General features: G+C 43.3%; 1 protein-coding gene across 1 annotated transcript; it reads left to right on the top strand.

Annotated features, from left to right (window-relative positions):
• Positions 1-6,897: 6,897 nt before the first annotated feature.
• Positions 6,898-71,938, top strand: SYNPO2L (synaptopodin 2 like). The gene is made up of 4 exons (XM_063128844.1): positions 6,898-7,188; positions 41,625-41,776; positions 50,539-51,203; positions 69,269-71,938. Exons 1-4 carry the CDS (start codon positions 7,081-7,083, stop codon positions 71,569-71,571), a joined length of 3,228 nt encoding a protein of 1,075 aa, XP_062984914.1. The 5' UTR covers positions 6,898-7,080; the 3' UTR covers positions 71,572-71,938.
• The last annotated feature ends 54,680 nt before the right edge of the window (positions 71,939-126,618 follow it).

Raw genomic sequence — 126,618 nt, 5'->3', positions numbered from 1 at the left:
CGGCGGCTGCTGCCACAGTAGCAAATAGTCCTATTTTTCGCGAAGGTGGCCAGACTTTTTCTGGGATGTATCAGATCGAGCCGCAGGTGGGAAGTCACGTGATGTCATGCTGCTGTAGAATCCCCCCAAAACCAAAAAAATATATTTAAAAAATCCCTGCAGGTAGCAAGTTGAGGAAGAATCAAAGCCCCTCCCTGATACCTTAATTTTCTACCTACGGGGGATTATGAAGCTGGATGGGGGTATTGGATCATGTGAACCCGCTTCTGAAGTGATACACCCCAGAGCCAGGTTCACTACTTCAAAGAACCGGAAAGAGGCACTTTATTTTTTAAGGAAATTAAACTCAAACTACATAGCATTTTGCAGAGTAAGGTAAAGAAGAGGGATCTCTAAGTCCAGGCCAGTGGAACCTAAAGTTTAACTGGAGAAGAAAGCAGAGGGAAGGCAGGGATACAATATGGATGTTATATTCATATCCGTTCATTCACACATGCAAATCACCACTTGATGATTTGCATTTGTAGTATCTGCAACTTGCTTTGAAAAACAAGAAAGACGCTAAGTTTCTGATTCATCACTGTTGGCCCATTTACCACAAGCTGAACTCTGCTCAAGGGTCCACGGAACATCTCTTCGTGTTACTGTGTTCAAAAACTAAGGTACTTTGCTAACGTTTTAAGTTATCTCCACTGGGTGGTCCAGCAGATCCAATCTGACCAATTGGATAGCATGTGAACTTGGGTCTGAGAGACTTTTTCGAATCAGAATTTAGCCATGAGTTTATTTATTTATTTATTTACCATACTTATACCCCGCTCCTCAGCCAAAAAAGGCTCTCGGAGCGGCTTACACTTAGGAAAAAAGAGTTTACTATATAAGGCTGTAATCCTGGGAGTAAATTTCATTGAATGTAATAGGGCTATTCGTGAAATCAACTAAGTAGGCAAGTATAGGGTTTTATCTTACGGCTTCTCTGCAATTTCCATTGTTGTGCAAGACCTCTAAGCACTGTGCAATCGAAGAACCTGTGGGCAAAATCTTAAATCTTCCAGCAGGCCTACCCAGATGAATGTGAAACCAAGAATTTTTAAGATGTGTTGATTTGTTGTACTAATGTTGTTTCCCGCCTCAATCCAAAGGGAGAGGTGGGTAAGAAATAAATATATTATTATTAAATTTGGCATGGAATGAGAAATACAATAATGTATGGGCCATACTGGATCAGACCACGGTAGGTCTTCTACACCAACCTGCTTCCAACAGTTGTCAGCCTGATGCATCGAGGAAGTCCATAAAGCAGAGCATGAAAACAGCAGCCCTTACCCATTGTTAATCTTCAGTATCTGAAGTGCCTGTGAACATGTAGGTATGGAGGATCCATTTAATTCCTTGGCTATCAGCCTCATTGTGTTCCCTACCCCCAGTTTTTCTCCCTTTTACATACTTTTTTTGTTTCTTTGTTGTTATTTCTACTCATTTTTCACATTCTTCCTGTCAAGGTGAATGCCTCATAAGCGTATTTTATTTGTGTTTATATCCCACTGTATCCTGTGGGCTCAGACAATTTACAGCCATTTTTCCAAACAAATATTTGTGTCCCCAAGGAGCTCTCACTATATGTGATTAATTAGTGTGTGCAAGGAGCCAAATGAAATATAAATGATATTTCATAGACGTAACATGTATTTTTACAATACCATACCATACATATGCTTTGTGCTTTTAGAAAAAGGCAAAAACTTCTTTGTTCCAGCAGGCCTTTAGCGAATAATCTGGGCTTCCATCTATGTTAAGGACTTGTAAAATTGTTGTGTATTTTAAATGTTTAATGTTTCAATATTGTAATATATTTTAAAAATTTTTTAAAAAAAGATTGTATTAAAATGTATATGTTTTAAATTTTGTAAGGCCACCTTGAAGCCCAGTATTGGGCAAAAGGTGGGATAGAATAATAATAATAAATACTACTACATAGCCAATCACAACAGCCATCAAAATGGCAGTAATTTCTGTATGCAGCCACCAGTTTATTTGCAAGTCGTGGAGAATAAAACCATTCATATTCTCCAGGTGCTTCTAGGTAAAGGGCTCTTAGGACAAACAATCAAGTTTTTCTGTGGTAAGGAAAGGGACAGAAGAAGTGGTGAGAAAGAACTAGAGGATTATGTGTGGTCTTGATCCCTGACATGAATTCTATGAATGATTGCACCATAAAAGTCTTATCGGGAAACACCCATAGTGATTTGGATAACATTTCTCTCCCCACCCATACTTTCTATTCATTTAATCATTTGTATGAATGAATTCTTGGCTATTTTTTCCCATGCTGCCTAACAAAGAATCATGCAGAATATGGAAGTTTGCATAGTGTCACCAAGATAAATGTTTACAATCAAAAATGTTTTCAGTCATTAATTTGCTGACTTGCCCTTAAAGAACTGCTGCTTCCAGTTTACACACAAATTAAAGAAATCACATTTTTACAATAAATAAGGACTACTATAAATGTTTCTATTTATTATTTGAAGTATTTTTATCCCACGCCTCAGCCAGAAGGTTTCCAGGGCTGCTTACATATAATCAATTTAAAAAGACACTAATAATATCACTATTGTGTCTTAATTTTCCAAAACTCAAAAAGATTAAGTTATAAATGCTGGTTTCTGTTATTTTGGGATACAATCTTAATTCATGAAGGTGATGCCTCGCCATTTCTAGATTGGATTTCAATAAGTGCAAAATACAGCAGCTAGATTACCGACTAGGGACGAATATATGGAACATATCTTGCCATCAGTCTTAAATAAATGACTGATGTAACCTTAAATTTGAGCTGTCTTAATCTTCAAACTCATGGCTTGGGACCTGGGTATTGGAAGGGTAGACTTCTCCTATATGAACTTGCTTAGTATTAAGAGCTTGGTAGATCCTTCTCTGAACATAAGAGCCATGCTGGATCAGACCAAGGGTCCATCTAGTCCAACATTCTGTTCAAATAGTGGCCAACCAGCTGCCCACGGGGTACTAGATTGTAAGCCTATGCGGCAGGGTCTTGCTATTTACTGTGTTATCTGTACAGCACCATGTACATTGATGGTGCTATATAAATAAATAATAATAATAATAATAATAAATACCGTTGATGGCTAAATTCACCAAGCTTGGACATTGGTTTAATTGCTTTTACTGCTTTCAGCTTGATTAATGGTTTAATTTGTTTTTAGCTGTGTATATTTGTTGTTTTATATTATATAGTTTTATCTGTACGCCGCCCTGAGATCCTAGTGATATAGGGTGGGATATAAATGTTTTCATACATACATACATACATGCATACATAAGACCCACAAGCAGGACGTGAGTGCAATAACACCCTCCCACCCATGTTCCCCAGCAACTGGTGTACATAGGCCTACTGCCTCTGATAGAGGAGGTAGCATATACTGTAGTCATCAGGTCTAATAGTCATCAATAGCCTTTGGAAATAAAGAGGGTGTTAGGGCCTTTTCCATTGTGGCACATCTGGAATGTTCTCCCAGGAGGCTTGTCTGCTGCCAAGTCTGATTTCCCCCCAGTACCAAGTAAAAACCTTTTATTTGCCCAATCCTACTACATCTGTTGTTTTTAATCTCTTCTGTTATTTTGATAAGTGTAGCTGTCCTGCTCTTTTATCGTTATGTGTATTATTATTTTTTACTGTGTTGTGTTTTTATACTTTTTCATAAAGCACTCTTGGGAGTCTCTTTTGGGACTGAAGAAGAAATATTAAATATTTGAAACCAGAGGTATTGAAAGTCTTTCAGCCCAAGGGACAAATTCTGTTTTGGAGAAGCTCTTGCGGGCTGCATCCCAGTGGGGGCGGGGAGCTGAAGGCAAAAGTAATGGGGCCAAAAATACCAGCATATTTTAGCTCAAAGCTCTTCCTGCCAGTAACTGGCCCCGTTCAGAAGACACTTTAAATCATGGCTTTAACCATGGCGGTTAAGCCAGAAAGCTGGGCTGTGTTCAGAAGACATCTTAAACCATAGTGAATAAAGCACAAAGCCTTATTCACCATGGTTAAAGCCGTGGTTTAAGGTGCTTCTGAACGGGCCCACTAACTTTTGTAATGGAAAAAAACTAGGAGGGACAGACTTGGCCTGAGGTTCTGAAACCATGTGATAAATAAATAAATAGTAATTTGATGAAGTGCTGCTGCAGAATGGGGTGGGATAGGCTGGTTGAGGAGAAGATCCCAAAACCCCTCCTCTCCCACAGCAGCACCAACCAATTCTACCCTTACAACAGGCTGAGAGATAGTGCTCAAGGACACTCAGGGTCTTGAAATGGTTTAGGGATTGGAACCTAGGTCTCACTAGTCCACAATCTGATCCACTGCATCACATTCAGTGGCTGAGGTAGGTCATTTTAGACTCTGGGCATAATAGTCTTATGGCTTGGGGGTGGGGATTTAGATGGCCATGTGTATTACTTAGTTTGTGAAGCACACAACTAACATTTCTCTTCACCACTGCTATTCCATGTTTTAAAATTACTTCTGCATTCCTGATATATTAGAATAGCAACAACAAATGAGAGCCAGTGTGTAGTGGCTGTGGTTTTGGACTGGGAGTCGGGAAATCCGAGTTCTAGTCCCCACTCAGCCATGGAAACCCACTAGGTGAGTTTGGGCCAGTCACAGACTGTCAGCCCAACCTACCTCACAAGATTGTTGTGAGGGTAAAAATGGAGAGGAGCAGGATATAAATTAAATAAATAAACTATTGGCCATACCTGAGTTAAAACCAACAAAAAACTCTTGAGCCTGAGCAGTTTTGCATTCTGAACTCACTTCAATCATAGCACTATCATGACTACAGGAATAAAATGGAGTTTGCTTCTGCTGCCCTGGTACCTTCATCACATGTCACTCCATGGGTGATCATTTGGGGTCCCCGACGTACAGCCTTAGCTGAACTAGTGATTCCATTGGTGCTCACTATATGTTCAGTATTTGCTGGGCCCAGGGACTTTTTGCATTTACTGCCTCTGGACATTTTGAAACCTGTATCCACAATCATGAGTGATAGTAGCTTAAGCAAGACCTGAGATAGTCCAAAATTCCAATTCTGTGTCTTCAGAAAGAGCCAGGTATACCACACATCCTCTGGATTTTCAGATTGCACAAGCCTCCCTATATTCCTCATTCCACTCTGTTCAAATGAATCATTTCACTGTCTTATACATGCTGCTGAGAATAATCCAAGAGCCTTTGGCTCTGTGTCTCATTCCTACCACACAGCTATATTTGGAGCCTATGAGAAAAGGGCAGTTCAGAGCGGTTGTGTAAGTTTCGTGCCAATGGAGGAAGCCATGATATTTTCTAGGATCACCAAGTATAGGAGAAGGCATATTTAATGCTATTCATTTTAGAACTATTAGCATAATACATTATTCAGTAGGGTTGTGGGATGAAGCTCACAACAACTGTGGACCTCAACCTTTTTTTGCAGAGTGATTGCAAGCAATACAGTGCTAATCCCAGTTGAGGGATTCCATGGTTTGAGGAATGCATTTTTATATCTTTGCAGCTGTTATTGTGATGAGGATCTCCAGGAGGCTGTACAGCAGAAGAAGACCAATTCAATTGTAAATTAAGAATCTAAAGAAGCATTACAAACATTACTAAACCAAAGGAAAGAATAGTATATTTACTCCCATCCTCTATTCACACAACATGGACAGCCATCTGTCAGATATACTTTAAGGTGGATTCCTGCATGGAGCAGGGGGTTGGACTCGATCGCCCTTCCGACTCTACTAGTCTATGATTCTAAGATCCTCTGGGCAGATGGATTGGAGGCTCTGTGCATTGCCTTGTGATTTGTGTGGGTGCTGATTCCAGAGAGTGTTCTGGAACACACCCCTGTTGTTTTGACTTTATTGGCTCCCTCTGTATGTGGGTGATGGCAGCAGAATTCTTAAATGGTAGGTACTGGTGGAGTTTCTAGGGACACTGGAGGCTCGTTTCTCATTTTTACACCATCTCTGTATTTTCAGGTTGTGTGTTTTCCCCCACCCTTCCAGGCTGAGCATGTGTTGAGTGCAGTGGCTGTTCCATCCAAGTAGCAGCTGCTTATCTCTATTCTGGCATAATAGGAGTATAGGACTGCTCTGCCCAATGGGGGGAAAATGGTCTTCCATCGTCTCCAAGTTCAACATTTTACTGTCATCGTTTTGTCCTATCGCTATGCAATAATTTGTCAAAAATCAACTTGGTGCTTTTATTCCCTCCCTCCAGGGAGGAATATTGTTTTGATTTTGATCCAGACTTAGCAAGTTATTGTTATACCGTTGTTGTTGTTGTCGTTACTACTTTTATTGGTCATGGGGGCAGTAAAGCAGGTAACCCTACAACTTCATTATGTTAGCAGTTTTTTTAAACCCTTGGAGCATAGTCCAATGGTGCATTACCAACTCATTCCAAGGCCCTGTGCAGGAGAACGCCCCATCTTTTGTGCCCATTGCTTTACATGATACAAATGAAAATTGCTTTGACTGAGGTGACATACAGATTTGAATGTTCCTGTGTGAATATTTAAGAACAGAAAGGAAAGCCGTCAGGAGCTTTTGGAATTCCAAGTTTTATTGCAATGCTTAAATTAAATCCTTCCCAGCTGGAAAAGTGTGAGACAAGGCTCTGGAAAGAAACAGGAGGTGAGCTATTTTCAGTCATGCTTTAGTGAGATATCCAAGGTCTATTGCCGGCCAGGAGATGGGGGGAGCGGAGAGGGTGAGATTGACAAGATGCATGTGCAAAATGACTCTGGCCTCTTACCAAAAGTGGAATCAAAATGACTGGTGATAGTCTGCTCAGCAGCTGGAGGTCCCGAAGAGTCTGGCGTGTTGGTCTTGCCGAACTGAACTCTTGCGCATGAGCACAAAGGAGGGGGAAAGTAAAGAGAGGACTTTAGGGCAGACTTGAGAAGGTAGATGCTACTTGCAGCAATGGAAGCAGAAACTACCATCCCTTAAGAGTTGGAAGCTTATTTTAAGAGAGGACATTTGTCACCAAAAGAAAGAAAATATACTGAAGTTATGGGAGCTGAAGAAGAAGAGGTGGTTGTCACTCTGTCTGGAGGGGCCCCTTGGGGTTTCCGACTACAGGGGGGATCTGAACAAAAACGACCCCTTCAAGTGTCAAAGGTAGGAAAAGTAGATGTCCTTACCCTCTCAGGGTGGACAGAGGTAAGTGTTGTAACGTGGTGAAAACGTGATGAATATATTTGCTGCATTCCAGTACATTTATTTGCAGGGCAGACAACTTGTGTTCAAACCACTTTCTCATGAATTAGAATGTCCGTCTGTTTTTATTGCTAAGGTTGAAATCTTATGCACGCTTACCTGTTTTAACATGGTGGGGCTTATTTCCAAGTAAACATACTTAGGACTGAGCTTCATGGCAATATGTAGATTCTGGACTTCATATAGTATTTTAGATTGGACCATGCAGCCATTGTCCATGCTAGCATGTTTTTTAATTTAATTTTTTAAGTTAAGTTTCTAGTCCTAGTGGTTGCAGTGGTACATTTTAAAATTTAATGCTCAAAGATTGTAAACGTGGTGAGAAGAAATTCAAATTCAGCATGGTTTCACATACAGTTGCAGCATTTTAAAATTGATTAATCAACTTTAAAATGCTTAAGGTGACAAAATATTTTCCCAATTAATCGAATACAGGCAGCATTGTATCTAAATACACACACAGAGACACACACACTTGTAAAATCTGCAGGTGGCAAGCACCATTTTAAAAGAAGCATTCCCTCTTTCCTGTCTCTTCTAAAGCAATATGTGCTATGAAACGTGGGTACCATCCAGAAACAAAGGTTGTTTGTTTCTTGCTTCAGAATGATTGTTTTACTCATATGCAAATTTATTCAATCGACTAGTCAAGTAAAACTCATCTTATTCATCAACTAAGATTTCTTTTATTATGTGGAAGCACAAGTTTTGAAATTCCATAATCCATATATGACCGTTTTTCATATCTGAGAAGTATTTAAAAAATAAAAATGCTCTAGAATGTCAGGTGCAATATATCTGTCAGTTCTTGTCTCCTACTAGGTTAAGGGAAATTTATACAAATTGATGATGGCCCTTCATCCCATGAAAATTGTTACAGAATTTGTTCGTCTGTGCACTGGGCTGAGAGTATTCAACTACTTAATAAATGCTGTTTTAATATGTTGCTTATGAAAGAATTGCTTGGGATGGTCTGGTTGTGTCCAAAAAGAGAAGAGGGTTCCTAAATAGAGGCTGCTGAAGAAAAGCCTTTCATGTGTGCAAATTATATCTGCTGTAAAACCTAATTAAGCTGTATACCTATGCTCTAATCCAATGAATATGTTAATCATGTCTTAGTCTCATTATTTTCAATGGAAGCTATCATAACTAATATTAGCTGGGCTGGAAACACACTGTTCACCTCAGGCATCGCCAGTCTGTTTGGGCTGGTGGGCACATTTGGAATTTTGAGAGTAATAGGTGGCATCACAAAATGTCTGCAATGAGTGGGTGGGGGTGAGGGTGAGGGTGGGGGTGGGGGTGGGGGTTTCCCATTCACAAAATGGCTGCCATACTCATTGCAGCCAGTCAAAAAACAGCCATTTCATAGAAAGGCGAACAGAAGTAACTTGCCCAAGAACCTGAATACATAGCAAAAATGGGCTCTGGGTGTCAAACTACACATCACGTTAATTATGTGTAGCAGACCCCAAATTGCTTTCATGAACCCCGATTTGGATTGGGACCAGTGTGCCTTGGGGGGCAGTATTAAACTCCCCCCACCTCCCGTTTGCTTCCCCAAATTCTTACTCCGAGCCTCCACGGAAGGATTAAAGTTCCAACTGAAGCCAATGGATTCCCCCCCCCTTTTTTTAAACTACCATGTGCAGGGGTGGGGTTGGGATTTTGGGGAGCAACCATTCAGCTTTAATCCTCTCCTCATGGTTCCTGCTGCTCCAGGCCAAATCAAGGCCGTGCACACTTACTCAGATAAGAAAGCAAGAAAGGGTGGTATATTGTAGTTTGACCATGTGCCCCAAAACAAAACCACTTATTTGAACCCACTGTTTTCTCCTCCAACAGAAGCCGTTTTCACAGAAAGGCAAACTGGTGAGGCTAGCAGATTTGGGGGCTGAGCCCCCAAACACAATCCCACTGCTTTGAAACCACAATTCTTTATCTTGTTAAGACTCACCCCGCACCACCAGCACGCGAGATCCCCTCACCCCTGTCACTCATTTATATCTCTTTTTAAGGATTATCCCCCACCCCAAACTCTCTCATAGACACAAACAAAAGTGTGCCAGTGTGGTGTAGTGGTTAAGAGTGTTGGGCAGGGAGTCGGGAGATCTGGGTTTATATTTATTTATTTATTTATTTATTTATTACATTTCTATACCGCCCAATAGCAGGAGCTCTCTGGGCAGTTCACTGGGCGGTTCTAGTCCCCACTCAGCCATGGAAGCTCTCTGTATGACTTTGGGCCAGTCAGACATTCAGCCCAACCTACCTCACAGGGTTGTTGTTGTTGTTGTTGTTGTTAAAATAAAATGGAGAGGAGGTGGGTTATGTATGCTGTCTTGAGGTCCTTGGAGGAGAAAAGGTGGGATAAAAAATGCAATAAATAAATAAAACCCCACCCACACTAAACACAACCTACCTCGCCACAGATACATAGAGCCCTTCTTTGCTCACTACTCCCATTGGGTTATCCTGCAAGCTGCCCCAACATTTTCTGTTGCTCTCTGCAGCCCTCCCCAACTAGTCTCTCTACTCCTTGCTTCCAACCCAGTGGGTTTCCCCACGTCTCCCCTGGTTTTCCTGCTGCCATCTATTAATTGTAGTGGAAAGGCAGGATATCAGTCAAGAAAGAAATCTCTATCCGTCTGTGGCGTTACACCCCACAAGTCAATTCCCAAAGGTATGTCTGCAGTTTGTAAGTCTGTGGTTTTTAGAATGTTGGCCTGAGTGGGCGGAGTTAGAATGTCTTGGGAGGGGGGAGGAGTGATATATAAGGGAAGGACTGAGGAGATTGTGAGTTCTGTTCTTGTGCTTGTTCTTTCCAGGGAGACTTGTTAGGGACTCTTAGAGTCTGTAGTGCTCTCTGTGTTTATGGTACTTAAGTTTTGGGAAATTTGAGAGTCAGTGTAGTGAGTGGTGTCTTTAGAGTGTGGTGTGCACGTAGTGGAAGTATATTAATACTGAGAATAAATAAAGTTCAAGAGTGATTGTGTGAGAGAAAGGAAAGCGCGAATGTGAGAGTGACAGGATTGTATGGAAGGTTTCAAAAAGGTTTTTAAATGTTATTTGAAACAAAGCTTATGAACTTTTAAAAATAAATTTTGATTGTTTATTTTAAAAACTACCACGAAAATCCCACGTGTCTGTTTGGCATTTATCATCTTAAGTTTACACATTCAGCACCCACTCTGACAATAATTCACCTCAACAGATATAACTCACAGCGCATTATTATATATATATTAAATCCTTCTCCATTTTAAACCCCTTTCTCCACATAGTTTGGAGGAAGGTGGGCTTTATCCCTTGCCTCAGGCATATCAAGCAGTGGTGCTTGGCTTGAGCAGGGAGTAGCCTCGGCCAGGTCTGTTGTTCAGAGCCTGTGTTGCCCCATAATAAGTGGTGGCAGACGAGAGGTCTCGATTTCAGAGCCTGTGTCATGGCATAATAAGTGGTGGCAGCGGTGGGATCCGAAGTAGACTCTTCATTTATAGTGACAGAAGTCAAAAAGGATTTTATTTGTGAACCGGACAGAGGGTGGTTACTGTAAAGCACCTCTGAGGTCCTTAGCTGTGAAAGTTACATATTACCTAAGTCAGAGGTTGCGCTAATACAATTCTCTGACAGGATATTTTTGTCTGTGGTGAGATACATATTATAAAATATCAAGTTTACCACTCCTGACCTCAATTGAAAACTCCCAGTACCATTTTATTTATTAAGGTTAAGTCTCTGTCTGATAGCCATGGAGGTTTTGGGGTTAAAGAAGGAGGCCCTATCAGACAGATGTAAAAGTTTAAATTTGCCAACTGAGGGAAAATCGGTTGAGATGAAATGGGCTCTTATAGAATATTACAGAGTTCATGCTGCAGTTGAAACTGAGGTAAATCCTCTGAGGCAAGTGCCTGTAGAGATGTCTCCTCAATACTTGGAGCTAGAAAAAGAGAAATTGAAAATTGAATTAGAAAAGATAAAGCAAAGAGATAGAGAATTAGAACAACAAGGGGAGTTGAAGAGAGCTGAGTTGGAACAGCAAGAGGCTGATAGAGAATTGAAGAGAGCTGAGATAGAACAGCAAGAAAGGCTGAGTGAAGCAGAAATAAGATTAAGAGAAAAAGATAGGGAGCTGGAGCTAGAACGGATTGCTTTGGAAAAGAGAAGGTTTGAGCGGGAAGATCAGAGGAGAATTGAGGAAGGGGTTAGACCTCCCAAATTATCTCCTAAAGACTTTACCCCTTATGTTGAGGGGCAAGATCCCCAAATTTTCTTCAATACCTTTGCAAAGGCAGCTATGATGTGGGAAGTAAAGCCACAAGATTATATGAAGTTTATCCCTAACTTGATCAAGGGAGACCTGGCTGAAATTTATAACAGTTTTCCTGTGGGGGAAGCTTTAGATTTCGCCTCATTTAAAACAGCAGTTTATAAAAGATTTCGCTATGGGCCTGAGTATTTCCAGAAGAAATTTAGAAGCCTTAATGCTGTGTCATCCAAATCTTTTGTGGAGTTGGGACACAAATTAGCAGATCATTTTGAAAAATGGATCACCTGCGCTGAGGTGAAAACCAAGCAAGATTTAGTTGATCTGATGATTAAAGATCAATTAATTTTTCAAATCCCTCAAGATATAAGATAGCTGGTGAGAGATAGAGACCCAAAAACATATCAAGATGCAGCTTCCCTGGCTGATCAATTTTCCTTAAACCGGGGCTATCATATGACCAGCAAGTCTACTAAAGAAAATAATATTAAACCAGGGTATAAACCTAATGGGGGTAAGAAGGAAGCTGAGGTAAATAAAAATCAGATGCCAACAGAAAAGGCGGGAAACACCACCAAACCTATGTTTGGAAATACAGACCTCACATGCCATCATTGTGGGTTGGTGGGGCATATTAGACCACACTGTCCCAGGCTGAGGGAAGAGAAAAGTACCACAGTAAAGAGAGTGGATATAAATAAAGATGCTGAACATACCCAAAGTTCCCAGTGTTCCACATTAGTGTGGGAAAATGTTTTAATAAATGGAAAGAAGCATAGAGCTGTTCTAGATACTGGAGCTTGTTTGTCTCTGATTAGAGCAGACCTTGTGAGGAGGGAGGAGATGATTCCTCACAGAAAAATTAACATCAAACCTGTGACAGGGCCCATAATTGAAATTCCAGTAGCCGAGATGGAGGTTACATGGAGGGGAGTCACAGGTTAATTCTTGGCAAGAAGAACCTCTAATCCTAGGTACTGATATCATGGGGTTAGAAGGTAGAAAAGTGTTTATTATTACACGCTCAGAAGCAGCAGTGGAAGGCTTGTCAGAGAATTGTAGCAAGTCTGGGAATGCTGAGGGTATGCCTCTGCAGTTGCCTAGCAACCCAGCTGAAGGAACTGTTGTGTCAAGAAACTTCGTTGCAAAAACTGATACCATGTTTGCTTTAAACACAGGAAATGATCCCAGCTTGGAAGTTTTAAGATCCAAAGCTGAGGCACAAGAGACCTCTTTTAATAACACTCAGACAGAACAGGTTTTCTGGGATCGGGGACTCCTATACCAAAAGTGGTTGCCCAAGAAGAAACAAGGAAGTTGGGGGGCTGAAAAGCAGCTTGTGGTACCAATACCAGATAAGGACCAGCTGCTGGAATTAGCTCACGACTCCTTTTTGGCAGGCCACTTGGAGATAGATAAAACCCAGAAAAGATTGATAATTATTATTTACCAAATATTTTTAGGGAAGGCACAGAGTTTTACAAGTCCTGTGAGAGTTACCAGAGAGTGGGGAAAAGTAGGGACAAAGTCAAGGCTCCCCTAAATCCCTTACCACTTACCAACCAACCCTTTTTAAAAATAAGACTGGACCTGGTAGGACCCTTCCCTAGACCTACACAGACAAGGAAAAAGTTTCAAGTGACCATAATAGATTTTGCCACAAAGTTCCCGAATGCTGAAGCCCTTCAAAAAGTTGGTGTCTTGTCAGTGGCAGAAGCCCTATTAAAAATCTTTTGTTGCTGGAGTTTCCTCCATAAAATTTTGAGAAATCAAGGCTCAGCTTTCCTCTGGGATATAATGAGATGTTTGTGGAGGTGTTGCGGTGTCAAATATATAACATCCACTGCTTTCCACCCCCAAACAAATAGGCTAGTTGAAAAATATAATGGCACCATTGAGCCAATGATTGGGACTTATGTGGCAGACTATTTCTTTAATTGGGACAACAAATTATCCTACTTTCTTTTTGATTATAATGAAATTCCCCAGAATTCCCCTGGATTCTACCCCTTTGGACTAATGCTGGGGAGGAATGTATGTAGTCCTCTAAGCATTGTGAAGGGAAGCTGGGAGGGAGAATTAGAAGGAGAGAAAGAATCCGGAGTGGGTTATGTTCTTAGCCTTCAGAATGACAGGAGAGAGGTTATAGAGCTGGCACCCACGAGTTTGGCTAGGGCCCAGACCAAGCAGAAAACTTGGTGTAGTGGAAAGGCTAGAGACCAGAACTTTGGATTGGAAGTTGAAGTCAGGGTCTTCTTTCCCAAAAAGAATAATCAGTTTGAAGCTGTTTGGGAGAGACCTTATATTATTCAAAATAAGACTGGAGCCCATTCCCCTATTAAATCGTCTGCTGATGGAGTGAATGGGGCAATGTTGGAGGCAGTCAGAGGAAAGTTTGTTCTGGCCTCGGATGCTTCAGAGGTCAGAGATGGAGCGGAGCTGTGGCGGACAGTGGACAGTGTGGAGCATCTCGTAGCCTGTTCCAGCGGAGGGTTGGCGGAGAGAAAGAGAGGCTGTTTTGCTGTCCAAGAGAGGTGTCTGGCCATCGTTTGGGCTATGGACAGAGTCAGGGCATGCGCAGAGGGACAGCGGTTCATCATGCGAGCCTATCTTCGAGCGCTGTTGTGGCTGCAACCCATGGAAGGCCACAACCAACTTTTGCAGCAGTGGTCGTGGCGGATCCGGAGCTTCAACGTGGAGATCCAGCATGTGGCAGGTCGGGAGAACATCATCGCAAATGGACTGTCTCGCCAAGAATCGTCCAATGCACCAGTAAAGTGAGACTTTGTTGTGGACATTGTGATGCTCCTGGACTTTTAAAATTGGAGCCAAAAAGAAATGGACTAATAAAAATGTAGTTCTTTTAATGTTGATGTTCCAAAAGGTTTGTATGTGTATATATATTGTGATTGCTATTAATTGTATATATAAATGTTTAACCATTTTATTTCCCCAAACCCTATGTACAGCCTGGGACAGTGTGGTCTAATATGCCCCACCAACCCACAATGATGGCATGTGAGGTCTGTATTTCCAAACATAGGTTTGGTGGTGTTTCCCGCCTTTTCTGTTGGCATCTGATTTCACATCTCCCCTGGTTTTCCTGCTGCCATCTATTAATTGTAGTGGAAAGGCAGGATATCAGTCAAGAAAGAAATCTCTATCCGTCCCGCCTCTCTTTCCTTTATCGGCTGTGCGAAGCACTTTACAGCAATGTAGTAGCCTCCAGTTGTCAGCCATCTTTACTTTTTAATAATGTCTCTAGCCCCACGTGGGGCCAGAGCCAGGGGAATAAAAATGGTAGGTGGCTGGAGCCGAGCACTTCATTTCGAAGCGCATTCCAGCCATCTGAACGGTGTGTGTTTTTAATCACAGTATCAGCAGTGTGCTTTGTGGGTGTAGCAGGAGGTATCTGTGGACACCCTGGTCTGTCTTATTGGCTCCCACCAAGCAGCAAAGATGTAACAGCCAGTGATTGATTGATTATATCCTTCTCTGAAGGTACCTAGAGAAATCAGTACAACATAACCATAAAGTATTACAAATGTCAAGTAGTGCAATTCCATACTCAGATCATGCTGGAATCAAAGCTACTTTGCTACTATGCTGTTGGAACAGTCGCTGTATCCAATGTATCCTCAGCCCTAGAAGTGAGGGGAGGGGGGGAACACATGTAGAAATTATTATTTATGTATGTGTGTGTTTTCATAGATAGTATTTTCTGCACATGTTTTCCTCCTCAGCTCCAGGGCTAAGCATGCACAGCATCGTAGCAATGTAGCTTTGATTCCAGCATAGAACTGCCCAAAAGTTTATATTATATAGCCCAGGAGTGGGCAATTTGTGGCTGTCCAGATGTTTTGGCCTACAACTCCCAGCATAGCTAATGGTAAGGAATTATGAGAATTGTAGGCACCAGTTGCCCTCTTCTGGTGTAGCCTAAGATTAAAAATACTAGCAAAATGGCCATATTAAACCGATAAACCTCTTGCTTGCATTTTGGAGGAGAGGTGCTCTAAAATACCACTACAGGACATGGGCATATCAACAGACTGTTGAAGAAATAAATGCTGTTTTAAAGCAAATTCCTATGATAATAGCTGTTTTTATGTTTGGGATAAATTTAAGAGCATGTCGTCTGGTAAAATCCCATGATGGCAATATTTTTTATTCCCATGATGGCAATAATAATACATTCAGGGAAATGTATTATTATACAGGGAATATAACAGTGTGAATTAGAACAAAATTGGTACCTTTGCTGATGCATTAACTGACTGTAAACTAATATCCTTGGCTGAGCTAGCAAACAAAATGGGGAACTGGGAATAGTTCGTGGTTCCAATGCTTTCAGTTAAAGAGTTTCTTGACTAAAATAATAATGGGAGGGAAATTAAATTAAAGGTTCATCCCTGTTTTTAAAAATTGTTAGTCGATGTCTCAGATTGATCTGATATTAATAACACTGGATGAGGATAAAGGAAATTATTTTAAGATTAGATGAGGAAAAATGATAGGACAAAAAGTCTCTGAAGATCAATGGAAGTATGATTTTTATAATGGATCTAAACTCTCCACATGTATTAATTTAAAGGACCATTTTATCAAAATCCTATAGTGTTGGTGTATGATAATGCAAAACTGTTAGTAGTATCTGTGGCAAATATGGGAGAAACATACTTTATTCATATATACTAGACATATTTAAAAAAGTAGTTCCTGAGGAAACATATAACACAAATAAATAGAATGACTGGGTATCCCAGACCCACAAATCCTATGAACAACTGGCTTAGGTATTTTAAGGGTTTCATAAGAAGTGAGCATCTGGAATTGGTTGATAACCTATTAATGGCAGAAAAAATAGTGATAGCTACCAAATGGAGGCTAGATAGTACTCCTTCCTTAAAGGAATGGATCAACAAAGTATGGCACATGCAGTCCTAACATAATTCATGCACTTATGGAAAGGTAGGCAAGAAGACATTGATAATTTTGGATGCCTTTTATTGATTACATGAAACAACATAAATCAGTTATTAATGATTATAGAGCATTTTCAAGGTTGATATAAAATTAGTTAGTGATTATAGACTCATTTAGATTAGCACAAGACAAAGGGTGTTTCCAGATGGAGGACTCCTAATGCTAACAATCAAAATTAAAGTTTTCCTCTTTAATGTTTTTTTCTTATATAAAGATGGAAGGAGGGATGGGAAAATATGGGAAAGTTTCAAGTGGAAGACAATACCATCTGGACCCCCTGTAACATTCTATGACTGGTGCAGGGAAAAGCACCCAAAGTGTAAAGAATAAAATACCTGTGACATTAAACACATAGTTTGGCATTCTGTTTTTTACTAGGGTGGCCATCTTTGGAAACCAAAAAGGAGGACAACATGGCCGCCCCCAAGGGGGTGTGGTCACCAGCATGTCCAGCCCCCAAGGGGGCGTGCCCACCCAAACATGGTCTTGGTCACAGGTCTGATTTCACAGCACACAATTAAGACAAATCTGTTCTACATAACATCTTAATGTTAAAATCACTGAAATAGAGAACAAGTGAGACATTCAATGTATCTGAAATTAACTTCACTCATTCCTACTTTTGTAGCTTTTGCTGTACTTTGAAGCTTTTGCTATACTCTGTGTGATAGTCTCTCCTTCCCTCAAATATCTTTTCTGACTGCAAATCCTTCACTGAATGACCATAGTCATGGTTTACATTTCTTGGTTTACATTTTTTTGTAAACTGCCCAGAGAGTTTCGGCTATGGGGCGGTATATAAATGTAACAAATAAATAAATAAAATAAATATAGTCTCACCTTTCCTAACATTTAACGCTCTTTCCCCATCACCTTTCTCATATCTATACTCACATATTCAGTATACTGCTACCACTGAACAAATGAAACAGTTGACAAGTACAGAAAAAGCTAGTACAACAAACCAGCAACCAAGCATTCAGAAAGAGTATAAAATACCATATTTCTTCGATTGTAAGACGCCATCGATTGTAAGACGCACACTAATTTCAGTACCACCAACAGAAAAAAAATCCTAAGACACACCCGCGATTCTAAGATGCATCCCATTTTTAGAGATGTTTATATGGGAAAAAAGTGTGTCTTAGAATCGAAGAAATAGGGTATTACCCTGCAAACATTAACCATGGAACAAAATGGACTAAAGGCTAGCACCTCTTAGCTTGTTTCAACTTCAACCAGACATAACAGTCAAAAACAACAAAGAAAAGCACACCTACTTCATTGACATAGCAATACCTAATGACAAAAATGTTGCAGAAAAGGAAGAGGACAAGACACAAAAATGTACACCACCGGCTATGGAAGTTAAAGAACTATGGCAACAGGAAAAAGTTACAATTATTCCATTAGTCATATTAGTCACTAGCATCACATCATTTATTTATTTTGAAAGAAAACCTCCAGAAATTAGGCCTATGAAAATACATGCACGCCAACATCCAGAAAGCAGTCATACTTAAAACATGTTCAATAGTTAGGAAATTTCTGAATCAGTAAAAGACAGCATGACTTGGCAAAGCCCATCATGTTCATCTAGAAAAACCGCCACAAGCAAGAAAAGAGAGATAGATAATGATGATGATGATGATGGCAACCCTGTTAATTTTAAAAAAGATTTTTAAGAAGGATGAACAATTATCAGCCATTGTTACAAAATATATGTCATGCCAATTTTATCAAACAAATTGGAGAGGAAGGTGTATGGGTCAAAATGCAGAATTTAATAGGAATATCACCTCCAAATCACCCCCCCAACTCACACACAGAAAACTACAGCTCTCCCTTCCCCCCACACACTGCAAGCATGCACATGCATCCATTCATAGTCAAACAACCAGGCATCCCATTCAGACTTAACTTTGAGGAAAGCCCACTGAACAGAGAGAGTCTTACTTCTGAGTAAACACGTATAGAACAATGCCCATAAACATGCAGATCATGGAAGGGGGGAGGGAGGTTTTTGGACAGCATGAATGGAGGAGGAATTGTCCAACTTACAACAACCATAAACTGTAGGGGGAGGGACAAAGGAGATCAATGGGCGAGGCCACGGTGAAAACAACAAGGTGTGAGTGGACCTCAGCGGGGTAACGGCAATGCGCTACAAGAGAGGTGTAAGTTTGCAAGTTTTCATATGGTACATAAGCACTATTTAAACGAAGTAGGATAATTCGAGGGAGAACCACAATAAAAGGGTACATGGGATGAAGGCGAGAGAGAGAGAAAAATAAGGAAATTGTCAGCAGGGCTGATATGATTTTTGAAATCGATTTTTCTAATGCTATGCTATTTTATTTTTTTGATGTGTAATTATATTTTAACTCATTGATGGAAGCCACCATAGAAGTGCATTTGCCCTAAAAGTTGGCTTATGAGTATTTTAAATAAATAAATAAAGCCAGCAATGCTACACTTTTCTTCCACATCAATGTGCTACCATGTTGTGAATCTCCTTTTTCCTCTTTAAAAAGTTCTGGCTTGTGCACTCCTATCCTCTGTTGGAGAGCATGGCACCTCTATTTTCAAAAAAGATACAAGGAGGCCACCCACCTCCACAATACAGCTATTTCCCCTTGCAGTAAGACAACTGCTTCATGCATTGCATGGAAAGACTATATCAAGGCTAGTACCAATCCAACACATTTTTTAAAAACATGTGTGTGGGATTTTGGTATGGTCAAATGGAAAAGCCATTGCAGATGTGGCTCTATGAAAGAAGGCTAAGGGAGCAACACCATTGCCTCTAGACGTTGTCTGAGGTGCCAGAGGGTACTAGAGATTCCCCACTCCAAGATCAGGGACAGTGCTAGGAACCTTGAAGGAGGAGTTGCAGTGGAGGCTGGTGGTTCCGAAGTCAGTGGGGGTGGTGAACCCGCTCCAGGCTTCAGTCGGAACCAATCAGAACTCTAAAGGAGCTACCCAAGGTGCCTTTCTTCTCACTGCCGACAGGAAAGAACTGCACCAGCTGCCTCCGATGTCGAAAAAGCAACCTCTGAGAGGGAGGGAAAGGGGGCCTTCCGGCGGCCCAGGTTCAAGCTTTCCTGAGCCTCTGCCAGCCTCCTTCTCTGAAACATCCTCTGTAGACGAGCTGAGAAGCCTGCCTAGGTAAATACGCAGGTTGGGAGGGCAGGGAGGCCTCTGCCAGGCCTCCCACTCTGCGTTGGATGATCGGAAGCCTCCCAGTTCGGGGATGTCTGATCGTCACGTGCTCAGTCCAGAGGGCTGCACCCTAGATGGCTCATTTTATATCAGAAAAGCACTTAAAGTGCTTTAAGTTCGAGGAAGCATTGCATTGTTTCCTTAAACTAATGGAAACTCCAGTTAGAAGTGGAGCATGGGAACCTGCTGCGAGTCAACTAATTTTAAACTTTGCTCATTGTGGCAGCAGCTGCTGGTTCTGCTGAATTAGCCCTTTGGAGGAGGGAGGGCTGTGATACTTGACATATCATTTCCATTCCAGTGGAACAGCTGTTGTTTCATTCCCCCCCCCCAATCAATCCACTGCATGAATATGTATTTATCCTTCTCTGTTTAATTCTGTTGCAGTTCTTTTTCTATACAGAGCATGATGTTTCTACATGACCCGAGGTTTGGGGCAATATACAGTATTTATTTCTAATTTGCAAGGCACAGTCCATACATTGGTTGTATCCTGTTATTGAGATGTGGAGTTGCTCCCCATACCTGCTGCTCACCCTGCTGGTTGTATCATGGTTTATATCTAGCATGTTTCGGGGTGGGGGGATCTTTCGCATTACTGGGAACTTCAATGTCCTAGGCCAATGTTAAATGGGGGTTCGGGTTGTTGTTATTTCTTTATTTCATTTTTATATTGCCCAATAGCCAAAGCTCTCTGGGTGGTTTACAACAATTAATCAGATAATAAAATACAGCATAAAATATAAATTTAAAATAATTTAGACAGCTAAAAAGTTATAATAGAATTCTAGACCTGTTTACTTATTTTATTTATTTATTTTATTAGACTACTAAATAAAAACAAACAAATATAGCAATTTAACATACCATACATAGAAAAAAAATCAAATACATAACAGATTACTTGAATATGTAAATGTTAACATATAATACTTTATCCATAACATAATCCAACAAGTGCTCCCCCTTCCGTTCGGGATCATTCCTGTTTCCAGAATCTTAACACCTCTTCTGATGGGGGTTTCCCACTTCCCTTAGAGAACACAAATATTAGGAACTGTTTCCAAATTTCATCAAATTCATTCGTTTTTGCTATACCTCTTCTTACTTTAATGTTACATGTCAATTTATCATTAATAGCAATATCCCATACTTCTTTATACCATTCTTCCATACAATAATCACCTTGAATCTTCCAGTTCCTAGCTACAATTAACCTTGCTGCAGTCAGCAAATTAGTTATCAATTCCTTAATTTCTTTTTTACACTTTAAGTCTTCAAATAGTGAGAGTAATGCTACTCTTGGTGTCTCTTCTATCTTCATTCCAACAATTTCTTCAATCTCAGAGAACACCATCTTCCACAATTTTTGCACAAATTTGCATTCCCACCACATATGTAAATACGTTCCTTTTCCCCCACAACCTCTCCAACAATTTCCTGAGTGCTGCTTGTTTATCTTGTTTAATCTAACTGGGGTTAGGTACCACCTCCATATGATTTTATAATAATTCTCTTTTATTCTCACTGACATATTTCTTAACACTCTTTGTCTCCATAATTCTTCCCAACTCTGTTTTCCTATTTGTACCTTCAAGTCTGTCTCCCACACCAATTTTCCTGAGTTGTCCGTCAACCCTTTCTCGAGCAATATTCTATATATCTCACTCATTAAACCTTTTATCACTTTACTTTCTCCCTTATCAATTTCTTTTTTAGCAATTAATTCCTCAAACTTCGACAACTCTCTACACTCTCCCTTTTCTCTTATCCAGTTTTTAGTCCATTGTTCCAATTGCCAATAGTTTAACCAGGTTAATTTTTTGTCTTTTAAAACCTCTTCCAACTCCCCACGTGTATTCATCCCTCTCAACTATTCCCTTAATTTCATTTTATTTTTCTCTATTAAAACTTTACTTAATCTACTCTTTAAATTCCCAGGGAAATTCTTTAACATTATTACCGGTGATAAAGGAGAGATGCTCAAAAGTAACTCCCCTTTATATTTACTCCAAATTTCCCAATGGAACTTTAAAAGAGGATTACCTATACTTTCAACCCATTTTTTTACCTCCTTCCCTAAAAAATACATTTTCCAGATTCAAATCTATATTATTTTTAGTTTTATCCTCCATCCATTCTAAATCTCCTACTCCTAAAATTGCTTCTGCAATATGCCTTAACCTATTGGCTACATAATATAGATTAATATTTGGGAGACCCAAACCTCCCTTTTTTTGGCTTAAGCAGGCCGGAATGTTTCTATATGTTTAGACTTTCTGGTCCGTATTAATTTGCTGCTGCATTTTGTGCAAGCTGTAACTTCTGAATAGTCTTCAAGGGTAGCCCCACATGGAGTTCATTGCAATAATCTGACTTGGAGATTACCAGAGCATAGATTACTGAAACCAGGTTATCCCTGTCCAGATAAGGGCATAGCTGGGCCACCAGCCAAAGTTCTGTCAGAGATAGTTTTGGCACTGCTGTGGGGTTTAGTAGTTTTTAGCTAAGATTTAATTAGAAGTAGCCTGTAAGGGTTTGGGTCTATTCGGCCTCTGGAATGTTAGAATCTGTGTAAGTTTATCTCTGTCGGTGTTCTCAGAGCACAGCCAAGGGGAATTACCCTATACCTCATCCACCTACTGGCTTTTAGGGCTGTGCAAGGTTCAAGCCTCAGATTCGAAGCTCAGCAGACATTTTCTGGCAGATCCACCATTTTATGATGGATCCGCCATTTTCTCGCACAACCCTAGGCCCCTATACAGCCTACAACTCCCAGCATGCAGTGCCTGGGAGTGCTGTATATACCAGGGCCCAGGAGCAGTGTGCAGATGTGTACTTGCCACCACCATCGTCGTCTCCTCAGTGTGATCGCTGGCTTCCTGCCGCCATCGCCATCTTCCTGCCAGTTGCCACCATTGCCGGTGACCTCACAGGGACATCACCGGCTGGAAGCTGGCAATCACACTGAGGAGGAGGCCATGGCAGCGACAAGTACACATCTGCCCTCTGCTTCTGGGCCCCGGTACATACAGCGTTCCCAGGCACTGTGTGCTGGCGTTGTAGGCTGTACAACCTAGGGTTGTGTGAAAAAATGGCAGATCCATCATAAAATGGTGGATCTGCCAGGAAATGGCTGCCGAGCTTCAAGCTTTGAATCTGAGGCTCGAACCTTGCACACTCCAACTGGCTTCAGCCTTGGAAAGAAGAAGCTCTCTGTGAGAACACGATAGAGAAAGGATGGGGATTTGCAGAAGGATCTCCCAGACTGAAGTGCTATCTTGGTGGGCTGAGCAATGCTGCCCTGTTGGACAGGGACATTGCTGAAAGGCCAAAAAAAAAAACCTATCAAGTGGTCTGGAAGAGGTCTAAGCCTTCCTTTTCAAGCTGATGCAAAGGCAAGGAGCCTTTGCTAGGGACACCTTGTTTGCAGTGCCCCAAACCCCTCCCTGTTTGGATCCATTATCATCTGGGCTTCTGAAAGCACTCTGCACATGAAATCTCCTAGCTGGAATTTTGCATTGCTAAGGACTTGACATGAAAAGTACTATGAGGCTTTTCATAGACTTGAACTCTTGTTTGCTGTGTATTGTGTGTCTTTCTTTGTCGTCAGCTCAGTGTACCAGCAGACTGGGTTTGATCTATGACTCTTGGACTTTCCTCCTGGATTCATGTGGTGAAGAGTTGCCCATGTGAAAGTGGCACAGAACCCCTTGCGTCTGTGGGTTTACCCTTCCATGGATCTTGTTTAGGCCTTGACCATGTTGCCTAAAGTTACCAATGTATGATCCAAGGCTGAACTAGTTCTCTTCGGGTGGTTTGTTAGGCCTTTCAAGAATGTGCTCCTTTGATTGCCTGAGGGATCATGTCAAGAATCATTCCCCTCCCTTGTCCGGCTTTGGAACCGTGTATTGATTGTTCTTCCCTTGTGTTCAGAACTGTGGAGATGGCAACCGGGAAACTATGTTAATGGGGATCTTGTTGCAGTAGTAGTGATTACTTTTGGCTGTTCTGGAATTTCTTGGAGCCTATAGCTACTAACCATCAGCTATATAATTTCTGAAGTGTGTAACCATTAAGCTTTTGCTGTGAGATTTCTTGCAATAAAGAAGTCTCACTGATTTGGGTGTCCCATGTCAATTTGCCAGAATGTATGCTTGCCTGAGGGACCAAGGAACCTGACAAGCTGGTAGAAGGCACTCCGAACCACAGAGACCACCTGAGCCACAAGTGAGAGATGGATCCAGAAGAACCCCCAAGCTATGAACCTGCTCCTTCAAGAGGAGTGCAATCCCATCCAGAACAGGTTGAGCACCCTCCATCCGGTCAGGAGAACCACCCACTAACAGTTTATTCTGTCACTTTATAACTCTGGATTGAGTTTCAGTTTATTAGCCTCATTGGGTCATTATCAAAATGGCTGTTCCTCAACTGAAATGGATCCAGATAATCAGTCTCATCCAAGAGTGTCTGGAGCTGATTGGCTGCTACCCACTCAAAGACCTTGCCTAGGAAAGGAACATTTGCCACCAGCCTAAACTTATTAAGATCTTCCAGCTCCAGAGAGGATTAGTGAAAACAGAGATTAATAGTTCTGTGCTTCCCCCTATTTTTTTTTTTCTATCTTGCTGGTACGACATTATTCTTGTCTTTCTTGGTGGTGGTGGTGGTGGTGAAACTGCTGGAGGAAGCACAGTGGAGTTGCCTTAATCAGGCCCTTCTGGCACATAGTTTAATGTTCTGCTGTCTTATGTGCTACTATGATTAACAGATAGTTGGTTTTATAATGGAACAAGTGCATGGCTATTCTTATTTGGGAAAGGGGATAAATGATACATTCTTCCTTCCACTCTTTAAGCTCCATCACACCGGGGGTTAACACGCTCCCTACCATCGCTTCTCCGCCTCTGTTTTGCTTTGTCACAAGGAGCACGAGACCCATTGAGTCTGCTGTTCTAATGGCGCTGCTTCTCCTGCACACAGCAGGAGGAGAGAGCAGCGATTCCAAGTTTAAAAAAACATCAGACTTAAGGAGGGTTTTTTTGTTGTTGCACAAGGAAGGCCAGAAGGGCCAGAAGGCGCGCGGGAGGCAGACAACGTCATGGGAGGGACCTGAGCAAACTCTGTGAGTGCCCAGTAACGAGTGTGCAATAAAATGCTTGTCGGATGGAGTTTTACAGCACAGTGTAGGACTAGTGTCCTAGTGTAGCACTTACTCTGCTCATGTTCAGGACTGTGCGGACAGCAAACACAGCACCCAGCCCTGAATCTAAGCAATATGTTAGATGCCCCCTTGCTACACTGAATGGGAATGTTCAGAGAAATTGGGTTTGGACCGGATGCTGAATATTCTCTCTTAGACCTCCTTAGCACTGCCTTGACTCCACCCTATTAAAATATTGCTGTTCCCAGATATTCCACAGAAATGCAATACCTATTAATCAGTTTAAATCTGCAAGGTAGATAGCCCTCTTGTGCTTATAAAATTATTTTTGTGATTGAAAAGGCCTTCAAGAAAGGGTAAATTCTCTCCAACTATTGGCCTTGAGGTGTCTTGTTCCCAATCAATCACATTCTTGAAATATAAGCAGAATGCCCTTGTTCCTGTTTCCCCAAACATGGCATCTCATATAAGTGCATGCATTGTTTATTTTATGCTGTTCTTTCATTGACTAGAAACTTTACCCCAGAAAGTTTGGTGGAATGAGGGTAGGAAAAAAATGGATAGTGCTCAATTTGATCGGAACAGGAGAGCCTATTTCTCTATCGCTTTTATTATTTGGTTTCATGTTCTCATTCCAGAGGTGTTTTTTTTTTAATGTTAAAGGCAGAGGAAGGGCAAAGACTCTGAAAGGCCAGGATGATGGCATTTGTGCTGATGAATGTGGCAGATGGAATGAGCAATTTCTATTTTAAGATTGTAGGAAAAGCTAGGAGGTGATCCCCAGAGACCGATATAGGTCTAACAAATGTCTACACAGGTCATACCTAAAAAAGAAAAGAAAAAAGGGGGGGGGATAAGTTTTCGAAACTTCCTCCATTCCCCCACTTTGCACGACAGACACTGAGGGCCAAGCCAAATATGTAATTATGAAATGTCTCAATTTTTTTTATTTCTTTTTTATTTCATCATTTTATTTTTCCAACAACATCTAAACGAACATCACACATAATACATACACACACATAACACATACATATAGCAGCTACAATTACACTAAAACATTTAGGGATGAGGTTAGGACACATTTTTCTTTTGTCATACAATCTTTTACTTGTTCATCTTCCGTCTCGTATTTTAACAACAATTTATACATCTTTGCAACAACATGTTCATAATTTGTACATAATGATATTTCAAATTCAGATTTTGTTTGTTCAAATCCATAATTTTTCTTGTCTATTTTAAATCTTTCCATAATTTGTGCATAAGAAAACCATGGACATGTATGACCTTCTTTCAACAATTCTTCCCTTGTTTTTAACTTATTTTCACCTTGCGACAATTCTAATACATCATTATATGCCAACCATTTATACATACTTGTAAAATCCCTTCTATTAAAAGCCTCTTGCATCGATACTCATAATGGTATTTTCTGACAAAATCTTGGTTTATATTTGTTCCATATTCTTAAAATAGCACGTCTTACATAATGATTGTTAAATTCCACATTCACCTTTGTTTTGTCATACCACAGGTAACCGTGCCAACCAAATCTCAGTTCATGTCCTTCCAATCCAACATTCTTCTATTTTTTAATGTCACCAATTCTTTCATCCATACCAAACAGCAGGCAGAGAAATACACTTTGAGGTCTGGCAGGCCTAGTGTTCCTCTTTCTTTTGCATCCTGCAATATTTTAATTTTAACGCTTGTTTTTTTCCCTTGCCAAATAAATTTAGTTATCTGTCTCTGCCACTGCTTGAATGGTAAATCTGAAGTTACAATAGGTACAGTTTGAAATAAAAATAACATTCTTGGTAGTACATTCATTTTAACTGCTGCAATTCTCCCCAAAAGTGACAATTGAACATTTTCCCATCTCTCCAAATCTGTTTTGGTATCATTCCACACCTTAACATAATTGTTTTGAAATAACATACAATTTTCTTTTAATTAATAAATGAGGGAGGTTAATTGCAGTTGAAGCATGCACTGCTGCACTCCCAGTTAGCCCCCACACCCATGCTTGCTAATTTTTTTAAAAAAACACCATGATGGACTTTGGAATAATGAGTCTAGCATCACATCTAGTTTTGCTCTGCGTTCTTTTCTCGTGATTCTGAAATGCTTGTGCATCTACAGAGCTTTTGAGTCCAATGCTATCTAGAATACTATTATGGGTTTGGGGTGATCTGAATTACTTATCCAGTGTCCCTTACAGCCTAGTGCCTCTGATTGCAAAAAGATTCAGGATCCCTTCTTGACTCTTAAGATTCCTGTAATTAGAGCTATAGATGCCTGTGGTAGTACCACCTAAGACCTGACAAAGGACAGTTGATGGCTAGTTATATGCTGGTGATCCATTTGGAGCAAGGTTGGCCAAAAAAGCTTTCTTCCCCCACTAGACAAGGAGCAGGGGCAAGTGAGGTCTGAATGTGTAGCAGGAAGTTAGGGCCCCATCACACCTATTTTCCCCCCTCTGGTTTGTCTCCAAATTTTTTTTTACCCCAGTTTCATAAGCACTGCAAGGGCTCCCTCACACACTGTCCTTTTCACATAGGTTTTCCTTGTTCTTTCTTCCCCTCCAGCCCGCCCCTTCTCCTCCCTCCTCCAGTTCATTGGTTGTGGTACTCTGATGGGTGTGGGCTCTTTCCCCCCTCCCCTCACCTTGCTCTGGCTTTGTTATCTAGCAATTAAAGGTTTCATTTGGACTCTTTTTCTGTGGGCAATGAGGGGGAGGGGGCAGTTGGAGCACTAAAAGTTCCATTCAACTGACTAACAAGTCCCTACGACAACCGTGCTGGAGGAGGAGAACCACTCCGCTCTTCCCTTTCATCATCAAGACTCCATTAGCACACGCCCCCAACAAAGGGGAAAATGAGAGGGGGAAATAATCCAGACTTTCCCCACACCAAAATAAAATGCAACAAGGGGGTGAGATGAGTGCAGGACAGGGGCAACATCATGTGAGTACCGTGCTGCAAATCCACATACCAGGAATGGTGAGTGTGCAATAAATTGTTGGTGTGATGGAAATCTTAGATATGACATTAGTCTCTAGTGACCTTCTAAGGAAACTGAAATCTGAGTAGGCTTTGGAACCTCTGAAAATTGTCACCACTCAGAAGTCAGGTACACACATATGGCAATATACATTATTATGCAAATGACCACTATATGTCAATGCATGGTATGTACATGTATGGCATTGTAAATTGTTTTGCCTTCCATCATAGTTTGCGTATGGGTAGATGCATTCTGTTCAACGACCATCCAAGCCAGCATTTTCTATGTGCTGGACAATTGCCAGGGGCTGTGTTTTTAGTTACTTAAAATGGTTATTATTGCATTTATATCTCGTCTTTTTTCCTCCAAGGAACCCAAGGTGACGTACATAATCCTCCTCCTCCTCTCCATTTTATCCTCACAACAGCAACACTGTGATGTGGGTTGGGCTGAGAGTCTGTGACTGGCCCAAAGTCACTCAGTGGGTTTCCATGGCTGAGTGGGGACTAGAACCCGGATCTCCTGACTCCCAGTCCAACACTTTAGCCACTACACCACACTGGCTTGGTATGGCAGTCTGACGCTCTGTTTTTGTCATAATTTCCAGAGTTTTTGCCTATCAAGCTCTCATAGTACTTCACTCATCAAAGGTAGTCTTCTATTGCTCTTATATGTTTGGTAGCACTGCTCCTTTCTTTCATTTTGGTGTGCTGTCTGTCCAACTGGCTCATTATCTTCATTAGCTGTGACAGTTTCCCCAAAAGTAGCCCAAGCTATGCCAAGGAGTCATAAGTGACCTTGAAAATGGCCTCCAGGGTCATTTTTTAGGGTGGCATCCACCCACAACTTTTTTTTTTCATACTATGTATAATTGACTGGTGTGGGAGCCTGCTTTTATCACACTGGTACAAGTAAAAAAAAGGCATTGGCCTACTATATGTAGATGACACTCCACTATATAGGTCTGTTAACTCCACTTCCAAGGAGCAGCACTCTCTCTTCTGATCCTCTGCTTGTGCTCAAATGGATGAATAGTTTGAAATTGAATCCAGATTAAACAGAAGTGGTGCTGGTCGGGAATGGCTTGGGTCTGCAGGAAGTTACCCTGTGTCTGATTGTTGGAGTCACTGAGATGCCAAAAATTAGAGAGCCTGTGGCAGGGGTGAACTGAAGGGGAGACCAAGGTGAGCGTTTTTAGGGTGGGGGCAGCCCTGCCCTGTCAGTCGCAACATGAGAACCAATAATGATAGAAGGGAGGGAAAAGGGGGCAGGCCGCCTCAGGAGTGATGTTTATCAGAAGCCTGGGTACAGTTATAAATTGGAAAGTACTGATATAACAGAGGACAGGTGTACATTGCCAGCATGCAATGGGAAATAAGAAACAGTGTCACAGTGGTGGAATAAACAGACGGTTATTATTATTTATTTATTTATATAGCGCCATTAATTTTCATGGTGCTGTACCGAACAAGATAAAACAGAATACCAAACACCCTGCCCTATGGCTTACATTCTAAAAACACAGTAACAAACAAACAGGGAGGGGAAAGGCCAACCAGCATGGGGGACAATAAAACAAATAATAAAAACTAGTATCGACAGCGTAGAAAAGCCCACTATCCACACTATGGCCCAGTTCGCATGATCACAGCAGTTGAAACAAGCCATGCAGGCCAGGTGTGTGCTGGGCAGATGACCCTAATTACACACGCTGGTGCGGTTTATCGCGTTGTCTGAACATGGGAAGCATAGCTTGGGCTGTTGTTTCAGCCACCTTGATCATGCAAACTGGGTCTATGAAAGAAAGTTGATGGGGTGCGCTGAACACACTCCTTGCCCAGGGTACTACTCATCCCAGGGCCTGCCCTGCTTCTGAATCTCCCACAGTATCTTGAGGAAAAGGCTAGAGTTGTTGCTAAGTGTGCCATCTGAGCTAAGAAGGAGACTTCACCCTCTTAGATTGGTCAGGTTTTGCTATGTATTTCTTACTTCCAGGCCTGATTACTGCAATGCACTCTCCTCACTCTGCTTCAACTGATACATAACAATGTTCCACATCTTTTAACAGGTATTGGGAGGCAAGTGCATATTCAGCCTATTTTGTGTTAGTTATATTGGTTGCCAATTTGCTTTCAAGTCGATTTCAAAGTACTGGTTTTAAATTGTCAAAAACTGGTAATGAGCAACTACCCCAACCCTAAGGGCCTACTAACCCAGCATGAACGAAAGTGACATCTTTTAGAGATACTGAACATAGTAAGCCATGGTCTGTTTACCATAACGGACATAAAACATGTGGAGTATATTTTTTATAATTATACCCGTGCGCATGCTGTGGTTACTTTTGCCAACCAGCGCCTAGCTACTTTGCCTCCAGGGATACCTGGAGCGCCTTTGCCTCCAGGGATACCTTAGCTGAGCATGGAATCTCAAGATTCTTTGAGGACACTGCTCCCCACCCCACCCCACGGACTGGCCACTGAAAGTAAAACAAGCTTAAATAGCAGGTTAATAATGGAAAATAGCCACTCAAGAAATCTAATTCATTTTGACTCTACATATGAAACATCCAAGTACAGTCAACACGATGCAACAAGAGATTGTGAACCAATAAAACTTCCCAAAAATGAGAAGATATTTCTTGAGAAGGAAGAAACAATGTTAATGAACTCTTTCTGCACTTTGCCTCCAGAGGCACAAGATGAAATAATGCTAAGACTAGACTTATTAAAATCACATTTGGCAAGCATTCAAGCTGGGAGAAATGAGGGTCCATTCAAAGTAAAGGTACAACAGGATTTAGATATTTCCATCTTATCCGAACATGTGGAAGGCCCAAAATGGAAAAGGCAAGATGTCTTAAAGACACCCAAGGGTCATAAATGTTACATAAATGCAATAGCTACTGCAGAACTCAATCCACCATCAAACGGCAGCCATATTAGAATCATAGAATAGCAGAGTTGGAAGGGGGCTATAAGGCTATCGAGTCCAACCACCTGCTCAATGCAGGAATCCACTCTAAAGCATCCCTGACAGATGATTGTCCAGCTGCCTCTTGAATGACTCTAGTGTGGGAGAGCCCACAACCCCCCTAGGTAACTGATTCCATTGTTGTACTGCTGTAAAAGTTAGGAAGTTTTTCCTGATGTCCAGCTGGAATCTGGCTTCCTTTAACTTGAGCCCGTTATTCCGTGTCCTGCACTCTGGGAGGATCAAAAGATAAGGGCTTTGTAATCCCTATTTACAAAAAAGGCAAAAGATCAGACCCAGAAAATTACAGACTAATCAGCCTCCTGAGTATAATTAGCAAACTATGTGGCTCCCATCTGCATGAGAAACTGTTAGACTGGTTAGAACAAGAAAACATCTTCGAAGATGAGCAAGCCAGTTTCAGAGTGGGGCGATCCACAGTTGATCAAGGACTAATCTTTCAACATATAGCTGAAAAGTATCCATCAACTAAAGAAGGTCTGCATGTTGCATTTATTGACTTTAAATCAGCCTTCGACACAATTCCCAGAGGCAAGTTATGGGAAAAGTTTGAGGCTACTAACATCGATAGGAGACTGCTTACACTCTATGATGACACACATTTGAAAGTCAGATGCAGCCGTGCTGGGCATTTAACAGGATTAATACCCACCTATAACAGAGTAAGACGGGGTGTGTCTTGGCCCCCACTCTGTTCAATTTTTATATTGCTCCCTGGTTCAGTCCTTGAAAAAGATAAACTCACATCCTCCCAGATTGGCAAACGGACCTTTGTCAATCCTCCTATATGCAGACGATGCAGCGCTCCTGTCACTGTCAAGCATAGGCCTGAGACGTCTTAAGTGCTTTAGCTTCTTATTGTAAAGATGAACTGCTGACAATAAACTACACCAAAACTAAGGTCCTGATCTTTAACAAAAAGATAGGGCTTTGTTTGAAGAGAAACTGAAAGAACTGGGCACGTTTAGCCTGGAGAAGAGAAGATTGAGGGGAGACATGATAGCACTCTTCAAATTCTTGAAAGGTTGTCACACAGAGGAGGGCCAGGATCTCTTCTCAATCCTCCCAGAGTGCAGGACACAGAATAACGGGCTCAAGTTAAAGGAAGCCAGATTCCGGCTGGACATCAGGAAAAACTTCCTGACTGTTAGAGCAGTGCGACAATGGAATCAGTTACCTTGGGAGGTTGTGGGCTCTCCCACACTCCAAAACCACCTGAGACTGACTGTATGCCATTCCAACTATCAGGACTATGTAGGAGCATTTACAATGCCAAATTATATGTCAAGCCTATCAATTCCCAAATATAGGAAAGCTTTTATGTTAACCAGATTAAATGTTCTACCTTCTGTACTCCTCAAAGGCAGATATAATAACATCCCTGTTCAAGAGCGAATATGCCCTTGTGACATGGGAAGTGTGGAAACTGAAGCCCATGTATTACTCCACTGTCCTTTTAAACATGACCTCCGTAAAGATCTTATTACCACAATTCTTTTTAAAAAAACAGGGAGATCTGAAGCATTTTATTTAAAACACCTATTATCAGATCGGAACCCTCTGATTACACACAATGTAGCATGATTCTGTGCATCTGCTATCACCTGCAGAAAAATTATGATAAACCAAGGATAGTAAGCCTCTGCTATTACTATTTCGTTTATGACTTTTTGTGTTTCAGATACATGACTCTTGTTCTTCAGTCTTTAACAGGACTGTCTTTATATAATAGTTGTAATTGTAGTTATTCTAACCTAACGGTTAGAGACTTTTGTCTCCCTGTTCTGAATTTGGCTTGCTTTTATAATTACTGTGTTTTGCTTTTATAATTATTGTATTGTAAATACCAGCTATATTTTGCTGGTCTATGACCGTAATACATTTTGACTGACTGACTGACCTTTAATGTGTGTTTATGGGGACAACGCCGACAATATATGCCCCTCCAAGACCTTTTGGCTTATAACATCATCATCCATCATCATTGGCTATGGGAGAGCTGGTGAGAGTTATAGGACAAAACATTTGGAGGGACACGAATTGGCCACCCCTGTCTTAAAGCTGTAAAATTTTGGATCCTCAGCCTTTAAGGACCATCTATCCCCGTATGAGGTCACTTGCCAAATAAGGTCTAATCAGTAGATTATTTTGTCTGCTCCATTATTATGTCAGGTTCAAATAGCAATGGCTAGGAGCTGGGCTTTTTCAGTGATGGCCACCAAATTCTGGAAGAAATGCCTCTCTTTAAACATTTAGGATACCGGACACAATGAACTTGATTCTCCATTACAAAGTAGCAATCCTGTCATGTCTCAAACATTGAGCAGGGGGTTGGACTTGATGGCCTTGTAGGCCCCTTCCAACTCTGCGATTCTATGATTCTATGATCTCTCAGATACACAAACAGTTCCTGTGTACCAGGAGTAAAGAGAAAATATATCCCAGATCATTCTTCTTACTTACATCTTCCTGGGTTGGAGAAGGATTAATGGGCCATCTCCCCAGCTGCTCATTGCTTATGTGTTGGGCGTATCGAGCTTTTCCAGCAACAGGAAGGATTCCCCACACCTCCCATATCAATCATCTGTCCTGATGCTACAGCAGTTAAAAAAATGGACCCTTTTCCTTATTAATGTTATTGTCCTTTTGCCATCTTAGAATATTATAGATTGTCCTTGTATTGGCAAGTAAGTTTTGGAATTCTTTCTTATGATTGTCCTGTGTAGGCTATTTAGGGCACAATCCTATGCATCTTTGGACAGAAAAAAAGTCTAAAACTCCCAGCACTCCCCAGCCAACATGGCTGGCCAGGGAATGCTGACAGTTGTAGGACTTTTTTCTGTGTAAACATACATAGGATTGTGCCCTTAAGAAGTAAACTTGTTTTATTTCTTTTAGATTTATTTATTTATTTAAAACATTTATATCCCGCCCTATATCATTAAGATCTCAGAGCGGCGTACAGATAAAAGCATACAGTACTATAAAACAACAAATATGCACAGTTAAAAACAAATTAAACCATGATCCAAGTTAAAACAATATATAATTTAAAAGCAGTTAAAACAATGTGCCAGTGAGTTTAACCATCAAAGCCTTTGTTAAAAAGCCATGTTTTTACTTGGTGTCAAAATGCAATCAATGTTGGCGCCAATCGGGCCTCCAAGGGGAAGGCATTTCACAGTTGGGGTGCCATAACAGAGAAAGCCCTCTCCCTTGTCCCAACATAGCGTATATGTTGCATTGGTGGGATGCGGAGAAGGGCTCCTCCAACAGATCTCAAGTCTCAGGCAGGCATATATAAGGAGAGGCGCTTTCTCAAGTATCAAGGTCCCAAGCTGTTTAGGGCTTTAAACATCATTACCAACACCTTGAATTCCGACCAGAAGCATATAGGCAGCCAGTGCAGTTCCTTTAAGACCGGTGTTATGTGGTGTCTGTAAGATGTACCCGCCAGCAGTCTAGCTGCTGCATTTTGCACTAGCTGCAACTTCCGTGTCGTCTTCAAGGGCAGCCCCATGTAGAGTGCATTGCAGTAGTCTAATCGGGAAGTTACCAGTGCATGCACTACTGTGGCTAGGTTGTCCCTGTCCAGGAAAGGCCGAAGCTGACCCCAAGTACTCTATGCCACAGAGTCCACCTGGGCCTCCAGTGACAATGATGGATCAAGGAGTACTCCCAAGCTACGTACCTGCTCCTTCAGAGGGAGAGCCACCTCCTCCAGAACAGGTCGCTTACCCAATTCCCAGACTTGGGAACCACCAATCCACAGAGCTTCCGTCTTATCAGGATTCAGCTTCAGTTTATTGGCCCTCATCCAGCCCATTACAGCCTCCAGGCACTGGTACAGCACCTTCACAACCCCAGCTGACTCCGATGACAAGGAGAAGTAGAGCTGAGTATCATCAGCATACTGATGGCACCCAACCCCCAAACCCCTAATGACCTCACCCAACAGTTTCATATAGATGTTGAACAGCATGGGGGATAGAATAGAACCCTGTGGCACCCCACAGCTTAATTGCCATGGGGTGGAACAGGAATCCCCCAATACCACTCTCTGGGATCGGTCCTGCAAGTAGGAGTTGAACCACTGTAACACAGTGCCTCCTACTCCCATCTCACAGAGCTGATCCAGTAAAATACCATGATCAATGGTATCAAAAGCCGCCGAGATATCCAGGAAGATCAACAGGGTAGCACTCCCCCTGTCTTTCACCCGGAGTAGGTCGTCAGATGCTACCTATCGGATTTTAATAACCCTTTTAAATAAATAATTTTAATAAAGCTTCTTAATTTGGAACTGGCATACTTTTGGCAAACCAAGGATCTTTCCACTGTATGCCAGATTGCTCCTTCATGCTATGCACTTTCCCCAAGTACAGGTAAGGAGAAAACACACTGAAATTGCTCAGCTGTGACTGGGGAGTTAGCTAGTAGTCCCCCCAACCCCAGGTAAACCCCCACAGATCTTGGTGTTCCCCTCATCTAAGATCTTGGGTGAGTTGTACATAATGGTGGTAGCAATAGGAAGAAAGAAATGTCTGTTGTAGGCAGTTTTTACATCATTCTCCTGGAAGAGATTAGCAGTGCTGCAATTGATTTTTCAGAGCTGAAACATCTGTCTTTTGATTGAAAAGTGGGCTTTCTGTGACTATTTAATGTATATTCATGTTCTGATACAGTTTTGATTCTGTTTTGTTTCTCTTTTGTGTGTTCTTTTTAAATTGGATGTAAAGTGGTTTGAACTGTGGAAAAGTGGAATAGAAGTATTTAAATAATTAAAATAAATAGAGAATTACTCCAACTGAATTGACTTATTTGTGAGTAAGCTTACTTAGGATCTTGCTCATGCAGATGGGAATTGTAAGTATAAGGCACTATACTAAGAGCTCCATCACACCAGTGTTATAGTCTGCTGTCACGGGGAATTGCATGCAAAGGACTCAGATGACGCTGACCCTGTCCTGCTGTGATTGCGGTTCTCCCCCCACACCTTAGTGACATATTTTGGTGCATGGAAAGTCTGGTTCTTCTGGGGCGGTATTGCTGACAAAAGTGTGTTCAAGTGGCAGTATTGATGACGAAAGGGAGAGGCATGACTTTTCTCCAGAGGGTGTTTTAAAATTCCAATTCCAATCCTTTCCTCCTGCTGCTTTTTAAATTCCAATTCAAATCCTTTCCTCCTCCTGCTTCCTGGCTGCTGGGTTGAATGAAAGAATGGTCTATTGTACTTTCAATCCCCCACCTTTGCTTCATGACTTGCTTTGGGGGGGGAAGCGAGAGGGGGATGCATTAGTAACATCATAGAGGGGGGGCTGCATAGTTTCTCTCCCCTCCCTTTCCCCTCTCAATTGGAAGTGTGTGACAAGGGGAGCACAATGCAACCTCCAGTGGCAGGTGATAGTTTTAGTTGATTAATCAATTAATCTATGGATTAAATTTGCATGTGGGTTATAAGCAGTCCCTCCTTAGCAAGAAGAGGTCCCATTGAACTCTATGTTCTTACTCCTGAGTAGGCATTTTCACCTTAAAAGAAATGTGGAAAATGCACCCTTCTTGCCAGCAGCACCCTCATTTTTAAAGATAAAGAGATCAAAATTTGCACCATGATAGGTCTTAAGGAGGGCTTTCAGCATACCAAATATGAATCAGATTGGTTCATTCCTCAATTTTTTATGATTTTTTTAAATTTCCTTCCTCAAACCCTTTGGAGCTTATAGTCCACCAGTGCGAAGGATCGTAGGATCGATCTTCCATTCCTTCAATCATGTGAAGCTGTGCATCTTCAAGTTCATAAACTACAGATCTGTTGGTTCCCTTACTCAAAAGTAAATCCCATTGATTTCAACTGCTAACAACACATGCTGGCTTACCTTTGAGTAAACCCCATTGAACAGAGAGAGTCTTACTTCTGATATAAGGCATATAAGGCAGAAGAACATCACAGACCCATTTCATAAGCACCCAGTGGCACAGCCAGTAATAACCCCACTACTGCCAGTCCCCAGCAATCTCTCCAGGCAGAGGTTCAAGTCCCCGTAGGCTGCTCAGAGCCTATGTTTTGGAGTACAGTGTATAAAAGGGAAAACACAGTATCCACATTGCTCTCTGAGAAAGGGGCTATATAAAGTATATACATTGCATATACATAAACTATATACATTGCAAAGGGTGTGCAATGTTCGTGTTTCTGCCTGAGCTCAACATGGCATATACCTGCAACAAGTGCAAGCTGGTGGCACTTTTGGAAGAAAAAGTGAGAGGACTTGAGCAGCGAGTGTCCACCCTCCAAAGAATAAGAGAAGACGAGGAGTTCTTAGACCGAACGGTGGAAGTGCAACAGCAACAAGAAGCACACGAGATTGAAGAGCAACAGTCAGCTGAAGCAGAAGTGGAGTATGCTGAGGGGAGGAAAGCCAATGAAGAGGAAACTCTCTGGAAAAGAGTGACAGTTAGGAGCAGAAGAATTAGAAGGCATTCTGCACCGGTGGAACCATTAGAGTTAAGCAACCGCTTTCAGCTTCTGGAGGATGAGTCTGAAGGACAGTTTGCAGAGGAAGAAGTACAGGAGACACCGTGCAACATTGAACAAGAGGCAGAAGGTAGGTCAACCAAGAAGAAAAGAAGAGTAGTCGTTGTGGGAGACTCCCTGCTGCGTGGGATTGAAACCCAAGTATGTCGTGAAGACCCATGGACTCACCAGGTGTGCTGTCTCCCTGGAGCACAGATTAGAGATGTGACTGAAGGGCTACCGAAACTCATAAAGTCCACGGACACATATCCCTTTCTTCTCATCCATGTGGGAACAAATGATGTCGCCAAGCAGAGCTACAAAGAAATCATTTCAGACTATGAAGCTCTGGGAAGGAAACTGAAGAACTTTGGGGCCCAGGTAGTTTTCTCATCCATCCTCCCGGTTCTTGGAAGAGGATTAGAAAGGGAAAGAAAAATACTCCGGATGAACGACTGGCTACGAAGGTGGTGCCGACGTGAGAATTTTGGATTCTGGGACCACGGGCTACGCTACTTGGAACATGGACTGCTGGCAAGGGATGGGTTGCACCTCACAAGGGCTGGAAAGAATGAGTTCGGCCACAGCATGAAGAACTTGATCAGGAGGGCTTTAAACTGAATCTTACGGGGGTGGGAGACGTAAACCTCGAGGCAACAATGGATGAAGGCCAAGGCACCACAGTACAGAGAACAGCTCCAATAGTGCCCCAAAATAGTGTCCGCAACAATGTAGGAACAAAGCCAGACTATAAAACACATGGTCTTCGATGTCTATATACTAATGCCCAGAGCATGGGAAACAAACAGAACGAACTTGAACTCTTATTACATGAAGGCAAATACGACTTGATAGGTATAACTGAAACTTGGTGGGATGACTCCCATGACTGGAATATAGCAATTGAAGGATATAACTTGTTCAAAAAGAACAGAAAAAATAGAAAGGGAGGTGGAGTTGCACTATATGTTAAAAATACCTATCCCTGCACAGAAATACAGGCGGATCAGAATGGGAGACCCATCGACAGCATCTGGATTAAAATAAATGGGGCAAGGAATAAAAAAAACCATGATAATCGGAGTCTACTACCGACCACCCAATCAAGGAGAAGACAAGGATGAAACTTTTGAGAAACAAATTGCCAGTGTTTCAAGGAAGTGTGATGTAGTAATGATGGGGGACTTCAATTACCCTGATATCTGTTGGGAGACCAATACTGCCAAAAGTGGCCCTTCCAAGAAATTCCTGACATGTGTGGGTGATAACTTTCTCCTACAGAAAGTGGTGGAAGGAACTAGAGGATAGGCAATCCTTGACTTGATATTGACCAATAGGGATGACTTAGTGGATAAAGTGGCAGTTACGGGAACTCTGGGGGAAAGTGACCACACTGAATTCTTGATTATGAAGGAGACAGGTTGCTGGGCGCTCTTGGTTTACATGGTGGGCAGCGCTGGGATTCGACACGGATCCGGAGGGGCTAGACGCTGGTAGGAAAAAGGTGATAGAGACGAGGCATAGGTGTGAATCCAGTGTGGGGAAAGGTTGAATAGCCAGCCGACAACGTCTCAGGATCAAGGAGCAGTGGCTCCAGGTGAAGAGTTGTTGGGGGCGTCTTCTCAGGAAGGGGCGGAAAGGGGTCCTGTCGCAGCTACCATTGAATGGGTGGTGGAGGGGATGCCTAGCTCCGTGGAGACGGCCCGGAGGCAGCAGGTCGCGCAGCTCTGGACGCCAGGCGAAGGGCAGGAGGGAGCGTGGTACGACGTTCGGCCCAGGGCTCCATACCCTCAGGGGATGGAGGGTGGAAATGACCCGAGCGTAGAAGTGGAGGAAGAGGACAGAGAGGCGAAGATGCAGCGAATGTACACAGAGTGCCTGGAGCTGGTGACTCGTCATTTGCGGATGGTCGAGAGAGAAGGGGTCCGGGGGCAGTTGCGGGCGGGATCGTCGGGGCCCCGGTTCGACCGGCGAGCATTCCCGGTGTACCTGGAAGGTGACGATGTGGGGGCTTTCCTGGCCGTCTTAGAGGATACCTGTGACGAGATGGGGGTCCCGGCCACCCAGAAAATGAATCTGCTGCGCCCACAGGTTTCTGGGACTCTGAGGGAACTGATAGCCACCATTCCCCGAGAATTGCGGCAGGACTATGAGCATTTCAAGTCGGTGGCGAAAGAGCAATATGCCCTCTCGGCCGAGCATTGCCGGCGGAAGTTCAGGCAGCTCACCAGGAAGCCAGGGGAAATGCTGGCTTTACCACACAAATGCTGACCGCAATGGAGGCCTGGATGGAGGCAGAGGGGGTCCACGACCTCAAGGCGGCGAAGGACCTGATAGCCAAGGAACAACTCTTTCGGCAGTTCCCCGAAAAGTACGACGCCTGGGTGGGGGAGAAGAATCCGAAGACCCCGATGGCTGCGGCACAGATGGCGGACTGTATGCAGGCGTTCGAGCGGAAGAGCTTTGGGGGAACCCGAGGGGCAGAGAAAGGTCCAGAGAAGCGTCCAGGTGGAGTGCCGGTGGAAAAGAAGTCAGCTTGGCCCGGGAAGGAGAGGAAAGAGAAAGGGAGTACCCCTTTGGCGACGGCGGCGGCGACCCCCCAGGGGAGCGGGGGGGTGCTTCTACTGCAAGGAGACTGGTCATCTGAAGAGGGAGTGCCCGAAACTGGCAGCGAAGCAGGCGGGGACGAGCAGCGGTCCGGTGCCACGGGCGGTGGTGCGAGCAGCGGTGGCTCCTCCAGCGCCGGCCTCTCCATTGTCAAATTGGAGCGACGATAGTTATTACAACACAGCAATGTCGTGATTCTCCACTTTCACTTTTATTAAGAGTGCTTTCCCGGGTTTCTTTAGGGCAGGGCAAATGGGGTATTATTTCTGAAAATGAAAGAACTACTTCCATATTTCTGTTATTCTGCTATAGTACAGTGCCACCTAGAGGTTATTTTGCAGAAAAGCAGGAAAGGAAAAACTCCTTTGTAGAGCTCAGATCTTAATTCTGCTACAAAACCAAAAGTAGATATAGAAAACCTCCATTCCAGGGAGGGGAAAACTCTTTTGCCAAGCAGCCAAGAGGAGGAGCCATGGCATACAACAATGGCAGACACAGACATATACTGACCGCAAGCAGCAGTCTCTGGTGGCTTGCTGCCTAGGGCATGGGGTTGGGAAGCAAGAGATGGGAGCTGGAACCCCACCGGGGGAAAGGGGCAGTATGCCCCCACTCACCTTTTGTATATCTCCGAAATAAAAGTTCATGTTAGGGGCAGAGAGAGAGAGAGAGAGAGACAGAGAGAGAGAGAGAGCTCCCAGCTCTGTGGTACTCTGCTGATTACTGCTGTCCAACTCGATGTAGCGCTATTAATGCTGACTCTCTGAGTGCAGTTAGCCCACCAGTTGTGGACCCCCCTTACTGTAGGGTCATCCAAGCCAAACTTTAACAGCTTAGCAATGAGAATGTTATGTGGAACCTTGTCAAAAGCTTTGCTGAAGCCAAGGTAGATAATGTCCACAGCATTCCCTTTGTCCACTAGATTAGTTACCTTATCAAAGAAGATTGCAGGTGGAGAACCTGTAGCTCTCCAGATGTTGCTGGACTTCAGCTCCCATAATCTCTGACCATTAGCTATAGTGGCTGAGGCTCTTTGGGAATTGGAGTCCAACAATGTCTGGAGAGTCACAGGTTCCCTACTCCTACCGTAGACAATGGATTTTGTGATGTGTTCTGGGTGGAAGCTGGAAGCATGTAACTATGTGTAATGACCAGTAGACTTCAAATGTACAGTGAGTGCTTATAGGTTCATTATGCAGCATCAAGGAAGTGAGTATGTTGTGTGGACTGATTTAGGGTCAGGTTGATGGTGAGGGGAATCTTTTTGAAGGCCTGGTAGAATTTTGCCAGGGCCTCTGTCTATGCATCCAGATAATAACTGTAATCAGTCTCATGCAAATAGAGGCTTTTGGGGACAGGAGCTGAGAAAGCATTTTTCTAAGTTGGCCTTATAAATGTTGGCATACTATGGGGCCATGCAAGTACACAAGGCAGTGCCATTAATCTGAAAATATATGTTATTTCCAAAGCTAACACAATTGTGGGTAAGTATAGTGCCATAAAAATCTCTACTGTCACTCTTAGAACTTTCTTTCTCTGCTCCTCCTTCAACTTTGCTCTCTGTTTTCCCTTCTTAGATTCGCAAGAGAAGTAAAGCATGTCGTGGGGGCCTGTGGGAAAATGATGAACTTATATCCATCAATGGAAAATCCTGTGCCGGCCTCTCCCATGCCACTGCCATGCAGATCATAGACTCCTCCAGCGGCAGCCTCAGCATTGTCATTAAAAGGTAATGGTAACAGCTATTGGCTATAGGGTTAAATGGGAAATGCGGCCAGTATTCAAATGAGTCATAATGGATCCTCATCCTACCTGATCATTTCCAAACCCCACTCCCCTTGCAGGTGAAGTTGTAATGGATTTAAATGGGTGGAATGACCTGACCTGAATTCATTCACCATGGCACAGTTGAATGTCCTCAGATTGCCCCTATGCTTTATTTAATCAAGATACTGACTGAAATTCCAACTATGATAATAAATACAATAAGATTACAATCATAAATGTTGTACACTTACTAGAGAATAACCTCCACTAAACTCAGGGGGACTTAATTCTTACTGCATCAGTTATTCATACCAATATTAAGGAGTAATGTTAAAATCACAGACATCAAATCAAACTGACATGCTGGCCAAATTAACTGTCCAGAGGCTGAGGAAATATCCCATCACTTATTTCATGCACTTACCAGGTGGCTATTTGCAGTCTGGAAACACTTTGATGTGGGTGCGTGATCCTTCTAGTACTGCTGCTGCCACCAGCAGGTAGGTTCATACTTGCAGGAACTGACTGTCCCACACTAGAGGCCTTCAAGAGGCAGCTGGACAACCATCTGTCAGGGATGCTTTAGGGTGGATTCCTGCATTGAGCAGGGGGTTGGACTCGATGGCCTTGTAGGCCCCTTCCAACTCTGCTATTCTATGATTCTATGATTCTATGACTGGAAAATAGGGGGAAATAATATGTGCCCCATTGCTTAAAAACATCTACTGTTGTTAGTCATCTCTCTATCTTCCCCACCCTACTTTCCCGCAACTTCAGAATGCAATTCTTGTTGAATTGGATTCAAAGAGCCTTGGAACAAATTCTGTGATCCTGAGAGGGCTTTAGATGTGCTTTTCTCAAATAACCCCTCCTCTGTGTTCCACATAACATATTGCTTTTGTAACCGAGGGGAGTTTCAAAAGCAGTTTGTGATTCAGCATAATGGGTGCAGAGCAAAAACAACAAGAGTTTGTATCACCATAAAGAGCGTCTTTAAATTAGCATTTTATAGCATGCGTGTGAATGTTCACGGGTCATTTTGATGATGTGGCTATCCTCCTGTGTGTCTCCTGCTCCATTTCCCAGTTTTAGCAATTTTTAAAAAGGCTCAGAAAACAAACTCTTCTGAAAAACATCAGTATTTATCGATATTTCCTGCAATGCGCAGGAAACATTGCACCTTCCCGGTTCCAATAAAACAAAATACTCACACACATATAGGGTCTAACTGGCCTCATTTTTTAAAACAAAAACCCCTATTTTGTCTATATCTATATCTCAAATAATTATAACAGTTGCACAAGTATAAAAGCCCCATCCAATGAGCATTTTCCTGCACACTCATTACTGGGCACTCACGGATTACTCACATGATGTCGTCTGCCTCTCGCACTCCTTCTGCCCCTTCTGGCCCTTGTTGCACCGCAAAAAACCCCAGAGAAAGTCCAGTTGCTGCTCTCTCCTACTGAACTGAATGGGGCTAATTACTTCCTGTTTTCAGGAAGCGACATTGAAGGGATGGGAGCCTCACGTTTGACCTAGATGTGATGGGGCTTTTACAGTGCAATAACCATGTGTTGTGAATTCGTTGTGACTGTCATAAACCTTGCAACCATAGTACGCACTACTTTCCAGTTAATTGTTCCAGCGTTTTTTTAAATAACTCATTTATGCTTCTTGGTGGCCTCTGGATTTTTTACAGACCCATTTGTGCAGCTAGGTGAAAACTAGTGTAGCAAACCAGATGTCATTGGCTCCACCTCTGCTGACCCATCCTCTGTCCCACCATTATTATTATTATTATTATTATTATTATTATTATTATTATTATTATTTATTTATATAGCACCATCAATGTACATGGTGCTGTACAGATAACACAGTAAATAGCAAGACCCTGCCGCATAGGCTTACAATCTAATAAGTTGTGGCCACCAGACTCACTGCTGAGCAGCCTGTGCACAGTCACCACATTTCAAAATTGTTTGAGTAGGACGGGCAAAACAGCCCATGAAGCACATTATTGCTGTTATTCTCTGCCATCGCGTCAGTCACAGTGATGAAACTTTCCCCTTCTTTGGTGGTCTGCAGCGGGAGGCCCTACTAGCTGCCTCTCTTAACATCTCAGGCAAACAGGCTATGAGGATGTTCGGATGATCACACCAGTAAAAGAAGCCCCTGTGGCTTCTCCCCCAGCCCCTGTGCATGTTGTGCACAAGACCATCATTTGCATAATTCCCCATGATGCAGTGCAGGTTGGCGTGTTGTCCAAAGTCGGAGAGTTGTGCAGCCGGGATGGCTTTGTACCCACCCTACAACCCCTACTGTAAGTTGTGGGTTGTAGGTGGGGCATGATGCCCCCCCCCCCATGTGACACACTGTATTTGGACAACATGGCAATCCATGCTGCATAGCAGGAAATTGCGGGTGGGGGTTATTGGAAGGAGATTACAGTTGGTATCAGGGAAATCACAAGTTATGAGTTGTAATTAATGCCAGTAACTATACTTTTAGGAGATATGAAAGATCAGATCCCGAGAGATGGTGTTGTGATGCTGAGTTATATGATAAAAGCTTCAAGGATCCTCCTAACAAAAGCCTGGTAAACAAATGGTATACTGTCTATAGATGACAGTATACAACTGTCATGACTAGGCCTATTCCCCTTAGCAGGGGGGAAGGAGTTTCAGGTGATCAATCAGAATCAGATTCTGAAGCAGAAGAGACAGCGCCAGAAACATTCCAGCCTATATGAGGAGTGGAGGAGGTGACTCTCACGAGCTCTTCATTAGCTGGGAATAAACTTTCTCCAGACCTTATCTCCGAAAGTCTAAACACAGTATGTGGGAAATCAGTATTCTTCCGAGGGGGAGGGTGCTGAAAGGCCAGCTGATCCAGAGTACGCTGCAGACTAAAAGGGGCGGATCTAAAGGAAGGTGAGAGAAGGCCAGCCTGGGTAGCTTCTCACCAAAGGCTTCTACAGAACCAGTCTCCCTGAAGTCAAAGCATTCTGGATAAAGGATTCCCATTCTTCTTGAAAGGACAATTGTCTCGCTTAGTTTGCATAGCTTTGCCTAGAGGAAAGTTCCTAGAGGTTGGACTCTTCCGGTGGGAAGAGATGTTCATTGCCTGAGTAAAGCTTTGTGGATTACATGGCAGACCTCTTTGTTGTCTCCCCATAAGGCGGGAGGTTTTGGGAAGCACGACAGTCAGGTATAGGTTTTGGCATGGCTGTTAGGCCTTGCAATTTGTAGTTAGATTTAATTAGGACTATTCTAGAATTTTAGAATCTGTGCCAGCTTATCTCTGTCACTCTTCCCAGAGAAAGAGCAGATGGGAGTCACTTCACTCCCCTGCCTTTGAGGCTGAAAGCCTTCTCAGGGAACACAATAAAGTATTGGAAGAGGTGGAGGCTTTGCTGAAGGAATCACTCAGATTGTAGCATCATCTTGGTGGGCTGAGCAATGCCGCCCTGTTTGGACACGGACATGGCTGAAAGGCCAAAGCCCCTGTCTATCAAGTGGTCTGGAGGATGCCTACGCCTCCCCTTTTAAGTTGGAACAAAGGCAAGGAGCCTTTGGTAGGAACATCTTGCCAGTATGGCCCAAAGCCCTCCCTGTTTGGATCCATCACCATCTGGGACTATGAAAGCACTCTGCACGTGGATTGGATTTTGGATTACTAAGAAATTTGCCTTGAAAAGTACTGTGAGGCTTTTCATAGACTTGAACTCTCGTTTGCTGTGGATTGTGTGTTCTTATTGATTGACAGCTCAGTGTAGCCACAGACTGGGCTGGATTTTGACGGTTGGACTTTTCCTCTGCTGAATCAGGCGACGGAGTTCCCAGTGCTAAAGCAGAAGCACGGGCGGGGCCCTTGTGCCTGAGGCTTTAACTTCTCTGTGATTTTGTTTAGGCTTTGACCGAGTTCCCTAGAGTTACCAACAAATAACCCACAGTTGGACTAGCTCCCTTGAGATGGTTTGTTAAGCCTTTCAAGAATTTCCCCCTGTGGTTGTCTGAAGGATCATATCAGGAATCTTTCCTCTTGGTTGTTCAGGTGTGGAACCTGTTTTAGGAACCACGGAGGTGGCAATTGGGAAGCCACTTTGCTATTGTAATTATTAGCTTTTGACTGTTTTGGAATTTTTGGGGAGCCTATAGCTCTGACCATCTGCTATATGAATTTCTGAAGTCTGTAACCATTATGGTTTTGCCGTGGGATTTCCTTCAAAAAAGAAGACTCACTGATTTGGGTGTCCCATGTCAGTTTGCCAGAACGTGAACTTGTGTGAGGGATTTTACAGCAATTTTACAGTAGAAAAAGAAGGTCTGGATTATTATATTGATGAACAAAATAACAAATTACATTTTTGTTATGAGATGGAAGGATGAATTCCATACAGACCTTTAAAAAGGTCTGGCGCCAACATTGTTATCTTTTCAGCGCCAGGGCATTTAACAGCATTTAACAACATAAACCAGGTTTTATCCTGGTTGTGCTTTTTATATTGTATTTTGTATTTGTATTTTTAACTTGTTGGTTGTTTTATGATGTTTTTAATTTTTGTGAACCGCCCAGAGAGCTTCGGCTATTGGGCGGTATAAAAATGTAATAAATAAATAAATAAATAAATAAATATGCTGAGTTTGTTTGTTTTTAACGGACCCCAGAATAGCTGTTTTTATAAGGATACTGTGTTTTTATGCTTTTTATGTTTTTAAACTTTGTATATTTGTTTTAATGTTTACTGTTTTTAACTTTTGTAAACTGCCCAGAGAGCTTTGGCTATGGGGCAGTATATAAATGCAATAAATAAATAAATATTGCTTCTGTTTATTAATTATTGGAACAAGCATAGGCCTGGAAATCCAGCAAATTTGAATATACCATATATTTGTGAAAGCTGCTCTATAGAAAAGTGTAAGGTGACATTTCTAAAAAACAGAATTTTTTTTAAAAAACCTCTAGACCCAGGTCTACTCAGAAAATACCCCTTTTGGGATGTTCACACCATCGTGGGTTGTTCAACTTGCAAACAATACAGGCAATTAAACAGGCAATGTCCACCGTTTCTGCAAAAGCAGCATGTAATATTTATAAATAAATTACTAAATGCACTTGGAAGTGGACTTGGAGACCACAGGGTCAGCAGCTGTTCCCATTCATCTGGACCCTGTAAATGTGGTCTTCGTTTATCAACCACTGTCTACCCTAGATTTTGAGCTGCTGGGGCTCCCTTATATAGGTGAACATCATAAACAAGTGATGTTTTGGAATTGTGACACAGACTATGTGACACAGTCAAGAATTCTCCCACATGAAGGCCAATAGCATAAGATCAGTCCTTAAAGGTAGGTCCCTCAGTAACACACTCACGCATGTGTACTTTCAAGGGGCAACCTCCCCTTGAAAAGGTAAAATGGGAAAACAATCCAGCCAATAATCAAATTAAGCAAGATAATTAAAGTAAAGGCAAAAATAGGGCAGGGGAAGGAGGTTTTATGTCATTTGGCAAAGGGTGGCTTTAAGTGACAGAATGGATGTCCTGTGTGAGATCTCCATGAAAAAAGGAATAAGAAGCGTGTTCAGGAAACATCCAGATTTGGGGGGAATCAGCTTCGGTACTTCAGGAAGCAAGAACAGCGTTGTTTACCATACCTGAAATCTCGCTTTTCACAGGTCACTTAGCACTTGAAATCCACATACTTCTAGGGTAGGTGGGTGGAGTAAAACTAAATGTCACCGACCCCCCTTTTCAGGGCAGCAGAACAAAATTCTTTATTCCTGTATGCATGCTGGAGTTAAAGTGACAGTCCTGTGAATGGCTGGCTGGGGCATGCTGGAGTTAACAAGGTTACCATTACGCTATTATTATCATCATCACCATCACCTCTCTTTTCTTACTCATGGCGATTTTTCTAAATGAACATGACGGGCTTTGCCAAGTCATGCTGCCTTTTACTGATTTAGAAATTTCCTGACTATTGAACATGTTTAAAGTATGACTGCTTTCTGGATGTTGGTGTGGGTGTATTTTGGCAGGCCGAGTTTCTGAAGGTTTTTTGTAAAATATATATAGGATGTTAAAATGGAACGGGTAAATTCAAGAAAGGATCATTAAGATCTTGGGTTCCCATGTTTTTGTATAACTAAGGGAAAATATTCTACTAGAAACAAGCAATGTTATTGGTGCATACAAGATTTTAATTACACAAATACGACCATTAATGACTACAACCAGCATGCTTAAAAAGCCTAGGTCCAAGAGCTGGACATGGTTTGATGAGGACTGCCAAAAGAGGAAGAAAAAAATAGCCAAGGAGCTTAGGGAATTGAAGATAAGGAGCAATGAGAAAAACCCTATGCCTCAGATATACATTAAACTCAATGACAATATAATTATAAAACTTTAGTTAAAGAAAAGAAACAAAGATATTATGAGTTACAGTGGAAAGAATTAGGAGATGCAGATGCAGCAACCCAAAAGGATTCTTAGAAATTCTGGCATTTGATTGCTCAAGGTACTAGAATGATAAGTTACTCACTAGAAGCATCAGTGCAAGGAAAGGAGTGGGAGAAATATTTTACTGATGGCCCTCAAACTGGTGCGTCCTCACAAGTCCATCATGCCCAATTATTAGACTTTCCTGAATGGCCAGTTGTTACCTTGAATAAGATCAAAGGGATCATTGCTAGGCAGTCAGCTAATAAAGCTCCTGGAGAAGACATGCTCCTCATGGAACTTTATAAGGTGAGACCAGGGTCCTGGATACCTATTCTTGCAAAACTGTTGACTCCCATAAACCTTACTGGCCGCGTACCAGAGGGATGGAAGTTGAGCATTATTGCGCCCATATACAAGAAGGGAGATAAGAAAGATCCAGCTTTCCAACAGCCTTCTGGATATTTCTTCCAAATTATATGCTAGGCTTCTCCTTGAAAAGTGAGAAGAATGGGCAGATAGGAAAAAACTATTATCTGAGGTACAAGCCGGATTTCAAAGAGGAAAGTTTACAGTTGACTTGTGTTTCGTGATGAATTTTCTGATGTGTAAATATGTTCATAATATGAAGCAAAAGTTGTATGCTGCCTTTATTGATCTGAAGTCAGCATTTGACACAGTTTCTAGACATTTATTGTGGCAGATATTGGAAATGGCAAATATAGACCATTGTTTATTATTTCTTATCAAAATGTTGTATACCGATACATCAGTGCAAGTCAAAGTTGATCTGGCAGGCCACCTTACTTCGAAAATAAACACTTTTGTTGGAGTTAAACAGGGATGCATTTTGGCACCTTTTCTATTTAACTTCTACATGGTAAAGGAACTGGATGGTCTACAGTTTGCCCGTTACAATTCTTGATCAAAAACTTTCACTATGTATGCTGACGACCTAGTACTTGTGTCCAGAACCCAGGTGGGACTGAAGCTTGCTTCATACTGTAAGGGAAATGCCTTGACCATAAATTACGCTAAGCGCCCTAAAAAGCATGTCTGGCATTTGGATGAATATATCATAAATCAAGTGAAAACAGTTGGTCCATTCAGAAACAGCCTCCTGGAAAGAACGATTGTCAAACATTAAAATGCAAGCTTTTAGATCAGCTAAGGCGATTCTGAAGTTTGCTGCCTCTAAAGGAGGAAATGTAGTAAACCCTGCCTTAACTGTTTCTAAAGCAAAAACAATGGCCCAAATCCTTTATGGGGCAGAGGTTTGGGGCACCTCGAAGGTGTTAGGCTTAGAACCCCCTCAGAACTGCTTTTTGAGAGCATTGCTAGGCTTACCTAAAGATGTATTATCTGCTATGATTAGATTAGAAACCTGTGTGCTGAGTATAGACAGCCAAATAGACAAAAGAATAATATGCTTTTGGTTTAAGATACAACAGATGGATAATACTAGGCTACCCAAAAAATGGTTGATAGAATTATCTAATGGATTACCAATTAAAAACTGGGTACATCATGCTGCTCAACTTACCATCAAATATGGTTTTTCATCAAGAGAACTATAAGGGGGGTTGTTACTCAAAAGGACCTAAACTCTGCTTACATATCCTCATGTGCACCGTTATATTTTAATCTCAAAGAGGCTTGCGAATGTGCAGATTATTTTAACAACTTTACATTTGTACAACTTTGGAAATCTTTCACAGAGTTAAGGCTAAATATGATGGACACAGCCTATAGAGACGGAGGGCACAGGGACATCCCAATAAATGAGCCTTCTTGCATTTGTAGTTGTCCTGAGCCAGAGGACCTTGTCCATTACATTTTGCACTGTCCCCTATACAATGACCCAAGGGAACGATTTGTGACACCCTTAATTGAAAACTGTTCTTGCCAGTGCCCACTGGAAGTGATTTTTTTTACCTCCTAGTGGATATGGATAAATATGTGACCTGGCGTGTAGCTCTGTTTGCCACAGCAGCCAAAAAGATAAGAAAGCAATACATAGCAGAGATAGCCATCAATTGCAAAGGAGATGGTTGCATTTGACCATATCTGATTTACATCATATCACTTATTGATCACCTATGACACACTATTTTATACTATTTTATACTTTTTTTTACAAATTAAAGCTTTGATTCCCCAAAAAGCCACATTGGACATTGAAGTGCAGTTTCTGTTCTGTCTCCACAGGGATGCACCAGATGACACCCAGCCCAATCTATAATTGATGGAAAAAAACCGTTTCTCCTTCTCTCCCACAGGGCAGCGACTGGGGACCCGTCTGATGTGAGAGTTCTGTGCTCCCCTTCCCCCAGGCAGCTGCAAGGGGCCTCACCAACTTCCCTGCTCAGCCGGGCCTCCCAGGTGCGCAGTCCTGAACTGGCAGCTCACCCTGTTGCCCCGGAACCTGAGCAGCAGCCCCAGCGGCAGCAGCACTTGGAGAACATCACCTCGCCACCCGACAGTGAAGCGTACTATGCTGAGACCGACAGCGATGCTGACAACATTGCCCAGGAAAAGCACCGGAGGGCTCGCAAGAAGAGCCCCCGTTCTCCGCCGGGGGGACCAAACAATAAAGTGGGTGAGCCGCGGGACGAAGTGTCCCTCTCAGAGCTGAGTGGGTATGACAGCACCCCTGAGGCCACAGCGCGGGCTGGAGAAGAAGGAGAAGGCCTCAGTGGTGTGGCTAAGAGGGAGATTGTGTGCCAGCCAGGAAGCTGCACAGACACCCTCTTCTCCGAGAGCGAAGCTTTGCTACAGCCACCCTTACCGGAAGACAGGGAACCTTCCCCGGAGGCCATGCTCCTCCCCCATGCCACGAAGACCATCCGAGCCGAGAGGCACCTTATCCCTATGATTGGGCCTGTGGAGCACCCAGTAGACGAAGACCTGACCACTACTTATGCCGAGAAAGCAAAGCAAGCCAGTAAGCGTCCCTGCTTGCCCTCCTTCCCTCCCCCACTTCCTTCCCTAGCATTTCTCACAGAATCCAGGGGTGGGGAGGGGTTGGTACAGAGTCTGGATTTTCTGAACACAGTACAGCGAAGGAATACACATAGCTCTGGTCATAATTCCGCATTTTCGCTAATATGCAAGTTATGGGTCTCCATAGATTTTTAGCCTGGAAGCTCCATAGATATGCCTGGGCAAGAGCTTCACTCACACCCCTGAGATGCAACAAGCCCAAATATGTTTAATCAAATACACAGAAAACAACAACCTGAAAGCTGAAGCCTCGGTCTCTGTTACTGTTCTCCTAGGGGTGTGTGTGATGTTGCTGCCAAATGTGTTAGAGGCTCTGCTTCTGGGATGACCTCCAAGTCAAGCGTGGTGCTCGTGGCAGATTGCAGCTGGCCTGGCAAATGTAGCTTGCTGCTCAGTGATGATCTGATGCCCTGCAGGCAGCTGTCCTCCCTGGTAAATGATCTCTGTGAAGGAGCTTAGGAAGAGGACTGATGCCAGAACAGTGATTTCAGCACAGGAATTCAGCTCAAACAGTGATGCAGCAAGATGGCAGCATTGCCTTCTGTATGACAGACCTGCCACCACTGGGGCTTCTAAGCCCAGAGAGAGAGAGAGAGAGAGAGAGAGAGAGAGGTGGCAAGGGAGTGAGGAGGCAGGGACTGCTGCTCCTCCAGGCAGTCATCCATTAGATCTCAGCATGAGTGAGATCTATGGCGAGGAGGAGCCGCTGCCAGTGTTAGGGGCCACCAAAGCCAGCTTGCCAAGGACCTCCAAATCTGGAGCCAGACCTGATGCTTAGCTTGATTAATTCATTGCTTGAGATTACTGCATCCTTTGCTCATCTTTAGGGTCTCTTTATTCTTTCATCTCAGTGCCCATCTGACTCACTTCAGACCCATCCAGCTCTATCTGTACCATGCAACATCTTTTTAGCGCAGTAGTGTAGCCTTTACTTGAAATATAGTCACAGCAGAACTATATTTATAGTTTATATTCAAAATTGGTTCTTGTTTTCCTTTGAGAACATTTGCAATTGGTTCTGTATGCCCCAGAGTTTATGTAGGGGGATAATGTGAGAATCTACCGATATTGCTACGAATACCATGCGTCTGCACCCGTCATTCACAAAGGCTTGATAACTCCCATTCTCCACACAGTTTTTACTTTGTATCCTTCCAACACTTCCTGGCCCCCATCTATATGACAACGGGATTGCTCCTCATTGAATATAAGGCTGAATTTTCATTGATTTGAATCTTGGTAAAGAGCGTCACACTGCAGCAGCAACAGCGATTTATTTCCTGATTTTTTTTATAGTGCAGTTATTAATGCGTATATGTGCACATACACGGCTATGGATTATAGACAAGGCAAGCTATACATTTAATCTGCGGAGCTCCGCAGATTCATAGAAGAGGAAAAGCAAGTGGGGAAAGGAACGAGGCAGCAGAGGAGGATGCGAGTGGGGGACTGAACACATCTCCTGTCTCTCGCTGCCCATTCCCCCCTCTTTGTTTTCATTTTACAAGCTCCATCTTAATTCAACATGAAAACGCGGGGAAGGAACGAGGCAGCCAGAGGACGAGATAGGTGGGAAGCCGGGGAATCAGCCAATCACTTTGTCCTACCCTCAAAGCTCTGCCCATATGTCAAAATGCGATTTAACTCCCCCAAAGACACATAACCATAACGCGGTGCAAACTTGGACATGATCCCAAAGATATGGACATATGGGCACTATCACGTTAAAACCCCGGCACTACAGCGAATGGACGGCTGAGTCATGTGTCTTGAAACACAAGTATGTGCATTTAGGTTGGGGTAAACAAACCGTATAGACAAGCCCCTAGTTAGTGCCTTCACGGCCCACCTATCACCTGGTCTGGTGCACTCTTGATTGCATGCCAGACTAGGTGTGACCACCCATGCTTTCAGAACAATAAGTTTCGGGAGTGAAATTAGGAAGTGATTTAATTTGCTTGACAGCATGCCAGGAATCTCAGCCACCTTAGACAGAGTCTATTTTTCTCCTTTGAATAATGTGCAAACATGAGGCGAATGCTGAGGAAGGCATGTCCAGCTGTTCTCTTCCATCTGATAGTCCGAGCAGTGGGTGAGCAATGCCTTGCATCAGGGATTATTTTCATAGGCAGAGTCAGTTCAGTTGGAAGGAAAGCCAGATATTCTATACAGAGCATTTCTGAGGCTGCTGTAAGCAAAGTATTCACTGCTGTGAGCAGAATCGAAGACAGGAGCTCATATAACTCTAGCTATACCGAGGGCTGCTTCCAATGTGGCACATTTCCTACACAGAGAGTATGTGCATGTGGGAATAAGCATCTGAAATTGATTAAATAAATATAAATGTTTGTAGATCTGCACATAACAGTCACACACACACATCTATTTTCTTACGTGTACAAATATGAAGAAGCTACAGCCAATCTTGCCTTCCCAGATAAGACATATCTAACACAGCAATGGATATATATGTGTGTGCATGATGAGCCATGTAGAAAATTTTGCTCTTGAAGTGATTCTAGCACACAGGCTAGGCATGGAGAGCTTATCTGCAGTTATAATTCGAAGAGTGCTCAAGTCACTCTTTTCCAAATACTGTGTGAGCAGACATTGGGGAGGGGGGCATGGGGGGTGGAGAAAGGAAACACCCAGCTGCTCTGGGCTGGCTTTAGTTCCTTGAGCGCTTCATCAACCCCACCACTGATGGACAGAGATAGCCACTGGCGCTGTCTACCCAATCCTGGTGCCATCCTATGACTCCCATGACCCCTGATTTGGCAATGCTGACTGGGGCTGATGGGAATTGGTCCAAAATGTCTGGGCAGCACTGGGTTGGGAAGGCTTCACTAGAGCCATAGAATCCATGTAGTTGGTTAGCAAGGGATCTGGGGACCTTCACAGGCAAGAAAGCTGTGGTGATAAGCAGTATAGATTATCCCCCAGCCCCAAATGGTTTGTACAAGCATGATGATGAAAGAATTCCTGTCTGGACTGGGCATTATATCCAAGGATTCATGGATGCTCAGAAATCCTAATGAAAGGATATTCACCTCATTTATCTATTTTGGCTTAAGCAACCAGCTGCTGTCATCCTCAGCAGTACATCACAAGGGGGTCGGAGAATGTGGCTGTCTGACAAAATGGGGGTTTTCAGGGCTAACAGATCTCTGTAGTGATAATAAATTGAGGTTGTGAATTAGATTAAAAGCTTGATTTTATTTGTGATTGCAGGCATGTTTCTACAAGTGCTGTCTGTGTAGGAAATTCATCACATTTCAACTAACTCTCCGTTTAATATTTCCTGCTGAAAAACATATAAATGATGTGAACAGGAGACTGGAGTATTCAATAAAGCAGTCTTCTCCAACCCAATACCTTCCAGTTATTTTGGACTGTAAGTCCCACCACCCCTGACCATTGGCCATGCTGGGTGGGGCTGATTGGAAATCTATTCCAAAACATCTGGAGGGCTCCAGGTTGGGGTAGGCTGCAATAAAGAAACTTTATTTAAAACTTGATATATCCCTTCTTTTGCATCTATACCTTTTTCCTTTTCTCCCACATTGGGCAATTCTCCCATCTCCCCAAGTATTGATTCTTAGGGTCTGCCTTGATGGCGCTGTTTTGCTCCTGCTTTCTGCACTTTTGCTGCTGCGGGGTGGCGTCAGGTAATCATGATGCAGGAGGCAGCACCGGCTTTCTGTCCTGCCCCTTCACCCAGCTTCCGGTGACCAATGGGAGGTCGCCTTCCACTCAGGAACTCCCCTGGCACAGTGCTGGAGTGTGGACAAATGGTAGAAGAGCCATACCAATCTCACTCCAGCAGGAAAAGTTGGGGTAAGTCCCCGACTTTTGTACTGCACAGCTTTGCAGGAAAGTCCTGCGGTAGCTGTGAGGTGGCTGCTGCATTGTGTAACTGATGCAGTGCTACCATGCAGCTACCACGGGGCTTTCAACCCATATAGACAGCCCCTAGAGACTTCTATGGACCTGTTCAGTCAACACACTAAGCCATGGTTAGGCCGCTAACCCTTTTGCAGAAAATGGTTAGTGAGTATAATTTGAACTGCGGTTATCTAGCCACCGTGGTTAGGAATGTTTCACATGACATACTAAGCCATAATGTTTAGTTCAAAATGCTTAACCACCATGGCTTAGCATGTGTAATCTGAACAGGGTCTTTGACTCTTCTCTTTCCTTCTATTCAGTATTGCCATTTGAAACTTCCCCCCTTCTCCTATGCAGGCACTTTCTACACGATACGGGTGTGGAGGGAGGGAGGGAGGGAGGGAGGGGGGTGCGATCCTGGACTTCCAGATGGCCAGTGTGATGTCCAGAATGGGAGGAGGGGCTTCATGCGAGTGGAGGCAGCCATTTTTTTAAAGCTGCTGGAGCTGGAGCACACTTGAGCTCCGGCAAAACTTTAGGGTAAAAATAAACTAAAAAGAAGCCCGACCCTGCTCGCTACCCCACCCTCGATGGCCCTGGGCCTCCCCCATCCCAGCTCCTGATGCTTCTGATGACCCCTGGTACTCGTGGGGAAGGGGGAAGAAGGCGGGACGGGTGCCCACACCACCCGCAGCCCTCGGGATTGTCCCAGGACCACAGGTGAAACTGGTATAACTGAGGTCTCAGTTATCCCGGGAAAATGGAGGGATCATCCCTGCCTGATCCCGGCATCGCCTGCGTGTCATTTGGATGCACAGGGATGATCCCTGGAAAAATCCTAGGTGTAGAAGGGGCCAAAGTCTATTCTCTTATTCTTTCTTGGCTTGAAAAACTGGTTTGACCCTTTTCAGCTTCACCCTCTTGCTTCCTTCCTTCTCTGCTTCTGGTTGGGCTTTTTCTGGATCTCATTCTGCCTACATTTCTACTTCGTTTTACATTTATTTATTTAAAATGTATATGTGGCCTTTAAGGGTAAAAATCCTCTCAATGTACCCCATTAGCTTAACTCTCTTTGTTAGCTTCTTATCAGATCTTGTTCAAGCTGCTACTTTTTGCTTTTAAATCTCTTCACTCTTTGGTTCCCTCTTGTCTGTCTTCTCCTCCTTCCTCTTTATTTACCCGTTTGGTATCTTCGCTCTGCTGATACGTCCCTCTTGCTTAAACCTCGGGTTTCCTTTGCTTTTTCACATCTGCCCCCTTTCTCCCAGCAGTACAGATAAGGGATCAGACCATTTGCTTTTAGTGGGATAGTGGCGAAGGGGTCGGATTGGGAGTTGGGAGCTCTGGGTTTGAGCCCCCCACTCGGCCATGGAAACCCACTAGTCCAAGCGCCAGACCAGGATTTATTTACCCCCCAGCGAGTGCAAAAGCTTAGTGAATTTTTTTTTTTGTTTATATATGACATGAGTGTCTCAGAAAAGTGAGTCTTACAAAATCCCAGTGGTGGGGGGCTGCGTGATGACGTCATCAACATGGCTGCCGCGCTATTATGTAGTTGCCACATTTAAATATGCATAACTTCTCACCCATTTATGCTACAGAGATGGATTTTTTCTGAAATGTTTCAAATTTAATGACAAATACTTTTTGTAATTACACATTTTTGTTAACTCCATTAGTTTTTGAGATAATTTCATTTGAATATATAAAATCAGTGTTCACATGGGTTATGTGTGACGTTTAACCTTGAATTACTCAAAAACTGTATGACTTTCGAAAGAATACTCAAGAACAAAAAGTTGCATTTTTAATGAGGATTAAGAAAATGTATAATAACATGGGGTTTACCTCAGCACTTAGGGAATTATGAGTGATATTTCGTTATATGTTCACTTTCTCAGGATTGTATGATTTTACAGTTTATCATAGAGAGCTTTCATTTCAAAAGTATCTACCCTAAATATCTCTCGATCTGATGCACAGATCATTTTGAACATGTTCATCTGTGATTTTTACAGTTGAACATGTTCAAACGTTCTTTACAAAATTTCAAACAGGACGAGTATGATTAAATATTAAAGACAATTTATTGGGTTGAATTGTTTTTAACAAATGTATTTAAAATCTTCAGCAAAAATTTTCAATTTACAAAATAAAAACTATGTTCTGTGAGAAGTGTTAACAAATAAATTTCATTGGATGTCCTCTTCACTTTCATTGGAACTGCTATCATCACTGTCAAAATCACTTTCCTTGTCTTCTTTTTCACTGTCATCTTCTGTGTCCGTTTCAAGATTTTCAGGGAGTATTGGACCATTGGACCATTTTATGTGGTACCTGCCATTCTCCAAGTACCAGCTGTGTTCAGTAGGATCAAGCCCATCGTCAGATTTTCTACAATCTGCTCGTTTCCACAGCCATGACATTGAATTGCTTCTTTTAATCTTTTGGATCAAAGCAGGTTTAGATGGAGGCAGCATTGTTGACGCTGCTTCAAGGTTCACAAGCATCACGGCATTTGCAAACTCAGAATTTGTTAGAGCCTGATGGATGATCACAAGGTCATTGAAAGGTGAGATAGTGAGCAGCTTACTTGAAAGCAGTGGAAATACAAAAGCTCCAGATTCGGAGCATGATTTGCAACAAGGACGCATTGAAAAAGATCACAGAGATATTGAAAAAACAATTTCAACCCTTAATAGTTCTTCAAACCCATTTCAAGGCTTGGATCCTCAGGCACCTCTAAGGAACATTTCAACTGGACAGACAATCAATGAGAAAGTCACACTGGATCTTCTTTCATTTAATTCTAAAGGGCAAGAAGCTGCTGAAAAGTTCAAAAAAAAATGTACGTGCAACATCCAAAGAATGTTGTAAAGCCCATACCTGCACAATAGAAGCTGTGCAGCTTCTATTGCATCAAGTAATCTGAAAATGGAACGAAAGAAACTAGAGGTTGCCAAATGCATTTTACTGATGCTTTCGGTAAAATAATTCATATGGCAGCTGTTCAAAAATGTGATGTGAAAAAAGTCATTGAGTATCCTCTAACTCCTGTGCCATTCTCTCTTGCTCAGATTGGTGGATCAATGAATAAAATACACAAAAGTAAGTTGATGCACAGGCTAGAAAAGAACCAGAATTTGGACGAGTAGCATGATATAACTACAGGTCAACCTCACATAGATGTGGCTGTATATGATGCAATGTTCATGTTTTACACTTTGAAGTTCCTGGAAACTTACGGAGCTCTTGCACGTAAATTACTGGAGCACATTACTAGTAGTACACCATCTAAGGAAGTGCACCTGGTGTTTGACACTTACGGCTATCAAAGTATAAAAGATTGTGAACATGAACGGCAAACAACTGTACCAACTAGTGACATCAAAGTAACAGGTGCAGATCAGAAGACCCTGAAAAAGGCAGTTGATGCACTTTGGAATGAGCAGTTTAAAACAACACTTACATCTTTCCTATGCAATGAGTGGAAAAATCAGAAGTATGCTTCACTTCTGGCTAGGGTGACCATATTTTGGAAACCAAAAAGGAGGACAATATGGCTGCCCTCAAGGAGGTGTGCCCACCCCAACATGCCCTGCCCCCAAGGCTGAGCCATCTTGATATGACCGTCCCCAAGGGGGCGTGGCCTTGGCCATGTGTCTAATTCTCCACCTCACTATTGAGACAAACCTGTTCTACATAATATGTTAATGTTAAAATCACTGAAATAAAGAATAAGTGAGACATTGAATGTATCAGAAATTAACATTTATTTTTAGTTGCTGTACAAATTTTAAGACTCTGCTTCCTCCCGATGTGTCCAGGAATATTTTTCAGTGGATCTTTTTTTCCTTAAATGGGGTGGGGTGTTAGGCAGGACACGGTGGAATTCCTTAAAAGACATTTTCTTATAATTATATTGCACCTGTAAAATTCCTTTCAGTGTCTCCACAGACATTTGGTTCCTTTCCTTTGTCCACTGTGTTTGCATCATGGAGAAAACACATTCTACATTAGTATTGGGGGAGGGAACCGCAAAAAAGAACTGTGCCATCTGCATCAGTTCTCAATGGTGGTCCATGCTTTTGGAACTCTCAAAATACTTAGTCCACTTCTGGTGTGCCATCAATTTTTTGAAGTCTTCGTCATCATACATCCTGCAAATTTCCTCAGATTTGCGAACTGATCGAAGCACTTCACATCATCAATAAGCATTTCCTTCTCTCTCAAGTAGGCTCCACATCTGTCCATTTTGGTCAGGGCAATCTACATGAATATTGAGAACTCTTCCAGGGGTCTCATCTATATCTCCAGATATTTAACACACGTGGTGTACTGACATTCCACTTGGGCACAGAATGAGTCACACTGTGCAGCAAGTCCCTCCTTCCAATTTTCCCCCAGGAGTTCCCTGACTTTAAGGGACATGAAGTTGTGGGCCTTCCATTCACGCAGGATATTGAGTACAGAGTTCAAGCATTTCAGCACTTCCACCGCAGAGTTTTCCCGTTCAATCTCTTCGATGTGTGTTTGGAACACACTCATGAGTGAATGAATGTGCCACAGGTAGATCTCACTGAAGTCATCCTCAAAGGACTTCTTGAGCGAAGGAGGTGGATGGTCTTGCGAGAGAAAGGACTTCAAGGCTGGAAACATCTGTAGTAGCCTTGTTATTCCGTACCTTTTTGTATTCACTGTCCACAAACTCACAGTACTCTTCCAAACTCTCAGTTCACACAGTGTAAATGCTGAAGTTTTGGTATATTTTAAAAATAATAGTGTCCACATCCACATGTTCTTGAGTATTCCTTCGAAAGTCATATAGTTTTTGAGTAATTCAAGATTAAACGTCACACATAACCCATGTGAACACTGATTTTATACGTTCAAATGAATTTATCTCAAAAACTAATGGAATTAACAAAAATGTGTAATTACAAAAAGTAATTTGACATAGCGCAGCGACCATATTGATGATGTCATCACGCAGCCTCCCACCACTGGAATTTTGTAAGACTCACTTTCCTGAGACACTCATGTCATATATAAACAAAAAATATTCACTGAGCTTTTGCACTCGCTGGAGTAAATAAATCCTGCTTGGCTCTGGGACTACACTGGGTGACTTTGGGCCAGTCATAGACTCTCAGCCCAACCTACCTCACAGGGTTGTTGTGAGGATAAAATGGAGAGGAGGAGAAGAGGAGGATTAAGTACGTTAAGAAGGAAAAAAGTTGAGATATAAATGTAGTAACAACAGCAACCTTTGATAAGATCCTAAGGGCACAATCCTATGCATATTTAGACAAACAAAGTCCTACAACTCCCAGCAATCCTCAGCCATCTTGGCTGGGGAATGCTTGGAGTTTTAGGACTTTTTCTCTCTAAACATGTGTAGGATTGCAGCCTTAGTGTATTATATAATATCTCTCACTACTCTCCAAATGTTACAGTTTTCCTTCCCTTTAAGAACTTCTTTGTTAGAACAGGCAGGCAGAAATACTTTCTGAAAGCGGAGATAGAGGGGAAGGTAATAATTTATGTTTGAGGAACCGGGAACCTTTCACTGAGGGGAAAAGCTGTACACCACTGTTTCCCCCTGTTTTGAGGACCCATCAATTTGAGGAACTTTTGTGACTTCAGCAGCCATTGCAACTATTCTAAAACTTAACTCAGACCTGGTTGCTTGCTTAGCAACTCACACTCACCAAAGAAAAGAGCACAGGCTGCCATTCTAAATAGGCCTGGCATCTAAGGATTAATGTGAATACATACATGAGCAAAAACCAGAACAACTGGTAAATCAAACTGAGTGCCAGTGTAGGACGTGAGGAAGCAGGGACATAGGGTTCTGATTAGCCTAGCCAACAAGACAACTATGTAGAGCAAAGAAGCTCTTTGGGCTTTTCTACATGAGGCTTTTAACCTGAGGCTTCTGCTTCCAGATTCTTTGTGGGATTAAGCTGTGGTATAGTGGAATTGCACAAATACACCAGGCTTTCATGATGCAATTCACAGAAATACCATTTTTCTCCTTAGAAAAAAACACCATTATAATAGTTGCAAAGCATGGGAAAAGCCCTGGGAGATGACAGTCATCTAAAGCATCCATAAACTACTGTGAGTGAGGAATCATGAGTGCACAATCAATGTCTCATGTAGAAAAGCTCTTCATCCTTATCTGGAGAAAGAAGAGTTTTGCGCCTGACCTTAGCAATATCCTGCATTTAGTACTATAGAGGAATACAACTGGGAACTTGAACAAAATGTTGCAGTGTGGAGTGTTTATGTTAAGCCAGCCATGTCTTCCTCCACCACAATACAATATTCTATCCACCCCAGCTGCTTTTCCATTCCTCCCAACCCCAGTAATTCCGTGGTCACTGTGCCCACTCAGTTCTCATTGGGCTGTTTTTGATTTTCTCCCCCAGAAAGTTTTTTTCCCAAAGAGTTTTTTTAAAGATCTTCTGCAAACCTTGAGGTTTTCTGGATCCTGCTGATACCCCCCTCTTCCCTCTTGCATATGGATGGTGCTTATTTGGCTACATAAGGATCCATACTAATCTGAGAACTTTGGAAATAGAGGTATGATATGCTATTGTGTATATTATGCCCTTATACAAATCTGTGTTACAACCACACTTGTATTCCACACACAGTTCTGGTCACCATACCTCAAAAAGCGATTGTAGAATTGGAAAAAGAAGGAAAGGGCAACCCAAAAGATCAAAGGGGCTGAAGCAACTCCCCTGCGAGGAAAGGATACAACATTGGGGGCAATTTAGCTTAGAAGAAAGGTGGGGGTGGGGTGGGGACACATGATAGAGGTATTTAAAATCATGCACTGTGTGGAGAAAGTGGATATTAGGAGCTAGGGTTTATCAAATTAAGCTGAATGGTGGGAAATTCAGGCAGGCAAAAGTTCACACAGTACATAGTTAAGCTATAGAATTCGCTACCACAAGATGTAGTGATGACTACCAATATGGATAGTTTTAAAAGGGAATTAGGGAAACCCATAGAGATTAAGGCTATTAATCATGATGCCTCTATATTACCTTTAGTAGCAGAGGCAGCAAACCTCTTTCCTGGTTGCTGGGGAACACAACTCAGAGGGTGCACTCATGTCCTGCTTGTGGGTTTCCCGTTGGGGCGTCTGGTTGTCCACAGAATACTGGACTTGAGAGGCCCTTTGTCTGATTCAGCACAGCTTTTCTTATATTCTTACAGAGTCTTAACCCAGCTTTGGTTTCATCTGGTTACAGTGTGTTGCTGCCTCTCCTTCTACAGTTGGGGAAAGGAGCATCAGGGCCTCAACCACGTTGCTTTGGGATCAGCATTTCTAGTGGAACTTTTACCTTGGTTGCTACACTGGATGAGTAGAGGCCTGTCTCCTTTAAGAGCAAAGCAGTCATTTGCTTTACTAACATGGAGAAAATAAAACATCTCTAAAAGAGGGGAGTTTTCTCACTCAGTTCCTATACTCCTCACAAGAGCAATGCTAGGAGGGGACTATTGCAATAATATCTCACTTGTGGGCTTCCCAGAAGCATCTGGTTGGCCATTGTGGGAATGAGATGGACCATTGATTTGATCCAGCACAGCTCTTCTTGGGTTCTTCTTAAGGACGATGGCCAGGAGGTTCTGGGTTGGCTAGTTTAGACAGCTGTTTCAAGGCCAACCCACCCATGAAGCAGGGTGAGATGCCCACATCAGGTGGCAAAGCAAGATAAGCAGCAAATTATACTGCTCCTGACGCTCCTGCCAGGAGGGCCAATCATTGTAGCCTCCAGTGGATGCTATGGAGAAGCCCGCCAGCCACTCTCCTGCCACGGCATTGCTGCAACAAGAGTGCAGCTGGCCGAGCTCTCTAACGCCCACCTTCTCCTTCGCTTGTTGTGCATGGCTGGAAGAAGCGGCTGCTGCTGCTGCTGCTGCTGCGAGAGCCCCATGCGAACTCCTGCAGAGACTCATGGCTGCTGCTGCTGCTGCTTCACCTCACAGCTCCCCATAGAGCCAATGCAGCATTGTCAGCAAAGGTGAAGGTAAGAGGCACAGAATGGGAGATGGGGCTGGTGCGGTAGCAGCACCTCTTCTCTCTCACCCCAGGCAGTGAGAGAATTTGTGCCGGGCCTGAGCTGTTCCCTAGTCTTGCCACTTCTAACTGGGCTGATGTGGAAGAGGGCTTCAAAAGCAGTGGTGGCTCCCGCTCAGTCGTGCTGCGCTCATAAGGAAGCTTCCACTCTTTCCAGTGGCAAGTGGTAAGTGGGTTCCTTTGCTCGCCCTTTCTCAGGACTTCCTCCTGATCCCTTCCTTGGAGTGCTAGTTGTTTGTCTCAAGAAACAGCAATCTGAAGCTGGCCTTTCCTTGCAGGCAGGAGGGGCTTGGGTATTTCCTGCAGTGGTCGGGGGCATGGAGTACTTCCAGATATGCAATTTTACAGAGAGTGTAGATAGCAGCATCTTCCATTTGTAACACTCCCGAGTATTCCCATCACTTCGTCCATCTTTACTCTTCTACAGAAAATCCGTTAAGGACAACAAGATGTCATAGCTGCACAATGCCTTCTAATTAGTAGCTCTAGGAACCTTTCTATCTAGAAGCACCTATAAAAGGCCTTGTCAGTGCCAGAGGGTACACCTGGACTTTTAAGGTCAGGGAACACACCTGTCTTTGAATAGACTAGGAAATGCTTTAGAGTCCAAAAGTACCTTTGGAATAGCTTTAAAAACAACAACACCTTGCACCTATAAGAGCATGCAGCTGTTCTAAGCCTCTAAACTCTTATATTTGGCTCTCCATTAATTGTGACATCAGCCATGGAAAAATTGCTTTGGCTGCCAAAGTTCACTCAACTTTGGCTATATACAGAATGTATTCTTGCCACAGTGCATCATTTACTCTTTACAGATAATATGTAAAGTTATGAACAAAGAGAAAACTAATATGACATAATCTAACTAACATTAAGCACTTTCAGATCTCATTCCTTTTAATGGAAATAACGTAAGCACATGCTTAACTCTCCAGCAATCAATGAGACATCCAAGTTCTTAATTTTGCTGGATAATGCTCGTAGTATTCATAGGAGCTGAAAAATATTTATCTGAAGAAACCATGAAGTCTACCATAATGGTTACCGGTTCAATATAACTTTACAACAGAAATCTACTGACTGGATTAAAAATGCATAAAGATTGAGGGCTTTTCTAGACAAGGTTTTAATTATGGGCTTGCCAGTTCTTACTTGTGGAAATGTACAGGTGCCTTAGACAATGTCACCCTCCTGTGTGGCTCCATGCTTTCCAATTATTTTTCCCATTTCTAGCATGCATAGAAATAATTGGTGCTCCCCGTAGTTTTGTTGGTAAGTAACAGTCCTATAATTACCCTGTTAAAGGATCCTTCTTTGGCGAATTAACATGATGTTGCTAATTCAAATGTAGGCAAAATTTCCTGCTCAGTCTCAGGTATTAGGGAAGAGAGAGTGGTGACCCTCCTGAAATCCTGTAAAATATAGTTTCTTAGCAATTTAGCAATAGCCTAATATGTCATCTTCTGTTGTGGCCACTTCCTGATGTTTTAGAACAAGGAAAAAAAACTTCTTAATTTCAATAGGGGTATCACTAAGGCTCTGTTTAGGTGGGATGGTTATTTATTCACATGTCTGTCCCATTCATGACTAGTGCAATGTGCGTGTGTGCCTAATTTTAACGTCAAAATGGGCATGCAGGTAAGGAGAGTGGAATCATACTCACCCTCACGTTACGTTGCTGCACTTAGTGGCTTGAAACACTTTTCTTCTCAGCCACACTTATTTCTGGTATTGGAGCCAGACTGTGAGAAAAGGGTCTGCACCAACACAGCATAGAAAAATAAGGTGGAGGAGGGGAACGTTCATCTCTCCTCAATAGTGCACATAGTTTGTGGTTAAAATTAGATCCTCTAACCTACCCTGACTTTAGATGTTAACAGGACAGACATGTGAAACATCTAGGGTGTAGAGAAAAATATATCTACCATGCCTCATGACACAGCGGAAGTGTTAATTTTGTGTAAGTACACTGGTTGGGAACCTGATGAATAAAAGCCAAAAAAGGGAAGGGGGTGAAAACAAAGATGTAGTTTTATTACAAATAATTACTAACGCGTTTTGGACTCTATGCAAAGCATAGGATACTGTGGGTCCATATGAGAATTGATGTCTCACTTTTGTTTCAACTACCCTGAGAAAGGTACCCTTAGAGTCCGAAACGCATTGGTAATTATTTGTAATAAAACTTAGGGTGACCCTATGGAAAGGAGAACAGGGCTCCTGTATCTTTAACAGTTGTATAGAAAGGGAAATTTCAGCAGGTGTCCTTTGTAGGCATGCAGCACCTGGTGAAATTCCCTCTTCATCACAACAGCTGCAGGAGCCCTGCCCTCTTTTGTATCTGTTCACATCAGTATAGCTCCTACAACTTTAAATGTTGCGATGAAAAGGGAATTTCACCAGGGGCTGCATGCATACAAATGACACCTGCTGAAATTCCCCTTTCAGTGCAACAGTTAAAGATACAGGAGCCCTGTCCTCCTTTCCATATGGTCACCCTATAAAACTACATCTTTGTTCTCACCCCTTTGCCTTCAGCTTTTTTGGCTTCCAACCTGATGTACTTTCTGGAAAATAAAACTGGTGTTACACTTTACAAATGAGTGTCAGAAAAATGTAATGTGTGAAATGTCATACATATTTGCTAGGAAATATCACCATGCATTGTGCCGAATGCCTCCATACTCAGCGGCTCGAAGAGTCCCCTATCCTGTGCATAGGTATGGTAACACTTGTAGTGAGGGACAAGTTTTCTTATTTTAAACCACAGCTATGGGTGGAGGATGGGCAGTGGAACAAGTGTTTGACAGTTGAGAATGTCCATCACACTGTTCAGTGATGATGCTTGGGGGGTAAAAATAGAGAGCGTTACCTCATGGCTTTCAGCCGCAATGCCAAGGAGACAAAAGGGAGGCTTTAAAAGGCCAGTGGAGTTGCAATCAAAGGGCTTGGGCTCGTTTAAGGTTTTGGTTCTGCTCCAGAAGGGAGCTGCTCTACTCCTCTCTTTCTCTTTATGGAGTGCTGCGAGTTAAAAAGGGTATGTGACCTGCCCGTCTCTCCAGGGCTGGATGCTGCTTCCAAGAGCTTGGACCAACCATATGCAGGTACCACTTTCGTTCATGTGACAGACGTTAGCAAGGTTCCTCACAGAAAGTTTCCTCCTTTCCAGCCTTTAGAGCTTTGTGTTGTTTTGGGATGGGTTCTATGCGGGGAAGGAATGTGAACTGTAAGAAAGAGAAAATGCTTTTAAGGTTTTGGACATAGGAAGTGAGATAAGGAGAGCCAATAGCGAAAATTTGAAGGAACTTTAAGCCTTTTACATGTTGTATAGTACCTAGTTGTGTTAGGTGCTCAAGCAATTATAATGATCAATCAATCTTTAAAAACTGCCAATGAAAATGATGGAGGTAGATTCAGGACAGACAAAACAAATTACATCTTCAAAAATGCATAATTAACTTTAGGAATTCACTATTACAAAAGGGAATTAGACAAATTCATGGAGGACAAGGTCTATCAGCCATGGCTAAAGGGGGCCTTCACCCACAGCTGGCCTCTGAATACAAGTTGCCGGCCAGGGGCGTGGGAAAACATTGGGAGAGGCCTGTGGCCTTCCTGCTTAAAGACTTCCTGGAAGTCTCTAGTTGGCAGGATGCTCAACTTGCTGCATCCTTGGTCAGATGTTATGTAGTTATTAAAAGTAGAAGGTTTCAGGATCATTAAAATTTCAACTATTGTCTCTCCTCTCCATCCTATTTTCCATGATGGTGATGACGATGATTGCTACTGTTGTTATTATCATTGCCTAATTATAAAAAGAGACAAAAGTGAGTTGGTCTTCCAGTTCTTCTTTCTTTAGTTTTTTTTTTTTATGCTGGAACACAACAGTGACTGAAGAGTTTTATTGTGAGGCAAGTGGAATTACTAATTACTTAGCTGAGTTTTGAATTCTATTTTCCTTCGTTCCCTTGGTGCCCGTCTTTTTAAACTGTGAGGCGTCTGCTGCGTTTATTTCCAATGCTGTATCCTATCCTGTCCTAACAATCAAAGGGAGGTCATATTAACAATAAAAGTCCTTAAACAGCAAGCGCTACCACAGCCTCTGGCCTAGGTGGTATTGCGCAACCACAATGGTGAGGGTTGAGCTTTTACTTGATGGAAGTATTTTAACAACCTATATAGAAGCCTTCTTGGTACCTTCAGCACTTCCTTTCCCCCCTGGATTTGTGTATCAGTCATCTGATCTTCACTGTACTTAAGAGTGGAACTAATAACATTCCTGAATCCGACTGTATCTAGTGGCTGTAACCCTAAAGTGAATCAATGAAAGCAAATGTAGTTTTTACATTTACAATAAGATAGGGTGACCATATGACCGGATTTGCCCAGGTTTTTTGATGGCAAATCCGGGAGGGGAAATCCGGATTTTTCAAACAGCAGCTCTAATGGGAATTAACAAAAATGCTTATAACTCCATCATTTTTTAAGATAAATACATGAAACTTGGCACAATGGTAGCTCTTAGGAAGGGCTTTAGTCATACCAAATTTGAAACAGATCCGTTCATCCATTGATTTTTAAGGAATTTTTTAAAAATTGAGGTTTTAAAATTATTATTTTTAAAATCATCATTTTTAAAGATAAAGAGATGAAACTTTGCACCATGAAAGGATTTAGGTAGAGCTTTAGCCATACCAAATTTGAAACAGATCTGTGGCCAGTAGCAAACCCTGTTAACCAGCTTGCAATGAGTGAAGATACAGTCAGAAAAGATATTTGAGTGAAGGGGAGAATGTAACACACAGAGTATAGCAAAAGCTTCAAAGTACAGCAAAACCTACAAAAGTAAGAGTGAGTGACGTTAATTTCAGATACATTGAATCTCTCACTTGTTCTTTACTTCAGTGATTTTAACATTAAGATGTTATGTAGAACAGATTTGTCTTAAATGTGTGCTGTAAAATCAGACATGTGACCAAGGCTATGTTCGGGTGGGCACGCCCCCTTGGTACTGGACACGCCCTTGGGGGCGACCATGTTGTCCTCCTTTTTGGTTTCCAAAATATGGTTACCCTACAATAAGAAGCAATTTAAAACTAAAAGCTAATTTAAGTCCTATAGTTATCTTAATGCATTGACTCCAAGAAAAGCCAGCTGGAGATATTATTCTTTGCTTTTCTTTTAAATGGCTTTTATTGTCAGGATAGCTGCTCAGATTCTAAAGAATATTTTATCAGCAGAAAATTTACCTGTGTTCTTTTTTTTTCTTTAAAGAGATGAAATGACTTTGAAGTTTTGGGAATCATGTATTTCCAACAGGCACCCATGTGCCCTATCCTTGCAGCTTTCCCTTGGATTCTTACTTGCTGACATCTCTCCACTCTGTTTCTTTCAGCATACTCTGGCCTGTTAAACACATGCAATAGAATGAGGTTGTGGGAAAGACTGTACTATTTCAAGCTAAAGATGGCAGATCATACTACATTTTTTAAAAAATGCAACCAACTATCTGCAAATAAAAACTAGCACTTAATAGCCCAACAGGGGTCTGATTTAAAAACAAAACCGTAGGGAGCTTTTGTGTTCTGTTTTTAATGTAGGTGTACATTCCAAAATGGCGCTCCCCACCTGGAAACTAAAATATACATTCTATTCACCTCTGCATGTGTGGACCAGGCCTAAGTCCCATTAAATTTTCTTATGGCTACCACAGATAGTAGGAAATTACTACCCTTGAGTATTGCTAAGTGCCAGTCCAGAGCCCTGCGGCCTTGCCCATTAGTGAAGGCTTTGAGGGGAAAGATGGTTCTCAGTCAGACTCTTCCATTGCTGCATTCCCTCATTCACTGAATGCCTGGGACAGCACAGGAGATAGTTAACAGGAGGGCCAAGAACATTCCTTGTATTGATTGGGGCTCTTCTGTCCTGTGAACACTAGAGAGTGATCAAATAATCAATTCCAGGTTTTCCAACCAGATTCCCTGAAGAGCCCTGACTGTGCTTCTTCTTGTTCCTTCCAGAGCTTCATCGCAGTGAGAGCATGCAGGAAAAAAATGTGAAGGAGGCCAAAACCAAATGCAGAACCATTGCGTCCCTGTTGACGGATGCACCCAACCCCCATTCCAAGGGTGTTCTGATGTTCAAAAAGCGCAGGCAGAGAGCTAAGAAGTACACACTAGTCAGTTTTGGAAGTGTTGATGAAGACCGTTGCTATGACGAAGAGGACGGTGTCTTCCCAACCAGTGAGTCTGACTTTGATGAGGAAGGCTTCGATGCCCGGAGCCTAACCAACCACTCAGACTGGGACAATACCTACCTTGATATTGAGAAGCCCAAGGGGCATCTTGCACGTGAGCAGGCCAAGCCTCAGCAAGGCCTCAGTGAAGCCTCAGGCAGGGGAGCACAGTTGTTTGAGCAGCAGAGGCAGAAAGCTGGTAAACAGAGTGTGGAGAAAGTCCCTGCACAGAAGTCAGAGGAGCAATCCCCAGCCTCAGCCATCCTGCTAACACACAGTGTGGTGAGTAACGAATCACCTACTCCACAGAAAGCAGAAAAGGCCCCGCTGAGTGTCCATTTAGAATCTGTGCAGGTTTCTAGCCAGCTGCCATCACCTAGACCTGCTCAGCTCCAGTCTCCACCTGGCATCTTTGGAGGAGAAAGTGTCCAGATCTCTCCAAGTACCACCAGCCTCTTCAACAGATCTGCCCGGCCTTTCACTCCTGGTTTTTCTGGACAGCGTCCTGTGACTTCTTCTGTTGTGTTCAGACCATCAATGCCAAGGAAAAGCAGTGAGAGTCTAGGTAGGCGGAGAACACCTGTGCCTCCCTTTTCCCCTTCCTTTCCAGGGACCACTGTGATTCCTCCCACTCCATCAGCAATGCAACCAAATGGCCCAGCAAGCTCCTCTGTGTCTCTGTATATCCCAACCACCCCTGCATTAGTGCAGCCAACAGGGGAGGCTAAGCTACCTTCCCACGCTGCGAGAACCTCCACTGCTTCCATCTACCTATCGACACCCTCTAAGCCAGCTGCAGATGCGGTCACTGCTACATCCCCACTATTACTGTCCTCACAAGCCCAAGCGACAACCTCTTCCACTTCGTATGTCAGCCCAGTCCCACAGCAGCGTAATCCTCCTCCCGTCCAGCCCTTCACCACGATTGTGCCAGCTATTCCACGACCTGCTTCCGAGCCCTTTGCCTCCAGGGAGGAGAGGATTGCAGTTCCAGCCCCCAGAACAGGCATCTTGCAGGAGGCCCGGCGACGAAGCAGTAAGAAGCCCATGTTCAAGTCCGTGGAGGAGAAGAAAAAGAATTCCCCTAACCCAGAGTTACTATCTCTTGTGCAGAACCTGGATGAAAAGCCCCATGGGGCAGGCTTTGAATCTGGGCCTGAGGAAGATCTTCTCAGCCTAGGAGCTGAAGCCTGCAACTTCATGCAGTTCTCAGCCCGGAAGTTCAAGACTCCACCTCCAGTGGCTCCTAAGCCCCAGCAGTCAAAGGCCACTGGTGGACTGGTGAATGGCTCCTCACCAGCACATGACCTATCCCATTTGAAAGGGAAAGGGGCAGAGCTTTTTGCTAAGCGACAGAGCCGCATGGACAAGTTCGTGGTGGAGGCACCACACACACCAGCACCAAAACCCAGAACCCCGTCCCCAGCTCCTTCCCTGCCCTCTTCTTGGAAGTACTCCCCAAACATCCGCGCACCACCACCCATAGCTTATAACCCCCTGCATTCCCCATTTTACCCTCTGGGAGCCAGCAAATCTCAGGCTAGCAAAGCAGAGAGCAAAGTGAAAAAGGCACCTAGTCAGAAATCAGGGATCAAGGCAATCGACTTCATGAGGCACCAGCCATACCAGCTCAATTCTGCCATGTTCTGTTTCGGGGAAACGGTGAGCTCAGGCGCCCAGGCCTCACCCAGCCAGGCAGCCCAGCAGTCCAGCTTGTCTTTCACCCCAGGCAAACAAGCACCCGTGAAAACAGCCAGGGCCTATGAGATCCGCCGATTCTCCACGCCTGCCCCACTGCCAGCTTCAGGCGGCCTGGCCCCTACAGTTCTGGCTCCCCGCTCTGCCACCACATTGGATGAACCTGTGTGGAGGACAGAAATGACCTCCACTTCTGCACCTGTCTCCCCTGGGCCCTTTCAGGTGACTTTGCCCCAATATCAAAGCTCTCCTGAGCTCAGTGAGCTATGTAGAGAGGCTTCTCCGAGCCGGCCTTCCTCATCCTCCAGTTTTCAGGTTGCTCGGCCCAGGTTCTCGGCAGCCCAAACAGGGATGCAAGCACACGTTTGGAGACCAGGCTCTGGTCACTAATGAATGAAGACTTGCTTTTCCCTGTTCCTATCACAGGGTCTCTTCACGCATTACATTTTTAGGTGCACACCATTTTTTTTAAAGTGTACATCTAAAATTCTGAAGTGTGCATGCAACAAAAATTTGAAAACACTTGTATCTTCAAGTACACCCATCAGAGAGCTAGGATTGTTTGCAGCTCACTGCTGAGTGTCCTCTTGGTGGCACACCTAGGTTCGCATCTGTGTAATGTGTGAAATAACCCACAGGCAGACATTTGAACAAAATATTGCCTCCCCCCCCATTTAGACTGAGTAAATCAGGACAGTGAAGGGTGACTTGCAACATTTCCAGGGATTTAACAGTTCACAGTTAGAGCAGAGATGCTTCCCAATAGAGGACTCCCAACACTGGTGCAGCTGTTCTGTGTTTTCCTCCTTAAAACAGAATTTTTGCAATAAGAAAACAGACAGAATGAACAGTGGAAAAACAGGGGAGAGTTAATCATGGTCTGGACCCCCAGTAAAATTCTAGGAATGAGAGGCAGGATGATTTCAGGATCAAAGCCTCATATGGAAACACTGCAGGAAAGAAGTAGTGAAGATAGAAGGCTTTGTCGTTCGCATAGCAGAATAAGGCCAAATATTCACAGCCATGCCAAGAACAGCACTATCATGCAGCATAAAGAACTTCATTTTATCTCTGAAGTCCTTTAGAAACAGCCCTTTAGAAACAGCAGCCTGCTCCCCACCCCACCCCTCTGGCTGCCGCCTAAACCTGTTTCTGTCTGGTGGTGAAGAATCAGCAACCCTTGAAAGGAAAAGGAGCAGAGACAGGGAGGAAGCCTCAATGACCTGATGACTGCTCCACATCTGCCAAATATAACCCACTAATTCAGGCTTTCCCAGCCAGGTATCCTCCAGATGTTTTGGACGACAATTCCCATTAGCCCCAGCCAGCATGGCCAATGATCAGGAATGATGGGAACATCTGGAGGTCATCAGGTTGGGGGAAGCTGCACTCGTTGCACGACTGGGTTTCAAACAGGGGTTCCTTGGAAGTTAATTGTGGCGAATTGTGGTCAATAATGAAGGACAAGTTTCCCTGAAAGGCAGCTCACCCACCACTGCTGCAATGTACAACCGTAGGGGGAATTGTGGATGCATTCAAGGGTGGGCTTTCAGCTCACACTAGGCGTTTGCAAGGCCCAACAGACCTTGGCCCGGCATTGACTGAGGGCAGAGCTGGAGCAGGTGCTCCAAAGCCTGTCTTCACCAAGGCAATGCATGTGCCTGGGGCGGGGCGGGTGCATGTGGAACTTTTTGCATTTGCCCGGAGGAACGGGCAGCCATGCCCTCATTGTTCCCTCATTATGTCGCTGCCCCCACACAATAAGGCGAAAATGGTGCTCCCAAACTTGTGTTGGCCTTGCACCATGTCCCAGGATTTTCTGTAATGCAGGGTTTCTTCAACAGATAAGTCAGGTAGAAACTTTGGAAGCCACTGGTTTACTCCAATGCCTGCACGATTCAGTATATAATTAAATGAGTCCGAAGCCACAGATTGCTTTCCTGCTGGGCAAAGTTTCCTTCCTCAGAGCAACAGCACCACAGGCTACCCAGGACTGCTAAAGCCAAGAAGCAGCAAGATGGAAGAATCCGAGATGGAAGAGGCTCCAAATAGGAAGTGGCTCAAGCCCCTGTCATTCAAATATAGCCAGGAGACCATGAGCTCCTACTTCGTAGGCCAGGAGGAAAATTGATTCTGCCATTTCCTTCTGCAGGAGAATCATTAACACAGGAGAGAAACACAAGAATCTTTTGTGGAGGCGTAAGAGAAAGAGAGGCTGGATGCTTAGAGAACCTTCACATGAAAGGACGACCAAGTGTGGATTGGTGAATTTTGGGGTGCAAGGGCTGGCATTAATCTCTTGCTAGAATAGGTCATTGTAAGTAGGAGAGATATATGAGCAAGTGTGTGAGTGACTTTGAAAGCAGGGTTTGCAATCCTACCTCAAATATTTGATTCAATCTCTGACATCATCTTAGCCACCAGCAAGTGGCAGGGGGAATGTAGGGCACCTTTCGTGGGCTCCCCCAGTTCAGTGGAGATGAGGAGTGGCTGAGGAGAAGGAATGGCTAGGAATTTTACATCCACTGGGAGCTGTAATAATGGTACCTGGGTGAGGATAGGACGGGCAGATGGGGGTTGCTGGAAGAGAAGGCAAAGCGAAGAGAGACAACTCCAGGGCCCTGTCTTGCAAGCTCTTGGACTTCCGCATTTGCACTCCTTCCTGGCATCTGCACAGGAAGAAGCACAAGTGCGGAGTGCTACGCCAAGCACAGGGGCGGGGGAAGAATGAGGCAGCCAGAGGGAGAGGAAGGGAGGGATGTGCAGCGCCCGAACCAGCTCTCCTCCTGCTGTCTGCCCCCTTCCTCTCCCCCCACCCCCAGTTTTTAATTTTTTTAAAAAAACTGTAAATAAAAAAATGGAGTAATGGGGCCTGTTCCTCCCCCCACTTTTTTTTTTAAAAAAATCTGTAAATGCAAAGCTTCACATTTACAGATAAAAAAAGGGGGAGAAACAGGCCCTGTTCCTCTCCCCCCTCCAATTTTTAAAAATTATTTACAGATAAAAGAATTTTTTTAAAAAATGGGGGGGGGAATGGGGCAGCCAGAGGGGGAGGAAGAGAGGGATGGGCAGCACCCAAACCAGCTCTCCTCCCTCCGGATGCCCCATTCTTCTCTCCCCCAGTGTTTTTAATATTTTTTATCTGTAAGCAAATAAACAACGGGGGGAGATGAACGAGCCCCAATCCTTCCCCCCCATTTATTATTATGTTTTATCTATAAATGTGGAGCTTTGCATTTACAGATAAAAAATAAAAATGGGGGGGGGGACGGGGCCGTTCCTCTCCCCTTCCCATTTTTATTTTTTTAATTCTTTTTTAATTCTTTTTTAAAAAATGGAGGGGGGAGGAATGGGGCAGCTGCTACACCAAGCACAGGGGCGGGGGAGGAATGGGGCAGCCAGCAGGGGAGGAAGAGAGGGACAGCGCAGCGCCTGGCCTTGGAGCTCCTGGAGGCCGCCTCCTTTCCTGTCCAGCCGATGGTGACCAACCAGGGGGCGCTATCAGCTGTGACACACCTCCGCAGCAAAAAAATGTTGGGGTAGGTGCCTGACTTTTTTCAAGCGGAGTTGTGGGGTTTGCCCCTGGATGGCTTCGGGATGGCAGCTACGTCATGTAGATGACACCTCCCACCACTCCAGGTCCACTCATCAAGATGTGTACCCTGTTGCTGAAAAAAAGATGTATTTGTAGGCCCAATGCAATTTAGAAAATCCTTATTCAGGGGCACTATATATCATACACACAAAAATGGGCTAAAATAACAAAAGGTAATACATCTTTTTTCAGCATCTGGAGTTTTCTCCTTCAGTTTTTCCTGTTTGTGGCGCCATCCCATTTCTGTTGGAGGTGGGGATGAGGCTTGCCACAAGAAGAACCACTCTGAATGTGCTCATGGTTTCCTCCAAAGCATCTGATGGCCATCAAGAAAACACATTATTGAGCTCTGTGATATCTTTGCATACATTGAAGTGTCTTGACCATGGCCTCTTTACTAGGAGCTCATATGCTCAAGAAAGAAGGAAAAACTCAGTAAAGTATCAATCTCCTGTCCACAACTATTTACTAATCAATCAAAATGTGGTGGTGGGGAGATTAATGTAACAGAGTGCAGAACAGTGTCTAGGTCGTCCCCTCATTGACTTGGCCTCGTCTGGGTTATCCTGGCTACTGCCAGAGCCAACCCACACTTTATTATTTGTTTGTATGGGTATCCAAGTAAATATATTTGTATTGAACATTGGTTTTGAATGGTGAATGTGTATTGAAAGAGCCACTGTTCTCGCCTCTATCTATGAAAGCAGGGGCCTAAGCCTCTCCCGTTCGCTGGTTCTATGGAGAAAAGCGTCTGTGCCATTTCAAATCCATGTGCTATGTATATGTTTTTGTCAACACCAATGCTCAAATTGCAGCTGAGATACTGATTTCCTACTCCTTGTTGGTTACAGAAGGAAGCTACAGGCAGTCTAAGCCAAGATATGAAAACGATCCTGGGAGTCAAGGAGCCTAAAGAGCCCATCTTTAGCCACTGCCTGCTATGTAGGTCCCATGTCTGCTGCCCTCTTTCCTTCTAATTTATAAAGCCCCTCCTGCCCTGCCTCCTCAGAGCTGCTGGCCACTGAGGCCTGACTGAGACAGCACTCACGACTGCATGCTTGACAATTTTGTACTCAGGCACCCAGACTTTGGTTCAAAAGCGGAACTGTGAATTGGCCCAACTACTGAAACTCTGCACCTCTGTGCTAAAGGCCTAATCTGCACCAAGTAGGATATTGCACTATGAAAGCGGTATATAAAAGGCAGGAGCCACACCAAGCAGGATGCAGTGCTATGAAAGCGGTCTATGGGATGTGTTAATGGGCCCCAACAGTTATTATTATTATTATTTATTTATTTATATAGCACCATCAATGTACATGGTGCTGTACAGAGTAAAACAGTAAATAGCAAGACCCTACCGCATAGGCTTACGTGTGGCTCCTGCCTTTTATATACCGCTTTCATACTACACAAGCCTCGTGTGGCGCAGAGCAGTAAAGCAGCAGTTTCTGCAGCTGAAACTACCCCCACAGCCTGAGTTCGATCCCAGCGGAAGCTGGTTTCAGGCAGCCAGCTCGGGTCGACTCAGCCTTCCATCCTCCCGAGGTCGGTAAAATGAGTACCCAGTTAGCTGGGGGGAAGGTAATAACGGCCAGGGAAGGCAACAGCAAACCACCCCGCTATAAGGCCTGCCAAGAAAACATCAGCGAAATCTGGCGTCCCTCCAAGAGTCAGTAATGACTCAGTGCTTGCACGAGAGCTTCCTTTCCTTTCCTTTCCTTCATACCAGAATATCCTGCTTGGTGTAGATGAGGCCTGAGTCAAGGGATTTGAGAGGGAGTGAGGTTGTCTTCAGGAAGAGAAAGCTGACAGCCATAGGAGGGGCTGTAGAGTTACATGGCTTAAGACAAATCAAAAGGTAAATGTGTGAACTGGCCCTCAGGAGAAACTACTGGGCAGTGGTGAATTACTTGTAATGTTGTGGCAGCTCATAATATCTAAGAAAGAGGGGGAAGGACTTCTATGAAGAAAACTGTCAGAGAGGTACCAGCTTAGAAACACCAGGTTCTCTGCAGTTTGGGTTGAGAAGGCTTTGGCGGAATAGTCCTAGAGGGAGGGGCTCTGGAAAGGCCCTCTGCCCTCTCTTGTTCTGCCCCTTTCAGTCTGGAGTCACCTGTTTGTTGCAGGAAGCCATCCTTTCAATGGCTTCCAAAGGTGGGGCTTAAAATGGTATAGGAAGGAATTCAGAAAGACAGAGCAGATGGGATATGGATAAATAGGTTGGAGGGGGGAATCTCTTGCCATTCAAGAGCAAGGCAGCAGGAGAGCAAGGCTGGTGTAGTGGGCTCTCGGGTGCAGTTGTCATAACCAAATAGGCACTGCAAACCCAAAATACTAGTCAAATAGGTTTGGCAGGGGCTCAGTCTCCCACGGGCTTGCTGGTCTCCCACAGCCTTTGAGTGTCCAGACCCAGAGCAGTGGGGGAGTGTAGGTCGCAGGGGCGCCCCACTCAGAGCTGCCAGACTGTTCAAGTACCGGCAACTGTTCTGCAACCGCTTCCAAGAAGTGTGCCTGGCGCTGCATTGCTCCCGTAATAGTAGAACCACCATAATTGGAATGACTCGTTAGGCAGCCATTGAAGACAAAACCCCACCTCGTGCCCCCCTTATAGGAGGCGGGCTATTCCGTTCCTCCTGCATGGCACAGTTTCCTGTTCTTTGGGAGCACATATGAAATTGAGGAGGAAGAGATGACTCTGTATAAAAGTAGGCAGCAGACTAGAGGAAGGGATCCACTGGCTCTTGCTAGGATGCTGAAACAGTCTGTGATCTGGAGAAGTTCCAATCTAACCTAACAGCTCAGGAAGTAAAATCCAACAACATGAAATTAGCAGTGAGACATTTGGAGGAGCTCTTGGTGAGGGAGGCTTTCGCCATTCCCAGGGTCACACATGATCCAGCTGGAACCTCCATCAGTGAAACTTCCTCTTTACTACTCTTGATCTGATACCTTGCCATTAGCTACTATGAGGACTGGCACCACGGCTGCTTCTGAAGGGTAATGAGTATTTCACATCTAAGACAGGAACCTACCAGCAACAGTGTCTCCCTGGCAGGGCTGAACATCTGGAGCAATCGAAGAACTAATTCTGTCTTTTGGAAATATTTTTATTTTCTCTTTCTTGAACTTAAAAGCCACTTTACAAACTGCTTGTGCTGAGGAATAAATTTCTGATGTGCACTTTAACGGTTGCCTTAATTCTTTTTTTCTTCCTCAGTTTTTTTATTGTGTGATTCAAAACATCTCTGTGCTTGACTAAAGACGTTACATTCAAATAAAGTGATTGGCTAAGCTGCCAGTCATAGAGCTTTATCACACCAGCGTTATACTGTGCCATCACTGCGCATTGCACGCAAAGTTTTCCACCTTATAATCTGCTTTGATTGTGAAGTATTCCCAGGCATCCTGCCTTAATTGTGCATTTAGCCCCTACTTTTTGAGCGTATCTTCTGAGCCGCCGCTGGGGCGCAGGAGCAGGATTTTAAAGAAATGCTTACATCTGTGTAAGCCTTAAAGATAAAGACACCAAAATTGGCACAGTAATAGATATTAGGGGGAACTTTAAGCATACCAAATTTGAATTGAATTGGGTCATCCATTGATTTTTTAATGATTTTTTACATTTCCCCCCTTAAACTCATTTCCTGGTATGCAAAGGATCAGTGTCGCCTGGTAGCAAAAACAACAACCATGAAAGTTTAGCGCTACGGGAATAATCCGGAGGGAAGCAGGTATGTGGGATGAAGCTTTAAAATAACAGAGAAGATGCAGTTTAGGTAGCATGCAAGTAGGCTGTATAACTTGCTGCTACATGCTATCTTAACAGGTAAAGAGCACAAGCAGGTGTCTCCAAGGCAAAAACTTTCTAGAACTGTATTTTTCAGGATGCAAATGTTTAAAAATGGAAAGGGAAAACCTCACATGAGTCCTATATCTTAACATTTATTCCAGAAGATACTAGTAAACTTTGTTTTACTAATCATATGATACGTTCTCCTTGGTTTTCCATTGCCACTGTGGATCTCTTTCAATGTATATCCACCTGCAAACTTAGCTGTTTGGCCCTAGTGCATGAATGGTTGAAGAAGCTCCCATCTTCACGATGGCACTTTAGTGGCGCGAGGCGCCTGGCTCCTGCATTTGCGTTCCTCCTTGGCATCTGCATGGGAAGGAACGCAAGTGTGAACTTTCCCCGTGGCGCTGACGGGGAAAGGAACAAGGGGGCAGGAATGAGGCAGCCAGGAGGACGAGGAGAGAGACGCCGGGCACCCGAACCACCTCTTCTCCTACTGACCTCCCTCTGGCTGCCCGTTCCTTCCCCCCCTTTTTATTTTTATTATCTGTAGCTGCACAGATACAGATAATAACAATAAAAAGGGGGGAAGAAATGGGCCCTGTTCCCTTCCCCTTCCCCTGTTTTTTTTTTTTTATTATTTTCCACAGGGCTCTCCTGAGCTACGCCCCCTTCCCTGTCCAGCCCATGGCAACCAATCAGGGGGTGCCATGGGCTGTGACAAGCCTCCACTGCCAAAAAAGTCGAGATAAGTGCCTGACTTTTTTTCAGCAGCGTTCCTGGGGTTTGCCCCCGGATGGCTTTGCAATGGCGGCTGCGTCATGTAGATGACCTGTCGCTCCTGCAAAGCCACCCTGGGGCAAACCCTTCATGTAGACGTGCCCTAAATACAGAATACTCAATATCTGAAAGGTCACATTGGAGCAAAGGAGGCTTCTGAGGATTAGTATGGCTTTGTGACCAGAATGGAAGCCCACATTCAAATCCGTACAGTTAAGGGAAGGGTGCTGAGGCATGTCACTATCTCTTAATCTAAGGGCCGGAGCAGACATTATTTTAATCCATGTCTAGCACCTATGGCCTCATCTATACCAAGCAGGATATTGCACTATGAAAGTGGTACGAAAGCGGTATATAAGAGGCAGGAGCCACACTACTGCTGTATAGAGGTATTGAAGTGCACTGACAATTACTGGGGCCCATTGACACATGCCATATAACACTTTCTTGTTTTGGACCTGCTGACACATACTCTGTGATAAAATCATCTGCGGGGATTTCACTTGTGAGGTCTCCTAAATAATCACCTAGGGGTGGCACCCACTCTCCAGGACGACTCACAAATATCACAGAATCTGTGTCATGGTATAAGCAACGCTCCTGCAATTGGTCTAACACTTTGTACAGTTCAAGACACGCATATGCAGTTGTAAATGCTGCTATAAACACATTCTTCCTGCCTGTAACCATGGCCCGTGTCACAGAATGTTTCCAGGACACACAAACGGCCTCATCATCAATAAATTCACACATTGAAACATCATAAGCATCAGAAAACAGAAGCTGAAATAACTCATCAGGATCTCTCACCAATTGTGTGTTTGGCAGATTTGTCCTCTGTCCAAATTTTCCCCACAGAGAATTTAAAAATAATTTAGCTATTTGCCTCTTTGCAGGGTTCACTTCAATCTGATCGGGACGCGATGCAATCCTTTCATTTCGGAAATAATCAGCTATATATCAACTTTTATCTTCTGCACTGACACACCATTGGGGATACCCTGAAGCCTCCTGTTTCTGGCGTAGATGCATATCAATATAATCTGAAAACAATTTCAGATTACTTTCAAAATGCCAGACTTCAAAAATCGCCACCACCTTATACCCCTTTTCTATAGCAACATTAAGCTCGATTGTACACCATGTTCCTAATAGGGCCCGTTCCTCATCTGAATGTTTACAAGCTGTTTGTTGGTGAGTTTCTGCACAGGTTGCACACAGCACAAACATGAGCTTACCACCAACCTTGGCCGGGAGAACAGGAAAGAAAAGTCCCCTGGGTGGATAAACTTTAACCCTTGCAAGGCCAAAGTAATCTGTGAGTGGCTTAAAGTTCTCATAAATTATTTCAGGGTGGCCAAGAGGGTATTGCTTGTTTTTGTTTACATAAAGATACAGACTTGTAAAATCATAGTAATGGATCTTTTCCCCATCTTCAGGTTTATAATAGAGGGAGATTGCATTAGTACGTCCCCCAAAGAGGGCGTCTCTAGGTTCTATAGGTTCTGGGAAATGGGCAACAGTAAGAAAATTCTTGAGGTCCTCATCTGTGCTTAACATTTGCCGCCACTCATGTTCCCAGGTGGCTATGACCTCAAACCCCATTAATTTCAGCGTTGCAGTCCTTTTTTCTGTGCTGTTGTATAGGCATTCATATGTCTTACCCAATAGAGGGTTATGATCTGTTGGAGAATAACACAGTACACAGCCATGCCAAAAACAGCCATGAAATTCAAAAGCTGTTTTCTTATTGTCTATGACTGCATAGCCACCTAGAAAATAATCACTGACTTTGAATTCCCCACCCTTTAAGGCATGCTGGAGCTGGACATTGTCTTTATGCTCTATGTAGCACAGCCATTGAATTGCTGAAGAAGAAAATCGTTTACACCTGTTTTCATAATTGTCGTGGGTGGGTATTGCAATATTATAATCCATAAACTTAAATCTGTGCATTACGAAACAGGTGCTGGGTAAGGTGGGATATTGAATAGGGTCGATAGCAAACCTTTTCCGTGCCCATTTCTTACCTTTGCGAACAAATCTCACCGTCTGTGTCATCTCTATGATCTCATGTCTGTACTTTGTGCAGGCCTGCTCCAAAATATTAACATCTTGTTGGCAGTAAAAAGCTAACTCTGCCTGCATATCAAAGGTTTTTAGTCTGTTTTACTCATACCAGGCTAAAAAAGCCTCTCTTTCCCCCGGCATCATGTGATTCACACCATAGTCCTCTGCTTTAGGCATTGGACCCACATAATCCCAATTCTCTGGTTTGTTAAAATAATGGGGAAAGTAACCCTTGCAACTATCAAACCCTAGAGCCTTTGGAAGCTTAGCGAGGGCCATAGGAAGATTACAGAGGGAATCAATAAATTTTATATTTAAACCCTTCACGGTGATACATATTAATTTTCCACCTTGCGTAATAAGATCTACTTCCAATTTTTCTTTTATCAGCTGGCTGAAAATAAAGTAGCCGTCATAGCCCTTTGAGTTATGGGCTATAAATGTACAGTCTGAGAACTGTGTGCTATCTGTGAAAGGCTGGATAAAGGCTGGCAGGCAATCTTCACCCTTAAATTCCCATGTTTTACCTGCTAAATTCCAGGGGGTGACATCCCCGTAGGGTTTCACAAGGTTCATTCTTTTCTTACCAACAGATGATTCAACCTTAAAGGTTTCTACTGTCTCACCTGCAAATGCCTTTGCAAAACAATAATTAGGAACGTGAAAGCCTGTAGATTGCTGGGCTTCAAAATCATAGAACACATATTTTACAGACACCATTGGTTTCTTAAGCTTGGACATGTAACAGAGATGCTTTTCGCCATCAATAAAACCCCAGCATACTCTGCAAAGTCTTCCATGACAGCTTTGAAAATCATGAGTTAATTCCTGGTAACTTGTGCATATTCTACAATACACTCTACGAACACATTCTACTTTATCTTTCATGGCTAGTTCTTTATGTTTGCGCAGACATAATGGCGATCTACAGTTACGTTGGCAATGCTTACAACGCAGTATTTTTACAACATTACTGGCACAGTCTGCACTCAGACAGAGTCTACAAAAATATAGACAGTTATGAGAATGCGTGAAAAGTGTGGCACATTTCTCACAGAAAGTCTCTTCACCAAAAACAGCTTTCACGCTACGTACACCGTAATAATGCTCATCATGTAGTAACATTGAATAGGTTTTACCATATCTGACACCAGTTGGTTTGAATATTCCCCAACCATTTTTTGTGTATCTTATGACCTGTATGTTTACCCTTAAATGATTTTCAATCAGTGAAACATCGCTGAGTGTGACTTGTTTCTGGGCAGACCACCCCAAATCCTTATGTAGTTGTCTGGCCGCAGACAATAATTCTGCATCTGTGGGGGCTTTCTTGGCCATGACAGCTAAGAGGCCCCCCGCAAAGCAGAGATTACTGCTTAAAGATTTATCTGGTGGTGCCACTACCCCAGAATCTTATAGACTAAGAACAGGTCTTTTTCCGCCAGACCTATGAAAAATACTGCAGGGGGTAACAAAAAGCGCCGCCTTTAGTGTTGTGCTAAATATTGCTGTACAGACCGGCTGAAAGGAAACATGTCAGCCCGTGTAAAAAGAAATCTGTTTCTCTTAAAACATCTTATTAAGGCATCTCCGCGTCAGAGAAAAGCTATTTTATGCACGGCTTCTGATGACCTGGTCGCCGCCATTGCGGAAATAGCCCTCAATACTTTAAAAGGCAACATACCTCTATCTCCTCAGCAGGTACGTGTATTAAGAAAGAAGCGGGCCATTATTAAAATGTTGAGTAACAAGAAAATCTCGCAGAGAAGGAAGAAGTATTTGGTGAAACAATCTGGTGGGTTTCTTGGGCCCTTACTAAGTTTTGCAATCCCCCTGATCACTGGTCTTTTAACTAGTCGCTAATGGAGCATGCTGAAAAGATGTATTTGGTCCCCAGCCACCAGCTAGAACAACTAAAGGGGAAACCTAAGGAAGAGAACATCAGGAGTGCAACAATAAACTCTTTGGATGCTGAAATGCAGAATATTCTTAACAGACAGGGCTTAACTGAATATGAAAAAGCCAAGCAGTACGATTCTTTGCTTCAAAAATATCTAACACATGTGAGGCAGAGGGAGGCTGAGAAAGAAAGCCTAAACTTATTTCTGCCACAGACAACACAGGCCATGGATGATGCACCCGGGGTTTCTGACCATGTCTACCAAGAAGTACTCGACATCCTACCAGCTAGATAAAAAAAGCATGCAAGACTCCTATTAAACAAAATGAAGAAAAACAAGGCTGTTTCCTCATGGGATGAGAAAGGAACCTTTGTGTACAAGGGAGATGTTATATCTGGCTCCAATATGATGGATTTGGTTAAGGGAGTCATGCAAACGCATGCCCTATCAAACAAACGCACCCCTAAAGGCTGGGGTGTTTTTATGAGGGCTCTGGCTGAACTGAATGTCCCAACCTCGGTAGTGGGCAACCCTGCTAATAGAGAAGCTTTGGATGAGCTAAAATCCCCCAAGAGCCTTACAACAACAACAGCTCGCTCACCTATCCTTTCTCACAGAAGTGCTAAAAAGCAAAGGCAACGCAATGCGCCTCCCTGGATCAACTTATGATTTCTTTTTTCTTTTCTTTTTACAAAACAGGCAAACACTAAAGTTTTTTTAAAAAATAAATCACTTTTATTATACTTACTGCAAGAAGTATTGATATTTTCTTTTCTGAATAACATGTACGACGCGGTTTAAAAACGGTTCATGAACTGGTCTCAGGAGTGTATTTAATGTTTTCAAGGCATTGTGTGACCTTCCAATTTTTGTAATTAATATCAAAATTTGATCAACATACCTTGGTGTGAGAACAAGACAGTTTAAACTGCAACCAATTAGAATGACAACATGTAATATGCTTTTAAAACAGATTTTCCCACATACAATTCGCAACTTTCTAGATATGACACTTTTGGGCCAGACTAGACACTCGTGTGTGGATTGCCCGGCCGCCTTCAAAGTACACCCTATGCAGGTTTCATGCAGGTATTGGTTTAAACAATGTCTCAAAATTGCAAAAACTGAAGATCACACTAACATATCCATAGCTTTGCGTCTCTTTCGTGGAGAGGTATAAGCTATTTCACCAGCTTGCAGCCCGAGAATCTCACACATGTGGACGGGTCCTGATTGACCAGCTGTAAGATTAAAATCCTGAAAAAAATAATTATAAGATGGTGATTAGTCTATTAAAGATACACATCAGAGTTTTCATTCTAAAATTATAGAATTAATCACACACTTCTATTTCAACATTTCCATTTGAAGACATATTTAACAAGGCCTCAAGTGGGGGCACCTCTGAACTTTCTGTGGTGGGTGTTTTCACAGCTGATTCCTATAAATAGAACATGTATGAGTCCCTTTATACCAATGGTAAGTCTTGCACAGAGAAGTAAAGATTGATTTTTATTACCTCCAGGTTCTCTGCAGAAATTACTTCTAAGACGTTGTGCCACATTTGGGGTGTCTCAGGCTGTTCAGTTTGTTCCTTGTCTAGACGTTTACATGGGAGGAAAACATCATCTTCAGAACTAGAACTGATATTGCGTTTTCGTGAGGCTGTATTCATCTTTCGGTTTTGATTCCTCAAGGGTGTCTGTGGAGGAACTGGTGAAGATCCACTGGCAGGGGTTGGATTCGCCATCTTCTCTATGCAGGAAAACGTGTCTGGGCAGGCAAAATGGGGGATCCCTTCTATATGCGTCTAGAGCAAGGGGGTTGGCCTTACAGGACCACATGCACCCTACAAGGCCAATCCGGATTGAAATATCAATCTAGGGGGGATTTCTCCACCCCCGTAAGGGTTAGGGCTCTAAAACTCTGTCCTATTGGTCGAGGGCAGCCTTCCGCTTTCCTAGAGGGGTCACACGACCCCCTTTGTGCCAATCGGCATTGAGATATCAATCTAGAGGGATTTCTGCACGCCGTAAGAGTTAGGGCTCTAAAACCCCTTCCTATTGGTCGAGGGTGGTTGAGGGCAGTCTGATGCATCCCTAGAGGGGTCACAGAGGGGACCCCATTGGGGTCATGTGATCCACGTCACGTGGACACTCTTTCCAGCAGTGGGACTTCCGGCGGTGGGACTTCCGTCTAAAGTGGGACATCTGGTCTAAAAAGGGTAGGGGAACCTGTCAGTGGGTGGGGCTTAAGAGTTTGATGGATGGTCATACTTGTACTACTACTGTAGCAAAAAAGTACATTTATTTATTAACAAGAATTATAAACTGCTAACATCTAAAGTTTTCAAAGCAGGCTACATAAAAAGCTAAAAGATATAAAACCAATAGATAGAATATAGCTTATCTACAGAGCTTATGTACTTATCCATAAAGGTAAAATAGAAGTCTGTCATACAAAGCTCCATCACGCCTGAACATTTGCCCTTGTATTCTCCCCCTACGTTTACTGAGAGTTTGAAAGCCTTACGTTCCAGTCATCTTCACAACTCTCCTCGGAATCGCTGCTTCCCCCCCCCCCACAAATCTCATTGGTACCTCCCCTTACAATCTATTGGTTGTTCACAGAGACACCTCGCTTTGGCAAATACCCTCCCTTTCATCAGCAATGCCGCCCGCCCTCAAAACATCGGATTGAGTAAGATGGGATAAAAATACACATAGAGGGTTGAGCGCATTGCTGGAAAAACTGTTCCTTCCCCACACTTGGAAACCTCGCAAAGAGGGGGGGAAGAGGCAAGATCAGGGAAGGACATGGATGGCGTCATCGCAGTCCTTTGTATGCAATACACCGTGACAGCGAACTATAACGCTGGTGTGATGGAGCTCACAGTTAGACAGAATCATTTTAATTTTATTATCATAGAATCTTTCCTCTTTATTATGGTAGAATGTTGTTTCATTCATCCTCCTTAACCAGACAGGAGCGCTTTCATGCTTGTATAAACTTCAACACTAGAAACCCACATTCTATATTAGCAAAGTTAGCCATAAAGCAAGCAACACACGAATGGCTTGAACCAACTGTAAAACACTAGAAGCTTTAGGGACGATTATTGCCTCCTGAAGCTGCCCTGTGTGGTCTATTGGACCGTGTGGTCTATCTAGCCCTCTCCAGCCCTGGTTCCTGAGATCCTCTCCATTGGATATGTACCGAATCTAAAGCAGTGGGGTGGGGGACCTCGTTCAGCCCGAGGGCTGCTTTCCCGCTGCGTCAGAGCTCCCCACAATTCCCTTTCTCACACACTCACGTACGTACTTGCACCCACTCTCTCACCCACAAAGTTAAGTTCTTCCTCTTTGCCCCCTCTCCTCCCTCTGTTTTAAGATATTTGCTCCCTTCTCTCTCCCCTGTCTTGAGCTCCCACCCCAGTACAACAGTCTTATAAACGTTCCCGCTGGCCCCAAGAGGAGCACTTCTCAAACCTCACTGCTGCACAGCGCTTTTGAAGCATCGCAGCGCATAGGGAGGTGAGGACAAACCTTTCCTTTCCCAGTTGCCCCTCCCATGTGGCGATTCAGCTTCATTTCTTTTAAAAACCTCCATTGGATTTTAAGGCATGCACCCCTGTCACATAGCTGTTGTCCCTCCCAAAATGTTGTAGCCAAGTCTACTAATTTTGAATAAAATAAAGCAACAACCTGGGCTTCAACCCTTGGGCATCCTTAGATGTCGATGGGGAAGTTTTAGAACAGCTTTTGATTAATTCCTGCCCTCCCTGCCACAAACTACATGCAGTTTGGCTGGTTTATATTTCTCATGCCCCTGCAATCCAGCTCTTTCTGCTGGGATATCTGAGATTAGATTTGCCCACCAAGGACAAATATATTCAATAGAAAACCAACACCTGAGAAGCACTGAGATTAGAGAGAAAAGCCCAAGCCTGAAATTGCATTTGGCATACAGCAAATATCTAACTCTCCACATCCCTGTTCTCATCTGGAGTTGTGTGTTCTCTAACACCAACCTTTTCTTGCTCCCTATTAGCCTGGGGGTAAAAATTCCCTCTCCCACTCCCGTTATGATATTCCTATTACAAACAAATCTTCCTGCGCAATCATAGATATTTGAGTCTTTCTCCTATCTTGTACAACGAGGCCCAATGAGCATCTTGCAAATGCTCTCACTGGGTGGGGAATTCCTTCCTCCGGGTAGCAGCAGCAAGAGAGAGAAAGGATCCCTGCATATGACCACTAGATGGCAAAACTACGCTTCCTTATCCTAGCAGGACTTTCACCTGCTAGAGTGATAAGTTGGGAGGACTTAAAATCTTATGGCAGACTTACTAGATGCCTCCTCCTAATCTTTTGCCCTTTACACTTCACAGAGAATCACATCTGGCAATTACTCTGTGCCGCATACTAGCAGAGTTGCAAACTGTGAACATGGATTCTTGTCTCTGAAAACTGGTGGCTTGTGGAAGTAAATTTTGCTACCCAAAAATTGTCAGGATCACAGGATGCAGCAAGTCTTCCACTTTACCCAGCAGGCAGCTCTGTTTTCACTGTATGATGGCATTTCACTGCTCATGCAGATTACTACTAGCTAAGACTGTTTGTATTATATTCTCCAGAAACTGACGGGCAAAGCTGAGTCAAGCATTCGATTCTCCGGAAGCTGAAGTACAGGGTAAATAAAGGTCTGTTGGAAACAGCAGAGTTATGACTCTGTATATGTGTATGACGTTGGGGTAAAGAAATGGATTATTACAGCAAATGCTTTCAGGTTGCTGCATTTCCTTGGGCTGAAGACTGCTCTGCCCAGCCACTTGCTGGGAATTGCTGCAGCTGGTCATTTGGAGCAGCAGACTGGAGTCTTTCTCACCAATGTAGCAGGACTGGGCAACTCTGTGCACCTTTGGTCTTGTGGGCGAGCTCTTTTGCCTGCAGAGTCGCCATCTTCTTCATGGCTCAGCTTCTCTACACTCAATAAAGGTCTAACATGAAAAACAGCAGACAAAGCTTCTCTTATCACTGAATTCCCAGGTCAGCAGAAGGGCCTCCCAAACACTACAGGATCGCAGCAGTCTGTATACGGCGTGAGCTGTTGTTAATGCAGAGTTTTAAAGACTTCAAATTCATTGGAATTAAATTATTTCCAATATTTTCACCAGTCTACTGAAAGTAGGATGACCTTATGAAAAGGAGGAGAGGGCTCCTGCATCTTTAACAATTGCATAGGAATGGGAATTTCAGCAGGGGTCATTTCTATGCATGCAGCACCTGGTGAAATTCCCTCTTCATCACAACAGTTAAAGCTGCAGGGGTTCTGCAGATACAAAAGATGGCAATGCTCCTGCAGCTTTAACTATTGCGATGAAGAGGAAATTTTACCAGGAGGGGATCTACACAGCGTACTGAAGGCGCATGCAAGCGCGCGTGTGGATCCTGCTGGAAGAGGCGGAGGAAGAGGTGGCGGCGGCGGCGGCTGGGGAATCCGGCCGCGTCTTTGCCACCGCCGCCACCCACCTCCCCGCCGGCCTCCTGATCAGCCCAGAGGACGTGCTGGGGCTGGGGCTGGCCTGGGCAGGGAAGGAGGAGCATGGTCCGCGGCGGGAGGGGGTCTCGCCCCCCACCCCCGTGGCTGGGACGAGGCCAGCGGGGAGGTGGGTGGCAGCGGCAGCAAGGACGCGGCCGGATTCCCCAGCCTCCTCTTCCTCCGCCTCTCCCTCCACCTCTCCCAGCAGGATCTACACACATGCTTTCGGGTCGCACTGAAGGCACTTGCGTGAGCCTTCAGTACGCTGTGTAGATCCCCTCCAGGTACTACATGCAAACAAATGACACCTGCTGAAATTCCCTTTTCTATTCAACTGTTAAAGATACAGGAGCCCTGCCCTCCTTTCCATAGGTCACCCTAACTGCCAGACCTCTGAAGATGGCCCTGCTGATAAATCCTTCGTCCTTTCTTTCAAAAGGTTACCATTCATTCATTCTGTAAAGCTTTTAGAATTGAATAGATCAGCCCTTTTCTAGAGGTTGCAAAATAATATTTTTCTCTTGGTGAAAGATCCCTGAGGTTCATATTTCCCTAAAATCTATAAATGATATACTTAATCTGAAATAATTGATATATCTTCATATCTTGCATATTACAGTTTTCTTATAAGCTGAAAAATAATAACATTACTTTTCAGGGGCAGCCAATGGTTTGTACTTCACCGAAACACCAAAATAGCCCAGCATTTTTATGATGTCAGTGCATGTTATAAGAAGTGCCCTGGCTGGATCAGACTAAGAGTCCAGCACTCTGTTCACACAGTGGCCAACCAGCCGTCGGCCAGGGACGAACAAGCAGGACATGGTGCAAAAGCACCCTCCCACCCATGTTCCCCAGTAACTGGCGCACACAGGCTTACTGCTTCGAATACTGGAGATAGCACACAACCATCAGGGCTACTAGCCATTGATAGCTTTCACCTCCAGGAATTTATCCAACCCCCTTTTGAAGCCATCCAGATTGGTGGCCATCACTAAATCTTGTGGCAGTGAGTTCCATAATTTAACTATGCGCTGTGTGAAGAAGTACTTCCTTTTATCTGCCCTGAATCTCCCACCAATCAGCTTCATGGGATGACCCCAGGTTCTAGTATTTTGAGAGAGGGAGAAAAATCCACATTCTCAACACCATGCATAATTCTGTACACCTCTATCATGTCTCCCCTTAGTCTCCTTTTTTCCAAGCTAAACAATCCCTGTTGATGTAACCTTCCCCTGTAGGGGAGACGCTCCAGCCCTTTAATCATTTTAGTTGCCCTTTTCTGCACTTTTTCCAGCTCTATGATATCCTTTTTTAGGCATGGTGACCAGAACTGTACACAGCATTCTAAGTGTGGTTGCACCATAGATTTGTATAAGGGCAGTGGATATGTCATGTTTTATTCATATATTTCAACTCCCGTGTTATTGACCAGTCCCAAATAATATTAAATCTACTTGCTTCATAATGCTTTGAAAATAAAGGATTTCCCCTCTTCCTTTCACCCAGGGATAACTCAAAGTAGTTAGTGCTATTTTAGTCCACGTAGGACACAATCCTATGCACCTAATCTCCTTGAATGAGTTCAAATCTCCAGGGCCCGATGAATTGCATCCTAGAGTAATGAAGGAGCTAGCGGAAGAACTCTCAGAATCTTTGTCTATTATCTTTGCAAAATCATGGAAGATGGGTGAGATGCCGGACGACTGGAGGAGGGCCTATCTTCAAAAAGGGCAAAAAGGAGGAACCTGGGAACTACAGACCAGTCAGTCTGACATCCATCCCTGGGAAAAGTCTGGAGCAGATTATAAAGAAGTCAGTCTGTAAACACCTTGAAATCAATGCAGTGATCACTAGAAGCCATCATGGATTTGTCAAGAACAACTCTAGTCAGACTAATTTGATCTCATTTTTTGATCGGGTAACCTCCCTTTTGGACAAAATGCCCCATGATATTCTGATTAACAAACTAGCTAAAAGTGGGCTAGATGGAACAACTATTAGGTGGATTCACAGTTGGCTACAGAATCAGACTCAAAGAGTACTTATCAATGGAACCTTCTCAAACTGGGGAGAGGCAACGAGTGGGGTACTGCAGGGCTCAGTCCTGGGCCCAGTGCTCTTCAACATTTTTATTAATGATTTGGACAAGGAGGTGCAGGGAACACTTATCAAATTTTCAGATGACACAAAATTGGGTGGGATAGCTAATACCCTGGAAGACAGAAACAAACTTCAAAGTGATCTTGATAGGCTGGAGTGCTGGGCTGAAAACAACAGAATGAAATTTAATAGAGATAAATTAGGGTGACCATAGGCACCGGATTACTCCGGAAACCTCCAGGGAACATGCAGGATCTGGAGGATCCGGAGTGGGCCACTGAAACACTGGGACTTGGCCGCGGCCGCCTTACTTGCCTGCAGCCATTTTTTCAGGTGCAGCGGTGGCGGGCGGCGGCCATCTTGAATTTAACCCCAACTCTCGTGAGAATCATACGAGTTGTCGGCTGCTGGCTGGGTCTGGGAACTCTCACGAGACCCAGCTAGCAGCTGAGAACTCGCATGATTCCCGCGCCTGGAAGCTGCCGGGTCAGCGAGGAGGCAGCGGACCAAGAAGAGGCAGCCGGAAGTGAGGCGGAGAGGGGACACAAGCCGCGGCGGAGGCGGACAGCCGCCGCTTGTGCCGCCGGCCCACCGCCGCCGCGACAATGGCAAGGCCCTGGCAAGGCAAGCGAGGCGGCCGGGGGCAGAGGACAAGCCGCAGCAAGCTGGCTGGCAGAGCAAGTGCCGCCGCTTGTGGTGCGGCGCCGGCCACTGCCGCTGCTGTCGCCGCCGGCCCGCCACCTCCAAGAAGACACAAACGCGCCTGGAAGCTGCGCCGGCCAGGTCAGCGAGGACGCAGGCGCAGTGAACCAAGAAGAGGCGGCCAGACCAAGCGAGGCAGAGAGGACACAAGCCGCGGCAGAGGCGGAGAGCCGCGGGAACAAGTGCCGCCGCCGCCGCTTGTGCCGCCGGCACCAAGACAAACGACAAGGCAAGGGGGCAGAAGAAGCAGCGGGGGGAGGGGAAGCAGCGTGGTGGCAGACCAAGGTGGGCAGAGGACAGCGAAGCCGCGAGGACAACGTGGCGGGGCAAGGCCACGGACAGCAGCAGCACAGGCCAAGCGGAAGCAGAAGGAAGGCGGAGGACATCGTCCTGCCACGCACCAGGCAGCAGCAGGACACGAGGTGAGCAGGGAGGAGGCAGCTCTGCAATATGGGAAAAGGTAGGCCAAGGCAAGGCCACCATCCTCCTTAATTTAGCATGGGGGTGGTGAGGTGGAGGGGGGAAGAGGCTGGGATGCAGGACTAGGGAAAGGCGGGGGGAGGCTAGAGCTTGAGAGAGGGGGCTTCATTGCTTCAGCCACTTTAAAACTGGCTATTTTGCAAGTTTTGTCCCTGAAAAATGGATAATGGGTGGTGATGTAATGTTAAAAATGCTCCTTCTCTTCCATTTGTCCATATTTTTAAAGTGCTAAATATGATGAAGTATATTAAAGCTCCTCTGAGCATACACAGAATGTGTTTCCCTTGCCACTGAGCAAGTGCAGCCTGCCCTCCCCACACACTTCGAAGAAAGGTGCAGGACTTTTCCCCATGCTAGATGGCTGGGCTCCCATGCTAGATGTGTGGGGAAACAGGTACATTTGACCAAGGCTTGGGGTCCAGGGAAACTAGCCCGGGTTGCAAGACCATGCAAACTTATTTCCCAGTATCTACGTGTCCAGATAATGGGTGGTGATGCTAATAAAACTCCTTCTCTTGCTGTTGATAATGGGTGGTGATGCTATAATAAGGCTCCGTCTCTTGCTGGTGTTGTGGTAATACATGTTGATTCTAATATTAATAAGGCTCCGTCTCTTGCTGGTGTTGTGGTAATGCATGTTGATTTTAATATTAATAAGGCTCCGTCCCTTGCTGGTGTTGTGGTAATGCATGTTGATTTTAATATTAATAAGGCTCCGTCTCTTGCTGTTGATGCTGATAATATGATATTAATAATGCCAGTTATCCTTTACTTTTCCACGCCCTAATATAATTCCTTGTGCCATGGAGATAATAGATTAGCATTGAACCTGCAAAAACCATTATCTTTAATGGAAACTGCTCTGGGCCTTTAAACCCAGTATGCAGTGCATTGCAAATGCAAGATCAAAGTTATCAAGGTGGCCATTCATGACTTTAGACATATTCTAAACTTTATCACTTTCTTGCCAGTAATTTTACATGTTGTCTGAAAGTGTTTTCATGTGATATACATCTTGATATCTAACAACTGCCCTGCATCTTCATTGCTACTCACTGTTTCTACATAGCTCTCCAGACAAGGAAATAACTTTGGGCCATTTCACTTGCATGTGTTGCAGTTCTGCAAAATTTCCTTAGCATGTGAAACAGTTGTGTAAAATGTACTTGAGTCTTGAATCTTACCTGCTTCTGAAAAATGGATGCTTTAAATCCATATACTTATGCTATACTGTGTAGTGGCAGGGTTGTTAGGGTGAGCTGAAATAAGTGACGTGTTTGAGATTGCATTTAAAAGGAACTTGCCTGTGAATTGTAGTTATACAGTTTTTCAAAGTTGAAATCTATGTTAAGGGAAGTGTTGTTGTTGTAGTTCTGTCCCTTTTTCCTGCATTTCACGACAGTAATAGATTTGTTGTAGGATTCAGAGATGCTCAGTGATATCTTACTGTCTTGTCTTTTAGATTCTGGTTTACAACACTGCATAAATATATTATCATGCCGAAAACGAAGTGCAAGTTCACACCACAGCTGAGGGCCAAATTTACCTGCTTCAAGAAGGGTTGTGATGAGAATGAGGCTGAGTGCACCATATGCAGGCCTGGCACTTACGTGTCTGTTGCACATAAAGGTGCTTTGGATTTGCAAAACCATGTGGACTCAGCGAAGCACAGGGCGGCTGTTCGAGGAGAAAAGTCTTCTTGCAAAGTGACTGATTTCTTTGTGAAACCAGGAACCAAAACGGAGGATGAGATCACTGCATCGGAGGGTACAATGGCCTTCCACACTGTGATGCATCACAACACCTTTAGATCAATGGACTACACCTCTGACTTGTTCAAGACACTATTCCCTGACTCAGAAGTAGCCCGGAAGTTTGCAAGTGCTCGCACCAAGACAGAAGCAATTGTGAACTCTGTGCTTGCACCACAGTCTGTGGAAAATGCCCTGCAAGCAATGAAAGACTACAACATTCCATACCGTGGAGTCTCAACGGATGCAAGCAACCATGGTGCGGTGAAAATATTTCCAGTTCTAGTGCAGTATTTTGACTGGAAGAATGGTGGGTTGCAGTCCAAGCTCATCGAACTGAAAAACACACCAAATGAGACAGCAGATCATTTGCAAACAATTGCAAACTATGTGACGGGCACTCTGGAGAAGAACGGCTTGTTGGAGAAGTGCATTGCCTTCACAGGTGACAACTGCAATACCATGTTTGGTGGACTACGGCGGGCTGAGCAAGGGAATAACGTCTTTGCAAACTTGAAAAGGCTGCTGCAGAAGACCACTTTGATTGGTGTGGGTTGCTCAGCACACATTTTGAACAATTGTGTACATTACGGGGCACAGAAACTAGATGTGAAAGTGGAGACTAATATTTTTAATATATACCAATACTTCCACATTTACACAGTGAGAACAGAGAGTCTGAAGGAGTATTGCAATTTTGTGGAAATTGACTATAGACAGATGCTTTCCCACTGCAGGACATGGTGGCTATCCTTATTCCCTGCAATCACAAGGCTACTACAGATGTTTCCAGCCTTGAAGTCCTTCTTTTTTTCTCTAGACGATCCACCTCCTGAGATCCAGAAGTTCTTTGAAGACAGCTTCAGCGAGATCTACCTCTGGCACATGCACGCATTCTTGAGCATGTTCCACAAATACATCGAGGAGCTGGAGCGTGAGAACGTGAGCGTATAAGTGTTGAAATGTTTGGACTCTGTCATGTACGTCCTCCGTGAACGGGAGACCAACAATTTTTTGTCTCTTAAAGTTAGGGGACTCCTGGGGAAAAGTCGCAGGGAGGGACTTGATGCACGGTGTGACTCATTCTGTGCCCAAGTAAATCAGCAGTACAAGAGGTGCATTGACTATCTCCAGAAGTGGACGAGACCCCTAGAAGAGTACTCAATATTCAGATGGATTGCCCTGACTGAGGAACCAAAACGGGCTGATGTGCAGACTACCATGCAGTACTTGACAGAGAGGAGAGTGGTCATCAATGATGTCAGTTGCTTTGATCAGTTTGCAAATATGAAAAAATATTTTGAAAGTATGTGTGATGACGTTGACTTCAAAGACTTGATGGCACATCAAAAGTGGACTAAATAGTTTTTGAACTTATGAAAGTTCAAAAACTGCAGATTACTACTCTGAACTGCTGAAGATTGCACAGTTCTTTTTTGCAATTCCGTCACACAATGCAAATGTGGAACGTATCTTCTCGATGATGGAAACACAGTGGACGAAAGAAAGGAGCCAGTTGTCTGTGGAGACACTGAAAGGACTCTTACAGCTTAAATATAATTACAAGAAATGGACTTGCAAGCAGTTTTACCGTTTCCTGTTAAACACTCCACCCCTTTTAAGAAAAATAAGGTCTGGTGAAAAATATTCCAGGCCACGTCAGGAAGAAAAGTCTTAGAATTTGTACAGTAAATAAAAATATGTTAAATTCTGAAACTGCATATTAGGCATTGTATTTTATATTGTATTTTGTATTTGTGTTTTTAGTCTTGATGTTTTATTACGTTTTTTATGGTTTCAATTTTTGTGGCAATACAGGCTAAAAGCCTATTGAAAGAAGTTTATGGCAATTGATAAAATATTGCTGAGATTTTGTGATTATATGTTTCTACAATTGTATATTGTTTTTCAAATGCCAAGCCATGGTGGACCTCCTGGGTGGGTTACGCAGACCACCAATTGGGAACCACTATTCTAATGTGTTCTATGACTGTTGTGGTTGTTTATTAAGTTATAAAAATAAAGAAATAATTTTATATAAGTGTTAATTCTTTTTTTAGTATTTAATACATTATTATAGTAGTTGTGTGCCTTTGGCACTCATTGGTTGCTATCATTTACTTTTTGTGAACCACCCAGAGAGCTTCGGTTATTGGGCAGTATAAAAATGTAATAAATAAATAAATGTGACCGAGGCCACACCCCCTTGGGGGCCGGACATGTTGAGTTGGCTCCACCTTGGGGGTGGGCATGTTGGGGTGGCCACGCCTCCTGAGGGCGGCCATTTTGTCCTCCTTTTTGGTTTCCAAAATATGGTCACCCTAGATAAATGCCAAGTTCTACATTTAGGAAATAGAAATCAAAGGCACAGTTACAAGATGGGGGATACTTGGCTCAGCAATACTACAAACGAGAAGGATCTTGGAATTGTTGTAGATCACAACCTGAATATGAGCCAACAGTGCGATATGGCTGCAAGAAAGGCAAATGCTATTTTGGGCTGCATTAACAGAAGTATAGCTTCCAAATCGCGTGAGGTCCTGGTTCCTCTCTACTCGGCCCTGGTTAGGCCTCATCTAGAGTATTGCGTCCAGTTCTGGGCTCCACAATTCAAGAAGGACGCAGACAAGCTGGAGCATGTTCAGAGGAGGGCAACCAGGATGACGCTTTAGGGTGGATTCCTGCATTGAGCAGGGGTTTGGACTCGGTGGCCTTGTGGGCCCCTTCCGGCTCTGCTATTCTGTGATTCTATGTTTAGACAGCAAAAAAAGTCCTACAATTCCCAGCATGCCCCAAGGAGCATGGCTAGCTGGAGTGACACTGGGAGTTGTAGGGTTTTGTTTTCTGTCTAAACATGCACAGGGTTATGTCTTTATTTGCCCAAATTAATTCATTGCATGGGTCTTGCCATTCTTTCAATTTAGAATCTTTAACTTTCATATCAAGTCCAACAATAAAGAATTCTTTAAATATATCAGAAGCAGGAAACCAGCTAGGGAAGCAGTTGGAACGTTGGATGACAATGGAATTAAGGGAGTACTGAAGGAGGACAGGGAGATAGCAGAGAAGCTGAATGAATTCTTGGCATCGGTGTTCACTGCAGAGGATACAGGACAGAACTGATGTTTTCAGGAAGGGCGTCTGGGGAACTGAGGCAAATAGTAGTGACAAAGGATGAAGTTCTCAACCTTATTGACAAATTGAAAGCAAATAAATCCCAGGTCCAAATAGTATCCATCCTAGAGTTCTCAAAGAACTCAAATAGGAAATTGCGGACCTCCTCACAAAAATATGCAACATGTCCCTAAGCTCAGCCTCTGTACCAGAGGACTGGAAGATGGCCAATGTAACACCAATTTTCAAAAAGGGATTCATGGGTGATAGCCCCAGGGACAGATTTCATCTTGCCTAAGAATGTGATGTGCCAAGGGTTAAAGATGGCTTCTCTGCCAAAGGGTGGCTACAGGTGGCTACATGCCAGATTTGCATTCCTTAATGGTGGACATCATGTCCTAGCAGACAAAGGGGAAAACTTTCTACCAATAGAGCATCGAATGTAACCAGTCTTAAAATCTCTTCACTGGCTGCCAATTAGTTTCTGGGCGAAGTATAAAGTGTTGGTTATCACCTTTAAAGACCTACTTGGTTTGGGTCCAGGCTACCTGCGGGATCACCACCTCCCATACAATCCGCCCCACACATTCAGATCCTCTGGGAAGAATGTACTCCAGCCAACAAAAACAAGGCTGACAACTATTACCCAGAGGACCTTTTATTCTGCCGCTCCCAGTTTGTGGAATGGCTTGCCGGGAGAGATTTGTCAACTTTACAGTCTTCCAGAATTTAAGAAAGCCATAAAGACTGATCTCTTCCGGCAGGCCTACCCAGCTGAATTTTAAGATGCCTTTTTTAATGGTGTGCTGCTTTTAAAGATGCACTGGTTTAAAATGTTTGAATTAGTTTTATGTATTTTATGGTGTTTTTATTTGTGTTGTACCCTGCCTTGATCCAGAGGGAGAGGCGGGTAACAAATAAATAAATATATTATTATTATTATTATTATTATTATTATTATTATTATTATTATCCTATGACTCATTGAGATTGTGCACTTTAACTTGAACATTGAATGTAACTTAACTTGCTAATCCAGAACTGACTAATAGAAAGGTTAGAAAGAGACTAATACCCTCTTGTAGTCAGGGCCTAGTCAGGATTCCTTTGTTCGGGGCGCCTCCATTTTATGGAACCCGAGAACGCCCCCATACTGCAGTATCGGAAGTAAATGGATTAAGTGTATTCTCCAGCCTCATGTGTTTGATTGGCTATTAGCGCGCTGGGGTAGTGGGCTTTTAAATCCCTGGTTGAGGTACAACAAGGGGGATCCAGGAAATTACAGGCCGGTTAGTTTGACATCTGTTCCAGGTAAATTGGTTGAAAGCATGATTAAAGACAAAATTAGTAAGCATATAGAAGGGCAGGTCCTGCTGAAGAAGAACCAACACGGCTTCCGCAAAGGCAAGTCCTGTCTCACCAATCTACTAGAATTCTTTGAGAGTGTCAACAAACATGTAGACAGGGGTGATCCATTGTGGTTGTAGAAAGGCAGTTAACTGCTCTTCTCTCTGTTGTCTGTATTTAGAAAAGGACAGACTGTTTTTGTAATCTCTCCCATTATTTGATTTGAATATGATGTATTCTTTACTACTTTCTTCAAGCTCATCATAAAGAAACAGTTTAATATACACCTGGTTAAGTATTCTGGTCAAGTATTTTGTGAACCGCCCAGAGAGCTTCGGCTATTGGGTGGTATAAAAACGTAATAAATAAATAAATAAATTCTGTTGCTGCTATCTTTCTCTCTGCTAAATAAAAGTGACAAATCTCTCATGAAACATGACGAGATATGTCACATATAACTCCTAACACACACACACACACACACACACACACACACACACACACACATATATATATATATATATATATATATATATATATTCTAATAAGGTCAGCGTATGGATCAGTAACTGGTTAAAGAACAGAAAACAGAGAGTAGGAATAAATGGTCAATTCTCCCGATGGAGGGAAGTAAATAGTGGGGTCCCACAGGGATCGGTATTGGGACCAGTTCTTTTCAACTTGTTCATAAATGATCTGGAATTAGGAGTGAGCACTGAAGTGGCCAAGTTTGCCAATGACACCAAATCATTTAAGGTTGTTAAAAAAAAACAAAGGGATTGTGAAGAGCTCCAAAGGGATCTCCCCAAGCTGGGAGAGTGGGCAACTATAATGCCAGATGCGGTTCAATGTAAGCAAGTGTAAGGTGATGTATGTTGGGGCAAAAAAACCCAACTTCAAGTATAACCTAATGGGATCTGAGCTGGCGGTGACTGAACAAGAAAGAGATCTTGGGATTGTGTTGGACATCTCCATGACAATGTCCACCCAGTGTGCGGCCGCTGTAAAGAAGGCAAACTCCATGTTTGGCATTATAAGAAAAGGAATTGAGAATAAAACGGCCAGTATCGTACTGCCCTTATACAAACCTATGGTGCGACCACACTTAGAATACTGTGTTCAGTTCTGGTCACCACACCTAAAAATAATATTACAGAGCTGGAAAAAGTGCAGAAAAGAGCAACTAAAATAATTAAGGGGTTGGAACATCTCCCCTACGAGGGAATTGTTTAGCTTGGAAAAAAGGAGGCCAAGGGGAGACCTGATAGAGGTGTACACAATTATGCATGGTATGGAGAATGTGGACAGGGAGACATTTTTCTCCCTCTCTCAAAATACTAGAACCCGGGGTCGTCCCGTGAAACTGATTGGTGGGAGATCCAGGACAAATAAAAGGAAATACTTCTTCACACAGCACATAGTTAAATTATGGAACTCACTACCGCAAGTTGTAGTGATGGCCACCAATCTGGATGGCTTTAAATGGGGGTTGGATACATTCCTGGAGGCAAAGGCTATCAACAGAGCTGGGCGGGGGGTGGGGGCAGTGAGGCCAGTTGGCATGGGCCTACGATTTTGAGGGGGCCTACTCTGAGTCCCGCTAGGCAAAGTTGCTTGATTTTTCTGTTGTTGTTGATGAATTTGCCCAAAGAAAAACATGTAAAGCATTTCTGAATGTGAAGAAGTGATGTCTTATATACATCTTGAATAAAAGTGCTTGCCATTACCTTTTTTTATAAATCATTCTAGTTCATAAGTATTCAGAACTGATTAAAATACTTAATGAGCAGTTTGAAATGGGGCCTACATTTCCCATCTGGCCTGGGCCTACTAGCACTGGCTACCAATGGCTACTCGCCATGATGGTTGTGTGCTATCTCCAGTATTCGAGGTGTGCACCAGTTGCTAGGGAACATGGGTGGGAGGGTGCTGTTGCACCATGTCCTGCTTCTTCATCCCTGGCCAATGGCTGGTTGGTCACTGTGTGTACAGAGTGCTGGACTAGATGGACCCTTGGTCTGATCCAGCAGGGCACTTCTTATGTTCATAGGAATATTAGCTAATAGGAAAAATGTTTGGAAGCGCATTAATTTTAATAGAAGAAGCCCTTCCCAACCAAAATGAATTCATCTCTGATCATCCCTTATTGTCTTCCAAAATCTGTTGAAATAATTTTGTATTGTTCAATTCTACTATTTCTCCTACAATACCTTATGGAGCACCTGATCCATAAACTACACTCAGCATCTGAGGGCCCCCCACCGAGTGCCTCCTCTGAGGGAAGCTCGGAGGGTGGCATCAAGAGTGAGGGCCTTCTCAGTAGAGGCGTCCCACTTATGGAATGATTTCCCTGATGAAGCCTGCCTGGAGCCAGCATTGTCATCTTTTTGGAGCAAGGTTAAAACTGACGTCTTCTCTCAGACATTTGGCAGCATACAATTGATTTTAAATTAGACCTTGGAACTTTTTTGCCTGATGGTTTAACAAATTTTTAGACATGTTTTCTCTCTGTGTTATCTGTTTATATGGTTTTATGTAAATACCTTTCTTTTTGTACTTTGTATAATGTGTTTTAATGGTTTTTAATTTTTGTGAAACGCCCAGAGAGCTTTGGCTATTGGGCAGTATAGAAAGGTAAGAAATGGAATAAAATGAAATTAATTCAATTAATTCAATTCCAAGTTACTGAACTCCTGAATGTCAAACTTCTCAACTCACCACTTCTCAACCCATCGTGCAGATTTTGTAAAATTAATTTTGTACCCTGAAATCTCTGTAAAACTACTACAAAATGGACTATATGTGGTATATCCTTTCCAGAATTTAAACATACTATTACTATATCTTCTATGTATAGCATATGCGATGTTTTACTGTTTGTTGCCAATTTGTATAATGTAAGTATGTTTAAATGATAGTTGCCATTAAAGATGTATATGCTGTGTGGACTTCAAATACAAGGTTAGTAGGTAGTTAAATCTGGTGGGAGAGAGTGAAGAAAATGTGAAGTGAATGCTGATTTGCTGGTTGTTCAAAGGTCTGGATTGGTTGTTAGTAGTGAGGGGGAGGAGTTTTATTCTCCCAGCATTTTAACAGCCTATAAATAAATTTTAACTTGATGTTTTAAATTTGTAATTTTGCATTGCTGCTGTTTTTATCTGGTTGAGTTTTTATACTGTATTTTATAGTATGGTTTTATACTGTTGTTTCATACTTTGAAAGGTTTTAATTTTTGTGAACCACCCAGAGAACTCCAGCTGTTGGGCAGTACAGAAATGTAATAAATAAATAAAGGGAAGCAGTAGAATTGCATTTGAGAGAAAGTTCGGTTCTGCTGAAGTTGAAGTTAGATCTGAGATTTGTCTGTGAAGCGTCTAGTGAGGGTGCAGGAGCAAGGGCTTTTATTATTTTGGGAACAGAGAGATTGGGAGGCGAGAGTGTAGAATAGCGGGTGGCCTAGGCAGGATTGCAAAGGAAACTGTAGGAAACAAACTAGCGTTGAACCTGATGAAACCATAAGCTTTGTAACTGCATAACCTTAGTTATTGGTAAGATCTTTCTGTTTCTTAAACTGCAGTGGATCCTTGGAAGTACCTGAGGTCAATGTACCTGAGTACCTGAGGGAGTACCTGAGGCACAGCGGTCAATGAAGGAGTAGGGAAAATACAGAGTGCTGAGCTGGGTGATGTGAGACCAAAAAGGGCCCGTGAGTCACAGAGTCAGGGTGCAGCATTCTGATGGCCCACCCCATAGTTGGGATCCTTTGATTTAATAAGAGAAATGGCTTGGGTCGACTCAGCCTTCCATCCTCCCAAGGTCGGTAAAATGAGTACCCAGTTAGCTGGGGGAAAGGTAATAACGGCCGGGGAAGGCAACGGCAAACCACCCCGCTATAAGGCCTGCTAAGAAAACGTCAGCGAAAGCTGGAGTCCCTCCAAGAGTCAGTAATGACTCAGTGCTTGCACGAGAGGTTCCTTTCCTTCCCAAGGGGGTGGCATCACAGCATAGTACTTGCAGGAGGATTATTTTAGCTTCATAAGGCAATAGAGAACCAGGACAACATGGGCCATCTCTGGCGGTCCCTGTCTCTCCATCCTCCCCATATGGATGTGGGTCTGAAAGATCAAGGAAAAGCATGGATGCATGGAGGGTAAGTTGTAGGCAAGCACAATTTGTGACATTGCACGCCATTAATGATCATGGGGCACATCTGTTAAGGCATCAGCCATGGCTTCCAATTTCCTGGCTTTGTGGACCTTGAACCAACATGAATTAGCTTTCAGTCTAGTCTTACCAGCAGGAATTTTTAAAAAACAACAACCCATTAAATATACTCTTCTACTTTGTTATAATCCCTTTGTCACCCTCTGACAAGCACCACCAGTAACAAAAGGCTTAGGGCAGGATGCAGTAACTGCACTACTGCAGCCTTATTAGCCATGACCTTAATCCAATCCTGCAAGAATGTAAGCTGACAGAAGGTTGCCTTTTGGTATATGAGGAAGAGCCAAGAATCTTACATTTCACGTCTTTCTGTAAAGCTGCTACTTTCAATGTCTTTAGTTCAATGTCTTTAAAATTTAGGCAACTTCTGTCATCTGAAAACACACCAAGGGCTATGGACTTACAAGAGGACTGACACACTCACTCCACAACGTGTGTTCCTTTGAGGTTTGTATATATAGACAAGGAGAGTGAAAATAGCCTCTACTGGACTGGAGAGTACATAGATTCATATGCAGTGCAGGAGAGCTACCAGATCACCTTTCATAATGAGGGAAGCTAGAAGCCAAACTCAGAAAATGATGCTAGGGACATGAATGTGACTCTTCTGCAATGTGTGTTGATATAAACCAGGAGAAACTCCTGCAGAGCCATGGTGAAGAGAAACTGGTGTGAGGGAAAAGCAAGCCCTGGAAAGGCTGGAGCTGTCTACGGCATGACATCAAACCAGAACTCGATGGGGGTGCCAAACGTTCCTTCTGAAAAAGCCACGTCCTTTACTGTTAAGTAAGCATTTGCAACAACAGGGCTCATCCTCCTCTCTTGTAAGAGACTGTCCCTAATTTCAGAACACCATGTATATCTCAAACATGAGTTTATTCTAAATAATAAATAAATAAATATTTCCAAAAGATCATGTTTCCCCAATTCTTTTTTAGGGTTTCTCATAGCAAACCTACAATACTAGCACTCAATGACCTATTTAAAAAAAACACCTCCCCCTCCTAAACTCATGATATTTTAAAAATCTTTAGAGTTAAATAGAAATTGTGCGCAATTTCAGTCATGCATATAATATAGCAGTGAGGAACATGAGCAAACAGGAAGGGGATTGCATGAGTCGTGGCCTCCCCCCAATCAGGCACTGGTGTGAAGCAGCTCCTGCCCTCTTCCTGGTGGCTGAAGCGATGAGGTCACTTGCATGGGAGAACTTTAAATGTATGAACAAAGACTTTGGGGCTGCCTATACATCTTCAAAGCCCTGCAATGTCTGCACAGTGGCGCTGGGTCAATTATATTACGTATTTTATTGTTTATTGTTGTTGTTCCCTGCCTCGATCAAAATGGAGAGGCAGGCAAGAAATTATTATTATTATTATTATTATTATTATTATTATTATTATTATTATTATATGCAGCTGCCGACTCTGCCACTGCAGGACTTTTCATTGAAGCTGCATGGTAAAAAAAGTCAGGAACTTACCCCGACTTTTTTCTTCAAAGTGAGGTCACCACAGCCCTTCCATTGCATGACCTTGCTCCAGGGTTGAGCCGAGGTGGATGGCAACTCCTGATTGGTTGTCAGAAGTCAGGCAGAGGGCAGGGTTGTGTTAATTAACTTATCTGATGCTGTGTTAATTCACCCTAATTTATATCCAAAACTGCGCATTTGTGGAGGGAGCTTTTTTCCTTTACTTTTCTGGTGCACAGCTGTGCATTTCCAGTTTATAAAAATAGAGATCTGCTGCATTCCCTGACAGTTTGCTCTAAGGCTGCTCTCATAGGGAAACCACACACACACACACACATTCCAGCAAATTTTCAGGGAACACAGCAGATCTCTATTTTCATAAACTGGAGATACACAGCTGTGCATCAGCAAAGTAAAGGATAAAGGCTCCCTCCACTAATGCACAGATCCTCCCTTCAGATCCAGCCCTGGATAACTTGGGATTTCTGCTTCTTCTCAGAACAGTGGGCATAATGAGGGTGGGGGTGGGGGTGGGGGTGAGCTATAACACCTGTGTGACCCCCTCGAAGTATGTTTTCCCGGCACTGAAAATCCAGGTCTTAGGGACAGCTAGCTCTTCCGTATAACACTGGCGGAGCAGAGCCGATTTCATCATACTGTGGAGAATAAGCATAATATGCTTTCCTCCCATGCTCATCAAGATTAAGCCTTTGACACCAAAGACAAGCAGCTGGTCAGACCCCAGAACCACAGGAACAGAGAAAGCTTATTCCAGGGCATTAAGATCCACCAGTGTCCAAATTCAAAGTCCTTATACCGTGATGGTTTCCAGTAGGCATGTGCTCCGCTCCTATTAGAAGCGCAGAAGCAGGAGCGAATTGGCCTGCTCCGCCTTGCCCAGAGGCGGAGTAGAAGCGGACCCCGGACCCCTAGAAGCAAGGCGAAGAGAAGCGACCATTTTCGGAGCACTTCTCTTTCCGCGGAGTGCTCCGATCGCCATCTTGAAACATTTCGCCCATAGATAACTGGGTTGTTTTTGAAGCTATCGTTCTGAAAATTCTTGTGCTTAGACGGTCGTGGATGGGGGTCATTTTGAGACTACTCTCACCTCTCTGCATCGTGTGGGTCATGCGCTATTTTTTTAAAAAAATCGGGTCAACAAACAGGGACAGCGCGGGTCAAACGGCGGTTTTCGCCCATAGGATTGCATTGCGGAAAAGAATCGGGGATAACTGGGTTGTTTTTTAAGCTATCGTTCTGAAAATTCTTGTGCTTAGACAGTCGTGGATGGGGGTCATTTTGAGACTACTCTCACCTCTCTGCGTCATGCGGGTCGTGCGCTATTTTTTTTAAAAAATCGGGTCAACAAACAGGGACAGCGCGGGTCAAACGGCGGTTTTCGCCCATAGGATTGCATTGCGGAAAAGAATCGGGGATAACTGGGTTGTTTTTTAAGCTATCGTTCTGAAAATTCTTGTGCTTAGACAGTCATGGATGGGGGTCATTTTGAGACTACTCTCAACTTTCTGTGTCCTTTGGTTCGCGTGCTATGTTTTTTTAAAAAAATCGGGTACATTTACAATACAAACGGTAGGGTAAACCCGGCTGCGGCGCGGCGGGGTTTATTTGAAGTGATGACAGGCACATTCAACTCCCAATCCTGATGAGAATTGATCACCTCATGAAGCATCCTCCAATCCCAGCGTTGGGGGGGGGGACTAAGGCAGAGGCACCCTCAGAGCTTTCTGCTTTGTGTCTCTTTGTGGGTTGGCGTTCGTGGAGAGAGGAGTTAGTTATAGGTGCTGCTGCTGTGTTTGGACTTTGGAGATAGATTAGGATTTAGCTTGGCGCGTGTGTGTGTGTTTGTTTGCTTCTTTCTGACTTTTAGCTTAGTTTGCTCTGTGTTTTTCCCTTACTTTGATTTAATATAAACTTTATTTTTAAACTTTGGAGTGTGTGTTTGGTTGGTTGGTTGGTTGGTTGGTTGTCCCCCCCCCTCTCTTAAAGCCTGACTGTGTTTCATCTTCCTTCCTTCTATATACCAAAAAATACCAAAAAATACCAAAAAATAATAATTCTCTATTTCTTCTCTCTGTTACTTGGACTCTGTGTGTGACTATGTGATTGTGTGAGCGTGCTGTGTGTGCAGTGCACTGTTTGTGAAGTGCAACAGCCACTGATTGAGCATTTCAAATCCTGTTTGGGCAAAGCATACACACACTTCTTGTCCCATTTCCCTACATACAGTAGGATTAGACACATGGATTAGCTTTCATGGTGCCAAGTTTGAGGTTTCTAACATGCAAAATGACAGAGCTATGGAAAGGGGTGTGAATGGGGTGCCCGATTTTCATAAATTCCCCAAAAATCAGAGGATGATGGGATTGCCCTGAAACTTGGCATCCATGTGGACATGTGGATAAGCTATCATGGTGCCGAGTTTGAGGTTTCTAACATGCAAATTGACATAGTTGTAGAATGGGACAATTTGGGGTGAGTTAAGCCACGCCAAAAATCAGGGGATGATGGGATTGCCTTGAGTCTGGGCGTCCATGTGGACACATGGATAAGCTATCATGGTGCTGAGTTTGAGGTTTCTAACATGCAAATTGATGGAGCTATCCCAAGGGGTCTGAATGGGGTGCCCAATTTTCAAAAATTCCCCAAAAATCAGGGGATGATGGGATTGCCTTGAAACTTGGCAACCATGTGGACACGTGGATAAGCTATCATGGTGCTGAGTTTGAGGTTTCTAACGTGCAAATTGACGGAGCTATTGAAAGGGGTGTGAATTAGGGTTATGGGTGGTGCTTTAGAGGTTAGAGCCGCGCCAAAAATCAGGGGATGATGGGACTGCCTTGAGTCTGGGTGTGCATGTGTGTCCCTGGATAAGCTCTCATGGTGGCGAGTTTGAGATTTTTAGCGTGCAAATTGACGGAGCTATGGAAAGGGGTGTGAATGGGGTGCCCGATTTTCAAAAATTCTCCAAAAATCAGGGGATGATGGGATTCCCTTGAAACTTGGCGTGCATGTGTATACCCCCATGAGGTGTCATGGTGCCAAACGTGAGGTTTCTAACTTGAACAGAAAAAAGTTGTTTACTTTTTTAGCTTTCAATGCAAGCCTATGGGGGGGAAAACAGAGCTCCGATCCGGATCCGGAGCTCCGAGCGGAGCGGAGCAGACATGGGCGGAGCTCGGGCGGGGCGAAGCGGCCCAATCCAAAAATCGCGGATCTGGAAGTGAAGCGGAGCGTGCACACCCCTAGTTTCCAGTGCTCTGCCCCACAGTGGGTTGCAAAGGGCTTGGAGGTGTACATTGTGGTGCTGTCTGAAATAATGCCCTTTGCTTCCCCAGCAGGGGCTTTTAGGGGATTGAACAGTTCTGCGTGGTTTGTAGGTTGAATCAGACTCATCACCAGAAAGGTTTGAACTGCCAGTCCCAGGTTCACAGAGGTAACTCATTGTCTTCATTTGCTTCCTCAGAGAAGTCTCTGAGGGGTGATTCCCCTCTGGTCGATTTCAGAGGGGTCAGTGGCTGGGTCACAGTAAAAGAACTGTAGTTACAGATTGAGAGAGAGCGAGGAAAAGGGAGAGAGAGCGGGGGAGGGAGAGAGAGAGATGGGTGGGGGGCTGCTAGTATCACATAACCCAGGCTGGAATTGCAGGAGATGCCACTGCAGAAGAGCCACCTTATTATCAAATCCTTTAAAAATGATCACTTTACTGGACTGTGTCTCACTCTCTGCACTCCCTCTGACCATTCCTCCCCACCCATCACCAACCCCAGTACCACATATTTCACATTCTTGCTTTGCAATTCCCTTGGTTGTCTCTGTTTCTTTCAGATATAATTCCTTTCACAATCATTTCATAGAATTATAGAATCACAGAATAGAAGAGTTGGAAGGGGCCTATAAGGACATCGAGTCCAACCCCCTGCTCAATGCAGGAATCTATCCTAACGCATCCCTGACATATGGTTGTCCAGCTGCCTCTTGAAGGCCTCTAGTGTGGGAGAGGCCACAACCTCCCTAGGTAACTGATTCTATTGTCGTACTGCTCTAACAGTCAGGAAGTTTTTCCTGATGTCCAGCCGGAATCTGGCTTCCTTTAACTTGAGCCCGTTATTCCGTGTCCTGCACTCTGGGATGATCGAGAAGAGATCCTGGCCCTCCTCTGTGTGACAACCTTTTAAGTATTTGAAGAGTGCTATCATGTCTCCCCTCAATCTTCTCTTTTCCGGGCTAAACATGCCCAGTTGTTTCAGTCTCTCTTCATAGGGCTTTATTTCCAGACCCCTGAGCATCCTGATTGCCCTTCTCTGAACACGCTCCAGCTTGTCTGCATCCTTCTTGAATTGTGGAGCCCAGAACTAGATACAATACTCTAGATGAGGCCTAACCAGAGCCGAATAGAGGAACCAGTACGTCACGTGATTTGGAAGCTATACTTCTATTAATGCAGCCCAAAATAGCATTGGCCTTTCTTGCAGCCATATTGTACTGTTGGCTCGTATTCAGCTTGCAGTCTACAACAATTCCAAGACCCTTCTCGTTTGTAGTATTGCTGAGCCAAGTATCCCCATCTTGTAACTCTGCCTTTGGTTTCTATTTCCTAGATGCAGAACTTGGCATTTATCCCCATTAAATTTCATTCCATTGTTTTCAGCCCAGTACTCCAGCCTATCAAGATCACTTTGAAGTTTGTTTCTGTCTTCCAGGGTATTATTGACCCAATTTAGTGTCATCTGCAAATTTGATAAACATTCCCTGCACCTCCTCGTCCAAATCATTAATAAAAATGTTGAAGAGCACTGGGCCCAGGACCGAGCCCTGCGGTACCCCCCTCGTTGCCTCCCCCCAGTTAGAGACAGTTCCATTGATCTTTGAGTCCGATTCTATAGCCAATTGTGAATCCACCTAATAGGAGAGGAGTGACTTACTTTATGCTTTTTTTTCCTAAGTGAAGAGGCAATTTAAAAAATATTTTAAAAGTATTTTTTTTAAAAAGAATACTTTCCCTGTCTGCCACAGGCAAGTCATGATTGTTGTGTTGATAAAAAATATGTAAACTGAAATGTAAAGTGCCTGTTTTATTCCTATTTCACACACTGGGAAGTCAAAAGAAGCCTCCTAACTCTCCGTCTCAGGCATAAGGAATACATGGAGCTACCTGGACCATCGTGATTGTGTTGCTCCTCTGGGTCCTGTTCAGACACTCAGAAATGTTCTGTGTCTGTTTATCTCACATAACTGCGAAGTTCTGCAGAACCCTTGGACCTGCCACTGCTCCTTCTCTGCCAGTTCCAAGCAGAACATGCACGTATGTAAATGCATGATTACAGGCATAGATAATTCATGCAACTTTGATTCAACCGTAAACACTTCCACAGAGAGACCAGTTTGGTGTCTGTAGGAGGAGGGTGATGTACAGACCCAGTCCCTTCCGGGTCCCTGGCCCTAGATTGAGGTAGCTGCTGTGGGAGTGCTGAGGTACACTTTCCCCCCTCCCTAGTCTTGCCTGTGCTGGTGCTATCTGAGACCCTTGGACTCCGAGATCCCATTGACTATTAATAACTCAGGATGCCTGTGTGAGCAGAGTCTCCAAGAGTCAAATTCACAGCACTCCGCATCAGCACTTTGTGCTGTGCAGACCCTAAGCAGGGAGTGTGTGGGCCCTGGATAACCAAGGGGTCAAGAGCTACTGAGCCTCCAGCAAAGCCACCCAAACGAGGGACGCCAGAGACACCAACCCCAGCTTGTGCTGCTAGAGGCTCCGCGGAGTGGCCTGTGTAGGTGTGCCTAAGGTGAGTCCCTCCAAGAAGCCATGAGCCAGAAAAGAGAGTTAGGAATGAAAGGCCTTAAGAGGGAGAAACGGACAAGCTGGGCAAAGTCCGCATTGCATTGCATCAGGTTGCCTGTTGGTGGGGTAGAGGCTGAGCGAAGACAAGGCAGAGAGGCAGGAGGCACTTGCAACTATGGACTTCTGCCTCCCCTCCCGGGGGTTGCTAAATGCTCCCTTAATTTGGAATGACCCCCATCCACTCAATCTAGCAGAGCCCCTTCCCCTACACCGGGAGGGGGGGGAAGTCCCCATGGAAACCCCATGCTTGCAATCAACGAATGTTACAAGGACCCTGTGAGGTCCCTTTTTCATGAACATTTTTGCTGCCAGCACTGAGAGTGTCAGCATTCTTACGTTTGCTGTCCAGGACATTTTGGAAGGCTGCCAACTCTCTCTGTTCCTTTCTTGGCCTTACTGAATGTCAAAATAGATCAGATCTTCCCTGTGGACTTACCTCCGTATAATACACAGGTGGTATTTTCTCCCATATTTTGCCGCTTACTAACTTATCCCACTAGTCCAGCAGAAATTCCCTCCCTGTCCCCATGTAGTCAGGTCGTACTACCACTGCCCTCTCAGCTAGTTCTGTTCTTCTGGTCTATAACTACAGCAGCTGTCCAGCATTTTGCAGGAGAAGTCACACAGTGCATTGTACTGGCACACCTGCTGCCCCTGATCTGGGGATACACGCTTGGCGACTGAATATAATGGACCTCACCATTGTAATGGATGCATCCCAGTTAAAAGGGGAACCCTGGAAACTGGTAATTAACTCCAAGCCAGAAGACATTTTACTGAAATGCAGGGGCCTCATTTCCTCTGACTGAGGTGCTGATAGTAATGCTCATCTTCTTACATCTCATCTCTTAAACTGCTCTAGATGAAATGAAAATACTGTAAAAGTAGTTCAGTTTTAGACGGAGGGAGCTCTAGCCCAGCCTGAACTCTTGGGCTCGAATCAGGAATTAATGAGTGAAATTTTGTGTTTGTCTTATGAGACAAGAATAATACTGTCCTCTGCCCTTGAGATCTAAGGATAATGAAAGAAAAATCTTGTTTGTAATTGATACACTTCACAAATCCTCTCAGTTTAATGCCTGCAATTCTGTACTTCTAATCAGAGGCTGGAGCACAGATGGCAGAAACAACAGAATTTAGATGCCCCGCTAGCTGATTTTTCATTCTGCTTTAAATAGAAGGAGCAATCAGCTCCCTGCTCATCTACATTCTATCATTGTGCCATCCATCAGAGAGGTCCCGCCTAGTTTGCTATGGTTGAAATTTTGGCATGTGATTACATACAATCCTGGATGTAAAACTGGAAGCTCATTGGTTGTTTCCTTCTTTTCAACAAATCCACAGCCTTAGCCTTGATTCTGAAGAGCAAATGAAGGTAACAAATTGATCTGTTGAATTCATTCTCTCAAACATGAACCTGAATTCCTCAACTTGTCTGAGGAGAAAAAATGGTAGACAAAAGGAAGTATTGGGTGTCCATTGCCCCAATCCTGAGGCAGCTTGGTGCATAAATCTGAATGTGTGAAATACAGACATCCTAATTTTAAGAATTGCGAATTCCTCTTTAGTCTAACAATGCTTCCACACTTTTGTTCTACTTTTCCAGTGTAAATAATAATGGATAATAATAAGTACCTTTTAGTCTATCAGTCTATCATGTTAATCATCACCGCCATCATTCTCATAAACTGCACATTCATAAAAACAAGAATAAAAGGAAGGGTTTTTCTACACAATCAGTTTTTGAGAAGAGAACATAATTAACTTTGGAGATTGTGCTATGTCTATAATCAAGCTTCAAACTGTTCAACAAAATACAACAGCAGGTTAGATTATTCTGTTTATTTCATTGATTACAACATATACCTGCCCTTTATGATTGTGGTACCTATATAGGTATTTCCATATCCGCCTGCTCTTTCAAGTACCCTGTGGTTCTCAAAGACAAAATACAGTACACAGAGCCTAGAGTGGCTGAGCCAGAAAAGGCAGAGAAAACCGGGAACACCATTCTGAGCAACATATAAGAAAATGTCAATTTCCATTGAACTTTTATAATGCTTACTTTTACTTCAAGTTGCTTTTACGACATGCAACCTCCCACTAATATAGTGGCCTTTTGCATTGTAAGGAAGGGGGCACAATTTTTGAAAGGACAGAGACATAGAAAAATATAGAAAGTTTGGTTTTTTAATAGCTGGGAGGAGAGAGTTTCCTCCCAGCCCATCAAAAAGAGTTGCCTCCCAGATATGAAGCTGTCCTGCGTTCAGATATCTAGGCAGCCTTATAGGGATCAGAGCTAATGGACCTACATACTGTAAATGTGGGTACCAATGACATAGGGAAATGTCAGAGAGATGTCCTGGATGCTAAATTTAGGCTGTTAGGTAAGAAAGTGAAGCCTGGGACCTCCATGGTAGCTTTTTTCTAAAAATATCTCCTATTTCCACATAGGAACAGTAAGGCAGGCACAGGGCCTGAATATAATAATGAGAAACTAGTATTTTTAAAAAGAACATTTTATCTGATGTTACCTAATATATCTTCTGGGAAAGAAGAGATTACATAGCAACAATGAGTTCTAACTAAAACAAAATAGAACCAAGCACTATATTTTATGCAAAGAAGCTTAAAGAAGTAGTTGTAAATTATAGAATAGTGGGGAAATTATCCGTTTTGTGGCCAAAAACTACGTAGATTTTTTTTTTTAAAAAAAAGATAAGTAAGCACTGGAGGCAACAGTAAAAAAAACACCAACTCCCTTCCTCAATGCCTCATCCTTGATTAAAGTGGCAGCCACCTGCAGCTGCTTTAAATTCAAACATAAAAATTAAAATGAAAGACACACTGATTCCAGAACTTGGACAGGTAGACTAATGTTAAAATGCCTGCTCAGCTATGAAACTCACATGGTACTCCTGCCCAAATCATTACCTTTCTGCCTAATTAACTCGCAGGGTTGCAGTGGGAATAAAATGGGGTAAGCATTGGTGGAATGACAGGATATAAAGGTGATAAAAAGGAAAGAAATTATTAACTTTTAGTGGATTCTTACCATATCTGCTCAGAAGTAAATCCCATTGAGTTCAAAGGGGCTTAATCCCAGGTAAGTGGGTAATGGATCCCCACTGTAAACTACAATCCTATACACACTTCCCTGGAATTGAGCTCCATTGTAAAAAAATAAGACTTTCTTCTGCATTTTATACTGTATTTTGTATTTGTGTTTTTAGATTGTTGGTTGTTTTATTATATTCTTCATGGTTTTAATTTTTGTGAACCGCCCAGAGAGCTTTGACTATTGGGCGGTATAAAAATGAAATAAATAAATAAATAAAGTCATGTTTCAGATGGCACTGTTAGGAGCATACATTTGGTCAAATTAAACACACTTTGAGATTTATAAAAAAAACAGGCATAAATATCTGAGAATAGCAACAATTTATATAGCCTTACAGAACAGCAAATGAGCTCAAATGTTGGTGATAAAATGAATACGCCAAACGCAGAGGAGCTTTAGGCACGTTTATCAATGTAACAAAAAAGAAAACGTCTGTACGCTGGGCTTTTGTCATTTGGTTATTAAACATGAAGCAGGCTGACTCTGTTACAAAAACTGATGCACCTGTAAAAGAGACCAGAGCAGAGCACCTGTCTTCAAAGACGGATTAAGGCATCATGGACTTTCTGAGCTGCAGGCCATGACCCCATCGCTCAGGGGACCGACCAGTAGTCTAGGCTCACATATAACAGGCAACCATCCATCCCTGCAGCACACACAGTATTTTGTTTCTGTCATGTTTTTTCACATGTTCCCCCTTCTCTGCATTTATTGCTTATGTATGTGCAGAAAAATCATAACACAGTCCACACTTTCCACTCAGATTCAACTGTCCAGAGATGGGCTGGGTAGTATTCCAACCCCTTCCCAATAAGCAATCCCTTTAAAATAAAGACGGTTGTCTTTTTGGTTTATAAAACGAACATTGAGCTATGTCCTGGTGTGCATTTGAAAAGAACTTCCTAGCTTTGAGTGCTGTAAAAACTGGGGTCCTAGAATGGAAATAAGTTGACAAAGAATAATGCCATTATAGGATGTATTAAAGCGCCATCCGATGAGCGTTTTATTGCACGCTCATTACTGGGCACTCACGGAGTTTGCTCAGGTCCCTCCCAGGATGTTGTCTGCCTCCCGCGTGCCTTCTGGCCTTTCTGGCCTTCCTTGTGCATTAAAAAAACAACAACACCTGTTTAAGTCTGATGTTTTTTAAAACTCAGAATCGCTGCTCTCTCCTCCTGCTTTGTGCACAAGAGGCAGCGCTATTAGAACAGCCAATTGAATGGGCCTCGTGCTCGTTCTGTACTTCCTCTTTTGAAAAGAGGAAGGAACTGAGGAAGGAAAACACGGCAGAGAAGCGACGGTAGGGAACGTGTTAACCCCTGGTGTGACGGAGCTCTTAATCTCCCCCTTCACAATTGTGTGAAGGGTCTACATGTGAACAAGGGGCTGCGGAGCTATGCTGCTGGCCCTGCTCCTGATGTTCCATGGCTCCCCCAGCCTTGCCCAAATAGTCCATGGAAGCAAACGGCAAGCTGACATGTAGGTCTGGCAGAGAGCTTGATTTCAGTCAGTTTTGATAGGAATTTAGCAAAATTTGCGCAGTTCTCCATATTTGGGACAAAAATAACTTGAGATTTTAAAAAATAGAATGCGGGAGAAACTGAAGCTGATAGGTTCACCCATCTAAAGCCCAGGCCTTTGAGGGCTTAGCTCTTAGAAGTCTGGAGTTGAATCCCTGGGCAATTCTCAACCATTTTAGTGCTTATTTAGGCTGGTTGCCAACTCTTTTTGTCTGGCAAACTCTCCATCTCCTCTCCTTTCTGGCAATAGCTAGGGTGACCATATTTTGGAAACCAAAAAGGAGGACAACATGGCCACCAACCAAGGGGGCGTTCCCACCAACATGTCCAGCCCCCAAAGGGGTGTGCTCACCAGCATGTCCGGCCCCCAAGGGGGCGTGCCCACCCACACATGGCCTGATTTCACAGCACACAATTAAAACAAACCTGTTCTACATAACATCTTAATGTTAAAATCACTGGAATAAAGAACAAGTGAGACATTCAACATATCTGAAATTAACTTCACTAATTTCTACTTTTATAGCTTTTGCTGTATTTTGAAGTTTTTGCTATACTTTGTGTGATACAGTCTCCCCTTCCCTCAAATATCTTTTCTGACTGCAAATCCTTCACTGGATGACCATAGTCTCACCTTTCCTAACATTTAATACTCTTTCCCCATCACATTTCTCATATCCATACTCACATATTCAGCTTACTGCTACCACTGAACAAATGAAGCAGTTGACAAGTACAAAAAAATCTAGTACAACAAACCAGCAACCAAGCATTCAGAAAGAGTATAAATTACTATTCCCCTGCAGACATTAGCCGTGGAACAAAATGGACTAAAGACTAGCACTTCTTAACTTGTTTCAACTTCAACCAGACATAACAGTCAAAAACAACAAAGAAAAACACACCTTCTTCATTGACATAGCAATACCTATGTCCAGGAAAGCTGCCAGTAGACCAGCTAATTAGACGGAGATACAGACGTGGGCAGCGTGCCCAGACAAACCCCAAAAATTCGGCCACAAACTCAGCAAACAAACAGTGGAGTTTGTCTTTATCTGTGCTATGAAATAATGCAGTTAACTCTTTAATGTCAGAGTACAAGACATTTTAAACATAAGGCAGAGTCCAGTTCTGTTCCAAAAGTCAAGGGCTTACGAGAGGTAGAGAGAGTCCAAGAAACAGTCCAGAAGTCCAGGGATAGGAGCAGGTCACAAATTCCAAGCCAGTCCAAAGTTCAACCAGGATACAAGGTCACCACGATCCGAAGCAGGAATCAAGAGCTTTCGCCAGGATCCTCAGTTAATCTCTGGCAAAGTCCCTGTTGCTTTCCAGCTCTCTAAATACCCCTCCCTGGCAGCTACAGGTGTTCCCTATTGAGTTGGTGTCTAGTATAAATACTCAGAGACCTGCGCCGGGCTTCCTTTTCCGCCCTATGCTGTCTAAACAACTGTGCAGGTAAGTTTGTTGCTTCTCCCTCTGTGTCTTCTGAATTGGCCAAGCTCCCTGCTGGTTTAATCACCGGCTTGCTGGTACTTGGCTCTGCTTCCACTTCATTCTCTGAGTTGGCCCCACTCCCAGCTGGCACCAGTTCAGCAGCCGTGACACTAGCCTCTGCATGTAAAGGTTCTGCTTCCTCCTCCTCTGAGTCCATCCCCAACAACTCTTCAGAGGGCCTAACAACCTACTGACAAAAATGTTGCAGAAAAGGAAGAGGACAAGAGAGAAAAATATACCCCACTGGGTATGGAAGTTAAAGAACTATGGCAACAGGAATAAGTTGCAATTATTCCGTTAGTCACATCAGTCACCAGCATCACATCATTTTATTTTTAAAGAAAACCTCCAGAAATTAGGCCTACCAAAATACATGCATGCCAACATCCAGGAAGCAGTCATACTTAAAACATGTTAAATAGTGAGTTAATTTCTGAATCAGTAAAAGACACCATGACTTGGCAAAGTCCATCATGTTCATCTAAAAAACTCACCACAAGCAAGAAAAGAGAGATAAATAATGATGATGATAATAATAATAATAATGGCAACCCTATTAATTTTTAAAAAGATTTTTAAGAAGGATGGACAATTATCAGCAATTTTTACAAAATATATGTAATGCCATTTATATCAAACAAATTGAATAGGAAGGTCTATGTTTTATTTAATTATTATTAAATAAAACTATTAATTAAACTATTAATTTAATTATTAAATAAAACTATGTTTTATTTAATTATTATTAAATAATATGCATTATTTAATAATAATATCACCTCCAAATCATCCCTTCCACATACACACATACACACTGCAAACATACACATGCATAGTCAAACAACCAGGCATCCCATTCAGACATCATCACATCAATACACACACTGCCAGCACACACACACACACACACACACACACACATCTCCATTCACTCAAACAACCAGGCACCTTATTCACCCATACACTTTCTCTCTCTCTCTCTCTCTCTCACACACACACACACCCCTACCTTTGTCTTACCTCCTCCTCCTCCTCCTCCTCCTCCTCCTCCTCCTTCTTCCTCAATGCTTGGGGGGGGAGGCTGGAGGATGCATTCCCAGAAGTATGGGAGCGCAGCCCCCAGCGCATCACCTCATGTCGATCTGGGGCTTTTCTTTGTCGGTGCCATGGCGCTGGCCAAGGAAAGTCCCAGATGTGTGATGAGGGGCAACGGGTAGGGCTGGAGCCCACATTCCTGGAAGTGTAGGAATGCGTCCCCCAGCCCGTTGCTTCGCCTCAATCCAGGGCTCTCCTTCGTCACTGCTGTGACATCACAGCGGCGACCAAGGACAGTCCTGGATAGAAGCGTGGGCAGGCCTTAAACAGCACATTTCTGAGATGTGAAGTTCTTTAGACAACGCAGTTAAATCTGAGACTCTTCTTGGATAGAAGTGTGGGTGGACCTTAAACCACGTGTTTCAGAAATGCACGGTTTAAGGCCCACCCACGCTTCTATCCAGGGCTCTCCTTGGTCGATGTCACAGTGGCTGACCAAGGGGAGTCCCAGATGGAAACATGGGTGTGCCTTAAACTGCATGCTTCCGCATTTTGGAAACATGCCTTTTAAGGTCCTCCTGGCTTCCATCTGGGGTTCTCCTTGGTCACTGTGACAGCAACCAAGGAAAGGCCCAGATGGAAGCCTGGAGGGCCTTAGTTAAACTGTGATTTTCCTGGACAAAACGGGAGAAACGGATTTCCCCCTGGACCTGGATTGGGGGTCCCATTTCCAAACATATCCAGTCAAAACCGGACATATGGTCACCCTAACAATAGCTGTACCTCTTTGGATTTGGCTGGTGCAGATGGGTAAGAATTTCAGTTCAGTTCATTTTTTAAAAAAGGATTTATCAAAATTCATAAAATTCTTCATATTCAGAAGAGAAATAACCTGATGCTTTAACATTTTGAATGTGGGAGAAAGCGAAAACAACAGATCCACCCACTCCTATTTACATGTATACACTTCCCCTATGCAGGCAGTCATGGTGCGGGGCCAAGGAAGCTGGTTCCTTTCAAGGCAGGGCCAGCATCAGGGGTGAGTCCTCAAGGAGACCCCTTTGCACAATTAATACCTGAGGAAGGATTTAGTGCCTTTTTTCCAAGATAGCAGGAGAAATGATTTCCACTAAGATATTTAGTAATTTCCCCCACTGCATTGTTGTACCTAACGTATTCCCAGAGGGTAGCCATATTAGTCTGTTGCAGAGAGAGAGAGAGAGAGAGAGAGAGAGAGAGAATCTTGTGGCACCTTAAAGATGAACACATTTATTCTGCATATTTTTTTGTGGTTTGTAGTCCACGTCATCAGATGCATGGAATATTATGGAGAGGTTCAGGTTTTTATACATAATATATTTTTCTTTGACTCTGTGTGTATGCACTGTGTGTGTATGTCATGTGGGTAAATTGCAGGTGAGGTAGGGGGAACACTATAGCCCCACGAGCTCTGGCCCCACTATGACCTTGAGCCGGACTGGCCCTAGTTACCAAATGTATAGTTAGAAAATGCAATATTGGGCTCAGTCACACCAGCGATCTATCACACACTCGCCATGCCTGGTATGCAGTTTTGCAGCTGTCCATGTCCTGCGCGTCATCCATGTCCTGCACTCATTTTGCTTCTCCCCCTCCACGTTTCAATTCTTTTTGGAGCAGGGAAAGTCTGGATTATTTTCCCTCCATGTGAAATAAATGTGCTCCTCCTTCCCATGTATTACTGTCATTGCGTTCAATCCGATCATCCCCGTTCTTTCTCGGGGGCATGTGTGTCTAAGGGCGGTCTTGCTAACAAAAGGGGAGGGCAGGGTGGTTCTCCACTCAGCCATGAAGGGGGAGGGAGAGAGGTCCCATTTATGTTCTTACTCCTGAGTAGGCACAACCAGGGGTACATTTTCACTTTAAAAGAAATGTGGAAAATGCACCCTCCTTGCCTGCAGCTCCCTCATTTTTAAATATAAAGAGATAAAACTTGGGACCTTGAGAGCTCTTAAGTAGAGCTTTCAGCATGTCAAATTTGAATTAGATCGGTTCAACCTTTCATTATGTAGGAAATTTTAAATTTCCCCCCTTAACCCCATTTTCCTGGTAGTCCACAAGTGCAAAGGATCAATCCTTTAATCCTTTGATCATGTGAACCAGTGCATCTCCAAGTTCATAAAACAGAGATCTGCTGGTTCCCTTACTCAAGAGTAAATCCCATTGATTTCACGACGTTGTCTAAAGAACCCATAAACAACTGTGAGTAGGAAGTGATGAGCACACAACAAATGCCTCATTTGGAAAAGCTCTAAGACTACAGTCTTAAGTGTGCTTACTTGAAAGTTAACTCCATCAAAATCTACATATTTAACTGCATTTTTATCCCGCTTTTCAGACAATTACTCCTAAAGCCACTCACATCAATAAAAGGCTTACAAACTGAAATGACAAAACACAGATGGGAAGGAGAGTGGAGGGAAAAGGGAGGGAGGTTTCAGGTCCAGAACAAGGTGATGAACTATAAATGGGCATTTAAATGCACTTTGGCTGATCTTCCCTTTCTGGTTTTCCTGCATGAATCAAAAGAGTGTTCTTTCCCTTACGTATTCTTTCCTTTATGCCTGCTGTCCTAAGGCAATAGGACTTATTACAGAGGAACTATGTTTAGGATGGGATCGTTAATGTGAAATACACTGTCATTTCCCTTTCACAAATCTAACATATTGGCAAAGCTCCCCCATCCATGCACTTTGCCCCTTCTGTAGCCACCCTGATTTTTTTTTTCTGGGGGGAAAAACATTTTTAAAAAATGTCCAGTGAAAAACTGTAAAGCACTTCATGGTTGCAGTGAGGTCCAATCCTGTTCCATGTCTCTCTCTAGATGACCTGGCATCTGCTGGGGATCAGGAGAGTATATGATTCATTACACCCAGTGGGAGTTTCTACTACCTTTCAATACCTATTCATAGTCAAAACCTGGGAGCACAGACTCTTTATTAAGAGTTGCCACCTGTCCCTGGTATCGATAACCCAAGCTAGAAACTCCTTGGGACAAATATCTAGACTAGCCTATATCTGGAATACCTGGACTGGGTGCAAACTGCTCAGAGAGCTTCGGCTATTGGGAGATAAAAAATGCAATAAATAAATAAATAAAAAGCACCCAGCTGACTGACCTAGGGTGCTTCCAGACATGGTCAATGGCAAGGGATGATGGGAGTTGTAGGTCCAAACATCTGGAGGGCCACATGTTTCCCATCCCTGCTGAAAAATTACAACACTACATACAGCAATTAAGTAATTGATGTTTTTAAAAAATAGAACGATGTGCTATGTGACACCCACTAGTTCACAAAGTCCAGCATCCCTGGAGTATTAATTGCAATTATGCTTGTAGCTGAGAGCAGAATAGCAACAGCTGAGTAGGACTAGGAGCCCTCTGTCTGGAAACAGCCAGAGCGAAGAGAATTCGGCCTCTTCACTCTGACATCTCTTTACCCAATTTAGCCTCTTCCTTAGTGACCTTCCAGTAAGAGTGTTAACCTGGTAACAGGGCCTTTGGAAGATAATAGTGCTGGGTCTACCATGCACTTATAACTGTCATGATAAGTCACACTTCAATAGCTATCAGGACTGAAATTTAGGCTTTGATGCAAGATTTCATCCCTGTTTGGCAATCCTAATTTCATGAGAGGCATGTGACAACCAGCTTCGTTTATTATATTTAAAGCAAATCCACTGTAAGTAGAAGAGCTAAAGGAATGCCAAGAGTTTGATTTGAATTTACTGATTTGAACTGCACATTATAAAAATAAGCTCAGTCACTAAAAATATAAATTTTAAAGAAAAATCAAGATTCCTTCAATGGTTTTTACAGGATGGAATTTGAGCATTGTGAATTCAAAAACAGAGTTTAACCAAGATCTTTTCAATTAAAATGTATCACCTACTTATGACAAAAGGTAATTTAGACAATATTAAAGAGAAGTTCCAGGGCATGAGATCATATTTTACTCCTGCATATTACATGCAATTACATTACATTCCTGTATATTACAATATTTAATAATACTTGGATCAAAATAACAACATAGGTGCATTTACAAAGACCAAAAGCACATGTGCAGACACAAACACAGACACAAACACACACATACAATTAGAAAAATTCATCATATTGCACAGGAAAACTGAAATTGAAAATATCTTTACAAAACATGGAATATCATTACAAACCATTATTTTGCGTCTATTTAATGCCTAAAGAAAACCAACACCCATCCTTCTCATGGGTAGCAGTATTTGCTCCCATGGGGCGAGGGGAAAATCCATCAACCATTTTGCATCTTATCATAATTAACAAGTTAATTTTTCCTGACCTTCCATTTTCCCCAATGTTCATATTTCATCTTTGATTACCTATTATCCCCCAACATTTATTTACTTACTTTCAGTGCAATCTAACCTGCCAATTTCAGATAAAAATAATTATTTCAATTCTTCCAACATAATTATAGATGAAGCTTTGTTACTGTTGTCTATTTTTTGAAACAGACCTTGTATCAGTGGAGGCTGATGTCTCCAATTTTGGTGGGGCTGTGCATCCATTCTAGGTTTGAGTCAGAACCAGTCAGAATGCTGAATGAGTTCTCCAAGTGGCTTGTCCTAGCCCCAAACAAGTTCAGCACTTTGGAGAGCTCCTTTAGAGTCCGGACTGGTTCTGACTGAAAACCAGAATGGATTCCCAGCCCTACTGATGTCTGAACTAACAGCCTCCACTGCCTTGTATATCTCAATCTTTTGCTAATATTGACCAAATCTGTCCAAGGCTGTAATCCTAAGCACACTTACAAAGAAACAAGTCCTATTGAATTCAACTGGACTTACTTCTGAATAAAAATGCATAGGGTCAGGCTGTTGCTTCTTGCATCCTCTTTTTTTAGCATTCCTCATGTACATCAGTATTTCCATTGTGGTGATCTGCCATACTTTGATCAGCGAATGAGCCATATGATTGTTGCTACTTCCTCTTTTTTCCCCATGTGAAGCTGCTCATCCCTATTGTGGGACAGAAAAGTGACGGTAGGGAAACGCGATTCTCCCCCCCCCCCCATCTGATGATGCTCATAAGATTGTAGTTTTGTGGCCAAACAGTCAGAAATATAAAACAGCAAAACAAATCAGGCCAGGCTTCTAAAACCCTAACCCCCAAAATAGTCTTTACAATAGTAAAGGAAAGAAGCCAGATCATAAAGAACGAGGTCTTCGAGGTCTATATACTAATGCCCAGAGTTTGGGAAACAAACAGAATGAACTTGAACTCTTAATACATGAAGGCAAATATGACTTGATAGGCATAACTGAACCTTCGTGGGATGATTCCCATGAGTGGAATACAGCAGTTGAAGGGTATAATTCATTCAAAAAGAACAGAAGAAATAGAAAGGGAGGTGGAGTAGAAAGGAAGTGTGGTGTAGTGGCTAAAGTGTTGGACTGGGAATTGGGAGATCTGGGTTCTAGTCCCCACTCAGCCATGGAAACCTACTGGGTGACTTTTGGCCAGTCACACACTCTCAGCCCAGCCCACCTCACAGGGATGTTGTGAGGATAAATTGGAGAGGATGAGGATTATGTACACCGCCTTGGGTTCCTTGGAGGAAAAAAGGCGGGATTTAAATGCAACAATAATAATAAAAATATATTAAAAAATACTTATCCCTGCACAGAAATACAGGAGCCTGGGAGCCCCACCGAGAGCATCTGGATTAAAATAAATGGGGCAAGGAGTAAAAGGAGCATGATAGTTGGAGTCTACTACCGACCACCCAAGCAAGGAGAAGATGAGGATGAAACTTTGGAGAAGCAAATTGTCAGTGTTTCAAGGAAGTCTGATGTAGTAGTGATGGGGGACTTCAATTACCCTGATATCTGTTGGGAGACCATTACTGCCAAAAGCGGCCCTTCCAAGAAATACCTGACATGTGTGGGTGATAGCTTTCTCCTACAGAAAGTGGAGGAAGGAACTAGAGGATTGGCTATCCTTGACTTGATTCTGACCAATAGGGATTACTTAGTGGATAAAATGGCAGTTATGGGAACTCTGGGGGAAAGTGCCCACGTCACACTTGAATTCTTGATTTTAAAGGAAGTATACAGGGCGGTGGACCTGTGGCCTATCTGAGCTCCCTTACATATTATAAATGCAGGTGTGCGTTTACTAGGGCTCGCTATAATGTGCTCCCTTCCAAGTTCACAGAAGGCAGATATCAAGGAATTCCAGTCTCCCAAAGGTTATGCCCATGTGATTCAGGTGAGATAGAGACATCATCTCATGTGCTTTTACACTGCTCGTTCTACTCAGAGGCCCGGTCAGGCTTAATCCGTCCTCTACTACAGGACTTTCCAGGTAACACCGAAGAATTTTATACCAAGTTCCTCCTTGCCAATAGAAACCCCTCAGTTACCTATAAGGTTGCTAAATTCTTGCCACTTGTTGAGTTATGGCTTTACAAGCTGTTTAGTTATTGCACAGACTGGGCTTCTGGCACATAACCTTTTGTGTTAAGTTTCTGTCTGGGCCCTTACAGAAACTAGCAGAGATTACAGCGGTTCTCAGCCAAGTCAGCAAAGACATGAATTAAGACAGAGATTTGTATAGGTTAAAATAAACCTTTTTACTGGCAAATAAATATATAATTTAGTTATGGCAGTACAGATACAAATACTTACAAACGGTCAGTCAATACAGCTCACATGAGGGACATGGAAGTTATACCTTCTACTTGCACATGAAAATACATTTACTTTTATAGACAACCTGTACAATGATGCAACTCCTTGCAACCCTTAATTGAAGACAATCAGTTAGACAATTATTTAATTATGACACTCAATGTCCAGGTGTAGAGTTGACCTTTAAGTTTCTGCTGAGTCTTCTGTTCCTCCAGATCCTCAGCAATTAACAAATCAATGGAAAACATAACCAGGATCCATTCCAGGATCCAACACCCCTTCTTATGTTTACACATTGATTAACAATAACACATTGTACAGTTATTTACACTTTTTCCTCCCTGAAACCTAACGTTTCACAAACTTCTCTGTGTTTGGTGGTACCTAGTGGTTTTGTGAAAATGTCTGCAAGGTTTTCTTTAGACTCACAATAAACTAGTTTCAAAACTCCACTTGCTATGTGTTCCTTCACATTTTGATACTTGATTGCAATATGTTTGGACTTAGATTTAAAAATCTCTGTGTTGGCCAAACCTATGCATGCTTGTGAATCACAGTAAACTGTCACTGGCTTCTCCACCGAGACCTTAAAAGTCCTTTATTAACTGCATCAGCCAAGTAACTTCTCCACACAATTCAGATAGAGCACCATACTCAGCCTCGCAGGATGATATTGAGACAAACACTTGCTTCCTGGACTCCCAGCATATTGGTGCCTTTCCAAATGTCAATACATATCTAGACGTGGATTTGCGGTCCTCGACACAGCCACCCCAGTCTGAATCCACATAGCATAATAGCTCCTTATCTGCATTAGCAGATAACTTCAGGCTATGATTTAAGGTTTCTTTTAAGTACCTTAAAATTCTTTTCACTGCTTGCCAAGCAGGCACAGTTGGATTAGCAACAAACCTGCTTAAAATGTTGACAGAAGCAGACAAATCTGGCCTTGACCAGTTCACTAGGTACATTAACATTCCCACCACCGAATGATACAAGCCTGGATCACTAAAGTCCTCTCCTTGTAAGTTCTTTAGGGCATCCAACTCCATGGGGCTTTTTGCTGGTTTGCATTCAGACATTCCACACCGTTCCAGCAGACTCAGAATTTTTTGCTTTTGACTCAGCAAAAAACTTCCATCTTCTGCCCGGTTGATTTCTACTCCTAAATAATTCTTTACAACACCTAGGGATTTCAAATTGTACCTGCTACTCAGTTGCTCAGCTACTTTGTTGATTTCAGCGTCACTGGAACAAGATATTATCACATCATCAACATAAATCAAAATAGCCTTGTAGGCTTTACCTTTTCCCTTTGTATAAAGACAAGGGTCAGCTAGGCTTCTTACAAATCCCATTTCACTCACCAGAGTATTGTTTAGTAAAGAATTCCAACACCTAGCACTCTGCTTTAACCCATAAATTGCCTTCTTTAGAAACCACACGGTGTTGTCATCTGTTTCTAAACCTTCAGGCTTCCTTAAATATATTTTCTCAACGATTGGCGCGTTGAGAGAAGCAGTCGCGAAAGTTTGGTCATAATCGACCTCCTTAACCTGGTTGAACCCTTGGGCGACCAGTCGAGCCTTGAATCTCTGCTCCCCCGTCTCTAACTGCTTGCGTTTAAACACCCATCTGCATGTTAGAGATTTTTGCCCTGCTGGCAAAACTGTCTCCTCAAAAACTCTGTTTTCTTTGAGACTATCTAGCTCCCTTTGCATGGCACGTTCCCACTGTTGTCTCTCTAAAGAATTCAATTTCTTCACATCGGAATAGGAATTAGGCTCATAATTTACATAACAAGCATCAAAGCCCTACCTTTTAGGAGGTATGCCTTTATTTGCTATTTGAGAACGTCTAGGAACTTCTTCCTGCTTCTCCTGCTCTGCTAACTCTTGAGCCTCTATACTCGGACTGTTCACTAGCAACTCAGGCTCTTGCCTGCTATCTAGTTCCACCAGGACTTCCGGGTTGTCATGCACCTCTCTCCAGTTTTGCTCACTGAATCTAGCTGATCTGGAGACCACTATCCTACCCCCTTCGCACAGGAACCACCAGCTATTGTACTCATAACCTACAAATCTCATTCTGATCCCCTTTGGAGAACTTTGCTGTCTCTGTGAAAGTGGAACATTTACAATTGCAAAACTCCCCCAAGTTCTTAAGTGCTTGAGGTTTGGTCTTTTGCTGTAAAGTAAAGAAAAAGGAATGTTATTAATGGATTTAGACCAAGTCCTGTTGCAAAGGTAATTAGCTGCCACAAACGCTTCTCCCCATAATTGTGGCTCTGCCTTTGCGTCTTTCATCAGGCATTCCATCTTCTTCTTTAAAATGCCGATCCTCCTTTCTATATTTCCGTTTTGCCACGGGCTCTTCGGATTACAATATTTATGATTTATGCCAGTCTTTTTACAAAACTGCTTGAAATCCAACGACTGGAACTCTCCTCCTTGATCCGTCAAAAATTCCTGGACTTTCTTCTGCAGATTTCTCTCTATAAATTTAACCCATTCTTTCACCATGCTTAAACATTCTGATTTGTGCTTTAACAAATACACCCACGAGAAACGGGTTTTATCATCTAAAATGATTAATGCATATCTGGCTTTTCCATAGCTCTCAGGAAAAGGGCCAGCCAAGTCCATATGAATCAATCCCAGAACATTTTTATGCCGCTAGTCTCTGACACGTGGAATATTCATAACCTTAGACTTAGCAACTTTGCATATAGAACCATCAAGGTACTTCTTGCACCCCTGAACTTTTACTCCCTCTGAGTTTTGTTCAGAACCTTAAAACTTGAATGTCCAAGTCT

The sequence above is a fragment of the Elgaria multicarinata genome, chromosome 6 (genome assembly GCF_023053635.1).
Source record: "Elgaria multicarinata webbii isolate HBS135686 ecotype San Diego chromosome 6, rElgMul1.1.pri, whole genome shotgun sequence".
In the NCBI taxonomy this organism is placed as follows: Eukaryota; Metazoa; Chordata; class Lepidosauria; order Squamata; family Anguidae; genus Elgaria; species Elgaria multicarinata.
The sequence above is the reverse complement of the archived record's forward strand: the minus strand, read 5'-3'. Positions and strand labels throughout refer to the sequence as shown.

Coding starts and splice junctions, on each gene's coding strand:
- SYNPO2L (XM_063128844.1), top strand. CDS start 7,081: ATGGGAGCTGAAGAAGAAGAGGTGGTTGTCACTCTGTCTGGAGGGGCC. Junction 7,189..41,624: donor GACCCCTTCAAGTGTCAAAG/GTAGGAAAAGTA, acceptor TTCCCTTCTTAG/ATTCGCAAGAGAAGTAAAGC. Junction 51,204..69,268: donor CGAGAAAGCAAAGCAAGCCA/GTAAGCGTCCCT, acceptor TGTTCCTTCCAG/AGCTTCATCGCAGTGAGAGC.